General features: G+C 35.3%; 1 protein-coding gene across 4 annotated transcripts; it reads right to left on the reverse strand.

Moving 5' to 3' along the window:
• Positions 1–10,338: 10,338 nt before the first annotated feature.
• LOC132543195 (tetraspanin-18-like) lies at positions 10,339–105,781 on the reverse strand. 4 transcript variants are annotated; one of them, XM_060206679.1, is made up of 11 exons: positions 69,851–70,107; positions 68,782–69,039; positions 64,545–64,751; positions 38,607–38,774; positions 35,781–35,981; positions 26,198–26,272; positions 25,331–25,450; positions 24,801–24,900; positions 20,268–20,410; positions 16,978–17,061; positions 10,339–16,385 (listed from the first exon to the last, which is right to left on the reverse strand). In XM_060206679.1, exons 2-11 carry the CDS (start codon positions 68,821–68,823, stop codon positions 16,311–16,313), a joined length of 1,215 nt encoding a protein of 404 aa, XP_060062662.1. In that variant the 5' UTR covers positions 68,824–69,039; positions 69,851–70,107; the 3' UTR covers positions 10,339–16,310. The 4 variants fall into 4 exon arrangements, with proteins under 4 accessions (XP_060062662.1, XP_060062656.1, XP_060062670.1 ...); XM_060206673.1 differs by lacking the exons at positions 68,782–69,039; positions 69,851–70,107 and adding an exon at positions 105,363–105,781; XM_060206687.1 differs by lacking the exons at positions 68,782–69,039; positions 69,851–70,107 and adding an exon at positions 67,376–68,218.
• Between the last annotated feature and the right edge of the window lie 16,115 nt (positions 105,782–121,896).

Genomic DNA, 121,896 nt, shown 5'->3' on the forward strand with positions numbered 1-121,896 from the left:
TATGTCACATTATACAACCCCCTCCACCTCCCACTCCCTCCCTCCTGCATCCCCCAACCCAACGCCAATTATACAACCCCCTCCACCTCCCACTCCCTCCCTCCTCCATCCCCCAACCCAACGCCAATTATACAACCCCCTCCACCTCCCACTCCCTCCCTCCTCCATCCCCCAACACAACGCCAATTATAGAACCCCCTCCACCTCCCACTCCCTCCCTCCTCCACCCCCCAACCCAACGTCTATCATACAACCCCCTCCACCTCCCACTCCCTCCCTCCTCCATCCCCCAACCCAACGCCAATTATACAACCCCCCTCCACCTCCCACTCCCTCCCTCCTCCATTCCCCAACCCAACGCCAATTATACAACCCCCTCCACCTCCCACTCCCTCCCTCCTCCATCTTCCAACCCAACGCCAATTATACAACCCCCTCCACCTCCCACTCACTCCCTCCTCCATCCCCCAACCCAACGCCAATTATACAACCCCCTCCACCTCCCACTACAACCCCCTCCACCTCCCCTCCATCCCCCAACCCAACGCCAATTATACAACCCCCCTCCACCTCCCACTCCCTCCTCCCCCCAACCCAACGCCAATTATACAACCCCCTCCACCTCCCACCCCCTCCACCTCCCTCCCTCCTCCACCCCCAACCCAACGCCAATCATACAACCCCCTCCACCTCCCACTCACTCCCTCCTCCATCCCCCAACCCAACGCCAATTAAGACAGATATTATCTGTTATTTCATATACCGCGGCAGCCGGTTATTTTCGCGGGTCAAACTTTTTAAGATTTTCAAGTTAAATTATAAGATTGCAATTGCAACGAATTAAAATTTCGCGATCTGATTATAACGAGTTATCACATTTTAGCGAATAGGCCTCTGTTCGCTGCCAAATTATAACTCGTAAAATCAAGCAGTGTAAATATAGGCTACTGCTTTCGAAGGGTTTCATTTTCGCTGTTTTTCGAAAATACCGCGGAAAGAAAATTAATATTGAGAACTATAGTCCGAATAATTGATCCTTGAAAAGCGTGTTCTTTTTGTTAAATCCGTGAATCATCGAACAGTACAACCTTTGCGGTATAACTACTCTAATATACATATTCTACTGTTCGCAATACAGATTAAAATAAAGAATTCGATATATAACAGAGAACTATATCTTGATGTCGTAAAGAAACGACTTGATCTATATACGTTAACGGCCCATCATGATGACAAACCCAATTTGTAGATATGTGACTGTTTTTTTGACCCTACATGGCAGGTGCCAGTTTTGTTCAAGTACACAATGCCTAACTAACACTATAAAGTAGACACGAATGAAGCCGCCTTTCTGCAAGATCCAGCTCTTTACGTTTGGCATGAAAAATCAATAATTCCATCTCCTTATGATTTTAGCAAATAGATCAGCTCCAATCATATACACTTTAAAAAGGTGATACAGGGGTGATATTAATACAATCTTTACCGACAGGGGCTGAAATGGGGAAGAGTTGGTGACGGACTCGCTTTTCAGATCAATAGTATGATGTTGGTTAACGTTTTTTGTTGTTTTCATGATTAAATTTCTCTAGAGAAACGTTTGGCTTCCCGGTGATTTGTCTCCTGTTTATAGGCCTCTCAGGGTCTTCTTTGTATCCCGACTTCAGACAAGCTGTTCTCTGGTTAACGTCACAGTTTGGCATATAAGACAATTAGGTGCTACGATCACAATGTCTGTTTATCGGATTTATAATACAAAAACGTAAATACCTACAAATATATACATGTATATAAATACACTGTGGATAATGCTATGTTCAATCTAGGTTCAAAACATCCATATTCTGTGATATTTCTGTCAGGATTTAAAAATAAAAGAAATATTGTCCACTTAAACGTGTGTGCAGCCCTGGCAGTGTGTGGTGTGCCGCCTTAACTAGGTCCTTCTGAACAGGTTTTCCTTTTTTGACATATGGTCCACTCTCCAATCTTCGTCTTCAAGTTCCTTATGTCTTTAGTTTCTCGATATGTGTTTCAATAAGTTAATTTTTTCTTCTGGAATTTCTTTCTATACTTTTACTGGTGTGGGATTAATAGGTTCTCTTACCCTGAACAGTTATATCAATACTCTCCTGGTGTGGGATTAATAGGTTCTCTTACCCTGAACAGTTATATCTAAACTTTTACTGGTGTGGGATTAATAGGTTCTTTATTAGGACGGGGGTATTGATACGATGCATTGAAGTCTTGTCAACAAGCCAATAACGTCAAGTCAACAACGCCAAGCATTTAGTAAACAACAACATTATATACTAATGATAAATCGCCCAATGGTATGAAGGATTGTTTTAGCCATACTCTCAACAGAAATCTGGATATTACTTCATTTTCTCTCTAACCTCAAAACTGCATCGTTCTCTTTTATGAAACAGAATTATACAGAAACGTCAACCTTGAGGATAAGCACCCGATATGTCAAGCCTGAAGTAAAATCCCGGGTGTGATATTTTCAGAGTCGCAATTCTTTGTAAAGATTTTTCTGCCCATTCCGAGGCGCGTCTTGTTTGAATTTTTTTCTTTCTTTTGAAAATGAAATTACACATGGAGGGCGCAATGCCAAATCAGGCACTCAGAAGTCATCGTTATATGTCAGCTACATAGTATATCTTAACAAACAATGCACCATTGACTTTGATAATAGTTTTTAACTTCCAGATTCAAATTCAAGCTCCCGGGTTGGCACGTGAGAGCTTTCTTCGCTCTTAGGATTGGACAACGAAATTCCAAACCGACAAAATTATGGATGAGTATTGTTAGAATATAAGTTTACATATATGTTGTCTTTGTGATGCAATTTGGATTTTTATGCACGGATGTTCACAATAGTTCTGAAATTATATACATTTATATACTAAACCATCCGCCGAACACACACTGAACGTGACAAATATGGGATTATTTATACTGTCTTCAAGAAAATAATATCTTTTTGCGTTAGATCAGGGACGTATATGGTTAGATCATGTAGACAGAGCAGTTACTTAGGGTACAGAAGAGGAATGTAGTCGATAACAGTTCATGCTGACAAACACGTGACTTGTTATCAGCGGACGCTTCCAACGGACCTTCATCAAAAGGAACATATGTGGTATAATTGCTTTTTCTGTGACGTCCTGGTTCTGTTATAACACTGAATCTAATCTACAGGCACTTGGAAGTCTTCGGAGTAAAGGGTGAAGTGTTCGGAATAATCAACCGAAGGAGCTCTCCTGATTACTGATCAACTTTCCATTGTCCGAGGACCACGGGCTCCCTACTGTGGTGCCCGGGGCGTTTTACTTAGGTTGAACATTCGTGTAGCAATAGAAAGGCTTTGAAATCGGGAGCGACTTTTTATAGCCCTATAAAGACAGTGTTAAGGAGTAGTGTATGTAATGTCGATTTCCCATCTTTGCCTTTAATTGCATACTCGATTTTTATGGGAAAACCACTTACAAAATTGTAAAAAGCAGGTCAGGAACACCAACCTGTGAAGTCAATGCAGTTTTTTTTCCGGATGGACGCACTCATGACAATGCCATATCATGGTACATCGTAGACAGGTTCATAGAATTATAGTCCAAACAGGTTGACATTTCATGTTCAACTGTTATTGTCATATTTCTTCTCGAGCATGTACTGTTCTCTACATACCCAAGTGGTATTAGTCGGGTATAACATCTTAGAATACGTGAAATTCTCTGTACAGGTCACCCTGGGTGAATTACTCCTGACTAACGGGTCATCTATCCAACACTGACCTATGTCAAAAACACACGTGATTAAATATACCACGTGACTTGATCAGATCATGAAACACAAAAATTAACAAAACCCCACTTACCTGTGAAACATCGTGAAGCTGGTTCAGGTGTCTCCCACGTATCGTCACAATTACTGTATCAAACTATAAAATGTACGGTAGATTCACATCCCAGATCTCGGTAAAAGGATGGCCACACGTACATAGGGCACTTGTTCTTCACTCAAACTCATGGTCCAGTAGGTGTTTTAAAACACGTGCAAATGATAATGCACGTGTCTCCGTCAGTTTGAGGTTCGGAAAGTTGACCTTTCTGACGAGGGGTCAGTCAGCGTGGTTATGTGGAGATCCGAGGTGCATGGTTCGACGCTCACTACCCGTGGTGGTTTGTTACTCTAAAGTGAGAAACGAATCAGACTATGCAGTCGTGGTTGTATCTGCTCTGGATAACATGCGATGGACCTCCCGTATGTTGTTTAGTGAGGTAGCTACCAGCTTACTACAAAAAAGACACTCGCCACAAAACAACCCTGATTGTTCACGGGATGATAAACCCAGAAAATAAGAACCTTTCTAACGGATTTTAAATTCAATTTTAATAGAGGGTTCCTGTGAATCACAAAAATTACGTGTACAAATTAAAAGACATTTTATTTCGGGTCGTATATTTGTAAACATAAAATATTAGCTCTGTAGAGCTATTTCTACGACGTTTCATCAATGTTTAGTTTCACTCTAAGAAAAAAACAGTAAGGTTACTTCTATGCATGTCATTTATCATTATTAGTATTATCTTAATTAATACATATGTAATTGACGTTGTTCTCAAATTATCTATACTTTGGAGTTTCCTCAGTCGCTTCCCAGGCTTCAAAATTAAGGCCCTTAGCATTATTGACGAGTCCTAGAAGGATGAAACAGCTGAGTGGGATGTAGCATCACTGACGAGTCCTAGTGGGACGAAACAGCTGTATGATGCAGCATCACTGACGAGTCCTAGACGGACGAAACAGCTGTATGATGCAGCATCACTGACGAGTCATAGAAGGATGAAACAACTGTATGATGCAGCATCACTGACGAGTCCTAGAAGGACGAAACATTTGTATGATGCAGCATCACTGACGAGTCCTAGACGGACGAAACAGCTGTATGATGCAGCATCACTGACGAGTCCTAGAAGGACGAAACAGCTGTATGACGCAGCATCATTGACGAGTCCTAGACGGACGAAACAACTGTATGATGCAGCATCATTGACGAGTCCTAGAAGGACGAAACAGCTGTATGATGCAGCATCATTGACGAGTCATAGAAGGATGAAACAACTGTATGATGCAGCATCACTGACGAGTCCTAGAAGGACGAAACATCTGTATGATGCAGCATCACTGACGAGTCCTAGAAGGACGAAACAGCTGTATGATGCAGCATCATTGACGAGTCCTAGACGGACGAAACAACTGTATGATGCAGCATCATTGACGAGTCCTAGAAGGACGAAACAGTTGTATGATGCAGCATCATTAACGAGTCGTAGAAGGATGAAACAACTGCATGATGCAGCATCACTGACGAGTCCTAGAAGGACGAAACAGATTTATGATGAAGCATCACTGAAGAGTACTATAAGAACGAAACAGCTGTATGATGCAGCATCACTGACGAGTCCTCTAGTAGGATGACACATCTGTATGATGCAGCATCACTGACAAGTCCTAGAAGGACGAAACAGCTGTATGATGCAGCATCACTGACGAGTCCTCTAGTAGGATGACACATCTGTATGATGCAGCATCACTGACAAGTCCTAGAAGGACGAAACAGCTGTATGATGCAGCATCACTGACGAGTCCTAGAAGGACGAAACAGCTGTATGATGCAGCATCACTGACGAGTCCTAGAAGGACGAAACAGATGCATGATGCAGTTATTCGGTTTTACATCCCAATCTAAATTTGTATTAAAAAGTGTTATTCACTTGTGTGTCTTTTGTACTGTTTTTATTCCCATATCACGGAAGTCGTGTCCACACTGTTGTGATTCCGTTTTAGTTGTTATAATGGATTTCCATATCAGAAATATATCATTAACCACATAAAACATATTTCCTGATTCATCAATACATTTCCTTATTTAGTCATTATAAATTATAAATACCTCAGGAAAAATGGCATTTGTTGTGATAGAAAATATCAACTTCATTTCCAGTTTAAACAAATCTATCTTAAAGTGTATTTAGCCATGTCACTTTTTAAACTCGTCACATAAAAGTCAACCATTTGTCAGTGTAACAAAAACGGTAAGTATGAAATGAAGATTGATATTTCAATTACACTTTGTGTCAGTGTTAAAAATGATAAACATGATTTCAATTACATTTTGTGTCAGTGTAAAGAATGATAAATATTACACCGTGTGTCAGTGTAAAGAACGATAAATATTACATCGTGTGTCAGTGTAAAGAACGGAAAATATTACACCGTGTGTCAGTGTAAAGAATGATAAATATTACACCGTGTGTCAGTGTAAAGAATGAAAATATTACACCGTGTGTCAGTGTAAAGAATGATAAATATTACACCGTGTGTCAGTGTAAAGAATGATAAATATTACACCGTGTGTCAGTGTAAAGAATGATAAATATTACACCGTGTGTCAGTGTAAAGAATGATAAATATTACACCGTGTGTCAGTGTAAAGAATGATAAATATTACACCGTGTGTCAGTGTAAAGAATGATAAATATTACACCGTGTGTCAGTGTAAAGAATGATAAATATTACACCGTGTGTCAGTGTAAAGAATGATAAATATTACACCGTGTGTCAGTGTAAAGAACGATAAATATTACACCGTGTGTCAGTGTAAAGAATGATAAATATTACACCGTGTGTCAGTGTAAAGAATGAAAATATTACACCGTGTGTCAGTGTAAAGAATGATAAATATTACACCGTGTGTCAGTGTAAAGAACGATAAATATTACACCGTGTGTCAGTGTAAAGAATGATAAATATTACACCGTGTGTCAGTGTAAAGAACGATAAATATGAAATGAAGATCGGTATTTCAATTAAACCGTGTATCAGTGTAAAAAAAATGATGGATTGATATTTTAATTATACCTTGTCATCAATCGATAATTTCAATCACATCGTGTGTCGGTGCAAAGAATGTTAAATATGAAATGAAGATCGATATTTCAACTCCACCGTGTCAGTAATCAACAGTTCAATTATACAGAATGTCAGTATAGAGAATTGTACATCGATATTTTAATTAAACAGTTTGTCTGATGGTTAATATTAAATTGCCATATGGTAAATAGTAAATAAAGATCGATATTTTGATTAGGTCGTTTAACAGTATGATGGTAAAAGAATATCGTTAATTAAGTCGTGCGGCGTATGTCAGCAACTTGTTCTATACTGACAAAGATTGTCATTTTACTGATTCACTGTCATTTTATCGTATTGTCGATATTCGGAATTGTCAGTTCTGTGCTTTTATTCCAGTCGTATTGTTAATGTATTATAAGTAATTATATATGGTAATAAAGAACCAACGTGGTGTTTTATCGATACAGTCCTGACGTCATCTGTCATTATAAAGAGGTGTAAGTATATAGTAAAGAATCGGAGTGTCCTTTCTGTCGTCTGCTATTACAACCAATGGTAAGTGCAAAATAAATCACCCACGTTCCTATTGACGTCCGTGACATCAAACTAGCCATAACCAGACCAAGTGTTAAAGATCAATGAAATGGACTATACTGTAGCCGCAATGATTGGCCCTTGATACATGTTCTAGGGGCTCAAACCACGCCACCTGAAAAGGTTAAAGTCTGAGACATCCATTAGGGCAATGCCGGATAATTGATTTCCGTTCCTACTCCATGGTTGTACAAAGGAAATTTGATGCATCTTGCGCGTTACAAAGGCAACGGCGAAGCCATCTAGTCGCCTTTAATGGTCATCTCCATGTTGACCCGTGGTGAAAATTGGCGTGTTGCGTCCAGACATAGCGCAGAACTTCATTTCTTGGAACAAAAAATAAATGAAATACTAGACAATATGCTGGGTTCTAAAAATACCTGCGATGACAAATAATATCAATATATAGCGGGACTGTGCTCGTGACACAACGAAGCAGACGACAGTTAAATCTGATTGAAATTATCGACAGATTACACTGTATGCCACGACAACCGATTGACGTGTCTAATCCGGGTATCGCAATTGCGTGTGTTGATGTCCCACGGGTGATAATATGTATGTTGCGAAATACGTCATCCGCATTTGTCTACCAGAAAATAAGTCTAGCAATGGCAATAACATACACGAATATATACATATATTATGTATATTATTTGTTGTCATTTCCGTTTTGGGGTCTTACGATGTCTTCCCGGTGGTCCTGGCATTTCCGGTTCCTGTTGAAGTCTTTTTAGATGGACAATGAAAATCTTCCAACTGATTTTTGGTTGTTGTATGTGAGAGAGTGTGTTGTATTATAGAACATACAGAATGGAATTATTACCTACAATCTAAATACATCTATTGTCGAAAATTATTAGAAAAGAGTATTTAAATTTGTCTGGTCACCAGTTCTTACACTCAGTTACCCACTTACTCCGAAACCAAGAAATCAAGATTTTTGTCTTTATTTTCTGTAAATTTCTAGAAACAGTAGCCAATCACCCAGTTTATGTTTTATAATTACGTATCCACAAGTTTTTATCAACGCTATCATACAGTTGTTACTGGTCAACTGGGTAACGTACTTGGGTTCTGCCATTTGGGAAAATCGAAAGCTAATTGGTCACATGAAAGTATGTTTCAATTATTAGCATGTGCCCGGAGTGATCCATTCGTCAGTATACCAATCTGATAGAATTATTATCTCTCCCAATCTTCAGTGAATTAATAAAATGATGTTTACCGTTCCTATTGAATATTCCCATTTAACAGTTAAAATGTGCATTTAAGCTCGATTTAAAAAAAAGAAAGATATATTGCATTGAACTGAAAACGCGAACTACATCTGAATAAACACAGCAATTAAGATCGATATCGAAGTAAATTTCGTGATTAATATATTAACATGAACGCCTGGAGGGTTTTAGTTAAGACAATCATGACAGTTGATAAAACTAAACCGGATAGAGAAACAAGTTGTTTAGCTAGGAGTCCTAAAACGCATCAGAATTATCATTCTCTCCGGCTCTGCAATCAAACGATGAAGAATATTTGTTGTAGCAGAAAATTGAATCTTCATCAATGTGTCGCTATTCTGTCTTCGGGAAAGTTTTAACATTGAGATCATGTAGCGTCAATTTGTCGTGTTGCTGATGGAGAATGTGTTCCTTAGGTTGACCTGTATTGCAATACCAATAGTACATTGTGAACCTACTTTCGTTCGGTAAAGGTTGTTTCTAGTGTTCAGAAAACCAATTAAGTGGTGGCTATACTGCTGCCATTTTTGTTGTTTTCTATCATTATTATTATTTTTTCATTTTATTCTATTCTTTTAATGCTTTTGACAATAATTTGTTCAAAAGGCACACAATTTTGAGTTAATAGCACCTTTCAATACAAATTTAAAATTGGATACAGTAGGGCCAAATAATGAATTCAACTGTTCCTATGTCCTTCTAGAGCTCTCAGGATGCTAAGGGCATAAATTTTTGAAATCTAGGAGAGTTTGAAGCTAGATGGAATGTTGCACTAACCCCAAAATTTAATCAATTTTATGATTATCACTACTGAATTATTGCAGAAGAACAAGTACATGTGTATACTCTGAACTGTGCCAAATTTAATAAAATTGTGACATCCAGATTTAAAGTATAGAACAAGGAATTTTATACCTAAATACATATAGATAGGTCAGTGTTATACTGTACAAGTTATGTATGTACCTCATAAAATGTGATTTTAAAAGTAAAATAATTTGGTATAATTCTACTTCTAATTTACAAATTTATTATTGTTTTCATACGATTAGCTGTTTTTCTTTAGAGTTTTGAGTTGTTTCACTAGCTAAGGTAATTTGTACAACTTGCTCATAAGCAACTGCCAGCTTTGGGTTGAGTTCACTCAGAGTTAAAAACAAAATCTCTCTGAAATGTCACTTGATTACCAAATTACTCTTAGTTCACTCACTGGTTTATCAACTCATCAACAACTAAGGTCATTCTGAGGGGGTTTCTGCTTGTAGTTACCAATGGCTACCGCACTGAACAACATAAAAGAGGTGCACCATTTGTTATTCAGAGCAATTTAGATAAAGTGTCTTACCCATGGATACAGCCAGGAGAACACAGAGCTCAGTTCATGAGAAACACAATACACATTGATCTTAACCTGAAGTTGTATAGTCTTTTGACTCTCTGAGTTGTCTCCCCCTAGTTTACATGACAACAGATTAATCAGATATACATTCATCAAGGCAGAGTAAGTAAAAGAGAGTAAATGACACCAAAATATTAGTATCAACAAACATCAATAAAAAAAACAAAAACAAAAATAAAATATTTTTATGAAAATATTTATTTTTTTAAATCGAAAATCTGATCAAATATAAATGAAACGATAGTATAAAGAGTATGTAACTTCTGTCACTTACAGAAATGAATGATGAATGAAAGCGATTTAAGTGAGATAATATACCACTACTTCCTTGACCAGGTTGACAATTACTCCCACATGATGTGTTTGTATCATTGTGGGAAGCTTTACATTAATCACACAACCAAGCTGACCTCTACACGACACGTACAAGTAGTCACAATTTCAGGTGCTTCTATATACTCTGCTATAAAATCAGAAAATTCAATTAACTTGAATATTTTTTTCATTGAGCACTGTCATACAAAGATGTTTTTCCCCATCACTACAATATATAATAAATGAAACTCAAATATCTCATTTCTGGAACGATAATAAAGGTTGCGATGAGTTTGTGTTTCAATTTCGTTTTAAAATTGAAAAAATATTGATTTTTTTCTTTGGAAATAATGAAAAAAGTTCCAGTGCTAAAAATTTCTCATGTCAAAAGTGTATTAATAACATACCTCATTACAATATTAAAGAGAAAAAAAAACAATTAAAATATATTATGTTTTAACAATCAAAATAATTTTGTTTGTAACATTGCAACAATATAAATCATTACTATCTATTGTTTAATAAACATAACAACAAAGAGAGAAACAGGATCACATACACTTGTTTCAGAATAAGAAACAGTCGTTAATTTCAATAAAATGTTTTTCTGGTCTTGGGTTAAATAATTTCAAATTTTGTATCATGTCCCTGTTTCCTTCTATACAAATGAGATGTCAATCTGTTCATTGTAGAAAACAAAGTATAAACTCTAAACGACTTTCACAACCATTATAACACAATCAAAAGGATACATGCTCACACTTAGGACCTGGTTGGTAGATAAATTATGATTCCGGATGAATAGAATGTACAAAATGAATAATAACTCACACCACTGACTAGTTTTGTAATGAAACATGAATAGTAACCACACAGAAACAATCATTCATTCATCTATACATAGTAACATGTCAACCAATTTATAACCATGTGCAGGTAACCACCTATATAGACTTCATGTAATGTTCACATTTGACCTCAAATGACAAACCAAATTTGTGATTTTAAGCAACCCCAAAACGAATATATACAATATCAGAATTCAGCACCAAGCCAAATCACCCATTGTTTCCTCTTTAGTTTCATGAACCCTTGTCTGCTGTAATAAAGTTTAATAACATTGCCCCATGTTTTAATTGATACAATCACTCCGCTGTGATGAAAACTGTAAGACTGTACGTCTCTGAACTTCAAAAATATCACATCTTTCTCCATGTGGGTAAAAACACATTTACATTTGCTCTTGCAAAAATATGTCGTTTAAACAAATCATTTAATGTTTCTTGGCTGACCATGACGACATATCAAGGTTCATCCATCAAAAATACCAATACATGTCATTGTACATGTATAACCATATATCCAACACAAAATATCACTCATCCTCCTATCAAGATACCAACAGAACTTAGTTACCATACAAAGGATAGCGAGACCTAGTCATTATAAAGGTGTTGTTTTTTTCAGGTAGTTTTTTTATATCACTGACACCAGTTTTTAATTCTTCATAACACATTAGTAGATTGTTTACTTTAATTGGATATTTTACCAGTGTTTGATTTTCTAAATTAATTTATTTTGTAACATATTTTCCAAATTTCTTTCCAAATTGCTGCTCTAGCTGTTATCCTGGTGTAGGAAGTAATCTCGCTAATACAACTTTCACGCCCAACTGATCTCACATCAAGTCAAAACAATGGAAAGTTGAAATTTTCAATTATTTTACATCTTATGTACAAAAAATGTCTTTTAACATTAAAAAAAATCAAAAGTGATAAAAAAGACTTCCTCAGTCATTTAAATGCTTTTTATATGATGTTTATGTTAATGTATGAAAAAAGCTACAGTGTGTATATATATATACACAAGTACACAACCCCAATGCTTATATCCACTGAGGTCGCCAGTTCAAGAAGAGGCACATGGATTAAAACATCTCAAGGGTTTTTTCTTATAAAATTGCAAAACATTTTTTGTTCAAAATTCATGAGACATGTAGAAATATGAAATGTGAAATGAGAAATGTTATCGAGATAGAAGATTATAAGAGAAAGTGGTTTTGTGCACAACAGTAGTAAGGGGAAAAGTTGTTTGTAGAGTAAATATTTTGAAATGTTTATAATTCAAGTTTTGACCACATAAGCTATGATTGAAGTTGCATATAATTTTTTCTATGTTAGTACCTTAATATTTTAATGCCTCTTAGAATCAGCCTTTTAAAATGAACAGGAAAATAAAATAAAATTTAGCAGTTCATTTAAAAAAAAAGTTTTTCACAGGTTTTTGGTTTTTTTAACAAAAATTTTTTAACACAGCTTTCAAAGCAAATCAATTTAATCCTTAACATTATAGCTTAAAAAATTGAACATGAACAAAAAAATATTTGGTGGTAAATTCAAAATTCTTTCAGATTTCCCCATCTTTTTTCAATTGTATATGTAAAAGGACCAACCAGAACTTTCAGTACTTTTAGCTAATGGATAAACTGTATTGGGGTTACGATATGTTGTCTGGAGTGACCTTGGGGATGAAATGCAGTATATGGCAAGGTCACATTTTGTACTGTGCTGCCTTCAATCATAATAAAAAAAAATTAAAAGAAACTAATAGCATACTTTTAGGCATGTACAAATTATTCTCAATAATTGATGACAATGATGATGTAGCAAACCATGTGTCTTGTATTATATTGCATATGATACATGTTGTATTTGTAAATTAGGATTTAAATATTTTACACCTGGAACTTTATTTAATTTCTATTTCAAGAACTCTACACTAATGCATCAAAAACAATGTTTCTTCATTCAATTAATTTTAAAAGATGTTGAGGTGAAGTCATCATTGCTATGTTCATATCCAAAATCTTTGAAGCATAGCATATGTTCATCAATAACTGTTTCAATGTGTGGCTCATAAACTTGCAACTGCCAACAAATGCATAAGCTGTTGATTTCAGTATGTTTGCATGATAATTATATAGTCCATATAGTGATAAGGTTCCTATATATTTTTTTATTCTGATATTATTTGCATTTTGAACATACTTTGATTTGGTTTGAAGAAATACATTTTTTCAAGTTCAAGTTTTGTAACATATAACAGTTTCATGAAATCAAATAAATTTGAAGGAAGGCAAAACTTCAGATGTTGTTTAGTTGAAATGAGTGTTAATTGAAACCTGTCACAAACAGTTCTGTTACAACAACAGGTTTTTATCACATGACTGTTCTGTTTTTCAAATAAATAATTGTACTCATTTCATAAATATCATCATCTTTGAACTTCAGGATTTACAATCTTTTAATAAGGATTGACATGAACATCCTTTGGTTGAAATGGTGAAATATGGTAGAATTCACCGTTGTTTTGTTTATAGTCAAAAAAACAAATCAACAGAGTCGAAATTTGTCAGTGTTCGATGGAAATTAAATCAAGATTTTTACTACCTATATTTTTTTAAATACAAATTATGTGATAAATAGAATCTTATATTCCTGTCATATTGAAGTTACTTAACTTGTCCGATATTAAAACATAACTATCACCTACCAGCTTATAAAATCATATTAGCATACCCTGGTTTAGTTACCTCAATACAAATAGCTTCTCATTTCAGTACATTTATATAAGATGGCAGACTTTAAGTACAGCTTGGGTATTCTTCATCTCACATATCCAATGTAAAGAAGAATGCTTTTTGCCGTAGTCTTCTTTCTCAATCTTTCACATTAATATATTTTCATAATTTGCACAATTTGCTAAATAATGAAAAGTAGACAGATATATATATATGATGTCACTGTTAATTTCCTGATTAATATACACTGTATATCTATGCAACTATACATATATATTACATATATATATTTCCTGGAATGTATTAGAACAGCTTACCATTAAAGGAACAGCCATCTTAATGACTAAATGGAATGATATAATTAGTGGTGGTCACTGAATTTGACCCAAGGAATTTGTTTTGCAATATTCACACAAAAGTCCATACCCAAATACAGGATATATGTTGACTGCACTTTAAAAACACTCCAGCGAAATCCTTGATTTGGATCACTTTCTCCATAAAACAATGATTTTGATAACAGAAGTCATATCACTATTTGGTCAATCTTATCCAAATACAAAGTTGCACTATGGCAGTCACTTATATGCACTTTTAAACTGACTCCTGTTATCTGCGTTTCTGTTTCATATATTGCTCTGGTGTAATTGAAAATAACTTTCAATACAACAAGATCCAAAATGCACTACTGGTTGTCTAGACAACAAGGGACAAAACTGTGTTCAAAGGGTTTGTTTCTCTAGCACATGCACTCCCTGAAACCTTCATTAAAAGAACTAATGATATTATCTCCATCTGGTATGTCCTTGTTCGAGTACTCATGATCCAAATGTTAAGGAATTTTCTTTTGGTTCATTCCAATAAAACCCAGTCTAAATGGTTTGAATTTCCAATTAACAAATCAAATTATGCTGTTGATCCTTTAGGGTAAAGTCCTACGTAAAACTACTATTAAAACGGCCATTATTTTCACTAATATGCAGGATGTTTAATGCTGCTCTGTATAAAGGCACTGTTCTTAATTCTAAAGTAGAGACACATGTGTTGTTGCTATGGACTTTACTCTGTGATCTGTGTTCTATCTTCTAAATTATGAAAGAGCAAGTTCGGTTTCCTTCATTCCTTGATGTTCTGATCAGCTCAGTGTCTTCTTCAAACCTTTGACCAATGGCTGGTCTTTTTACTTTTGATATCAGAATTTTCAATTATCTTTGACATTTGTTTCTGAATTTTTGTAAGAAGTAGCGTTGTGGACAAAGGCATTGTGCCCAGTCTCCATGATAATGAATAGCTGAACAGGTAAATATCCTTGCCACTTAATCATGTCCTTCGCAGTCCATGAAAGTGATGCGTCTGATCCAGTACAGTCCTTGTATATCCATATCGCAATATCATTTCCACGAAACCTTTCCCATGTGCATGTCCACAACCCAAAGCAGCACTATAATGATTTGTATGAAATTCACAATCATTATTTGTTTTCAATCCAGTTTATCCTTGGAATCTCTTTGTATGAGAATGGATCGAGTCTGTAATGAATTCAGTCTCATATTTTCAACACAAACAACCGAATGCTGGTCCAAAATCACAGTCTAGAAGTACTAATGTCAAAAGCTACACCGCCAATTCTGTGATGAGGAATGCATTAACTACACAGCGTGATGCTTATTCCGTCTGAATAAACAAAAAATTAATTGTCCATCAAGTGATATGATTCAGCGCTTGTATATCCAGTGCAACTTCCCAAATTTAATGACAGCACTATTACAATACACCAGCTTCAGCAGTAACAATGGAAAATTCGCGTGCAAAAAAAAAAAAAATTAAAAATGGTCTCGTGTTGCTGCACTTCTGTCACAGGTAGATGTGTTGACAGTAGGCGAGTGGGTCAACACAATGCATGTGTTACCATAGTCTACATGTTGTGGCAATGATGCCACTGATGGCACAAAATCACATGGACTGAGCAATGTGGCAATTTGTAAGCACATTGCCGTGATACCTTGTCAGCACACATGGCCACATTCAATGGATCAGTATACCACATAGCTGTTACAGCTTTAAATCATATTTTCTGACCAATGTGCCAATTTTTGTCTAGTTTTGCAGTGACAAAATGTTGGCACATGATCACATTGCTTGAGCAATGGACCAGTCTGTGGCCACGTTTCTGTGATGCCGATATGCCATTGTGCCTATGGACGGAAGGCAAGTGAGCCAAAAATTAAAAAAAAAACAGGTGTCAACTACAGCAGTGTTAAATATCTTCTTCATCGTCGTCTCCCTTTTTCACTCTTGCACACAAACAGAATGCTATTATTGTACCAACAATCTGCAACAAAAGATAATATTCTGTTTAGAAATGCCAAAAAAATTTAATCCCTTTTTTTTAAATACTTGTAATAATTTCTGTATTTCTATTCTTTTGCATTTTCCTTTTTTCATAGCTATTTTTCTTTTTTTTTTTAAATTATATATTTTGAATTTTTTTAGAAAAGGAGTTAAAAGTACATTCTACTTCCATACTGACTTTCTATTACAATATATATACCAAGACCCATATACTCACAATATAATGTTTCCTAAAAATAACTCTTATTTACAACAGCTACCGAAATATTTGCTTGCCCTATAATCTGTATTGCTCTGTTAACATCATTGCTGGGTAATTGTGCTAGACCATGACTGCACTGGTACCCGTTTCTGTATATAGAGGGAAATTTTTCACCCAGAAATCATTTCACCCTTTGCTAGTTTGTTTTATTCATGAATAAGTTCAACCCAAAATACCTCAAAAGATATGCAGCTTAAGTGTCAAACTTTACCCTACTTTTTATTTTTGGTTTCTTGGAACAGGGTGATAGTTCAGCCATGACAAAAGTTTCACATTATACAAGTATACAATACACTGTTAAGATACCTACCAAAAATATTGGTACAGCAAAGGCTACAGCTCCAAGTATTAATGAATGTTGTAGCATGTAGTCAATGACTTTATCATAACAACCCTGTAAAATACAGAAAATAAGTCAGAAATATCATTTCAGAAATAAAGAGAGGCTTCATTTCATCATAACAACCCTGTAAAATACAGAAAATAGTCAGAAATATCATTTCAGAAATAATAATAGGCTTCATTTCATCATGTTGATTTACTATAAGATGTTTTGTATGTAGTCAAATGTTTATCGTAAATTTTAATTTTTTTCCTGAAGAAAGCAACACTAAGGTCATGGATGCTGCTTTGAAATGAGTATACAATGGATTTTTTTCTCTGACTTTACTGACTTTAAAACACAATTAAGTACCTGCCCTCTTTTGTTCAAGAACTTAAACATTCTTAAAGTTACCTAAATAAATCACAGGTTTCTTTCAATATTAGATAACTCATAAAATGTGAAAACAATTCTTTTATATCAGCAATTACTTGATGAATGTTCCTTTAATAAACAAACAGAATGTTTAAAATTACAGAGTGATTTTATTTGGGATCACAAATTGTTTACGGTTGGTAAATCAAGTAATAATTTATGAACATCAAAGGTTTTCTTAATTTAGCTAACATTAACAACACAAACAAGCATGTTTATAAAATAATGGAATCTTAAACTATAAGTTAGATCTACAAAACTGCAATACACTATGCTAAATTTTCAACTTGCATGTGCCACTTTTATTCAATATCTGAGATTGTTTTGCTAACACCGATTATTTCACATATAGAAAACTCAATTTTACATGTATGTTTTCTATTATGAAAGGTGTTTTTAACATTTTTATGTATTTTATTTTATTTCATGTTCTTCAATATAAATTATAAAAAGCCTGAAACTAGTGACGCCCCACCTTAAAAACCTTCAAGAAAATCAATTATTAATTCCTGAAAATTTCTATACAGGCGATGAAAACCTCTTCATGATGTACAGACTTGAAAGCATCTTGTCTAGACAAATTTGTTTGAAGAACTAATTTCTAAAACTTCAACTGCCAGGGAGGTCTATAACATTTCAATATTTAAGCATTCCAATGTTTTCTTCAAAAATGGTTTGAATTGAGCCATGAAAAATCAGCCTATCAACTGACTGAAGTGTAAAAATCATTTGTCAATGTGGAAATTATTGGGGTGCCACTTCAAGAAATAATGACTTGTTTTACACAAAAGGACTATAAATTATTGGATTGATACTTTTCTTCATGACATCAAATCAATAAAATTATACATCAAATATATCATGATTGCTTATTCTTAAAAAATGATTTGTGGAAGTGTGCAAAAACAATCCATGTCTGTGAGTTTTTAAGTTTATAGAAGTGGTATGAGAAAGACAGGAACAGAGCTATTTGCAAGATATATCGTCATGTGAAAGGCAATTCAGGAAACAGTTTACAGGTCAAAAGCAAAATGACTCTGATGCTGAGACTTATGGTAATGAGGTTCAAGACCTAATAACCAGATGGTATTTACAGATATTTAAGGATATTTGGTACCTTCTATGTTACAACCCTAATTTCTGTTAGAGTTATCTCCCTTTATGATATGTACATAAACATTTCCCAATTATTCTGAATCCTCTGAATGTTTTATGTTTGAAACATTGCTTCAATAAACCAACATGTTTCAAGTCCCATTAACATCAGACCATTCTCTAATACCAAAGCCTTTTGTAACAGATGTACAAATATCACAGTGAGGTTGTATACATCCTAATGTGGAAACTGACAATATAGCAGGCAATTTAGCATGCATCTGCATGTGTATGTGTTGAAAACCATGTCAGAATGTCCTTTAAGTCCATTCAAAAACTCTTAATTAAATTTTTTGTTTTACCTTTGAAGGTATTTATTTCTGGTTTAAAATTCCTCTTATAGAATTTCCTCTTCAAATTTTCTACATCATGCAGTCTAATACCCAATTTCATTTACACCACAGATAATATTCCCTATATGAACTTATACATTATTAATTTTCAATGTAGGAAACCTTAGCATACAAGGTAAAATATGTCCATAATCGTCAGAGCTTGAGGATTGAAAAATTGATGGTTATATAACAATGTCTCGAAATGAGGAGGTTGATCACGCATGCTTGCCTGCCAATCATATTACCTGAGAAATTCGGCAAAAATCTAATCAAGCTACCTAAAACATTCCCTGAAGTATGTTTTATTTCACACTCTATGACTTTGATGATAGAATGATGCGAGACAACCAGCGAGTCTCTCATTTTCATCACATCAAATAATATTGAATTTCAATTTTTCTACTGAGTAGATTTATAACTCATAGAACTGTAGTTTTCAGGAACTGGATCAGCAAGCTATTGATTGGCTTGGAATGTTCATTACATGAGGGCACTTTGGGAATGGTAGGCTGTAGAAACTATGGCTCTCCGATGGCTGATAGAGCCTGTGAAGATATCATGAGCCACTTTATTTCTGTCGGCAGATCCGTTGGGCGTATTGTGTTCAGTTTTAGTACACATTAGTCAACAAAGGAAATGTCGATAATAAAAACAACTTGCTTTGATTGTAGATGTTTGTGTCTTTTGTAATGGTGTACCTAAAATTGATCATTCTTGTGTTAAAGAACTAGAAACCCACTTTATTTCCGTAAAACTATAGTGTTTGTTGTGTAGTTATACTGTAGTAAAAGAATGCTCATGTCTAATTTTTATCATCTTTTTTTTTTTTAAATTTAAAGATTCTAAATCAATTAACATTTTTTTGTTTGGAAAAAGAAGATAAAATGTATTATTTTTCTCGACATAACATTGGTCAGTGTTGTGATTCTATGAAGTTATGCACTTGATGTTACTTCCTGCCTTTAATGAGTCACAACTGTCTCCCCAGACACACAAATGGTGGTTATGAAACAACCTCTGGGTACAAATCTCTTTTGTTACTCTGATAACACAAATAAACATGTTTCATGGCAGATGCAATACATCCTTCATAACCTTAGACCTTTAACCAAATTTGTTGAATGTGAAAAATGATAACAGGTAATTTCATCGTAAACATCAACAATTTTCTCCACAACATCAGCACCTTTTTCTCAAATGTAGATTCCTCAAAGGATTTTAATTTGTCAGTATTACTTACATAAAAGAAAAAACTGAACCTTTTTTTTTTAATCTCCATACAGAAAAGACATTCTTTGGCAAGCCATCATTCATATTCATCACCACATGGGATTTTCTCCATACTCAACTTACCACTGTATATAAATGCGGATTTTCTTTATGAGTGTCCTTGAAGGGCGGCCCTTTGTTTGGTGGGCCCTCTATAAAGACACGCCCTTGACACTTCTCCTTGTCCATATCAGGTACACAACAGCTGTCAGGTACCATAGGGTATTCTGTAAGCAGAAAAAAAATGATATTCAAACACCAACATCAAACTTGGTATATCTAAAGTCATTAAAAGTGACAAATTTTCAAACTCACATACAATTTACATTACACTTTTATGAGTATTTTCAGCTATTTCTTTCTTGATTTTACTTTCAAACTTTTTTCAAAATGTTTGATGTATGTATTTTAATGTAAATGTCTTTGCATAGATTGCCTCTATTAACTTCTAAATATATATCACACGACAAGATACTCATATATCTGACCCATGAAAATTCCTGTCAGGAAAATCTCAAAGAAAATTTCAATATACAGAAGACCTGTATATTTTGATACTTGGCATATTTTTCAGTCAATTTGAAGAGGATTTCCACCAAACCATTAAGTCTTGAAGATGTCAGAATAAAAATTACAACCTCCTTGTAACCAATGCTAAAGAACCTGACCATTTCACTAGAGAAAGATATAAAAATTCTCAGAAAAAAAATGACTGAATGATCAGGGAAATAATTCCACCAGAAACTCTAATTTAAAGAAATCACCAACAGTTCACCATCAAGCCAAATCTATGTAGACAGACAAAAGTCAGATCCAACTATACAGAATATCACAGTGAACTACAATATTCAGATTAAGGACAAAGTCAAGAATTATTAAATGTGAAAAAAGTTTGATCTATTCTCTACAAAATAGCTTTTTTTTTCTTTTTTTTTTTTTTTTTTTAAACATTTCATTCTTTATGCTCTGAAGAACTTGCTTTCATATCATTAAAAGAAGACTGAAACAACCAGCACAATACATATGTAATAATGTGTCAGTATAATTTAGATTGAAATGCAATTATGTAAGAGCAACATGGATTTAGGGTCAACTATAAATGTCAACTGTAGCAGGGAGTCATTCAAATTCAGTTTTAGTTTAGTCTGAATTCACTGCATACATCAAGTACATATATATGTATATATCAAAACTGTCATTCCCATCATGCAGTAGTCATAGATTCGCATTCATTTTTTCATTTGCATTGAGGCCATAGTTATATGTCAGAAACAGCCATGTGATATTGTTTACAAGTTATATTTTAAAAATCAAAATGCATTGTTGATTACAAGACATGACATGAGAGATGTAATAAAAAGCATAGCATCAATTTCAATCCCATTCACCTATATCATTTTTTTCTTTTCTTCCAAAAGCTATACTAACTTCATTTCAATTTGTGATTTAGTTATGTGAATGAAAAAAAGGTAAGGTTTAAAGAAAGTTAATTTGTGCTGATTTCTAGTCAGAAGGATTTTACAGACATGCTTTCAACATTGATTAAGTGCAGTAAATGGTATTAAGTCTTAAAAAATTCACAGTTAGATCAGTACAATATCTTACTTCAAATGAAAGAACGTCAGTATTTACATCAGTATCATATCTTCCTTAACATGACAGAAAGTATTTACGGGGAAAAATGATAACATCTGATGAGTAAATATTTAGAGAAATTATGTGCCATGAGAAGTATTATTTATAAAAAGTGCTTTTAATTCTACAGAACAGAGATTTATGGTGAATATTTTATAAAATGCTACTTATACATCAGAGACAAATTATCATGTGTGTTCTAGGATTGTGTTTATTGACAATATTTAACATGACTTCTTTCACAATCTAACATACATGCCCACATACATGTACAACTGTATCAATACAACGTGCATCATGTATTTCTACTCCTAGTTAGAATCAGTAACAAAAAATGTACACATGTAGGTAACCATCATTAATTGAGTCCAAATTTACTAAATACTTGAACAATGTAACAATATTCCCCTACCCCTAAAATTCTTTTAAAGCAAGAGTTTTTCATATACACCTAATGAGTTACTGACTTAATCCAATAACAATCTCGTAATATGCCTGTATATTTCCAGCACAGAATAGTAACTATCACAGAAATAGAAATAATCACTTATTTTAGATTTGATTTACAAAAGTACTCAATCATTTCATTTCATAATTTTATATTCTGTTTCCAGGTGCAATATTCTTTTTTCTTTCTTATTTTGTAACTACTAAGAACATTTGGATAGTTAAGACACCTTGAAGACAAGTAATTGCATAAACTATGAGTGTTTCAGTTATTAGCAATGGTTGCATGCAATATTACGGGAGGTGATACTCTACATTACATAACAGGGTACTTACTATTCTGAAAATAGGGAATCCCGTCTTAAAGAAGCACAGGAAACAAGACGAGAAATGTACAATACAGTTTTGGGATGACGTTGAATAAAAAAATTCTTTCTACTCATGGGAAACTTGTCTATACTGAACCTTTCCAGATTAGACAGGTTTCGGCATTACACAGGTCTAATTCATGAAGAAATGAATATAGAATAACCAAAGCTAAAAATCTGGTTTATTCAGGTTTATAGTCTGACCTAATTTGAATATCCTGTCCATTCAATGTCCTTAATTTCTATTACAAATAAATTACATAACGTCAAAACAGTTTTTTGTTTAGACTTGTCAAAACACCATTTGCTCTTGTCTACCACATCACCACTGATGCCACTTCACAGAAATATGACTTGTCAAACAAGACATCATCAACTTTAGGTGTGTTTTTTATAAACGCTGAAATTGTCTTTCTATAAATGAACTGTCTGAGTTAACATGTATATCAATTAAGAGTTTTGCTACAATACGAGCTATGTTTGAATTGCCTGCATTGTCACAAACACACTTTGTATGGTATCTAAGGTAAGTACATTAACAAAATGCTTATATTGCTAATCTAATTTAATCTTTTTAACTCTGTTCTCACAAACTGGCATGTAATACCATAATTACAACATTGACTCCATCATGTAGAATATTTGTTTCCCGATAATAAACATGGTTACCTCCCTTGTTTTTATGTAAACCGAAACCAGAATTGTTATAAGCTTATAAATATAATTTTGAGATAGAAATAAATATTAATCAGTATATATATATGAACAGACAATATTTGTAATTAATATTTATACAGGTACATGTTAATAGAACCAAAACCTGGTGAACATGTACACAGTTCGTAAACAACAATGGTAAGTAAAACATTGAACACAAACCGGTGTTTTTGTTATTAAATTTCTAATATTAAGATCAAAATACATCTATAACTAAGCTTAATATTGTTGAAACAAATTTTCATCACAATGCAGCAAAAATATCTTGATTTAAAACAATAAATCTGAACATGAGAGAAATGATTCCTTCACCTTCCTTCTATCCCTAACACCACTCAACTACTCCAATTCCAGTGTTCCTGACTGTATTTAATCAATCATAAGACAAGAAACAACAGTTTCTTAATCAATGACATTTCAAAATCATACAAAATATCTAGTTACTTTTTTCTGTTTTTTTTTTTAATTTTTCTTTTGATTCTGTCTATATACTTTTATACTTTCACACAATTTCCTTGACTCTCTGCTGTATAACTCTGGAAAAAGGTAAAAATCAAGCCAAGACATTTATAAAGAATGTCTTTTTCTCAAATTTCTTTTCTTGACAATGGCCTAAACATTCCATCAAGCTGATGATCCTAATAACTTCCAATAAACATTCTTATATATATATATATATATAAAGTGACAGATAGCAATTAACTCAGAACAGCAAAAATAAACTTCAACATGTGTAAGGGGTTATTATACTCTTGTCTTGTCCTGTTCCATCAAAGCCTCTCACTGTCAAAAAAACCCACAAGCATTACAGCTGAACTGCCAGTGTGTTCTGTGCACCATTTAAAATTCACTGCCTCACAAACAGAACTCGTTAATAGTCCATGTAGAATGCTCTTGGCCAAATATCTCTCTAGGGTTAGGGTTCGTTCAAAACATAATAGTTACAACTATTCTAAAACATGCTGTATTTCTTTCTCTCAGCATTTTTTTTTCTCTGCTGCAGTATTTGAAGCCTGCAGCAGCTACAACAACAGATTTCCAAGTCTTGATCATCTGGATGTTTGAATCGCTATTTAACGGCGCTGTTCGGATACTTTGGACCACAACTTGGCCGACTCTGACTAGTTAAAACCTGCCTTACTCGATCTACAGCACACGTAGGGGTTGGTAATGACATATTAAAAGAATGAAACATCGGCACACTCAACTTCAAAATCAGCTTATTGCCTTTCCTCAATTTAAAAGCTGAAGCCATCATGTTTCAAAGTAGTCTAATTTTTGGCCACAAACTTCAATTCCAAACAAAAACTTGCAATTCTAAATGTCATTGGCGTAAGTCCCATTTTAAATACCACCTGAACTTCTCCTAATAGTAATTAATTGTAGATTTATCTATGTACTATAAGCAAGAGTTGGAGACTGAGGCACAGATTTGGTGTAAGATACATACTATCACGTGAAGGTCTCCGAGCCCACCAGTCGCTGTGCTGTTTGTATATAGCCCAGGAAAAGTCACTACTGTGATTGCCATAGGCACCACAACACTTCAACTGAAACGAAAGACATAAATTATTATTCATTAATCTAACAGTGTGTGATGTATCTGAATAGTAAATGTTATCAGGTGTGCAATGGTATGAAATATTTTCAACAAGTATGGTAGATGTCTTAAAGTATGTGATGGTGTTAAATGTTTTCAATATATGGTAGATGTCATCATATGTCTTAGGATCTAAAAGAGAGTTTCAAAATAAAACTACAGAACAGGTATATTGGTAAGAAATACAAAATAAACAGACTTATATTGAGTATCCTTAAACCTCCTACAAAAATATATACATAATTTAGCTGTTCAAATGATGCAGAACAAATAGTAAAAATAAACAAGGCCAGTAACTCTTACAACAATCATGGATAAATATTACAGTAAATTTACTGCAATGCATGACCTTGGCCTTCTAAATATTGGCAATGACCTACTTTTCTCTGTATTGAATCCCATGCATCAGTGACCAATCTATTGTGTGTGTTGGATCGTACTTCATATCCATATTGCTTTTCAATGGTAATCACCAGCTTTTCCTTAAAATCACTTGTCATCTAAGAAAAAAAATCAAGGAACATGTATTATTAAGTTATATCCAAAACAAAACATCTTTTGTAAATTACAATTTTTGATTTAAATGAACCTATTTTTTCTTTTTCTATTTATGATTGACCGATATTCAATACATTATAATACCTTAGCCTGACAGCAATTTAAGAGAATGTAGGCCTAAGTGTTTCAAGGATTTATCAGCCCAAATAAATACATTGATAGAAAATTCATATCAGAAAAAAAGGTTCTTCATTTAAGGATATACACTAATATACTAACAGCCTCTCCCTTTCCCTTCAAACATGTGTTATACTTTCTGTTCAACTGAGTATTCTTTCAGAATTTCAGATACCATAACCATAAAACCATATCACAATTTCCTCCAACAGTTTCTTGAATGTCTTCCTAATCTATCATTTCCCAAAGTTCCATTCATAAAGACAACAAAAACAAAAACAAAAACTTAAAAGAAAAAGTTTAATGTTAGAAGATTTTTGATCAGGAGATACATATACGTCACTTACAGAAAAGTAACACATATCCTTAACTATTTTATTTTTTCATATGAAATGATTCATTAACACTTCATCATCAAGCCTCCTGATGAAAACTCTATCACTAAATGCTGTAACACAATTATATTCACAGCGCTAATTAGGGATTGACTAATTGATGGTTGTTTCTTGTGAAAGGATGTTAGTGTAAATATTTGTTAAGTACACCTTGAAGTTGTCTGTACATGTACTTACATTTTCCCTGAACATAAAGGCCAATACACCTCCTACTATGAGAGCCATGAAGACAAGAACCAACACCACACCATACTGCAAAAAAACAAAAACACACAATTACATATTTATCAGTCTATCTAATTACACACATTCACATATTTATAATTGTTAGTCAGTACATCCCACACAAAAACTTTTCTGACACATTTCACAAAGATAATGATTATAACCACTTCTGTAGATACAAAGAAAACAAGACTTGTTGGTTAATCAGTCTCTGCTACTCCTTAACACTTTTCCTCATTACGTTTTTATTTTCGTCTACATAAAACAGTGCTGCAATAGCTCTGTTTGTTAGAGTGTTGGTCTATGTAAACTCAAGTGAAGATATGAAGTGCCATGTTAAAGAAATTAATTTCCTAAGTATTATCATACAGACTTCCGTCAATTCATGATTTGAAAAGCCAGACAAATCTAAAATCTAACATGTAGTAATTTCATGTAAAAACAAGAAGAAAAAAATAAAATAAAATCATTTGATTTAGTTACGTAACAGAGATAATTGAAAACCAAATTTTTATTTTAACAGCATTTGAAAACCTTTTAAAATAATTAAAATTTTTCAATGAAATGATTTCAATTAATTAAACATTATTTCATAATTGTTTAATGTTTTTTGTTGGATCAATATTAAAACAACAGGTAGTACCCTTCTCTGGAACTTTTCCATAAGGTATATCTATGGTTTTGCAAGCAGAGAGAGTGAATACATTTACGTCATATCCTAATCCAATATCATTGTTTACATTCATAAACAAATATTTGTTGTGTGGAAACACCAGACTGGTTGTTTCAGAATTTTTGTTGACTTAAACTGCTTTCTATATGAGTCAGGCTATTGATAAATTTTAATATTACAAAATTATCTTAAAAACTAGAAAAAAGTTCAATATAATCGAAAATGTATTAATCGTAATAATTAAGGGAAAAAGGATTATATTTAGAAATCGCACCAAACATCTGTCGATGTAAACCAGTTAAAAGATTGAAGAAATTTCAACAAAAGTTAGCTTTGGTGCATTACATTGATGATTTACCCTCTGACATTTTACACTGAGAATTTCTCCTGCAACACTTTTCACTGAGAATTTCCCATCCAACACTTTTCACTGACAATTTTCCATCCAACTCTTTACACTGACAATTTCCCATCCAACTCTTTACACTGACAATTTCCCATCCAACTCTTTACACTGACAATTTCCCATCCAACTCTTTACAATGACAATTTCCCATCCAACTCTTTACAATGACAATTTCCCATCTTACTCTATCCACTGGTAATTACTCCTCCAACTCTTTTCACTGACAATTTCCTATCTTACTCTATCCACTGGTAATTACTCCTCCAACTATTCATACTGACAATTTCCCCTTAAACTCTTTACACTGACAATTTCCTCTGCAACTCTTTACACTGACAATTTCCCCTCCAGCTTTTTACACTGACAATTTCTCCTCAAACTCTTTACACTGACAATTTCCTATCTTACTCTATCCACTGGTAATTACTCCTCCAACTATTCATACTGACAATTTCCCCTTAAACTCTTTACACTGACAATTTCCCCTGCAACTCTTTACACTGACAATTTCCCCTCCAGCTTTTTACACTGACAATTTCTCCTCAAACTCTTTACACTGACAATTTCCCATCTTACTCTATCCACTGGTAATTACCTCTCCAACTCTTCACACTGACAATTTCCCATCTAACTCACAAAACTGTTAAATACTTTTGAACAATTGAAAATTTTGGGAAAAAGTCCTATATCAATTTTCCCTTTATTTACTGGTTTATTTGATGAAATCAGTGAATCAACACTTCAAATTTAATGCCAGACATTTTTTGATGATTTCCATTATATTTCCACACTAGTAATGCTGTCTTGTTAAATATTTGCCATGAAGTTACAATATTCATTAATTCTTCTGAGAACTGTTTCATAAGCTACAAAATAAGTAAAATCTATTTTAGGGAATATATCTCAGATACACATCCACATACTGATTGTTTTTCTGTTTCTATGTCGTCCTGATTAGTATTATTCATGAAATATTCTATCCATGCATCGAGATGTCCCATATCAGAATCACCCTCAGTCTGATTACAAGATATTAGGTCAACCCCGAGGTGAATGGTCCCTGCCTTAGGCAATTAGAGTATGCATACTTGTCCAGTGTTAGACTAAAGAGGAATTTCCATCACATATTCAAAGTAATTTGTTTTTGTGCCATATTTGGCTGATTTCTGTGATGATACTTTGATACAGGACGGAGACAATCTTACATATTAGGCAATTTGTGATAGCTTTAAATCATCTTTTGAACAAAACACTAAGACAGTTTTCCACAGAATTTGGAAAGAAAGAACCTTATTTCCTTATTAAATCAATATCAATCCCTGTTACAGAGCAGCCCGATGACAAAGGCACGATGTTTTCAGTAATGATATACAATGCTATATCCACAAATGAAATGAAATGCTTGTAACGACAATCACGCGAGAGCCGTTTCTATCCCGACGACATTGACCGCAAGCCAGATACACAGAATCTGTAACTAACAATACAAAATACACCACGATAGCCATTCTCGATTGCAAAATATTGATCACAATGTTTTACCTTAATACAATATCTAAAATGAATGGATGATAAAGTAATTATGCCAAGCAGAATCTGACATGTCCATGTGAATGGTACTTGACATGTCGTCGCAAATTGACAAATACCAGACTGAGATTTTCTGATGGATGCACAGCTTATGTACTGTTATTTGATACTGGATGTTATGTTATTAAAAGTCTCGGAAAAGAAAAATTGTGATACTTAAGTTTGATGTTAAGCAAAAAAGAAAAAGGACAACTTTAAGAGCATCGCATTGCTTGGCTATCATGTGACAAATGTGGTATGTAGCCATTGGCAACGATAGTCGGCGATCACTCAAGTCTATGATGATATCTTCTATTAATACACCTGAGTGAACCAGATCAGATGTTAACGTATCAATTTTGCATCGCATATATCCTTCAAACAGGAAAAATCAAATGAAATATTAATTCAGAATTCTTAATGATAACAGAATCACCTGCTGCTTAAAGTTCATATAGAATTTATATGAAAACACATAAACCCAGATTTGATACAAAAACATACATTTTCAAATCAAGTGAAGAAAAGCAAATATGATGTCATTGTCACCATAGTAACCTCTAAATGAGGAAACACAAGATGCCACTGCTAGGTAGAATAATTAGAAATGACAAACACCACTGGGAACCGATGAGAGATTTAAATGTCTGAGTAAGATATCGTAAACATAAAGACAATGAAAGGGATCAGAAATATATAAGAAATACTCTTCATGAAAAATAAAAAATTGTAAAGTGAATTTAGATAATATCTATACTGTAAAGGACACAGCACATTCACATGAATTGAAAGTGGATAACTGTGTATTGCATTTATAAATTTCTTTCAGAACATATTTTATAAATTTTTCGGACAATGGTCAATCCTTCAAATGTGAAATATCTAAACACTTTGGTCAAGATTTTCCAAATTGTACAATAACAGTCAACAGTTGAATCAAATAAAAGTACAAATTTTATACTAACAGCTGACCATTAAAGGTACTTGTGTATACAACAGACACTTAATCTCTACAAAATTCAATTTGCTGCTTTATTGGATCTGCCCATTCAAATGTGCCATATGGTAGCCCACGAAATGTATATATCTTAAAGGAAAATATTGGTAGAAATGCTTAGATAAACACCTATCAGACAATCATGAATGTAAATAAAAGTTTAGTTGAAATTGATTTAATCCTCAATATTTATTTAAGAGGTGTAAAATTTAAATGTTATTCCTTAAGACCTTAATCATTAATTCTGATTTTCCACATAATCCACTTGTACTACTAATAACATCAATGCCTTTGAAGTGTTACCCACCATTCCATACACAAAATGTTTCAATTGTTATATAAATCTGTAACAAACTACCATTTTTATCAGGCAATAAGCCAAAGCATGCATAGCAAGAAGTCCAAACCAGATACATTTTATATATTGAGGTTCAGTAAAATTATAAACAAGTGTTACTTCACGATGTTATATATTAAACCCACCCTCTGACTTTAAGTGACAGTGGATGTGTATTAGTCCCATGTTTTATTGCAGTATAATGATCCTAACTTAACAATTTATAACATTGACTCAGCTCACTCTGGTAATGTGTAAAAATACTGTCATGTTTTAAAACATATAACTTTAATAAATACATTGATATATATATGTGTGTCTTGAAGTTAATTATATATCTGTACATTGTCATTCAAAGGAAAATGGGACTTGAATTGAGACTTTTCAAAAAAATTATATACATTGTATATTGCATTTTAAGTTTTCCCCTTATAAGGCCTCTTTAATGCAGCTTTATTATCCTAATATTAACAAACTTTGAATAATACCTCTAGGGTAATGCTCATTGAAAACAATGAAGCACATGACTTCCTGTATCAGGCTTTTTGTCTAGGTTATAGATAATTTCTACATCAATCATATTTCTATAGTAATTTCAATTGAAAAAAAAACATTATTGCTGGATTCAAATTGATCAACCTCAGATGATATACATCAAAATAATTGAATTTGATAAAACATCTGTTAGAAAAATTGAATTTAAAAATTACATAATGCACATTATTGACTGATGAAATTTGATAAAAACTTTTCACTAAGACTTGAAGTCAAGAGTAATGTTAATTTATGAGACATTTACGAGATTTTATTTTTTTCAAAATGCAATTTTTGAGAAATTTATAAGCACGTATTCAAAAATCTGCTGACAAATCCTTATTCTTGTCAAAGTTTATTATTTGGTCAACCATAATTGAGGAGATCTGCAAAAATGTGAAGAAAAAAGTTTACACAAGGATGAATTTGTTTCAAAGAAAAAGATAGATTTTTATAAATTTCCAAAATTTGGATTCTATATGACTTAAATTGTCTGAGAGGCTCTAATCGAACTCGATTCTGCCTGTCACTTACTCCCAAAATCAGCTTGTCACATATAGTCTCTAACCCATTCAGCGGACAGAGTGAGATTAACCAGAGCCGATCAATTTAATACCACATTACGAAATTACTTTTTCATCCGCAAGTATTCTACACAGCCTAATAAGTATCCGTCAGTGGACATAGACTTAATTAGCATCAGACGGTCAGCATACAAGGACAGAAATTTGTCTCTCTAAATTATGGTAAAGGCCCACAATATATGACATCGTTAAAACCTTTGTTTGTTTGGGGTTTTTTTTGTGACTGATCAAATAAAGAATTCTACTATCTTTTTGTAAAACTGTGACCTTATACCAGCATAATGAAAAAATATTTCAAATCATTTAATGTCTATGAACATTGATTGAAGATAAATGTTGAAAAAAATATTCATAAAAAAGAAGATGATCGAACCAAACTTGTTATTTTCACCATCAGAACATAAGAACATTTATGGTATCAGAAGAATTTCCTTTTTGTCTCCTGAGGTTTGTTGATTACTTCACATATTCATGCATTAGAATTCGATGACCAGGAGTCAGTTCCTCAGCTGAATTGCCTATTAATACTGATTATCAAAGAATACCAGCAATTCATGACCATTACTAGATATTTCTGGAGTCAATATTACTGTACTTAATCCTGTGGGGCCCCATAAAGAAATCCCTTTTCCTGTTTCAATAGGCATTTCTACAGATTTACAACTGTAATGACATTTGTGAGCTGACTACATTACAATGTTTATTTACCTACACCACTCATTCTGGTGAAAAGGAGGAAGAGGAGGAAAAGAAGGAGGAGGAGGAAAAGAAGGAGGAGGAGGAGAAGAAGGAGGAGGAAGAGGAAAAGAAGGAGAGGAGGAGGAGAGGAGGAGGAGGAGGAAAAGAAGGAGAGGAGGAGGAGGAAAAGAAGGAGGAGGAGGAGAAGAAGGAGGAGGAAGAGGAAAAGAAGGAGAGGAGGAGGAGAGGAGGAGGAGGAGGAAAAGAAGGAGAGGAGGAGGAGGAAAAGAAGGAGGAGGAGGAGGAGGAGGAAAAGAAGGAGGAGGAGGAGAAGAAGGAGGAGGAAGAGGAAAAGAAGGAGAGGAGGAGGAGGAGGAAAAGATGGAGAGGAGGAGGAGGAAAAGAAGGAGGAGGAGGAGGAGGAGGAGGAGGAGGAGGAGGAGGAGGAGGAGGAGGAAAAGAAGGAGGAGGAGGAGGAGGAGAGACATTTTTTTCCTGTTCAGCAAAGATTGTTTATTCACAAGCATGACCAGAGAGATTTACAGAAACAAACTAGTATTTATTTTGTGCTGGTATTTTCCAGCTTCAGCCGAAAAACCTTTCTTGCAACATTTTAGATAAAAACATTTCATACTAGATTTCATATAAAATTACTTTGTATTTGGTTTTGATTTCTGACAATACATGTACTGAAATTGTACACAGGAGTTCTGTTAATGTTAATGAAAACTCTTACCATTTATTTTAATAATGTTTGGTAGTGTAAAAATTTTAACCTCATCAATACTGGTATGTTGGCGTTCAGAAGAAATAACAATGAATATTATTACAAACACATTACATATAACATCAAACAGACATGACTCTAACTTTTTAATGTATAAGCCTTCTGGGCTTATTGCAAGGTGAATCGTGTTATGAGATAAATAATCAACCTGGTTTAATTTCATTCTGTATTTCAGGACCTGAAGACAAAACAGAATGCAGTTTAATGCATCAAACTTGAAACGGTTTCAAGGCAATTGTATATAAACTCACAGGTTTTACCTGCGATGGGCCTCTGGGTCTGTAGGTTAAGACAACAGAAGAAGTACATGGTTTCATTCTTTAAGTTAAAAGTGCAAGTATATGGATATGTTGAAGGCGAACTGTCTTAGAACACAACGCTCAATCATATGATCAATTGCTTCTATACTGATTAAACTTATCTTTGATCATTGAAACTTGTGTCTTCTAGCATTCACTTCATATTCTCAATTATCTCATTTATACAATTAATTTTATTTTTAAACTTTAAAGCAAATCACCATTTAAACCTACACAATAAAATTTACCTATCCTTGCATGCTAATTAGTTTTCAACAGATTTTTTAGTGAAGATCACTCCTAGAAAAGACCATTGTCTAATTAAAAATTGAAACTCTTTTGTAAAGGAGGTGCAATAATGAGGTAACACATATCCTTAACAGTCATAGGTACTTTGAGTTTACAAAAGTTCTAACAATCCTGAAAGTACAGATCCTATAAGGTCAGGTGGTTGTTAGATGTGACTGTTCTAGTGCCAGAAACCGGCTCGTCAGTCTCGATTACAAGACCTGACAGGATGCATCGTCTTAATCAGGGTTTATGAATCATTTCCTAGTGAACAGCTACTAATTTCTACTCCAAACAAAACAGCAGGTGGATGGAGGCAATGCTCCCAAACGTTGTTGTCACTCTGAGAGTATCACTTACTACAATACATCACAGGGTCTGCATACCTATATCATTCTCACAGTAAACTAGTATAATGTGAGAGTCCCTACTGGTGCAGGCTCCAGCTGGTCTTTTGGATACTACATACCAACAATAATCACTCATACCAGTGTTGTCTACCCCACATACCTACAAGTTTCTGAGTTGATCAATCTGGTAGATGTTTTTTTTCCTGCTACACAACAAATGGCCAAGGTCTCAACATACTGATGTACACATCATTCTGTTGCCATTCAATACACTAAGAATTACACTGTATGTCCGACAAATGGTCTACCACACTTTGTAGACTAAAGAGGAAGTACAAGTTTTCTATCCTGGTCATGAAGGCAGACGTTTTTATTATGATTTTTGTCATTATTTAAATATATCACCTTTATTTAACTAATCATAAAGGATAACAGAATGATAACATTGGAATTCCGAATCTTAAGTCACAGATTGGAATTCTTGCAAGACAATCAAATAACAATTTATCTTTTTAGTCTACTAATTGCTGTTCAGTAGAATCATAAAACATGGTTATATCATTGTCCTGTAATATGCTAGCTCGCTAACTTTAGGTCAAAAAAATATAATGGTCCTCTGGGCTCGTGGTTCTGTAATAAGCCCAGCCTCGGTCTGTGAGTCACAAGTAATGTGTTAGCCTCCTTGGCTACTTGCAAGATATACACTGCTGCATCCTAAACTAGAAACTTTTGAATATCGAAGTCAATTTTCTTTAAGTAAAAAAAAACTGACTTTATCTTCACCAAATAAAACTTTTTGTAAACTAACCTCTCTTCTGTATTTACCCAATATCTAGTCCATACAGAAGGCAATCTATACATTCTATCATGATTTGAAAAACATTGATAGTGTTTAACCTTTTTTCTTTTAAATTTAACTGTTCCAATCTCAAAGCTATAGAAATGGTTCTCTTTTTCAGATCAAAAACCTTAATATGTCTTTCTAGTCAAACAAAAAAATTGATTAAAAAATTCTCTATAAAAGATTATCTTTACCAACATTGACTTCCCTGATATATTTACTCTCTACAGCTTTCAGCTGTGTCCGAATAAACACAACTATTGATTATTCAAAGATCGACAAAAAAGGAATTACGTGGGATAACAAACGACTGATATCATCCTAGCCATCTGACAAACAGTGATTATAATGTTATGCCCAGTTTTACGATTATTTCATGTGCAGCGGTCCAGATTAGAGTAAAAACCACGATTCAGAATATTCCTTGATGACACTGGTGATAAAGCAGCCAATCAGATAAGGGCTTTCTGTGTATAGTATGCAAGTTTTAGCTTTTCCAATTTACCGAAAAAGCAAGGACCGCAAATTGTATCAGAATTAAGTTCCATTAAACTTTAAGGGATGATCGATATGCAATATTCTTGAAATAATGATTTATAGTTCTACTGACAATATTCTACAAGGAAACAGAATATATCTTTGATTTTATCAGTGATTCTATAGTTTGTTTCAAAATGCTATAACAATTTTTACAGCTAGATTGATTACATTTATGGTTTTTTCTGTATTCGATCTTTAAAAGCATTTTAGATCTCTCATAGTGATACAGCTAAGTTGATAATATTTATATATATATTTCAAATACAGAAACATTTACATTTCCAAAATGAAAAATAAATAACACAAAAATGAAGACAAAACTGCGACACACATATCTTTTGATACATATCTGACGTATATTCTGCCAAAAATCAATTTTGTTTTCTGCCCGAGGATTTTAACATGTCTTTTCTACGAATGATTTTGGTTGATATCACCAGCATCACAGAAACAGGATATTCCTCAAGGTCATAAAATGTGCACGGAACCCAAGTACTTTCTCCACAGGAAGTAAAATAGACATCTGCCTTGTACTGTTTTTAAGTTGATTTTAAAGTAATAATTTCACTGGGGAGTGAGGTTGTGTTGGATTTACATTATAAAATAACTCTATAAAATTTTTGAGAACAGCATTTTTAAAATTTTCACTTACAAATCCGAGTATACAGCGATCCTCCCTCATTGTTCCACAGCAACCACAGAAAGCCAATAGTGCGATTAATCCTCCTCCTGCCAGAATTAAGTATGTCCCAATCTCAAATAGGTTTGAATCTATCACCACAGAAACTTCACGGGCACTAAAGTCTGTCACCAGGAGCCAGATCCCCACTGCTAGGGCACCGACGCCCATAATCTACAGGTAAAATAGAGTGTTTAATCAAAAAAATGTAATATTAATATGACAGCAATGTCTGATTATTTGAGCCTATATTTGTGTCAGTTAAACGACTTAGGTAAAATATGAAGAAAAAGTTCACTTCCTCAAAACAAGTAGTTTATAATAATATAATTATAAAGTGAATTTCACTTGAAGTGAATGCCACTTTTATCAATATTTTGTGTAGACATTACACATCTTGTGTTATCTCCCTTTAAATCAAGAGCTTAAACAGTGATAAAGAATAAAACAATGGTTTCATATTTCAATAGTTAATAATTCTCAATAACCTTTTGATAACCTTTGTATTCACTTTCTAAAAATGATATTTCACAGATTTATCAGCATGGAACTCTCTTGTGAAGAAGATAAATATCTTATTAAGCTATCATAACCCTTTAACAGATCTTTTCAATTCTGATATATACTCTACAGAGATATAGGATTCAATATGATTTAACTGGCATCAACTTTTGGTAAATTTCCCAATGAAGGTAGTGCCTAGATATGAACAGCTGAACACCACTAAAATAAAAATATTTTGCAGTATACTGTAAATTAGGATATTTTAGTTGTGGTTATATTTTGGTTTATTTGGGGCCTGGCACCAAACTTTAACACCAATTTAAAATGCTAAATATTTTAGACATGTCGTTTTCGAGCTCGATTATTGGATAATGCAGTTCCATCTTTCAGACTGCTGATCTAAGTTCACTATTATCATATAGCTTGGCAAATACACTAAAATTTGACAAAGTATTGATAGAAAGGCCAAATTTAGACATACCGAAACAAAACCATCCTGTTTTTGTTAAAAACTTTCTACGCCAAAATATCCCAATTTACAGTATCCAATATAAATATATAATATCATATTTGTAATATATAAATATTTATTGTAATGATGAACAGATGTCTGACGATTATGAAATACTTTATAGCCTCTGGAGATTTTTCAGAGTGAAATGATAAATTTCATCTGTAGTGTGTTTACAGCATGGAAATAATTAAAAACTAAATGCACACAAAACTGGCACAGCACAAATGGCTGTCAGTTCTGGTGCAAATCTTCCCATGCTCAAAGTATAAAATGAGCATGTAATGTCTAAATATTTAGCTGTTAAAGACATGAATAGATTCACCAATGTATGACTTGATCTGTATCTAAGTACAGTTATTTTGATTTCAGTGAAAACTAATATTCATCAGTCTTATAATAAAATCTTTTTAACTCTTGATAAACATTTACTCTTAAAATACTCTGATTTTTTCCTCAAAGCTGTTTTCTGCAATGTCGAGAATTTATACACTAAGTCAAGTTAAACACAAGGAAAACCTGTACCAAGTTATATTGCATCAACTCCCAACAGAGTTAATCAACAGAAAAAATTACGCCTATACGTAATGTTCTATTTTCAGCATTAGTTACATTCTCACTGAAAATCAAATAAAACATCGGCACTGACAACAACAACAAAACTACCGTTATTTTTACACCGATTTTGAACTCTAAACAGTGCAAAAACTTTCATGTTTTTCCTGTGGTTTTGCACAAACCTTGTTAAGTAACCATAGAACAGCAATGAAAGAATTTACTTTAAGAAACTTGATACCACAAATATTTGTTTACCAGACAGTGAACTGCTATATATGTATTGTATATTACAATGTCTTTCCTGAAAAGATCAACTACAAATAATGCACAAAGTAATAGACACTGGTAGGTAGATTTTTCTGATGCCGTGTCTGTTTTGATTATTCAGATTGACATGTAAAATTCAAAATTTCCAGAACCTTTAGCAAATTCAGGCCAAGAATAGATACAAAAACCACTTTACAACCTTTGTTATCTGAAATCTGAATATTGAGATCTGCAATATTTCTGATCCAAATATACTTCTTACACCAAAGAAGCGAGCATAAAATAAAGTTTCTGAATAATGACAAAAGTAGAACATCTAAGAAGTGCAATAAGCAACTTTTTTTTTTGGTGCCAGTCTTTTTCAAATATTTCACAAAGTTCTCATTTTGTTTCAGGTAATACAGTGTAAGTACAATAATTACATCAGAAAGTCTTCACACCAAATCACCCATTGTTCTTATCAATAAATCATATCTATATATCAATGTCACTGGAGAAATTTAATGTACTCCATAAAGTCATTAACTTTTTACATTTCCGTTCATAATTATTGTATCTATCCTTAATAAACACATGCCTGCTCATAAATCTGCCAACGTCTATTGCAGTTTAGTAAAATTTATGAAAAAATCCTACATTTTATATATTGAACCTCTGAGCTTATTGTTCTGCAATAAGCCTATCTGTCTGACTTTGAGTCAAAGGTTCAAAAGAAGGTTTATTGAGGGAAAGGTCAGTCTTATCGAGCGGTCAGCACAGAAGAGATTCGGTGGAACTAAGGAGTGATCAGTGTTCAGGACAAGTTAACTTGGTATTCACATTAAAATCTTTTTCTCCAATGCTAATTTTGTATTGAATTATACATTTTTCAACATATCTAAAATTGAAATTATCATTCATCTCATCCTGTTTTCAGTAATTCTGGGCTCTGATCACTGAATGACTAATTCCAGACTTACAAGAATGACAATATTGTAGCAGTGGAGAGCATTTCTAAGGCAGTGGAAGCAAACGTCTGCATCAGCATCCTGTCTCCGTTGTGTGCGGATCCGATGGTCGCTATGGTGTCTCAGGTAACCATCGTCAACGTGATTTTCCATGGAATGCTGCCGCCGGCCTCGTAGTGGCTAAAATTAGATAAATAAATCATACCATCAGTATTTCATCATTAAATGGCACCTTCACTATTGTGTTAGAAACAGAAACCTTCTGATAAAATGAAAAATGAACTGTTTATTACATAGAGAAGATTTCTCTCTGTCAATTTTAACTTGGATAATCAATCTTCAGATGAACTGACTATTAACACTGTAGATTGTTGTATGGTCAATCCTTTCCACCTTGTTGATAGCAGAGAGAGAATAATGGTTAATTAGAAAGATTTACAATATTGTAATACAAGTAATATCATGATAGTACAGTAATACAGCAAGATGCAAGCGAGACAAAATATCCACATATATTCTAGTTAAAATAGAACTCTAATATATTTGTAACAATACTTCAGTCAGCTGATTGTGAAGTTCAATACAACATAAAAATCAATATTGGAAAACATGCATATCTGATGTTAAAAAACCTGTTTGCGATGAAAATGATGATATAATTACGAACTAGCTGTGATGTTGTTTTTTTTTTTTGTGAAAATGTTAATGTAATAAAATCTGTTTAAGAGATACATTTCAAACTCATATTCATTTTAATCTGTTGTAATCAAAATAAGTGTTGTTTTCAAATCATTGATAATAAAAACACAGGGGCTTGGTGAGAGTTCCCAATCCTTGGTGTATATGAATTATAGTCACTATATTGACCATGGGTTTGGAATTCATGCCAAGTCCCTGTGGTTAATCTCAGTAAATGTAATACTCCATTCCAGTGTATTTTACCCCAAATCAGAGTGTTTCTCTCATTCCCAAGGAAATATTCTCACTTCCTGGCATTGTTAATCATTTCAATAGTGAAATGGGAAGAAATCTTAAATATTCTTTGATTAAAATCACACTTTTTTCAGGTCATTTCTGAACTCTGAAAGTTACACTATTGTGACGAAATCTAATGTCTCCATCATAACATGTAATCCTAATAAAATTGAATGACAGAATTTCATCATTTTTTTTAAGATGTCATAAGAGGTAAAAAGTGTAATACTGTAAAGAGAATTATTTCGGTCCAATCATTAATTTTAGCACTATATCAATTTTGAAAAAATTGATGCAATAATAAATTTTCGAATTCACAATGATAACAATATATATTTACTAAAATTGCAATCAACGCAGCCATACTTTAGTGCAGTATTCTAAGTGGAAAAGCACTAAATACATTACTACTAGAATATGTACATTTACAGTATATAACATGTCTGATATTGGAGATTATCATTATAGTGATGTGATAACATCCTATTTACAGATTATCAAAGATAAAAATGTACAACCTGACAACTGGGGACAGGTTAATATCTACAATCATGTTGGTACAACACAGAAGTTAAGCCTGTCAAAATATACTGAGTAATTATATAATACAGTGTATGTTGTATGGTGAAATTAAGTCGCAGAATCACCCATACAGACACACACGTTTAGTTGTTTAGTCAGTACAACATCAACCCAGTACAAACACACAAAATACTCATACCCAGCTGTGATGCTTGAGTCGAATTTCATCCTGGAAAGTATGATTTTTCATTGATCACCGAAGCAAGGTATTATATCCGTAATGATTTCATACAGATCCTGATATTCGGAATAAAACTGTTTTTTGATAGATCCTTAGAAGAGACAGACCCGATGATGCAGACATTTTGCCTGTAGTATAACTGAGAGACAGAGGCCCCTAGTCACGAGCCATAATTACCCCTCCTCATCCTTGTCTACCTAAGAAGACACAATTAGTTTCATCTGGGGTTACCAGTACTCCAGATCACAAGGGGCATCATAGCCAGCACCCCACTCACAATATATATAAATGCCAAGGAATTCAGAGGTCTGGATTTTCTTCTCTGTGTAAAACGTTATATGAACAGTTAGCGATAGTTTATAAAGGTACTACCTATATCTGATTACTCTGGTATACATAGAGATGTAAATATAAACAGAGCATGGAGAAGAAAAGATCAGAATGTCATCCCCAGCAACTGTTAAGTATGAGAATGGGCGAGGTGAAATGTTACATATGGTTACCATAGCGATGCATTGATGCTGAAGCTGGAAACAGCTACATGTATATTATACACCTGTAATTTCATTGGTACAGGAATAAAGGAATTCTATAAACCATTTAAATTAGCCATCGTCAATTCATCTTCAATATAAAACCTTGCATGCATTTTTTTTTTATGTTTGTAATGCTCTTCCTTCTGGGGGAGCTGTTCTCATTAAAATCTGCCAACATTACCTCAAACAGAGCACACACAAAAGCTGGGAACAAAAAATTCATTGTAAGAAGCGAGACGTTGATTAAATCATTAAACAGAAAAACAATGAGGAAGAAAAACATTTAATTAAAAACACTGGAATATTTCCAGAAGGTATGGTATATTTCATGGTTACGTTTCATAGCATCTTATTAGAAGCAAGGTTTATATATAGAGAATATATATTTCGTATGATTCTACAAGCATGTGGTTTGTGTTAGAGGAATCCTAATATAAAACAGATTACACAGACCTATACATGCGATTGTACTTGTTATAACCATCCATGTTTCTGTCTGTTGATGCCTATATTATACTGGCAGCCTATTAGTCATAAACACATACCGTTACCCAGAGGTGAGTCTAACTAGACAGGAACATTTATTATAGATGTATGATTGCGAGAAGCAACATTAAATCATCATCCTTTTCTCTTCACTCTTACACAAATGTATCAATAGGTGAATTAAATATTCACAGGCACATAATGGCTGCGTAGATCAACATGTTTGATAAAAAAATACTAAAGATAATTTGTTTAGTGAAACCTGAAACTCAATTCTAAAAAAAAAAATTAATAATTAATAAATTTATTGTTAAGGATCATTATTCAGGTTTACAGTAGAGGGTTCATCATTATGATATTTACAGTGGAGTGTTTGTTATCATAACCTTTACAGTAAAGGGTTTCATATTGTAATATTTACAGTACAGGGTTTGTAATTGTAATATTTGTAGTAGAGGGTTTGTTATAGTAACCTTTACCGTAGAGGGTTTGTTATTGTAACATTTACAGCAGAGGGTTTGTTATTGTAATATTTACAGTAGAGGGTTTGTTATTATAACCTTTACAGCAGAGTTCATTATTATAATATTTACAGCACAGGGTTTGTTATTATAATATTTACAGTAGAGGTTTGTTCTTGTAACATTTACAGTAGAGGGTTTGTTATTATAATATTTACAGTAGAGGTTTGTTCTTGTAACATTTACAGCAGAGGGTTTGTTATTGTAATATTTACAGTAGAGGGTTTGTTCTTGTAACATTTACAGCAGAGGGTTTGTTATAGTAACATTTACAGTAGAGGGTTTGTTATTATAATATTTACAGTAGAGGTTTGTTCTTGTAACATTTACAGCAGAGGGTTTGTTATAGTAACATTTACAGTAGAGGGTTTGTTATTGTAACATTTACAGTAGTGGGTTTGTTATTGTAATATTTACAGTAGTGGGTTTGTTATTGTAACATTTACAGTAGAGGGTTTGTTCTTGTAACATTTACAGCAGAGGGTTTGTTATAGTAACATTTACAGTAGAGGGTTTGTTATTGTAATATTTACAGTAGAGGGTTTGTTATTGTAACATTTACAGTAGTGGGTTTGTTATTGTAACATTTACAGTAGAGGGTTTGTTATAGTAACATTTACAGTAGAGGGTTTGTTATTGTAATATTTACAGTAGAGGGTTTGTTATTGTAACATTTACAGTAGTGGGTTTGTTATTGTAACATTTACAGTAGTGGGTTTGTTATTGTAACATTTACAGTAGTGGGTTTGTTATTGTAACATTTACAGTAGAGGGTTTGTTATTGTAACATTTACAGTAGTGGGTTTGTTATTGTAACATTTACAGTAGAGGGTTTGTTATTGTAACATTTACAGTAGTGGGTTTGTTATAGTAACATTTACAGTAGAGGGTTTGTTATTGTAACATTTACAGTAGTGGGTTTGTTATTGTAACATTTACAGTAGAGGGTTTGTTATTGTAACATTTACAGTAGAGGGTTTGTTATTGTAATATTTACAGTAGAGGGTTTGTTATTGTAATATTTACAGTAGAGGGTTTGTTATTGTAACATTTACAGTACAGGGTTCCTTACAATAGTTTTCATCATCATGGTTTTACATTAATTCATTATCATCAAAGTTATTGATTTAGGAAACTTCTCTGGAAATTGAAATCATATAGTTCTTGTTTTTTGTTTCTAATTCCAGAGAAGATGCTAAGTGATTTAAGATTTCAAGACTGTTATAGAAATAGGACCGCCCATACTGCAACACATCTCTAGGAGGAAAGTCAGGAAGCAATAGATTTTCATAGGGTTCATAGAGACACACTACCTCACCTCTAACTAAAAATAGACCCAATTTCCTGCGAGATAAAACAAAAAATAATTATATCTAATTCTGAATAAACTTACATATAAATGTTTTATTATATCAATTTACATCCATTTTTTGTTTGTTTGGTAGAATTCATAGAAAATTCCTATTTTTCAGTCTGTGTATGAAATAGCTGACTCCAGAATCAATACTGACTTGATTGGGTTTTGTGTATAAATGTTGGATGATATTGATTTCTATTATTCTACACTAATTTGTACTCTATAGTTGTAATGAGCTTGGTACAATTTGCTACTTCAGAAATCATTCACAGTGATTTGGTGGGTATGACTTTGGTCAGCATAAATGTTTGTTATATTTAACAGGGGTGATGAATTTCATAGTTTGTAAAGGATTGAACCAGGAACCCCTGGTTTCCCAGTAATTTTAGGCTCTATTAATGGAATTTACAGTCCAGTCAGGAGAAGATTGATGTCATCGTTTTGTAATAAGCCCATCTTCTATTTTAGTAAAAAGCAATGTTTTGCCCACTTTACAGGATTAATATACTTAATCACATCCTATGAAATTTTACATTTTATAAAAAAATAAAAATTATTGTAAATATGTTTGTACTTTTTTCTTAAAAGTGTTTCTTCTACCAATTCATAAGGTTATTCTTGTCCAAAATTAAAATGGAAGTTGAAATGAAATGTGAATTGGTTTTGTTAGTATCTATAAACTTTCTGATTAATAAAAAATTACAAACACTACTGCTTACATCAGTCACATAATTAATGACATAACTGCCCCTAATGAGTGTATCATGTGTGTATTTCTGACTAAACATAACCAATCCTTCAGTTCCCACCAAGTATAGTAATCAAATGATATAGGATATATATTACATACAACATCTTACACATGCAAACAAGATTCTATTACCTAATTTTTTTCAGTATTAATCACAAAATATAGGTATGTTTTCTCCTTTCAATCAAGGTTTTGAAATGCCAGTTATGTACATTGTGCCCATCCCTTCAGATTGTGGAGAATAGCCAGTTCCATATGATGATGGAGAGAGACAAACACATTATTGATCATCTGTTTATCCTTAACAAACTGTGTTTTTCCTGCTCTCTCCCCTGACTTAGTTTTCACATTTGTGTATAGTGTTTGTCTCTTTTTAAATGTAATATCCGGTCCCCAGGCCATGACAACTCAAAGACATTAAAACAGACAGCTGGTCGTTCCTGCATGGCATGCAGTATTGAATGGAATACATAAGCAAAATAAAATGGAAAACACAAGCAAAGTATAATAAAATCAGCCCCTTCTAATGTCATGGAATGGGAGGGATGTCATGTATTGGTACTGCCAACATGACCTTTCACTGAACTATAAAACTGACCATCATTTTCCCCCTCCCCTCCCTGCAGATTCTCATAAAGATCTTTATTTTTAAATCATCATCAAACAGTCTTAATAACCAAACCAAACAACATTGTAAATACTTCATTAAGAATTGAATCAAGTATTGAATATGTATATATAAGTCACCTGTATACATATTACAGGTGTGAACACTCAATTGGCTCCTTCTTAAGTTTTCTGTGGAAAAAAGTGTCTTCTTCTTAGAGAAAAAGCATTGAGTCATACATGCAATCATGACTTGTTGTTAAGGTAAATTGCATCTGAAGTAAAAGTATCTAATTAATATTCAGTAATATAACCAATCTGAAAACTTTATGAGTTAACAATCAGTTGAACATTTTAAAGCAAAAAGTGTACCCATAAACTGAAAAAAAAATCACTGGGAGAATTTGTAGTCTTACAATTTTCTTTTTTGTTGCACATATGTTGTTTGTTATCAATTAGAGGTATACACCCAACATCAATTACAAAGATTTAATTAACAGAAATAGCTTTCCAGTTATTCAAAGAATAAAGCATGTTTTAATTTAATATCTATAAAGTCTGTTAAAGTAACAATGTTAATCAATTTTATTAATATACAAATTTGAAGCACATCAATGTAGAAAGAGCGTCTCATTCTTAATTAACTGCAGACAATATCAACACTAGAATACATATTTTTCAAAAATTACTAGCTTGTTGTAGGCCATAAATAATAAATAAATATGTCTGACTGTTATTTAAACTTCAAACAATATACTCCGCCAAATAGATTTCCTATGGGATAAGTTTATTATACAAAGTTATTCTTTGCCCAATTAAGGTTAAATAATACATTCCAGACCTTTGTGTTCTAATGTTATTCATGGCCATTAGAGTGCTTAATTACTCTGTATCTATATAGACAACTATAGAATGTTTCAGTACAAGTTCCATCACACAAAATTTTTCATAATTTATTGATTTTCATGAAGTGAGTCCCTTTTGGGATTGTTTTCTTTCAAACACCTTAATTATCTTATCTCCCCTCTGAAAGCAAGACTCACTATTATTTTACTCCAGTTATAAAAAGTCATCTATCAGTTAATATTCTATGTCATTCATCATTTCAAAAATTCAAAAAGCAACTTTCGTGGTCAACTTTGTCAAGTAAGGGTCTTTAAATGCACCTTGCTGAGGCTTTCAGTTTTGAAGACATGAAATAATCTTAAAGATTTGACAACTGTGTAAATGTGATGAAGACATTTTGGTTTAACTAAATGTATTGTGCTACTATGACTCCAGTTGTCATAGTAATTTTACTGAAAATGGTTAGGTCTGCAAACACAACTGGACCAAATCTAGATAAATCTTTGGGTAGTTTACGTTTACAATATCTTGTCCTTGAATTACCAATAGTCCAACAGAACAACCCATAACAATAGTCCAACAGAACAACCCATACCAATAGTCCAACAGAACAACCCATACCAACAGTCCAACAGAACAACCCATACCAATAGTCCAACAGAACAACCCATACCAATAGTCCAACAGAACAACCCATACCAACAGTCCAACAGAACAACCCATACCAACAGTCCAACAGAACAACCCATACCAACAGTCCAACAGAACAACCCATACCAATAGTCCAACAGAACAACCCATACCAATAGTCCAACAGAACAACCCATACCAATAGTCCAACAGAACAACCCATACCAATAGTCCAACAGAACAACCCATACCCAAGGGAAAACCTGACAGCAAAACTATTCACCAGCTCAAATTCATATTGAAAATTTGTAAAACCTACTCATATCTAAATTTCGTTGGAAACTTAATTTAGAATATTATAACTTTATTTTAAAAATTGACTGCTGTTACGTCATCGATTTCGCCTGCATAAGATAGGATTGTTGGCGGGATATTTAGATCTTTAGATTTCATATCGTCATTCATCAAAGTTTACTTTAATATTTACAGCTTATAATCAAGTCTATCATTTTCCCTCACACAGTAAAGACTATCTTGAAAGACAGAATATGACATCGATTTACGTGGAAAATACCATTTTGAAAAAGAGCGAGCGAGCGCGGACATCAATGAAATCAGCCTTGTTATAATCAGTCGTCAATGAAATGGCCAGCAGTGTTTGATCTTTTCCTAGAACTGTGATATCTGCATTACTGTCTATTCTGACAGAGTGACGATCATAAATCTTGTTTGTATACACAAAATAAACCCAGTACAACTAGCGTGCTTTTTAACGATGGCGGCTTCCAGGAAACAGCATCGGAAAACGTGCTGCAAATACAATCATGAATCCGCACAACTTGGTAGAAGTGACATCTCGGCATCAGAAATTTGATATCGGCATACGATTTTGTATTCTTATTGTATTCATTGTACCTATCTGTCTGGTTACAAATATGGCAATATATCTGTCTGGATCTCTCTTGTAATTTACTATCTCTGTCGGTATTTTTCTCTCGAGTTTTCTTTGGTGTCACTGGTACATGTATCTTTTTTTTTATTTTTGTTTTTTAACTTCCACAACTCAACCGACTTAGCTGTGGAATTCAAAATATGTGTTTTTACTTCCTAGACTGTATATGTAATACACTGTACGTAAACATCAAGTTTATGTAGAAAAAACCATACTTTTGAACGACTGTTCCAGACCACTGCAACAATTCTAAACACAAGTATATCTAAACATCCATGTTGAGAGTTTCAGCATCGGACAAGTAATCTTCGCGTGACTTTCATTTCACCTTCAGAATTTATGAATCACCTGATATAAGTGTCATATTCCCGTCTTAGGAGTTTTACCTGTGTCGTAGTCATTACATACAAGACCATGATATATATGTACATGTCTCCAATGTAAATCCTAAACGTAAGGAAAACGATGATTACACACACCTAACGAGTTTTCTTACCTTAGTAGCATGCTTATCCATTTCCGAATTGTAAAATGAAATATTTTTCTTTATCATTTCGCTTTTGTTGATGTTTATCCTTATTTCGAAATCACAACCAGATGTGTCGTCACAAGACCTAAGTGTTATGGAATGGGTGACTGCGTGTCCTATTAATTTTATCTTGCATCCCCTGTTTTTACGCCAGGTAAGAGCGACACATATACGTTACACAAAATACAATCTCTCCGAGTTTAACAAAGCAAATAAACATATATACCCGGATTTCGACAGATTTAAAGCTTGGTTAACAATCTTACACAATACATAGTTTTCAGATGAGATTACTAAATACGGCATTATCCCTTATCCTAATCCCCAACCCGTAAATTTATTGGCTTTTTACTTTAGACACAATAACAAACCCACGTATGATTCAACTTACATATTTTTTACCGGTACGATATCGAATATATATAGCGTACCCGGCTTTTTTATGTCTATTGACTATTTGCCCACTCACGCCCACTTATTAAATTACTAGACGCATATTTCATTGCATGAAACAATACACTTATACAATAACACCATATACGGTACATATCTAACGCCCGTGGGTGAGTAGTGTATATACAAATAGATACTCTAGAAAAAATCCACGATCACAACATTTAATTAAATATTCTTGAAACATTAATCATACTGATCAAGGTATGTATAATAATGAGTATTTCTAATTTGACTTGTGACTATGAATATTTTTTTTGGTGTCGAGACACAGTATATAAACCAGGTCAGTCAGTAATTTGCCTATAGTCTATAGAAAAGCCGGTACCCTAAATTCATGATTTTGTAATACCCTATATATACACTTGAATGTATCCACATCTTTGAACAGGTTACATTTATTACAACGAAGTGAACTGAACTTCAACATAAGCCTTTCCAATGCTATTGTGATACTTATATCCGTTGTTACACATTGTCCGTGTCTTCCTAGTCCGTGATAAAAGTTTCAAAAGTTGAAAAAAAATCTTACCGAATCATGTGAAATACAGGCAAGGCTAGTAATGTGTGCAAACCGTCACGCTTATGACCAGAAACATGCCGGAGGTGTACCTGTGACGCATGGCTTAATATCACCTCAATTTATCAACAGGAAATCAGGTTTTTTGAGAGAGAACTATATTTAAGTCAATAACTGCACGTGGTCCCAACTTTTCAATGAAATACATGTAAACGCTTTGAAAGTATCCGTGCTTTTTGCGTCCAAAAATGCACCTGTGTAGGGATGTCAAGAGAGACAAGACCAAAAAAAGAAAGACAAGACAAGCGAGTAGAAGGAAAACTAGTGGCAAGATATTCAATTTGGTCATTTCAAAGTCCCTTAATCAGACAAAACGGAAGAAGTTCTGTTTTTACAGGTTAAAAGTTGTTCGCCTCACACTATTGCAAGAAGTGGAGAACAGCAATCTATCTGCCCCTCCCGACCAACGAATAGTCATGTTTGTTTTGTTTTTAAGGACTGGTGCCAGATATCAAAGTAATGCAATTTTCTTTTAACTTTCAAGGCGGACGTAGAAAAACATGAAAATGTACAGCTATAAATACCAAAAATCTAGTTTAAAATACGTATAACATAGTTATAAATATTCATAACAAAGCTAAAAATATTTATAACATAGTTATGACATAGTTATAAATAGCTACAACAAAGCTAAATATACCTATAAATAGCCATAACAAAGCTAAATATACCTATAAATAGCCATAGCAAAGCTAAATATACCTATAAATAGCCATAACAAAGCTAAATATACCTATAAATAGCCATAACAAAGCTAAATATACCTATAAATAGCCATAGCAAAGCTAAATATACCTATAAATAGCCATAACAAAGCTAAATATACCTATAAATAGCCACAACAAAGCTAAATATACCTATAAATAGCCATAACAAAGCTAAATATACCTATAAATAGCCATAACAAAGCTCAATATACCTATAAATAGCCATAGCAAAGCTAAATATACCTATAAATAGTCATAACAAAGCTAAATATACCTATAAATAGTCATAACAAAGCTAAATATACCTATAAATAGCCATAACAAAGCTAAATATACCTATAAATAGCTACAACAAAGCTAAATATACCTATAAATAGCCATAACAAAGCTAAATATACCTATAAATAGCCATAGCAAAGCTAAATATACCTATAAATAGCCATAACAAAGCTAAATATACCTATAAATAGCCATAACAAAGCTAAATATACCTATAAATAGCCATAACAAAGCTAAATATACCTATAAATAGCCATAACAAAGCTAAAAATCCCTATAACATAGCTTAAATAGCTAAAATGTGGATGATAATAGCAATACTAAAAAGCCGCATCATCACACGCATTAGGAGAATCTTCACTCTCAGAAGACAACCTCGAAACTAACACTTTGTTGTATCAAGAATTTAATTGGTTTTGCAGAAAAAAATCAAGTCTCCTTAACCGACCGTTATGCAGTTTAATAACCGTAACAAATACACTCAATTGTGGATTCAGTGATTCATTTGGAATTTACGACAAATTGAAATTATAAAATTCCGGAAGTCACGTAAACCCTCATCTGCCCAACAACGTTGTTAACGATAATTTCGTTATCGCTGAGGTTTTTCTTCCTTTTTTTCGTAATTCCAGGTCCTATCTGTTTTCCGTTGCAGTCTTGAAAGGTTGACGCCACATAGATATAAAACAGAATGGTGTTCACAGTGGTTATCTGAGAGAAACAAACTATGGAACACGGCCCCAAGAGTCAAGGAGCAATCCTGATGACGAATCTTTAAAAAAAAGTTCAATCAAGTGACCATTTACTTCAGGTCTAAAACGCATGAACACTGAATGTGTTATCTGAATTGATTTACCACATATGATTTTCACAATACTGATGTAGATAATGTATACATTTTATATGTCCCAGGATTTGTGGCAAAATTTTCAGTTCTCAGTTCAGAATTGCTAATTGAGCACATGTAAGATTTAATTGTTATATACACTAAACGATACATTATGTCTGACGTTATGAACTTGATTTCACACCACAATACTGACAAACACAAGCAAAGAAAATGAGAATACGTTATAAGTTTTCCAGATATTACAATATAAAGTGTACGATGAAACACATTACATATGTAAAGAGTTTAACACGGTAAATAAAACATACAGAATAGAATATGGCGTCAAGGCAACCAATACTTTTAATTAGTAAAAATATATACAAAAAACAAAATACTATGATAATATCTCGTACAACTACGTTTCCGAGAATCAGGTGTGGACTCCTTAAAATTTGGACACGTGTTACATGATCAAATCCGCCGTCATATCATATATGGTTTTATCAGCCATGTCATACATGGACAGGTGAACTACCTGGTGTGTGTTGAGTCTTGTCTCGTGATATAAGCGTATCTAAAATTGTATCTTAAAGTTAGTACGTTTAAAGGAGACGTGTTACCGTATATTAATCTACCACTGTAATACAGTTTTAAATTCGATTGTTTGCACAAAAAATGTTTAAAACAATCAAAACCAAAATAAAAGAGCAGTATGGTTAATGATCTCGATAGTCTCAAATGACACAGAACATCTGAAAGACATATAACGATTATCAATTTCAAAAGTTATTAAAGAAAATGTAATGCGAAGACCTCCACATCGAAAGAAGTGTTATAGAAAAGAATTAAAACTTGTTTTAGTAAAAGGCATCATTACAATATCATCTACTTCAAATCCATTCAAATGAGCTTGTTAATTACACAGTGGTTATGTAAGGCAGAAAACATAGACATTACGTGACCTTGTTGACTAGCCTCAAATACAACGTCAAATCACTTGAACGACTCTTGCAAATTGATCTCCTCAACAAATTTCCACAAGACTGACGGGAGTTAGAAAAAGAAGATTTGAAAATAGCGCTTTAATGTATGGTGTCAGTAATTTCTCCATCACATCTGTGGATAGGAACACACACGCTAGTAAGCTGCTGTAGAAAGTGTCTCTGCAAGCAGAATTAAGTAGAAATCTGTCGATAAATCGAGTACAAAAAACTACAATTATCAAGCAAGATGAAGTCGGTATCCCGTTCAAGAATCTTAAATAGGGAAACTACAATGACGTGTTTTTTTTACCAACACAAAACGCTTCCTCTGCAAATAGATAATGACAACCTTGTAGAAATAGGGACACCGACATTAAACAGCTCGTACAAGAATATAAACTATTCGATAATGAGGATAACAAAAGAACTTAAAATAGCATCACTCAAAGATGGATGACAAATTTAAGAGAAGAGACGATACACGGTAACAAACTCACGCTGTATCCACTGCGAAAGAATGTTGTAAGCAGAAAAGAGTTGCTCTTCATAATCGGAAGCACCACTGACGCATGGAGACGACACGCACCAACAACGGTGTAAAGTCCTGTTTCCGGCTCTGTCTGTTAACGCTCCAATAAATCAAAGTCAATTTATACCTGCACAGTTGTCGATCTTTTTTCAGTGTTTGTCATTCCTGACTTCTCTAAGTAGAAACTTTATAAAGCGTATAGACAACAGTGATGGTCCCTCTACTTCACGTCAGGAAGACTGTTCTACGCATGGACGACCCATTGAATGCCAGACTCACAAGTTACGACAACTATCGACTAAATTCCTTCCAATACCTTATACCTACTCCCATATGAATTAATGATGGAAAGCTGGTTATAGGTGTAACGATAGTTAGGTAAATACCATCATCTACTGCGATGTCGAAGACTTCATGGTCTTTCCCGCTAATCAGCTATATAGTAATCGCGTGGGCAGACTGCACGCTGAAACGTCCACATGGAGTTGTTCTCGGTGATGCCATATACCCACATTGATTATAGTCTTTCTGTAACAATGACTGAGAACGAGATGGCGTCATCAGCAACCTCATATGGCAAGAGTAAATGATTTTTAAACCGTGCCTTCATATCGTTGAATCATTAATAACAGTTGTTCGGGCAATTATGCTTGGTCGTATGTATAGTAGATCGATCATTCAATATACAGGGTATGTACAGATAGTTTCTCACCCACCCGTTATTTCTGATGCCTACAAAGTGTGAAGAACATTCATTTCCACCAAGGGACAATGACCACTTACAGAGAAAGAATAATAAGTCTCTGTTAATTAATTTCCCAGCTGTTTATCCGTTGTCTAGAACAGGATACAGATGGTAAAAGTAAGTCCAGTTTTAGATCTGAAGCCAGGCTAGGGTCTGTGGTCAATGAGCCTGTAATTGACCTTAACTAGATAACACCGCTGGTATTATCGAAGTATCGCCTTCCCTGCTGGATTCGTTGCATCAGAGTTTTGCAATGTTGGTTTCTGATATCCCAATGGCCTTGTATCTCCCCTACTTCCTTAGTCCACCATCAATAATGGAAAATCGGGATATTTTGGTCCAAGATGAATGTAGGCTTTCCCAACCAGGATTTAAATATACTGGAAAACAATGGATGTTCACGGAAATCATACATACTGTATGTTATTTCATGCCATGCTATAGCATTTGAATGGCAGTAGTTCAACATAGGACACTCCATGATAGATTCGATCACCTTCTAAACTGAACAAGGTGTAGAGAATATTTGTGTCCATTTTTGACATTCCAGGTACTCGTGACACTGAAAATACTGAATGCATATAAGTTATTTACAAACTCTACTTCATTTCCTTCGAAAGCGTTGAACATATGTAAATGGCAGTCCAGAATAGCGGACGAAAATTCCGGAAAAGATCTGTTCAATTCAGTGCGTGCTGTAAGCAGATTATGTTTTGTCTGGGAAAAAATGAGAGTAAACACACGGCGTTTCAAACAGTCGTATAGTGCACTTAAATGATCTGAAATTATAAAGTCCTGGGCTCCAAGAATCAATGGATTCCTTGCACAACAGATTAGCGGCACGCAATCCAGCCCATAACATAATTTGCAATAATGGCCGGTCAATTTTGGACGTTTTTTTCGGATAACTGCAGTCTATGTTTCTGTCGGATGTACACGACAGATCAATGTCAATTCTACGTAAAACGTTAAAAATAAAACCTGAGCGATACAGTTGAAAAGACAGAACAATTATCTGTTAATTAATTTTTCCCTCGTTGAACACTATTACGACATATACATTTGGCGTGTCTCTGTTTTAGATAAAAATACTTCATTTGTAGTTCAAACTAATCATGTATTATGCATTTCCGTTTTTCACAAGCTATTTACCTTTGACATTACAAAATAATTTTCAACTTTGTGAAAAAAAAACATGAATAACTGAGTGTACGTATCAGCATTATCTTAACAACGTATATAACTCAAAAGCAGGTCTAAAAACAACACAATTTTTTTTGTACGAAACAGGAAATTGTTTCTATAATAGAAAGAATTTTGAAATACGACAATAATAGGTTAAAGGCAGAAAAAATACATCATAGGTCATATTACATCTGAGATAATAAAAATACAGCAATAACATATGCTAAAGCATAGTATAAATAAACATAATTTATTTTACAACAAATATAAAACTTACATTAATCACTCTTGTTAGCCCGCATGGAAGCAAGCGAGGGATCTTAAGTGTGGGAGGAAACTGGAAGACCCATGAAAACCCACATGGTCGGACAGGTGAGCCCATACCTTTTCACGTCTGTTCCGGGAATCGAACCTCAGGCGTCTAGTCGAAAGGTGAGTGCTTTACCATTATACCACCCGACCACCCGTAAAATGTAGTAGCCATTCATATAAACGATAAATCAAAACCGGTGTAAGGAACCAAACCTAGAACTGCACCAATAACTCACGTTCTAACTAAAAAAAAACAGTACTTAACATATCGACCTATCACATCTTTTATGAAAGGCAATATTCATGTAGTTATTACAAAGATACGCTCTCAACAGATCATAGTTGACGCACAGACTAACATAAGAAAATCAACGACAGAAATAACATACAACATAAGTTATATATTGCCATATAATATTAAATAAACTGTCTATTTAATATCCGAAAAATATACATTTTTAATAACAAACAAATTGGAATGTTCAGCACATCTGAAAAGCATCAATCAGTCGAAATAACACATATAACGTTAATTTTTAATTTTAATTTTTAATTCAGCGTATTCTTTCGACAAAACAATATTCAATAAAATGCATGCAGCGTTTTTCGTCACAAGTCACGAATTTTCCGCTTGTATTTAGAATTTACATGGACAACTACACAATAACATACAGACATTCCGACATGTGATGAAACAGAAACCTTCACGATATAAAATATTTGACTATTGGTCACAATATACATGTATGCATAGCATGACAAAAGTCCTTCTTATAAGTATATTGTATATGTTGTATTCTAATAATGTTACATAAACAACCAGTTCTATTTAATACTACAGTAGTGGTAACCTACAATAACGACTTATCTGGGAAAATTGATCTCCGAAGCATGACCTTTAGTTCATGTATATATCGTGTAAAGGTAAGTAGGGGTAGACTTCTCCCCAAGCGTCCGACGTGTGTATGAGGCGTTACACGTGCCGAAGTGGTGAGAGACTTACCCTTAAGCTCAGGGAGCAGTGAGATTTCAGACTCTCCGTAAGATCGCATAGAAGCGAGCCCTGAATGTCCATGACGGTACCACGTGTGACCTCGGTCTCAGGTGTGATCCATTTTAACACAGCACCAAATCATCTATAAGGAACTGCTTGATTGGGTATTGTGTGGCAGGTGAAGCGAACAGTCAATATTATATTCCCCAAGCAGTATTCACACCTATAGTTATCGTTGTCAGTTTTCATCTAATTTGCTTCATGAACGTCAGATATTATTTATGAACTCTTTACACAATTTTCATTGGTCGTATACACTCTGATGATAAAGTTTAACAGTAAAGCCTAGTATACAGGTGGATACCTAAAACTGCCGAACATAATTTATGTAAAACCGCTACAGAAGCTGCTCAGTGACTATGTCACCTGTTAATATCTATTTTTACCATCTTCCTGCAGGCATTAGAACAAGACAGCGATCATCCGTAACGAACTTTCCATCTACACGATTCCTAGCTCGATCATTTTACCATATGACGCAATTTTCACAAAGTTAGCCCTGCAAGTAGCTGCGTATGATTTTAGTGAACCAATCTGTTTACTAGCGTCTCCGAGAGTAGAAGTCCACGGCATTCCTTGGCATCCCTGTACGTATGTTGGAGCACAACACATCGATCTGACACTTCCAAATCAATGGCAATCTTGGTACACTAACTTGGGAAGGCTACCCGGCTAATCTGACTTATATATTACCCATTATCTCTCTTACTTGATTTATTCCTTATCAGATTTTGCACTCCAGGGAATGGTTGTCAAAGTTTAGTTACCACTTCTATTATTATAAGCCTTAATTTAATCCGTTCATCCGCTCTTAATAACAGCTGCGCGGAATAAGTTATACCAGGACGGTATCAAAATAGATTTTCTTGTCGTCTAAAATACTATACACAAGATTGAGAAAGGATGACAGCTTTTCTAAGGCATTGCAATTTCCTTGTGACTCCGTGAAGTGTTTTCCAATAACCGGCTGTTCAAATTCACGAAAAAAAATCAACATAAGTGTTGATTGTGCTGATAGTTAGGATGGAAACGTGTGCAAATATCATGCCTGGCAAAAATATCTTTTTTAGTTTACAAGTAAAACAAAAGAAGAGAATGAAGAGAAAAAACTTTCAGTGTATTGATTTTTCGAATTTTTTCTTATTCATTGCTAAACAACTGAGAAGAAAGACTACCTTTTACAATGAGGAAAACATACAGAAAATATAAAATACTACTTTTTAATTCTAAATGTTTTGTTTACATTGAACGATATTGTTTTGTTTCTGATATTTTTTACTGTATGACCCTTTTTGGGCAAACGGTGCGTGCCTTCATTGCTAAAGGTCAGAAACAGGAAGTAAAAAAATGGGAGGAAAATGTTGATCAGAAACTAATTGCAAAACCAATTCCAGTCTGAGAAGACAACCGTTATGTAATTCTTCACGTTCCCTGGTGTAGACATATACACAACTTTGATCAAAAACGTTGCTCAGAAACAATATAACATGTTAACAAAACAGTTCGTACGAAAAGGTCAATCTTACAAAGTATACCTATTTAGGAATTCAGATGATGTTTTAAATAAGACTGATGCGGATTATACAATAGATGCTTATAGTATAATCAATATCAAGATTATGATTCTCTCGATGGAACATGGATGTAATTCTTTTTTCTTCTTATAAAACGGATTATCGAATCAGAACGAGAGGAAGACAGGTTGCAATCCGTTTTGAGCAATTTCTAGCCCATATTTCTTTCGATCCAGAAGAATTTAGTATCCGTGGTTTGTACAATATAAATCAATAAACAAGTACATGTACTAAAATAAATACATAAAGGAGAAATATAAATCAATAGGGTAATTACATGTATATATTTTTTTCTATTAACCTGTGTTTCCTTTGTCTATGTATATTCACAGTTTTACTGAGAAATTAACACCCCTGTGCAGGTATTTAGATAATTTCATGCTTAATTTAACTTTAATAACTTCTGTAAGGCGCTTGTTGAATTGGTGGCACAGAATACAAAACAACATAGAAACCAAACAAAAACAGTTTACCATAAAATATTGTGATGAAATTCACTTGTGTCAGCTTTGCAATCTGCTGTTATACATCTAGCGCCATCTTCAATTTATTTCTATTAAAACTAGAAATGTATATCATAATCATGCAAACCGACTTGTTTGAATCGTTCGAATTGTTTAAACAAACCACATCAGCCTGACTATTTACTGTGTGGTATAAACATATTCATTTATATTGAACATGTTTTAAACATGCAGGAATATAAATAATACACTTTAAAGCCGAGAAAGGATGAAATAGTGAACATTTCTGTATGCAAATCTGTCCGGAAAAGATATTTCTCTGCTTCGAGCATTAGGCCCCTTACACACCGACAACAAGCTACGGCTTCATATCAGTAATAAAGTATGGAATAATACCTCAGACGATCACGTAAAAGCGTTAGAGACATATTTATGTTAGAGAAGTGGTGTATATAATAGAGCAGGAGTGAAATATCGAATTCAACTGACGAAGAAGTACAAATGGACTCTATATTTTTGTCAATAATTGTGTTGTGCTGTTTGGTTGAAGGACTGGATTTGCTCAAGTTTCAGATACAGATCAGAACGGGATTTCCAGTGTAACCTGTCAAATTCAGAGCTACTGGTGTCAATATAATCACCTCAATCTGAGAGAGTGTCGGAGCGAGGTTCAAATACCGGTTTTGACCGTTTATAACCATGGCGGCACGGCAAGGAGTGTCAATATTTCTGGTTTGCTTCTAGAATTACCGATGATGAACATAAGAAAGAAACCTTGCCAGCATTGAATACTGTACACAAATATCAAATCATCTGCTCCCACGAGATAGTGAAGCAAATAATCTCTGTTTGAATAAATCTTCCCTATTGTGTAAATCAAAGATAAGTATCTAAAATAAAATCAAAATCGGTATATTAATTTCAATCTATCGATGTTGTGTCCAAAGCACCATTACATTATATTTAAACGTCCAGTTCATTGCATGCAAACACGCAGACAGCGCATGCGTTGCAGCGCGTGTCCGTTACAGTGCTCCCTTATCGTCGTGCCAAAGGTTCGCCTCCAAGATAGCTCACTGACGACCATAGCACGCGCGCGCGTGTCGGGAGACTTGATGATGATACTCTTGGCTGAATACTCCGCGAATACTCCGCGGTTATATGGTCACTCCGCTTTCGTGTATGGTAGCAATTTGTGCTTACTTATATATGGTTTACACTTGGGACCATGACTTTGGTTTGCAGTATTTCGAAATCGCTATCACAGATGAAGTATGGGAAGGTTCCAGGTTGTTTACTGACACAACAACATGAAATGGCAGGATACGGCTTCATCGCCTCTACAATGACATTTATATCATTTTGAATGTCAACTTAACGCTGGTCATACAAAGATTTAGAAGAACTTATTGACACTTGACATTTTTCAATCAAAATTTGCACCGATTCTCGTGGCCAGACATCAACCACAGCACACCACATCTATTTAGACGTCGCGATATCGGGAAGAACCTGTTTTGCATCAGAAACTTTATAACAATTCAAATATTAAGTCAGCAAAGAACCTTTGGCATATACCTCATACTGAATGATTCAGACTCGAGAACACATCGAAACAAACACTTGTTTATCTATTGTACACAAAAACCAAACACAAAAATAGACTTCGAATGCTTCCCTTCTCACAGATGTACTTAACGACTTGGCATTTAACTCGTGTAGCTATAGAAATAGCAGTTTTATTTCATACTTTAGATGAAATTCTTTCTTCCTAAAGCACTTCATGCTCTAGTTATGTGTCGCATACTCCATATACCTAGTTACACGAATTTTGTACTACCCTGATTTGAAAACCCGACGTAACCCATGTACGTATACGCTAAGACATGTTTAATTTATAGTGTTTAACAACGGACAGTACACAGTTGTTAACATATAAACAAGCAAACGTCCCTGAAAGCTTTAGTAACGGAATACAATTAAAGATCTGTTCAATCATAGGTATGTCCTCAACATGCCATCTACTGAATCTGGCGTTTCTTTCAATGTCTTCTATAGATAAGCCTGTACAAAAGTCACAGAAATTAACAGCACTTTTTAACACAAAGAGCTAGATACAGAAGGGCCAAACAATTAATTTAACTGCATCACACAGCTGTTTCGTCCTTCAAGGACTTGTCAAAGATGCTAAGTGATTAAATAAGGCATTTCAGATGGTAAGAATGAAGCGTTGTTCTCGTTGACAAACAATGAACTAAATTCTTATTCGTTTTACTCCACTTAAATATCTTTTTTTCATCATGGTCTGCATAGGCATGCGATTTCATCTGACTGTAATGTTGTGTGAGCAAAACAGGAAAGAAGAAAATTAATTATGAGAAATGATTTCATATTGGAAACGGAAAAGTGAATAAAAAACAGCTGATATTAACGTTATTACAATGTTTGACACGGGATCTCAAAGTGCATTATTTATTCAAATGCTTTAATTGGTTTATTCATACCAAAGGATGACTAATAAATTTTATTTAATCTTAATAACATGCACTTAGTGTTACACTGAATAAAGCGAATCAATTTCAGTACAATGCAATGTGATCAACCTATACCTGAACTAGGATCAACTACTGATTTAGTGTATTGACATCATCAACATATAACATTAATAACTACAATCAAATATTCACAAAGAACACTGTTAAGTACAATGTAGAAAATTCCAAACCCATTTCGTATTTCTATTACTTTATTGAATGCATTGGGGCCACCATTCGACCGCCCTGAGTGCTATTTTTAGTAAATAGTAATCATTGACTGAATGTACATGCATTGGTTCGTTAAAACCGTCTTGGTCAGATTTGTTGTGATAAAGAAACATTGTAGTACGAGGTATAAAGTCTAGTGACTTTGACAAAAAACTTACAATGGTGTAGTATTCTACGGGCAAATAATAGAGAACATGTTCTGCCCAATTACACCTGCATTGTCAGAAACCCTCCGCCATAGCTAGATTTGTATGGAGATGTAACAATAGTCTGTCGAGTAAATGACACACTCCATACACCAACCTGTATACTGACAAAGACAAACGATACAATCCGTTCTCTTTATAGGTATAAATTTCAGTTAATCAAGGGTATCTACCAAAGTCAATTGTATACAATATTCGTACATGTTTTCATTTCAATCAAAACGTGTGCATTATCTAAAATGCAATTTGTGCACCTGCTTGTATATATATGAGCCGTGTTCACAGTTATTCGACGAACATGTTGTGTTTGGGATTACTATTTCTGTTCTATTGGGCACCACACTCAGTGCATCCGTGTCAGGTTTTTGTTATGTGATTGAATTTGTTTTGTAACGGGTGAAGCAGTGCTTCACAGTCCTTCATTTAATATGCATGTATTTCATATAAATTCTACCAGTGAAAAAATATACTGGAGACATCGAAATTACTATTTGACCCGGTTTAATAATCACGAATTCATCTTTCAAACTACTATCAATTTCAGTTTTAAAAGGTTTTATTTTGAACTCACTTGGAAGGATGTCGCGTATCGAAGTCCTAGAGAAAATATCATTTAACACCACTAAAGCAGGAAATGAAAGAATTCTCTCCAAGGGAGATCATTAAAAAATGAATCGCTTTGCGTACATGATTCTTGAGAACGTCACTAAGAATATCGAAGATGAAATGTTTCATGATATAACATCTAAATGTGGAGAATGGATCGTAAAAAGTTGGTAGCAGATAAGGGGAAGTCACTTTGATACCATGTGATTGCTCAAACCTGCTTCCGTACATTATTTGCTCGGTGTTCTGATTTTGCTGAGAAAGTCATTATTTTTCACACTTTTCAGCAAAACAATACCTCAGTTGTCAGTACGTGACAGGACCCAGTGTGGTTTTGTTTAATATTTTAGCAGCTAAACTTCACTTTATCTATGAATTTATTGACGCAATATCGGAGCAAATCTGGCAGCAAACGACTCTGTCACTCCTGATAACGAGAGAAGCCGTAACTAGTCCCATCAATAATTTACCACACAAACCGCCAAATCTCGACACACACAAAAAACTCGTCAATCACAGTTCCACATAAACTAATCACTATAGCACTGAAACGGCTTCTATTCTTGTTTGCTGCAATAATGTGCCACACATTGCTATTTCAGTGCAGAGTTTCCGAGAAAAAATGGAGTAATAAAGAAAACTAATCCTTCTAAAAGTATTATTTTTTAAAAAAAAGTGTTCGGAGAAATGGGAACAAGCGCCATTTAAGGAACTACATTATCCGTTTGATCCCTGGACAATGTTGATCTCAATATCATGTGGCGGGAGGGCAAAATAAGTCCTCCATGTTTTCAACATGCAGAGAAATCGTTTATGGAACCTATTCGGGAGCGGAACTATTCTTCTTGTTTATAAGTCATCGCCGTTAATCTTGCAGCATGTAACCAAGATACGTGATACAGCTAATCGCTTTGGGAGTTAAAATTGCGTCTTGGGACCGGAAGCAGTATGCTATCAGCGTTTGCCGCCTTAAGACTGTGTACATGAACCTAAATGATTAAGAAGCACTACTTTATTGTCAGGAAAGATAAATTTAACGACGATGACAATAGAGAGAACATGCTAGCTTTGCACACGTTTAAAGTAATGACTTATCAATAACTGATTGCGTTGGTTATGCACGCACTGTTGTCGCAACGGCTTCTGTACTTGAGATCTCACATAAGGTTCGCTGCGAGCTGTACCAGCAGCAATGTTGACATCTTTCCGGTGTTTAGCTACGTAGCGTGTTAATGGTGACTGAACCTAACTAATTAGTCGTGTTCGGTTATTATGATGACGAGGTTAAATAACTGTATACAAGCCACGTGTGTTTGCGAGTCTTTGTACGAGATCACATTACAAATCCTGTATGGCGGTTATATATATGTACGGGTAATCCCTGGAGGTGTAACTAGCCTGCAACAATGGCTATTGTCAACATTGATCTCGGATGCTGGTTATAATGATCTAGGTTGATTCCGGTTTTCCTGAACATACGAATACTAGATTTTCGTATTGTTTTATAACAGTGTCGATTATTACCAAGTTTTTTGTTTATCTTGTTGACACTTTAAACAGTATACTAACTATATTTTAAGCATGGTGACATTTTTGTTGGTCCAACATTAATCCACGGCATTGAATCACTGATAAGGATTCTATTTTGTTGGTAAACAGGTGTGTACAGACGTAGGCTAGTGATCGCGTCGGGATCTTCAAATATTTCACCAGTCCTTTTTAAATTCTTTGAAATCACCACATGCAATTTACACGGATGCATGACGAGGGAAAAACTTCTCGAATGTAAAAAAAGCAAGCGTACGTGTCAAACAGCAGGAAGACATGACATGAGCTGACCATTGCTTACCTTCTACCAGCCAATTTAAAACAATGCTAAGCATCTAAAATGACAAAACTAATTCATATTTAAAAAAACACACAAACACACAACAAAAAAATCTTTTTACAATCTCTGTCGTAATTGAGCAATACTTAGAAAACATCAGTTTATACAAAATAATTATTGATTTCATTGTCTCTTTTTTATTGTGAGAAAACATCTGCCTCTCTACCTACGTTTGTCTTTCTTATTGATTTTGAAATGTAAAAGACAAAACATTTGATGTTAGGCTGGTTATTCTATCGCTTATCAATGTACCTTATATAACCTAGGTCTATCAAATGATACGAGAATACCACTAAATATATCAACGCCGGTGTAAATCGAGATAAATTGCTCTGTTTACTATTACACACCATGTCGGTATTTTGCCGGAAGTAGAACGGACAGAACAAATACATGACGTCACGAACTTGATGTGTACATATGCAAACTTTAGGTCGGGTAGCTTTATGTTGTGGGTACACATAAAATATCGATCTGAACTGATAACAAACGCATGTACTACCCCTATCAACCGAGCCCCTACCTGGGCACCAGCTTTATATTTATCTGATCCCAGTAAACTGACAAAAGAATTTTTGACCCCTTCATAGGGCACTAGCTCGTTACCTTGACGATATATCACCTCAACTACATATGAAACTCGTATCACCGCGATGGTCAAGTATTTTAACACTGACTTCATGTATAAAGAAATATACATACGCAGCTCTGAATCAATATGTGACGGCAATCGGGGGGAGAGGAGGGGGTGTCGAATCACACAATCATGCTAAAGAAATACACCAAGCCATTGACGGGAGATTTTTACGTTCAAATTAAAAGCTTTCGGTACTCCCTTTGAATATCAATCCCGGGTGAAAAGAATTCATTGAATACTCTCAATGGCTTTGCTAGATCTATACAGAACATTTAAAATTATCTACATGTATTCAGAAGATCTACTCTTCATTGACATCCAGCCGTATTTGACAGGAGAGGGGAGTCCTCGGCTTAAAGTAGAGATCGCCAAATTAAAATCGGAAATACATAGTGAAGTGTAAACGAGAACCTTAATAAAATGTTTCGCAATAAAATGTTCAAACTGTAACATAACACGGTTGTATATATATCATGTAAAAAAACGTAGGTGACTACTTAATTCATTTCTATAGACAACTGTGATTTTTGTTGGCTGTTGGAATCTCGTCAGGATAATTAATCTTATGTGGAGGTGGGTGACTGATATCACACATCCAACAGGCTAATTGTGATCCAATTCTGTTTTTGTTACCAGAGCGTATTCTGATCTGTCTAAAAACATTTATCACAACTACTTAAGTCAGACTTTTTGCTGAATTGACAGTCGTCTAAGATCACAATGCAAGAGTGATTACGCCATTATTGGTGACGAAGCAACAGTTATTGCTACGTCACTGTTCGTGTTATCTAAAGTTCCATTTACAAATAATTTAAAATCTATTGTAATTGGGAAGAGATAGATTTCAAAGATGCATCAAAATTCCATTTCCAGCCACTTAGTGACTATTGCTTCTTATTGCTATCTGGATAATAAATATACGAGTACATACAAAAATGTGAGTATTCTGGTAATTGAATGCGTACTCGCGTACGAGTGTGTTCAGTGTATACCCATTGGATGCGAAAATCGACTTTATGAGAGTATCCAAAGCAAATTTTCGAATTATCTGAGTACATACATCGGGTGTGAAATGTGAGTATACGCTGCGTACCAACATAAACAATATATGAGTATCCCCGTCATACGAGTACTATACACTGGATGTGAGTATTACATTTCAGTTGAGATTTTCTTAATAACACTCAACGTCAACATACCTTGTCACCCTTGTTGCTGGCGCCTCCAAGAAAAGGTTCTTGCAATTTTTTATCCTTTTTCTTGTCTTTACTCTTTTTCTCTTTCTTTTTCTTCTTGTCCTTCTTGTCATCTTTGCTGAGAGTTGTCAAAGCCATGCTGTCGGCGTCTGAACTGATGTGACTGATATGACCCTCCGAATTCCCGTGTCTATGTCCGAATTTCCTAACCTGTTCACAAAGTTCATTCAATAATGTTGTGGTTCAACTCGTGTTTACGGTCAAAAAATGAGAATATCAACAGTTAGTTTGTTATATTTTCCTGATTTTTATCTGGAGTGAAAAAAAAAACATTATTTCTTAAATTAAATCACTATCAAAGATACATGAATATAAATGGACCGATTTTTCAAATTTCAATTTTAGACGATTACAAATAAAGTTATTTATAGACTCTATGTAGCACTAAGCATATCCCATAATTTCACGAGATGTCTGAATAAATAAACATTACACGGGGTGATGGAATGAGGTCAAATGTCATTGCCCCAATATGTCAATATAGTAAATATGATAAATCACAGAATACCGAGGAGTTCCTATATACATGGAATCAGAATGTAAATCTCCAGTATTTGTTTGGGATAATACAGAATGTAGGTTGACTGGGCAGTCGTTTACACATACAAACACACACGATCGAGATCATACAAACACGGACTACAAGTCAGAAATACAGCCTTTCCAACGCCACGGAGATGTATACATCGAACTACATGTTGACCCAAACCTTTAATTACCCATCAATGCCGACACCCAATACCTACACTGGGCGTTTTTGTATCATGTCAAAACTCGTCAAATCATAAATTAGACACCAACTCTCGGGAACATCGTGTCAACATTCTCACAGGCTTGTCACACTAAATAGGCCATGCTCCTCCAAATTCGAATCGATTTTTAGATTCCACCAGAAAATCCATAGAAGAGCCGATTTTCATAATTGTTACATCCGCCTGAATTTCACCAAAATAAGTGATCCTCTCCAGTATTTTGCGAAAAAATGTCATTACTCTTCTTTTCGTTTTCACATTATCAAACACATATGATACCAACATGAAGACTACATGTTAATCAGTTATTTATTTAGAAAGTACGTGTTCTCTTTTTATTTATGATATCATTTCAATTGTGACGTCACAGTTCTCCTTACTAAAAATGCTTCTTTTCTTGACCGATTTTTTACGTTTAATCTTGTTAGTGATAAATACAGAACAATTAGATTCAGATAAAAGAATTAGAATATAAGAATTACAGACCAGTTACGGTTATAATGACTTGAAAAGTTTGCATATAAGCCTAGACTTCATTTCGGTGAATATATTTCGCAAAGGTTCTTATCACTATACGATCATCTCAATAGATGTCTATAATTGATACGTTTGAAACATTCTAAACTTCGATTCTTTTGATATAAGTGTCAGTTGAACCAACCGAAGGGTAACATATTGCTTGCTTACATGAATGAGAGAAAATGTTTTAATCGGAAACTAATGTTGTTGACGGCTTCACGTCTACACCTGTACTATCCGGAATGTACACAACGTATTTCCGGGTACCAATAGTGGTGTACCCTCTACATGTTTATAATTCACCAACCATTAAATGTTTTCATGAATAAGATGGGTCACTATCCATTCTTGAAAGAGCTTAAGAGTAAAGAATAAGCTTATAACAGGCGGTTTATGGAATACCCCTTATCTTAATCTCTTTCCTCACGGGTCATTTGAGTTGGGACCCGATCTTTGTGAGCTTTATCGCGCCTAACAAACCACTGAGATTAGAACTATATCAAGTACAACATAATTCGTCATTTGATTATTTTACAAAAATAGCTTTTGTGTCCTAAACTTGATGGAAAATGATGTTTGTTTATCTAAAAAGTTGAAGACGGAAAATTTTATCGCGAAATATTTTTCCGTTGAAGTATATTGCATATTTTTGGTTGCGTTGTCAAGTTAACAATGTTGGTACAGTATTCAAAAAAAACTTAACTAAACATTTTTCGAAATGTTGACAAGTGCAAATGTCAAACAAACAATATTTTATCTCTGATTAATTTTAAATTCCGACATGTGCGCTTGACATTTATTCCTGAACACACACGAACCTAATTTTCTATCAATTAGATATTGCTCTGTTTTCAATTAAAATTTCAATTAATCATAAGATATGTTAATGTGATCTAAATTTAAACCGTAACATAAACAATTCTCGCTGGGTCATAAATCACTGGCGTTGACAACGTTCACAGAGATGAGTTAAAACCAACATGAACCCAAATTCACCTTCAAACCAAATGAAAACCGTCGCCTGGCTTGCAACAACATCCACCTGCCTGTATCAAGGTTTAGGCCCCACGGGGTCTGATAAATCATACGTGATACCTGACCTATAAAGCTACATGTCGATTTCGTTCCCATACCTACAGAGTCCATTATAAATACATAAAGCAGGTATACATATCGAATCCTCCGGTCCGTCGACACAATATGTTCGTTTCCATTGCCCGGTTGTTTACGATCAGAATACACCTGGGTTTCACTCCCGATACAGTAATACATATATATAATACATATAATTCATTTAAATACTCACAATGATTTATCGTAAAATCGATGAAATCCTACAAAACCCAAGTCCTCCCTGACAAAATACGGGTATCTACATTCAAAAAGTCGCGTACTACAGTTAAACGTGTATAGTGGTTTACTACATCGTTATCGGGCACACTTACACGCACACATAAGTTTTAAATTTTGCATTACCTATATCGCCATTTAATGTTTACTTACCTGTCGTATGAAAAGTACAGTATCCCACCAATAACATGCAAGTTGAAATGTTCAGCGAAATATGTATGGATTCACAAATTTAATAGTCAGATATGTCCATTGTAATTGTCCACTCGAGTGGTCAAGCTCGCGATCGGTCTCCTCTGTGACCTGCTTTACATCAAGGTAAGTTCATCAGTGCAAGTCGGCTGATAATACAAGGTGTTGACGTCACTCTGGTATACTACCTTATACATACAGCAAGTGTTTAAATGACAGTGACGCTAAGACGAAGGGAGCCTATATATGTGGTTTAGACTAGAACGTATCTACCTATAGCTTCCACAGCAGTGCTCTTCAACATAAAACTACCTAACAGCTACCAACATATGGCTGTCACCGTGAAACGAGAGGACTCTGCTCGTGGAGCTGCTGGGAGATCGTTGTTCCAGCTAAGCACCGGTACCACAAAAATTCCTGCATAAGTACATTGTTACGTGTCCATCGGTATTAGTATTTAGTCCAATTTGATACACAACACTGTTGCGATGATAAATCTCGATGCTTTTTCACTCCGGAGCTTTATTTATCAATCAATATATTGAACGTAGCTATAGTGTAATGGATTTAAAACTAGTGCTGCTTGCTACTTGTGTCTTTGCCCCGTATTAAATCGATGCGACGTCCATTTCATTATCCCCCCTATTACAACCTAGCAACAAAACGAACGAATAAATAGACTATCCTTATTCTAATTACACCGCAATCAAGAAAGAAAACGGGGTTCGTCATCTGTAGGAATTCTTGTTGCTGCCATCCAGTTTGGCGCCATAGTTTCATGGAGACACGACTGAGAATTGTAAAGCTAGAATGCAACTAACTCAGTGTGCGAGGCGACACTGTTCAATCGTTCTACTTGCCAGTATGCTTTTGTTTATCAAATAAGAATACAAATTTTATAAAAAGCAACAAAAAACAAAAATTTGTTCTAATCGGCATCGACCGAAAAACAATAAAGTCAAAACGATGTTTTAGAAGGAGAGACATTATGTCGAATGAATACTTCTCAAATACTGACAGTTAATTTAGTGAAATGTTATTCAAATTGGATTATGTCTTTAAACTTCAATTACAAATGGTGTAAACCATTTTGTAATTCAGCTCACAAAAAAATCCCACTTAGCTGAGAATAAATGCCAAACTTAGAAAACTGGTCGTGAACACGTTGGAGAAGAGAAAACATCCCACTGGAGGGATATAAAACGTGTAAATTTACGTAATGTCTTTATATGGCACATCACAAGTGTGATTGACATTTCACGGTACCGGACTGGGAGCTTTGTAACAGTCGAGTTAACAGTTGATTACTGATCAAAGACAATACATGTTATTCAATGACGTACACACTCCTACGTTTGGGAGGTTACCTGTAGTGTGGCTTTCTCATCAAATGCGTCGTAATATTCCATATTTTATCAGATTCTGTCGAAATTTCTCTCAGGAGGCAACAGAACGTTTGACAGCATTTAAAGTTCAACCACCAAGATAGATCTGAAGAAAGCACCTTGTGTATTCTTCCTTAAGCGTGGGTTTTTCGGTTCGTTTTTTTCTGTCGTTGACTTTGTCTCCTTGCCTCAGGCTAAATCATTTAACTGGTTTCTCAATCCTGGGATGTGTGACCACCTCTGCAGGTAGCAATCGCATAATCCATACTTCAAAAGTAGTACTTAAACTAGTCAAAATAAATCTAGATAAAAATGTATACACACTGACCTGTTTACAAGTTTGTAACTTTAAATAACCTAACATACAAATGAAAATGTGGGCTAAGTAGAAGAATCGTTGATGTTTTTTTATGGAAATGAAATTTGAATAAATGTTTTTAATACAGTGTGGTTGTCATTTTGATATATGACGTAATGTAGAAGTAAAATGTAAGCAGTGAGTTGGACAGTAATGACATTTGTCTACCTTTACTATTGTAACAAAAAAAATGTGAGTGTATATGGCAATGCTAATATCACTGGATATCAACATCTGTCAATCATTCCACTGTTACTGTGCACATTCAAATATCAGTCATTCAGCACTCTTTTTTTCAAATTGATGATGTTATACTCCCATTGTTTAAATGCTGAAATTATTTGACTTATTAAAATTTTTAATAACCGAACTTCTTTGTTTAATTCAACACACATTTCTGTCCAGCACCGAGTTATTACTGTACTCCACACATTTGACTTGTTCAACACTATCAATGACAACCTCCTCGTAACTTCTTAAAACTCATCATATAAATATGAAAACTATAGAACAATACTCTGCACAATATATGTAAAAATATTCATCCAATATATAAAGACAAAGTATTTCACAAGTTTACTTCGTATCTATATCGTGATATATACAGACTGTCTGCTGTTGTGATCATTCTACCTACTAGCTGAGCGAAGGCTTAAAGAATCATTACTTAATGTAGATTAACAATGTACTTACTCAGGACAGTCAAAGAGGACATGATAACCAAGTACAGACCAAGCAAACCTCTCAGTTCCCTCTCTGACCATAGAAACAGGGGGAAAAACAATCTTCATCATCTCGCGGTGATCGAACTCAACTCCATCTAATGACCGGAAGTACACAAGAGATTATAAACTCTCGAAGCGGAATCGACACACAATATCAGGAATGCGACACTGACGAACCGAAGAGGAACATGTAAAAAGTCTGCTGAATTTAGAAACTATTGTTCTATCATTAACGACCACCTGTATGACGTTAGACTGGTGTTTATATATACATCAGTATCTCTAGAATTACAAAGACACCTAGTAACGGGAAGGTAATCGCGGAGCAACTTGGAATATTAGCCCTGAATTCGCGACACGCTGAAATAATAAACAATTTGGCAGGTGATACTGATGTATCGTATATACAAATGCAAGCACTGCACATGTGGCCCTAATACAAATGCCAAATAGATATAACTATATACAATATCATACATTATCATTGCATATATATGTGGCATGAGTGTTCAATGATAAAATCGGCCTAACATTTGGGCTGTATAGCTTTAAAGTATATTTATTTGATTCCTTATCAGGTAGAAAAGCGCTGATTTTCGAAACATTTACAACCTGTCCCCGAGATCTAGAAACTGTGCAAATAATGGATGCATTTTCTTTTTAACAATTTCGTTTGGGGTTAGAATAGGGAAATGACGTTATTGCCGGAAAATATTTCACGGAAGAATTATTAACTGATAAACATTTATTCCTAAAATAAATATGTAAGGGTTATGGATATCGAATGCTGATAAGCGTTGATTCATATTTTGCTTTTAGACATTGACCAAGTTGAACATAAAAGGAGCTGAACTTTGTGCCTATCCTATATTGATGCATGTGCCTTATTTTACGAATATGGTTTGAATTCATTCCAAGAAAAGAAAAATCCCCTTCATCTCTATTTCATTATATTTATCATATGTGTAGAAAGTCACGAAAGTCAAGTATCAACATACCTGTGATCAACAGTATTGACAGAAAATATACCAGTATAGAATAACACATATTCAACACACATTACAAATACATCATAGGCTAGAATTCCATCGATACTACTGCTGGAAATACCTGACTGCACAAGGGCAGGTCAGCACGCGCGCTTTCCGTGACTACTTACATGTATGACAAACAAACGGACACGCTATTAAGACCCCTGAAATCCAATTAATGAAAAGAATTCACTTTTAATTTGTTTAACAAATGAACATTGTTTAAGTTTATTTCTATCGATTTATTTATATCTAATATTACCCCTGCCTCCCCCCCCCCCAAAATAAAAAAAAAAAATAAATAAAAAGCTATCAACCTTGGCCCCTGACCTGTTTCCTTCTTCCCACATATATCACGTGACTTATCGACCCCTTCTGAGATTCGATGCCTGGATTGACTTAGTTGAAACTGTATTCCGTCTGGCGTCATGTATTATTCAAGTCAGAAACGCAGATAAATCTCAAAAAAAAAGGCTTGATTGATCTGAAATTTAGTGTTCCTGTCAGAAAAAAACTTATAAGGGTAATAAGTGAAAATATTTAATTTTCAAAGTTATACTCACTGGTACGTCAACAAACAAAGTTCAACGGCGAATCATGTAAATGATCGGGAGAATAAGACCAAGTGATCCGGAAAGTTAAGGGTATTCTGCTTCCTTAACGACACCCACCACTTGAAGTCGCATTGTTAGGGTGAGAAATGGAAACAGGCAAATAACGATTAATCTAGAAGACACACTATTGTGAAAAGGAAAAAAAAAGAGAAAAAAATGACCTCGTGCGAGAAAATAAACATTGTAATATTTGCAAATGAGAACATGAGATTGACCACAGATCTTGCTCATCGTCGTCATCAATTTCTACCGTAAGCTGTTAATGCTTGTTATGACAACCATGATATTCAGCACAAGCCTTTAAACACCATATCTGGAGGAACGGATGTGATGATACCAAGAAAAGGAAAATTGCGACAAATTTTTTTCCTAATTGTAAAAATGACTATATATGTATGATTAAGTCGCCAGTAAAGTTGTATGTAAAGATCCAAGAATAAAATTAGCTGAACAGACCATCGTTACATGTTCGATATCTGAATATCTGAAAGAGTCAAATTTGATAAAATGTTTTACATTAAAATGTATAGAATTCATTAGCTTGTAGGCGATATTTAACAGCAGCGCACTATTCCAAGTAATGAATACCATTACTCGTACATTAAAATAGAGAGATTTAAAAACGTCGGAATGTTTAAAGGAAGTCTTTGTCTGAGACCATTGTGGTGTTGGATATAATGGAACAAAATAACGACAAAACAGCTCGTAAATGACTGGATGCTATGTGCGTCATCACTTACAATGAGCAAGAGACCTTCAAATTCCTATTGGCGATATAATGTGGTTTTCATAGCGTTGTATTTGTGTTACAAAAGTTATTTAAGTCGTACTAATGAGCGCATTATATGTTACAGGGAGAATTAGTGAACATCAGTCTCGTTTGCAAATGCCGTATTTTGTTGCAACAGTCGTTATGGAGGAAGCAAAGCTCAAAGGATGAACGGATGTGAGTGACGGTAACATAATTTACTGTTTCTATCAATATTCTCAGAAATTGTTACCAGCGATTAAGCTGCAAACGTGACTTGGTCGTCACTAGCATGGTTACTCCCAACGAACTCGGAAAACGCTGAATTTGCATGTACTGTTTTAAAGGTAGAAAGACGTTTGACACGCAGCGGCGATTATAGCAAACGTGTCCAATAAGTATTGTTCCAAATCAAAATGGACATACACCTCGGATCGCTCACGTGACGCAGGACATTAGGCGGGAAAACGGGACGATGGGGATGTTCCATGACCGTTCAGGGAGATAAACACTTGCATTACCATATAAGGATATATTATTGATTAAGTATCTACAGACTGGAGAAATAATTGAGTATTCATAGAGTTATTATACTAAGTAGAAAACATCTTGTCTGTAGAGCGAGGTTGTGGTTCTTGATGTCATATGGCGTTCCTTTTGGTTACAAAAACTTGGTGCTTCATTTATGACGCTCATCATGATGGGAACATGGGTAATATATCTTTTCATATGGACAGACGGGTGTAATAAAAATACCATCGAAATGAAAATTGATAGCGGATCACGATGACGTGTTTGGCAAAGTAAGCAATAAATTGTCACGTGCAAACGAGGTGATTAATTTCTATTAGTCTATTTCTGTGAAATCATTAATCATATGAAAAATTAGGAATTGTTTGTTGTGACACTAGTAACATGTACTTAAAATGTTTAGAATCGACCTTTTTGTTTTTCATCGTGATTAATATTTTATTCGTTTCATATCCGGTAAATGATCTTGGTCTTGCGGGCATGACTGTGTAACAATCACCCATGTAAAAAAAAACCAACCCTAATCCGATTCGTTGTCACCAATACATTTATACATTTGGCACCAATATACAGTCTATGACGTAAACAGATGTAATTCATTTTATTTCCATAACTTTAAAGAAACGAGTTCATCAATTTAATTAACATCATATTTAGAAATAACTTGACCAAAATCAAGTGTCGTCAATGAAGCAAAGGACGCTTACCCTTCCAGAACACCTGGTATTACTTTATTTGCGCTTTCTCAGATATCTTTATGCAGATTGATTCTTTCTTCATTTTTGCACTAGTTTATATGATTTTTTTTCGGTATTTTCTTTGTTGATTTAGATCGTACAAGTTAAAAAAAATTCGATAGTTTTTATCACGATTTTGGCTCTAATTTTTATAAATAATAGCTAGTTAACAATATATTCTTTCGTTATCCTATGACAGTGTATCAGCCTAGCTCCAATAATGCACGTTTGACCGAATTTCCCGTTCATTGGGATGACGTTTAAAGATACAATTAGCACTTCAGCCACTGAAGCCGTGAAAAGAAGACCAGAAACCGATACATTGTGTCACCGGTCACATGGCTTTGTAACGTATATTCTACAACGTGGTAATAATCAATGACGTTTTCCTTCAGTAACAATGATACAAGTAATTAACAAAGCATCCCCAAGGTGGGAACACAACATCAATAATTTCATAAATACACGGTAAGTTTCAGTAAGTTTATTCAAAGTTGTTTGCGCATGAGCAACTTTGAATAATGATCAATTGACTGTATAATAAAGAATATGTTCATTTGCATTTTGTATATCGCATGATTGATTTTTAGGCGAATGTGTCTGGATTCTTCGAGGGATAAATTGGTTAAACAGTCCTTTATGCAAACAATTTACAATATTCTATTTTCTTATATACGTTAATGTGTATCGATTCTGTCAACACGAAAAAATGCAAGTGTAGTATTCTCAAAAGTGATTTAATTTCGTGCAATCGGTTAATGAAGGATGTGTTTATTACAGTATTTAGCGGACATTGGTTTCCAGCCAGTCCCTTAAGTCAATATACTTTTCCAAACAAATATTTATATATATAGTATACTAGCTGTCCCTCTTTCATAAACGTAGGTTTAAAACCAATCGATCGACAACTTAGGCAACCAAAACTTTCACCTTTTTCCTCTCCCCTTTCCTTCTTTACTGTCTCTTCAATACTTCTGGTACTTCTACTTATAATGAGTACAAGTACATATTTAAAATCGCGTGTTATCTTAAGTAACTTTGTGTTGTAATGTTGGGAGAGGGCCTAGTAAGTTGTGTTATCTGTAGTTATTGTGTGTTGTAACGTTGGGAGAGGACCCTGTAAGTTGTGTTATCTGTAGTTATTGTGTATTGTAATGTTGAGAGAGGGCCTGGTAAGTTGTATTATCTGTAGTTATTGTGTGTTGTAATGTTGGGAGAGGGCCTGGTAAGTTGTGTTATCGGTAGTTATTGTGTGTTGTAATGTTGGGAGAGGGCCTGGTAAGTTGTGTTATCTGTTGTAATTGTGTGTTGTAATGTTGGGAGAGGTCCTGGTAAGTCATGTCATCTGTAGTTATTTTGTATTGTAATGTTGGGAGAGGGCCCTATAAGTTGTGTTATCTGAAGTAACTGTGTGTTGTAATGTTGAGAGAGGACCCTGTAAGTTGTGTTATCTGTAGTTATTGTAAGTTATAATGTTGGGAGATGGCCTAGTAAGTTGTGTTATCTGTAGTTATTGTGTGTTGTAATGTTGGGAGAGGGCCTGGTAAGTTGTGTTATCTTTAGTTATTGTGTATTGTAATGTTGGGAGAGGGCCTGGTAAGTTGTGTTATCTGTAGGTATTTGTTGTATTGTAATGTTTGGAGAGGGAGGGTCTATGTAAGTTGTGTTACCTGTAGTTATTGTGTATTGTAATGTTGGGAGAGGGCCCTATAAGTTGTGTTATCTGTAGTTATTGTGTATTGTAATGTTGGGAGAGGGCCCTATAAGTTGTGTTATCTTTAGTTATTGTGTATTGTAATGTTGGGAGAGGGCCTGGTAAGTTGTGTTATCTGTAGGTATTTGTTGTATTGTAATGTTTGGAGAGGGAGGGTCTATGTAAGTTGTGTTATCTGTAGTAATTGTGTATTGTAATGTTGGGAGAGGGCCCTATAAGTTGTGTTATCTGTAGTTATTGTGTGTTGTAATGTTGGGAAAGGTCCTGGTAAGTTGTGTTATCTGTAGTTATTGGGTTTTGTAATGTTGGGAGAGGTCCTGGTAAGTTGTGTTATCTGTAGTTATTGTGTATTGTAATGTTGGGAGAGGGAGGGTCTATATAAGTTGTGTTATCTGTAGATATTGTGTGTTGAAATGTTCGGAGAGGGCCATGTAAGTTGGAAGAACTTGCTTGTCCCAATCCCCTTGATGTAATATCAATGAAATATGTTTGAATGAACAATTGTTAGTGGGTATGTTTTAGCATTTCTTACATATGAGTGGACAGATGTCTTGTTGACTTTTTTAAAGCTTGCTAACACTGTAAGTTATATGTCATTTAAGATATCATTGTAATTCTATCGATTAATTTGCGAGTATTATTATAAAAGACATCAATAGAATGCTGATTCAATAGATTAGTAAAGTCGGGTTTATGCTAATTGTTACACTTGTAACGATGCTTTTAAAGATTTAAAAAGACGAACAAATAGGTTAACGGAATAATCACACAAATACAGCAGTATATGCTTAATTTGACGTCAATAGAATTACCTCTGGTTTATAAAGATTCCTTTTAACAAAAAAATATTTAAGTAATTATGGTCTTTTTTGTTTGTAATCGTCCTCTCTGACAATTCGTTGACCTCCAATCTATCACTTTTGTGATCAACTTTAATTTGTAATTTTTGCCAGAAGGAGTATTCAACCTTCTTCTATATGTGTCATACAGAGATATACAGGCTATTTATGTATATGCACATGTAAAATAATGTAATTGATACTCTAAAGGCTGATGTATCGCAGGAACGTAAAAAACACAAATGTTAAAAACCTTTACTACATTTAAAATAATTAAGTATTGGCGATATGAGTTTGTCAAGATTTCAGATTTTATTTCATTCATCAGTCAAACAATATTGTACAGCATGATTTACATCTTGTCAGTTATCTACGAACATATATACTGGTATAACAATGACGTTTCTTACACTAGTAAAATATCAATAAACATTTCAAACCATATCTGATAGAAGTAAACATTGACTTGTTTTATTGTCAAAAAGAGTCAAATCACAGTGTCTGATAGTGGTTAACATTGACTTGTTTTATTGTCAAACATAGATGTGTCTTACAGAGGTAAAACGCATGTCTTACTGAGTCAAAACACAGTGTCTGATAGAAACATGTACTTGTCTTATAGTCAAACATAGATGTGTCTTACAGAGGTAAAACGCATGTCTTACTGAGTCAAAACACAGTGTCTGATAGAAACATGTACTTGTCTTATAGTCAAACATAGATGTGTCTTACAGAGGTAAAACGCATATCTTACTGAGTCAAAACACGGTGTCTGATAGAAACATGTACTTGTCTTATAGTCAAACATAGATGTGTCTTACAGAGGTAAAATGCATGTCTTATTGAGTCAAATCACAGTGTCTGATAGAAGTAAACATTGACTTGTTTTATTGTCAAAAAGAGTCAAATCACAGTGTCTGATATAGGTAAACATTGACTTGTTTTATAGTCAAACATAGATGTGTCTTACAGAGGTAAAATGCATGTCTTATTGAGTCAAATCACAGTGTCTGATAGAAGTAAACATTGACTTGTTTTATTGTCAAAAAGAGTCAAATCACAGTGTCTGATAGAGGTAAACATTGACTTGTTTTATAGTCAAACATAGATGTGTCTTACAGAGGTAAAACGCATGTCTTACTGAGTCAAAACACAGTGTCTGATAAAGGTGAACATTGACTTGTCTTTAGTTAAACATGGACGTGTCTGAAAGACGTAAACCATGACTTGCAGAGTCTAAACACAGTGTCTGATAGAAACATGTACTTGTCTTATAGTCAAACATAGATGTGTCTTACAGAGGTAAAATGCATGTCTTATTGAGTCAAATCACAGTGTCTGATAGAGGTTAACATTGACTTGTTTTATTGTCAAAAAGAGTCAAATCACAGTGTCTGATAGAGGTAAACATTGACTTGTTTTATAGTCAAACATAGATGTGTCTTACAGAGGTAAAACGCATGTCTTACTGAGTCAAATCACAGTGTCTGATAAAGGTGAACATTGACTTGTCTTTAGTTAAACATGTACGTGTCTGAAAGACGTAAACCATGACTTGCAGAGTCTAAACACAGTGTCTGATAGAAACATGTACTTGTCTTATAGTCAAACATAGATGTGTCTTACAGAGGTAAAATGCATGTCTTATTGAGTCAAATCACAGTGTCTGATAGAGGTTAACATTGACTTGTTTTATTGTCAAAAAGAGTCAAATCACAGTGTCTGATAGAGGTAAACATTGACTTGTTTTATAGTCAAACATAGATGTGTCTTACAGAGGTAAAATGCATGTCTTATTGAGTCAAATCACAGTGTCTGATAGAAGTAAACATTGACTTGTTTTATTGTCAAAAAGAGTCAAATCACAGTGTCTGATAGAGGTAAACATTGACTTGTTTTATAGTCAAACATAGATGTGTCTTACAGAGGTAAAACGCATGTCTTACTGAGTCAAAACACAGTGTCTGATAAAGGTGAACATTGACTTGTCTTTAGTTAAACATGGACGTGTCTGAAAGACGTAAACCATGACTTGCAGAGTCTAAACACAGTGTCTGATAGAAACATGTACTTGTCTTATAGTCAAACATAGATGTGTCTTACAGAGGTAAAAAGCATTGTCTTATTGAGTCAAATCACAATGTCTGATAGAAACATGTACTTGTCTTATAGTCAAACATAGATGTGTCTTACAGAGGTAAAAAGCATTGTCTTATTGAGTCAAATCACAGTGTCTGATAGAGGTGAACATTGCCTTGTCTTATAGTCAAACATAGATGTGTCTTACAGAGGAAAACGCATATCTTACTGAGTCAAAACACAGTGTCTGATAGAAACATGTACTTGTCTTATAGTCAAACATAGATGTGTCTTACAGAGGTAAAACGCATATCTTACTGAGTCAAAACACAGTGTCTGATAGAAACATGTACTTGTCTTATAGTCAAACATAGATGTGTCTTACAGAGGTAAAACGCATGTCTTATTGAGTCAAATCACAGTGTCTGATAGAGGTTAACATGTACTTGTCTTATAGTCAAACATAGATGTGTCTTACAGGGGTAAAACGCATATCTTACCGAGTCAAAACACAGTGTCTGATAGAAACATGTACTTGTCTTATAGTCAAACATAGATGTGTCTTACAGAGGTAAAACGCATGTCTTATTGAGTTAAATCACAGTGTCTGATAGAGGTGAAAATTGCCTTGTCTTATAGTCAAACATAGATGTGTCTTACAGAGGAAAACGCATGTCTTACTGAGTCAAATCACAGTGTCTGATAAAGGTGAACATTGACTTGTCTTTAGTTAAACATGGACGTGTCTGAAAGACGTAAACCATGACTTGCAGAGTCTAAACACAGTGTCCATTAGATGGATAGACTGACGTGTGTTACAGATGTTTCAGGATGACATCTCATACAAAGGTAAAATAGCATGAGTCTTACATTGGTACAGGTATTACACATGTCTTAATGAGTCAACACATCGTGTCTTATAGAGGTAAACACTGATGTGTATTACGGACATTTCAGGATGACGTCTCATACAAAAGTAAAATAACATGTGTTTTATATTGGTACAGGTATAACACATGTCTTAATGAGTCAACACATCGTGTCTTATAGAGGTAAACACTAATGTATGTTACAAAGGAAACTCCTGTCAATCTAACCTTTCAGATGTATGTACGTTATTCAGCATTTAACGTCGATTACACAGGTTCTGTGCTGATCAACCCTCAGTCAGCTATGGACAGAACGTCAATAAACAAACAATAACTAGTGTTCTCTATAACTATTTTACTACAGTACTAACTAAACGAGAATTCAGTACAGGAATCGCCCGTCACACATCTTCTAATTAAGCTATATTGATACTAACAGAGAAGAGAAAGTTTATTGCACGCCAGGGGCAGAAACACAGATTTTTATTGAGAATCGGAAAGCAACATTTGGAATGTGAAATCTGTGAGTACTGAAGAAAAGCAGTTTGAAACCTTATCTTACGAAAATGTCACTCAATTAGATAAAATGCAGTTCGACATTTATATTAAAATTATGCTTATTGCCTTTGTTGAGGTTCCCAGTCCCCGTCATTGATGTCGATGCTGTTGTTGCCATCATCGACCTTTCAGTGAGAGAATATTCAACTTCCTAGTTGAAATATTACCTGATACAATACATTTAAAGTCATTCCAGCAATAGGAATAGAAATTTGCTTTAAAACGCGCCAAGCATTAAAACCGGAAACGGAACCAAAATTCAAACACTTGAGATTTTGAAATGATATTAATACCTTTAAAAGTCTCTTTTGTGTATTTATATGCTTTTAGAAACAAATTTATACCTGCAGCGACATTCGCGTAGGGCATTCAAAACACATCTTCAAATCCCAGTCGAATTCCGTTTGAATTGAAGAATAGAGAAATGGAATTGATTTTGGTCCGGAACCCGACCGTAAATTAGATTGTTGTTTTATCTAAAGCTGTAGGCTTAGATATTTATCCGAATGCTGACTTCAATCTAGAGGGTCGCAACCTCGGAGCAGTTTTCTGTCTCATAGTAAACGGGACCTACGCTGATACATTTTTTTCTTTTCAACGTCCCAAAAGACTCCTTTTCAAAGGTGAATATTTTCTAAATGGCGCCATTGGAGCCCCAGGATCAGTGTTGAGAAGTTGATAGCGATGATATCGATTATTTAAGCCAAACTAAATGTAACCTTAGATTGGATCGTTCTCAGTATTGTTGGTGAATCACATCTCCAAAATTGTAGAATTATAGATAGAGTGTATTTGATAGATATTTTTCCATTCGACGTAAATGTGTAAACTATGAAATGGAGACACGGAATTTTCTATTTTGACAAATCTATAATGCAGTTGGGGGGAAATGGAGGGAGGGGTTGGTAATTCAAGACATTTTTGAAGTCCGTTTCGTGAATCGAACCCCGGACGCCTACAGTAGAACGGCGAGTGCGTTACCACTGCGCCACTCAACTATTAATTGAATTTGTTATATCAGAACAGATCCTCCAACAAAAGCCAAAAATTTTGATCGCATGTAAAAATTTAACCAATTTTATGAATTATCAACCATACTGTCAGAATTTCAACAAATTTACGATAGTTTAGGGCAGTCTTACTAACCATGACCGCATGTATTAATTCAATCAATCACGACAATAATTAAGCATCAATTTGGATGTTAGTAATCATGGCTGCATATGTCAACATAGAATGACGTCGTTGTGTGTAGCAATATGATCGTGTATACATGTAAATCCATCTTATCTATTCAAATCTATATTCATCAAAATTACCCCCGTCAATATAGTCAAAAATATCAAATAATACATATATATCCACGCCAACTACCAATCAAAACTGTGTCCATCAATATGACGAATCATATGCTTTGCCGACCCATGAGAAATTATTGTTGACCTGGATTCGTTTCAAACGTTTGATTGAACGACTCAGCGTTAGATACTTTTTTGGTACCATCATGAACAGGCATTAAAATAATTGCTCTGGACCTTTAAAAGATAATTTAAAAACCGACAAAACTTGTAAAATTAAGAGTTTTCTATACTCGTCGCTCTCTGAGAGTAATGAACATTCGGCCAGTTACCCCCTTGTTCGCCGCACACGATCGATGATTCCCTGCCACTTTTGGTTATCGGCTGTCAACAATTGTTTCCAAAGTCCATTAATGTCTTCTTCAAAATACGAAAACCTGCTGCTGGCTCCCGGTCGTCCGGAGTAGAACCGAGGCAATCGATCAGCGTGTAATTTGATTGGTCCTGATCTAGGTAATTATCTTCCCATTTGTTTGATGTTCCATAGATTCCATCAAATACAATATGATACGAGATTCTTGTGGAATCAATTTCTCCCCTCCGAGTTCTAAACACATTGTAGGAATATATAGCTAGCGTCATATGTGCTCTCTCCGCATATCCATCACTTGGTTCAAGAATACGTGGGGAGAAGGCGAGCCGATTGGGTGCTTATTTTTTCCGTTACACACGGTCAAGCTTTTTGATGCGTTATCAGTCTCCATCAATTATCTTTCCCGATACAAAAATGGCAAAAATATCGAAGGAATTGTATACTTATCCCTTCATCTGGTCGATCAATGGCCAGGATAACTAGGGGATAGGTAGGCACTCGGCTTCCTTGACCGACCATCATATTGAACAGAAACCAGACAAGCCTGGGGACCACGATTGTCGTATGTGATGTCAAATGGCACTTGGTAATTTCTAACTACTTACCCTCGGGTTGTCTCATGTTGGTCGTGGCTTGAGTTAAAGTCGCATGTATAAGATTGGGCGCAGCTTTCAACTTTCCAGAACGAACTTTAAAATAAGGGTTTTTATTTCTTTTGAAGAATTGTTGTGTTAAGGATGTCATGACATTTTAGACTAAAAAATGTTTGGCCCAACGAACGTCCTATGAATTTCGAATAAAGAACAAACACTAAATTTAAAGAAATGTAGGAAGCATGAAGTTAGTTATCAGTTCAAGGATCAGTTAAAGAAAAATCTGTGAACTAACTTCAGGCTCCCAGAAATGCATGTACTCCATGGCAAAAGTGAAACCATTATACATATGCCTCGAGGAATCATCCTGCTAATATGTCGGACAATCCAATCTACGGATATATCAGTGAAACCATTCTACAGATATATCAGGGAAACCATTCTACAGATATATCAGGTAAACCATTATCTAGGAGAAGCTATCATAAGATACTTTACCTCGAGGAAACCATCACACAAACACCTCGAAGAAACCATCACACAAACACCTCGAGGAAACTATCACACAAATACATCGAAGAAACCATCACACAAACACCTCGAAGAAACCATCACACAAACACCTCGAAGAAACCATCACACAAACACCTCGAAGAAACCATCACACAAACACCCCGGGGAAACCATCACACAAACACCTCGAAGAAACCATCACACAAACACCCCGGGGAAACCATCACACAAATACCTCGGGGAAACCATCACACAAATACCTCGGGGAAACCATCACACAAACACCTCGAAGAAACCATCACACAAACACCCAGGGGAAACCATCACACAAACACCTCGAAGAAACCATCACACAAACACCTCGGGGAAACCATCACACAAACACCTCGAGGAAACCATACCACAAACACCCCGGAGAAACCATCACACAAACACCTCGAGGAAACCATACCACAAACACCCCGGGGAAACCATCACACAAACACCTCGGGGAAACCATCACAGAAATTCCCCGAGGAAACCATCACTCTAATACCTCGAGGAAACCATCACACAAATACCTCGGGGAAACCATCACACAAATATCTTGCGGAAACCATCACACAAATACCTCGAGGAAACCATACCACAAACACCTCGAGGAAACCATCACATAAATACCTCGAGGTAACCATACCAATATATTGAAGATACCATTATTCCTTTCTTTCCATCATACAAATACCTCGGACAAATCATTACGCGACCACATGAAAACGAGACTACACAGTACGCAGCTCATACCTAGATTTCATAAAGTCATGATTCAATTATGCTGGCGACTCGCATCCTAGTGCCTCAATTTGAAGTATAGAAGGGAATAGAAGATTGATCCAGGATCAAACCTCGTGTGATAGTGATCCCTTGTGGCATCCGTAATCAGGTGGCGTCGAGGACACGACCCTCATATATATCATGTAGACCTTACACCGTAGTGTTCTCTCAGATAGTACCAAATGGTCAAGAATGGCCAGATTGCACGTGGTATACGGCCAAGCAGCACTTCGGCACTGGTCAGACACCGTTCAAATAACATTAGAACATTTCTATTTTTAGCCAGCAAAATGTTACGCGTGTCTTAAAAGCTAATTGTATTTTGTCGGTAAAAATAATACAATGTCTACTAATTTGGATGAAAATACTGTCTGCTAGAGACAAACTGTTGTACTTAATCTAAAGAACAGTCTAGTCAGACTACCAGCTCTCAGACTAGGAAGGAGACTCGAATATACACATCGCCTCGACCAATCAGCTAAACAGAATCAACGTAACTCAGCACTAACATATAACATGTACAATTAGAATAGATGGTTTATTTTTTCATTTATAAGGCATTATATCAATTAAAATGACACCATCTTTCACCACCGAATAAACTAAATGGAAAAAAACTGTAAAATAAAAATAACAAGTAAATTCAGTGGTTATCTTAATGATTCCAGTCAAATTGTTTTAACCATTAAGTATGAAATCTTTGGAATAAAAACTGTAAGTTTAAAAATGGTCGCATGTGTGCGAAATTATAGATAAGGATACTGTAAATTCAATGATTCATTATAACTATTATGATAGTTATATGATTTATATATATATATATATCATACAAATAAATTATATTTATATTTAATCTACAATTTCGGATCAATGAAAACGATAGCAAAGGTACGCAATTTTGGTACAGATTCAAACTCTGACGAATACCGAAAGCACACACTTGATATTTACAGATAAGTGAAATTTAATTAAAATCACGGAAACCTTTACAAAAGTAAAAAACCATCTTCCTGAAGGTATTAACTTTGCGTCACCTTCCGGTGTTTAGCCTGTTGCGGATAAGAGACATATAGACTAGCACAGGCGCAGTTTACTAGATCATACTTCCGTTTCTTACGGCGTGCGAGGAAACAAAAGGGCCTGGTGTGTATAATGCTAATGACTATGAGTGATAGTGTCAGTTGTGATCACAGTGCTAACTAGACTTCAATTCAGATTACGTACGGTCGAGAGCTTCTGAAGAACACCAAGTCCAATTAGAGATGCCACATTTCCATGACAACGGATTTGTACACGTACAGTCATCGTTAACAGGTTGAAGTGCTCATATAATTGCACATAAACTAAGTGAGATGTTAAGGTTCACATCAATCCAACGATCAGGTTCATTTCCTTTCATAAAATTGTCATGAGAAAATGCATAATTGACGTTTGTTGGTTTGATTTAAAACACGATGTCTTAATATCTGTTTACGTTAAAAACAGGTAAAGCACGCGCTAAGCAAAATATCTAACTTGAACAAATGTCAATCAGGATTAAATTGAGCCGCATTGTAACGAGCTGAAGAAGCTGTGAAAAACAGAAACGCGTTTACATAAATCTACAGCAACGTGTGCTGTGCTGTTGACCAGACTGTGTCTATATGTGTTACCTGTTTTGTAAGAAAAACCAATAAAGTTTGCTTTTCTAGTTACTATTCTAACGGTATCATTAGACTATGACGATGTTGTCAATCTATTAGCATCACATCATGTTTCCAAACCAATGTCTCTATCAGATAAGGTGTCGATACCGCACGCGCTAATACCAGTATAGACCATTGTTTTAAGACTTGTCTGTAGAAAATCCCACAGATAATAGCTGAAACCCATTAAATATTCATATCCTGTACACGACTTGTAATTGCCAGGCGAAAGATTGAAAACCTATCCATCAGTGGTTGGATAAAAATAACTAACCAATAAATAACATGCAACTATAGGCTCCTCGTGTTCTGTGTATAGTTAATAGACGAAACTCGGCAAGGCATTGTGTATAGTAGGAACTCGGCAAAAGCCAAGTCAATGATAGATACTCGGCAAAAGCCCTGTCAATGATAGATACCCGACAAAAGCCCTGTCAATGATAGATACCCGACAAAAGCCAAGTCAATGATAGATACTCGGCAAAAGCCAAGTCAATGATAGATACTCGGCAAAAGCCAAGTCAATGATAGATACTCGGCAAAAGCCAAGTCAATGATAGATACTCGGCAAAAGCCCTGTCAATGATAGATACTCGGCAAAAGCCAAGTCAATGATAGATACTCGGCAAAAGCCAAGTCAATGATAGATACTCGGCAAAAGCCCTGTCAATGATAGATACTCGGCAAAAGCCCTGTCAATGATAGATACCCGACAAAAGCCCTGTCAATGATAGATACTCGGCAAGGCATTGTGTATAGTAGATACTCGGCAAAAGCCCGGTCAATGATAGATACTCGGCAAAAGCCCTGTCAATGATAGATACCCGACAATGACAGATACTCGGCAAAAGCCCTGTCAATGATAGATACCCGACAAAAGTCCTGTCAATGATAGATACCCGACAAAAGCCCTGTCAATGATAGATACTCGGCAAAAGCCCTGTCAATGAAAGATACCCGACAAAAGCCCTGTCAACGATAGATACTCGGCAAAAGCCCTGTCAATGATAGATACTCGGCAAGGCATTGTGTATAGTAGATACTCGGCAAAAGCCCTGTCAATGATAGATACTCGGCAAAAGCCCTGTCAATGATAGATACCCGACAAAAGCCCTGTCAATGATAGATACCCGACAAAAGCCCTGGCAATGATAGATACCCGACAAAAGCCCTGTCAATGATAGATACCCGGCAAAAGCCCTGTCAGTGATAGATACTCGGCAAGGCAAGTAAAATATGTAGAATAGTTACATTTTCTCGGAAGTAATGTATTGATGAACATTTATATCGTTGAATAATGGTGTCTCTTTATAGATCAAGAGACCCTAGAAAATAATGTTACACGAAAACTTAAGCGTGTAATAATTTTCTGTGATAAATCCATCAAATCAATGAAGACAAGAGATCTGTAACACAGATGAAAGGCTGTGTTGTTTGTTGGTTTGGTTAATTGCCCCTTGGACTGCCATTTTACTGCGGGGTCTGCTTGTTGTAGCTGGTAGCTACCTCACTGAACAACATACGAGAGGCCTGTCACATGTCAGTAAGAACAATTAGGGTAAAGTGTCTCTCCAAAAGATACAACCGAACGTCAGCACAGGCCGATCCATTCCAGAGAAACACAAACCGGCATGGAGTGTCAAACCACCTCATAGTTCTAAACGACTGAGCCACAGAAATAAAAGTAATGACTGTGTGAGCTCAGGGTTAACTACAGAATGTAATCTTCTCGCGAAAAATAGATGATTTGCGGTATACTGGCCAAAATTGGAGGCGTTTCCGACTGCTACAGTATGGGACGTCGTGGGTGAGCTAAATTGACCACATCCAACAGTTGCTCGGCACCAGTCGGCCACATGTATTGTACCGTGGATAAATACTACCAAGTGTATTGGAGATGTTTTAACTCTAACTGGAGCGAACGATGATTTTATCATAACATTATTCTGCACGATATCTACAGCTACACACGCCAATCCACGCCGTTATCATTACAACTTAATCTGATTAGTTCTTTGTAATGCCTCTGATAAAGACTTTCATAAAAGAAAACACTTCCAGAACATCATTGTTTTCATTATAAATTATATTTCGAGGTATATATATGTCACAAGTTGCGAAAGAGAATTGCGCGATCCAGTGTCGCGTGATCAAGCACAGAATAGTCAAATCACTAAATGATACTATCGCGCGGGTATTTATCGAAAATTAAGTGGTACACACAATACAGGTATCTCCTGACCCGATATTCTATCAGTTTTAGCACTCACGAATCTCTTTCAGTTTCTTAGAAGTTTGCGTAATTAATGAAAAATCAGTGCAATAACGAGAATTTAAGATTGAATGAAATACAGTTATGTTCAATAGCATTAGAATTTAAGAATAGAATTGAAAATATTTCATATTGAAATACAGGTACTTATATTAAGTACTCTGATCTGGACATTTTCATTTAACATGGCTATACTTTTATACTGAAACATGTTTAGATGATGAAATGACGGCCCCGATAAGTAAATTATGGTATATCATCAATTTACCGTAACAGGAATAGAGTCTGTAACCACCAGGCGTATGATGTATAAATAATATCCTGTAAACTTAGTATTCAAAAGAAACACTCCCAACGTCTAGAAAAAAGACGAAATGCTGTTAAATCTACGAGACTTGTTTTAAAACAAGACCTTCACAAAGCTTGCTCGTAATTTCGATGTCTGCTTCCTGATAATTTGGCTTTGTATGCATTAAACAAAATATTTTCTCAGTCTGTTCAGTGTCGTGCATGATTTAGAAAACCATTTACGTTTCATCGAGTACGGTAGATATGTAGCTTGGTCGTCTCTGGGATGGACTATTGCGTTACACGTGTCGTAAAGTTTGATATTTGTCAAAATGGAGGCCAACTTTAATATAACGAACAGACACGACTGTTTTGTTTATGTATATCTCCGAATTCGATAATCTTAGGGAATCATATTGCTTACTGAACACCAAGGTCAACTCATTGTTACAAATCTTGTTTCTTTTTATAATTTCATCTGTAATTTGACGGGGAAAGTTCCGTAAATACAAGTAAAATCAATAAAAACATGTAGCTGGACTACCTGCGGAATACTAATGTGTGTATATTGAAAAGGATGGCTTTATGAGAAACAAATACCGAACTGCTAAAATAGAATATCGGCTCAAGTGAAAGAATAAAGAATTTCTTTAAACAGATATTTCCATCTATATTGGGCAAATGACGTTATATCCGTGTTTCCATTGATAAAGAAATCAATAAGTGAAAAGTTGTCTTTCACTTCCACTAGAGGTGAACGAGGAAACAAACAAACTTCAGCTGAAGTGTTACCGATACCTCTCTATGTCTAACTCAGTGACAACTCAGTTTATTTCTAATTCAGTAAAGTGACAACTCAACTAGTGCCTTAACTAGCCAAGTGACAACTTGATTTATTTTAACCTATCAAAGCGAAAACACGATTTATGTCTAACCTTGCCAAATGACAACTCGACATTTATGTCTAACCTTGCCAAATGACAACTCCGGGCCAACGACATAACTTGTTTCGCAATTGTTGTAAAATAAATAAAGTTTATATTTTAACCTAGCAAAACGACAACTTGTCTTGTGTCTAACCTAGCAAAATGACAATTTGTCTTATGCCTAAACTATCAAAATGAATGTTTTAAGTTGTAAAAGTCACAACCTTATCTATTTTTAACCTACGGTTAAGTGACAACTCGTTTTATTTCTGACCTAGTAAAGCAACAACTCAACTTATTTGAAATTATTACTATCTTAGCGACAAGACAATCATTCAACCTATTTTAAACTCAGCGAAGTGACAACTGATCTGGACTGTTATTGGTAGTAAAGTATATATCATATCACCATTTCTGATTGATACTACTGGACCTTAAGCACTTCATGATTTCCATGAAAGTAGAATGCTGTAATAATACTTTGAAAATATCGTTTGTTTCAATGAAGGAATAATTTACTAATTAAGTATTTATTTTCAATCATCTGTTCATATATGTTTGATAATTTGTACCCAATCCCGTTGTATATAATTAAAACAAATAAAACACGTTTTAATCAAGATGTTCAATGTCTAGTTTTCTCCTAGGGTTATCCTAAGACGTAATGGCGGTTGGTTGTACTTGTATACTCTGACTGGGACAGTGTGTTGTTCTACACATGTGGTCAGACCGAATGCTTACACAAGAGACCTCAGGAAATGTAAGGATGGGGCAAATGTTTATTGAAGAAGCAGTTTGTTTGTTGGAAGAATAAACATTTGGCGAATGGAGAAGCCATTTTTTGGGGGATATTAACATCACTGTGCATCAACATTCAACATCTTCAAATCTGGACGAATCAGTCGTCCAAAGAACTGTTAGCTTCATCTAACTTTCTAGTAAATCTGAACAGATAATATTTTAAAATTACCGACATTTTAAAATGAAGTCATTCCCTTTCTCGTAATTGATGTGGCTACAGATATGTAAAGTAATATTTTAAGAAAACGAAGAAACATCCGACTAAAAAGTATGTTTAAACACAGAAATAAACACATGAAGTTTGAATAAAACTGTTCGTAAGATAAAAGTAAACAATAAACCAGAACACGGCCATCTTTTTTAACTGTTTGACATAAATGCTTTAGAACATCATGATTTAAACTATATATAAATGCATGGTTTAGATCAAGTTTTGACCCCGTGTAGTTTTACACATGGAACTTATAGGTGTTGGTATGCAGAGGGCAGCTTGATGTCTTATTAACTACTGTGTTCGTTAACACCGAAAGTCCCAATGCGGAACACGTAATTGGTTTGGCATGGTCCTATCCGGATTCTGTACCGGTAGTCGTGTTAGTAATTATATACATTTCAATACATCCGCCAAACTAACAGTCGTGATGACACTGCCAAATTCTATATTCTCGCTAACTTTATATAAACAAATAACAGTTTTACTTTTTGTGAAGTCAAAGTATACGTTTACTTCATGAAACTATTCATCCTGGAAAACTATCAAATTTGGATCGTAAAATTTTGGAATCACGAGGAACGAACTTCGTCGGATATCTAATTTAAACAATTTATCAATGCCCCGACTCATTACATCTATATTTATATCAAATCATTAAGTGTAGGAACAATTATTACCGGCATAATATAAAGATACCCCTTATAATACACATCACGAGTAGACCATTTACAACACAAGTGAAACATACAACGCAAAAATAAGAACAATACCAGCTGGAGTGGTAAAATGACGCAGTTTTCGTTATAAAATTCTCGCTAAATCAGTCAACTGTGGCACCAAGTATTAAAAAACCCTACTTTGAAATTTGATTCACATGTAGGCAGGTATAGTGAAATGGTAGTTTAATCAATAAACAATAATTAAGATCTGACTAAGTATCATATTCCGAAAATCAATATTTTCCATCTATTATTTCACAAACTTAGAAATAAGTCGAAAGCCGCGAGCGTTTCTGATTAAATTATCTTTATAATTGATAGAATCGATATCAATTTTTATACCTTCATCTATAATTCTTTGATAAAATGATCGGAAAATATCCGATATTTTCACTAAATTGAAGTGAAAATGCAGTTTATTTACACATCGATATTGAACGCTAAACAGTTAAATTTGCAGTTTACCTGAGCTTCACACATTCTATACAATTATTCATTCGTCAAAATTAAATCATTCTTGCGTTTCTAGAGACTTGAACATGAAAACTTTGAAATACCGTCCAACGACTGACCTTGAACTTCAAAACCTACCCAACGACTGACCTTGTCCTTCAAAACAGTTTATCTTCTATATGGAGAAGTAATTTTTTTTATTTGGTATAAATATTTTAAGAGAAGTATAAACTAAATCACACGTGACCTTGTTGTAAATTCTGTAGTAGTATTCAGTATAAGTAAAGGCTATGTTTAAGAAGTCTAGTGTTACTAAAGAAAGCCGTCAATTAGTCACCGAAGGGACAGCAGAAAACATTTCAACCTATTTATAACCCGATTTCTCTCGTCCGTATTAAAGGCCGTGCACCGAGCCCACTGACAGAAACTCTCCGATAAATTACTGTTTACCAAGAATAAATACTTCTTAATTAGCAGGCATCGATCGGTGATTAATTCCAAGCTACTGGTGAGTAAGTAATGGTTGGTTTTGGATCAAAATGGAGCTACCCTCGGAGGACATCGTTCTATTCGACGTTCGGAACGCCTCCTGTCACAATGATGGAATCGTCGGAATCATCACGAAGCTTTGAGTACATTTGCCATACAAGCGTAATTTCAAACGTAACTACAACTTCGATTTTTTTAACTCGATGTTACAATCAAATATTTGAATTGCGTAAACGAAAAAATATACTGGCCAAAAAACGGAACTAAATTCTGAATGACGATTATGCCGTCTACAAAATGGAACAACATAGATAAAATATTTGGTTTAAAACAAGCATGAGAATTGACAATTATTTTCAGGGCGTCTGAATATGAAATCGTCTTTCCGTGATATTCACAAAAGTAAGTGATGTATATAACTTTAAATCATTTCTATCACTTGGTAAGACAAATGACAAATTGTATAGCAACATTTTAAAAAAAGACAGCGATTTCCGAAGCAAACAAAATACTAAAAACCCGTGAACCATGGAAATTTGAAGAAATACAACGATATCTATGATGTAAAACATATGTTGAAGAATGAATTCTAATTCTTTTTTACCGTGTTTGAATACATGAAATCGTGTTTTAAAACGCCTGGCTCCATGTTTCACGGACAAAAACACAGGGCATGTCGTCTGCTTGATTAATGCTTGTAGGGACCTGGTAGCAGTGTAATGTCTGTCGGTGACACGGATTTCTTTGTTGGACTCATGCTCTGGTAACAATGGCAGAGTAAGAAATATCTATATCTAAACAGTCGATAATATGTCGACAGATAACCTATCAGATGTCGGCCATTATTGTACAGAGAAAACAACACAGGGAATGTTCACAGGTTGTAACAATTCTCTCTTACATAAACATGACCGACTATCCACCGATGTGTTCTGTGAATTGGAGGGGGTGATTTCACATCCGTGGCCAACTAGACACTCGTGTCAAACACAAACACGACCGACAAGATACTGTTGTTACACAAACATGACCAATTAGAAAGTCATGTCATACACGAGCCTGGCTGAATAGATACTGATGTCACACACATACATGGCTGACTAGATACTGATGTCACACACATACATGGCTGACTAGATACTGATGTCACACACAAACATGACCAATTAGAAAGTCATGTCATACACGAGCCTGGCTGAATAGATAGTGATGTCACACACACACATGGCTAATTAGATACTGATGTCACACACATACATGGCTGACTAGATACTGATGACACACACATACATTGCTGACTAGATACTGATGTCACACACATACATGGCTGACTAGATACTGATGTCACACATACATGGCTGACTAGATACTGATGACACACACTAGATACTGATGTTACACACATACATGGCTGACTAGATACTGATGTCACACATACATGGCTGACTAGATACTGATGACACACACATACATTGCTGACTAGATACTGATGTTACACACATACATGGCTGACTAGATACTGATGTCACACACATACATTGCTGACTAGATTCTGATGTTACACACATACATGGCTGACTAGATACTGATGTCACACACATACATGTCTGACTAGATACTGATGACACACACATACATTGCTGACTAGATACTGATGTCACACACATACATGACTGACTAGATACTGATGTCATACACACTAGATACATGGCTGACTAGATACTGATGTCACACACATACATGACTGACTAGATACTGATGTCACACACATACATGGCTGACTAGATACTGATGTCACACATACACGACCGACAAGATACTGTTGTTACACAAACATGACCAATTAGAAAGTCATGTCATACACGAGCCTGGCTGAATAGATAGTGATGTCACACACACACATGGCTAATTAGATACTGATGTCACACACATACATGACTGACTAGATACTGATGTCACACACATACATGGCTGACTAGATACTGATGACACACACATACATTGCTGACTAGATACTGATGTCACACACATACATGACTGACTAGATACTGATGTCACACACATACATGGCTGACTAGATACTGATGTCACACACATACATGACTGACTAGATACTGATGTCACACACATACATGACTGACTAGATACTGATGTCACACATACATGGCTGACTAGATACTGATGTCACACACATACATGGCTGACTAGATACTGATGACACACACATACATTGCTGACTAGATACTGATGTCACACACATACATGACTGACTAGATAGTGATGTCATACACATACATGGCTGACTAGATACTGATGTCACACACATACATGACTGACTAGATACTGATGTCACACACATACATGGCTGACTAGATACTGATGTCACACACATACATGGCTGACTAGATACTGATGTCACACACATACATGGCTGACTAGATACTGATGTCACACACATACATGACTGACTAGATACTGATGTCACACACATACATGGCTGACTAGATACTGATGTCACACATACATGGCTGACTAGATACTGATGTCACACACTATATGGTCGACGTCTATATACACTTGATACTAGAGGTTAACTTTACAGGGCTATGATCAAACATGAGCTGATACGATTTCCACCAGTGTGTATTATGATCAAATATGAGCTGATACGATTTCGACCAGTGTGTATTGAAAAGTTGTCCAAATATTTTCGAAGGATTTATTTTTAAAATCCACGTTCGGTATTTAAATACGCTACTATTATTGTTAGCGGTGAGAATATCTCTGTTTTATTGTACCATTCAGGTTTATGGCAGGATTTCTACAATGGCGAGTTTGTTCTCTTTGTGTGTCTGGTTCTTTCTTGTCTGTCATTGGTAAATATGGATTCGACTAGGATTTGTAAACACTTCTCTGATTTATATCATTAGCAACTTAACCTTATACATATTTGTATTACAATTCACAGCTCTTCAGACCCGCGACTTGGTTCGATCGTGAATGTGGAAATCGGTACTGACCCATTCCCTGTAGACCATACGATCTGCGTGTTTGATTTTTTACATCGGTTTTAAATAGCGTGTAACAGCTAGAAGAATTCCTATCTTTACAAGCATTTAATTCAATAATGTAAACCGATAGCCACCCCATTGTTTCTTTTTTTATTAGAGATATACAAAGCACACATTTAAAGGGCAATTTAGTCCATGGACGTATAAGCATTCCACCAATAAGTTGGTATGCTGATTTTGACTAACCTTCCTGAGTCCTGTAGGTTGGCTTTCAGAGAAACCCTAATTGGCACACTCGAGCAGAGGAAAGATTATGTAGTCATTCGGTTGCAGATGCACTAAAAGATTGTATAATGATCCATAAAAAATAAATTTGGTTGTGTGTGTTGCGATGTGTGTGTTGCGGTGAGTGGGTTCCGGTGTGTGGTTTCCGGTCGCTCCGTACAATGATAAACTTCTTTTTATTCTTTGGCTTCATGTTGAAAATATTGCTTCATTCTCTCTATCAAACAAACTGCATACATGCCATGGTGTTTTTGGAAGACAGAACATGTGTCTACAAGACTAAACAGTTGTTTTGGTTGTGAAAATCGATCAGGAGATTTTGTGAAGTAAATCTGTAGGTTTCGAGATGTTCCCATGGTTTAAAAAAGACAGGTTTTTATTTATATTATTTTTAGTATGCTACCTGAGTATGCACACTCGGTGATCAGGTCATGATAATCTTGTTTTAATTTCAATATCGACATCGCTAAAGCACCAGTTTCATAGTTTATCGCTAAAATGACGGATACCAGGAAACCGCGATATCAACCCACTTTAATGATATGCTACTTCATTTAAAGCCAAAAATAATTTAATATTCAAATCCCTTTTTTCAGTCGTTAAATAAAATGTTTCCTTGATAAGTTGCCAAATCCCCTTAATTAGCAGAAAGGTAATGCAGGGATTACGATATTCTACTGTACCGTACATCTCGTTCTTTACTTTCTGTAATGCTATTTTTTCTACTACATGGACTTGACGAACTTTGATCAGTCGCAGACTCTCATTTTTCTTCTTTATCTTGAGTTTTTTTTTATAAAACTTTGACACAACTTCACATAACAATATCTATAGAAATGACCGCTTGATCTAACCATGGTGCTGTATCCCACGACGGCCGTGTAATGGAAAAGACGAGTTAGATATGTCAGGGAAAATTATAGGTGAAGATGGGGGTTTTCACTCTTCGTGTATAACCCTGGAGTCCACATCAGACATATATAGGGGTATCACGTGTGTTGTAGGTCCAGTGTCGTCGCCACTCTATAAACACAAATTTATGGGGGCCAGGTGAATTACGAGGGTAGATTATATGACGAAACCCCTAGTCTATAGCAATGGCAATTAAAAATGGAATAGAAATGTAGCTCGATAGCAGTGAGAGATTAACTTTTTACTAGAATAATGGAAACCACAAACGTTTTAAAAAGTGATTACTTATCACAATATTTGAAGAAATTCTTGAAAACTGTGAAAATATTACAAATAATTGATCCGGCATGAAACAATTAAGTTACATTGAAAGCATTTCTGAGTCTGTACAATCTGAAATATTTCATATTAAAAGAACAAACAATATTTAAGAGAGAGAGGGGGGGTGTAGGAAGAGAGGGAGAGAGAGAGGGATGTTTCTGAGATCAGAATGTGACAATATTAAATGTGGAAAGGCACGAAAAGTTGCTTAACTTTTATCTTCAAATAATTTATTCATCCTATAATTGATAAAAGCGATCATCACGATTATTACAGGTTTTATTGTGGGAGGAATCTGGAGTGCACCAAGCGTGCGACATCCGACCCTCAATTCACATAGAGTTTACTGAAATAAATCGTTAGAGATTTGATATTAAGCTATTACAGTTAGACCTTGGCTCATACTAAGAAACTTTAAAATAATAGCCTTAATTGGTGCTTATGTAATAACACAGAGAGACAACAATGAGACCATGCCTGGGTATCAATTCCAAAGTGTAAGTATTTAATTAGATATAGATACTTAGCTCATACCAAATACTTTTTTTTCTCAATTAGCTCTTTTTGAAAATTAAATTTTCACCGGGCGGTTACGGGAAATTCTGCAGTTTGTAATCTTTAATATAATTACCCGAGAGCTCCATCCGATGCGAAACCTTCGAGCTTAAATTGAAAGTTGTCAACAAGAAATTATCTGACACAAACACGCGAGTTAGCGTCATAACTGTTCATCCACGTGACACCACCATTCGATGTCAACAACTTTTTAACCAATAATTAGAAAATCATGTAACACCTTATCATTATTGAACGTTTTAGCTTTGTGAAATTGTCGACTTCAACAAAAAGAAAACAAAGGGAAAAACAATTTTAAAGAAAAAAAGACAAAACATCTACTTCTGACTTTAATCTAAACGAAATGATTGTATTCAACCAACTTCATTATTGTAAATGCTGAAGGCTCGGTGACGTATTAATAATATGGAAATAATTCCAACGTCCCTCGTGATCGACTATGGCGACTACATGGAATGTGGGGAAACTCTGGTAATGTTTTAATTTCCTTGTAAGACAACGTTCATGAAGTGTTCTTATTGTAATTACAAACTTCGTTACTTTTTATAGTATACATTACTCCATTGATGTGACACGTCTTGACTTCCAAAATATCTTCAACCTGAGAATGAGTCACAAATTCCAAGGGAGATAATTAATATAAAATTGTTTTAGATTCAGATGTTTGCACTACTGTGTATTGTATATCTAATGTAAAATTAAGTATGAAATAAAATTTATATTACATTAAATATGAGTAAATATTTTTTGCATACCACGTGATATACGTACTCTTCGGAACACCAGTAAACATTCAGCCCCAATAAGTCTCCAACTTGCCATTTACCAAAGCCTTGAAGAAGTAATTCATTATCTCGCGTTCAGAAATAAATATACCCGCAAAGGGTTTTGGATCCCAAGTAAGGCAATAAATACAAGCATTAGAATTATACCTGTCAGAACAGGTGTAAGATTCACCTGTACCTCATTTAATACTAGTGAAGATCCTCGTCAAACGTGACCAATTTTCTAGTTTCACAATTACTCGTTAAACAGTTCAAGCCGTCCAAGGTTACCCAAATACACCGTTACTTATTAAGGAGGTATTATTATATTGTGTGTAGGTTATAGTTTGAACTTAGATGAAGGAAGATCTTATCTTTATGTATGTTGGGCGTTTTCCTTTAACAAGTTTATAAAAAGGCAGATTTTACCCCTATTTTCCATATGTGTACACACATATACACACATGTACACATTATATGTTACACACAGATAATTGAATGAGTTTCACATGGGTTCGTTTATCACATACATTGGACTTTTTACAGATATATTCTCCATTCCTAGTATTGAGCCCACGTTCTCTAGCTCTAACATATTGTCCTTTTCTTGTCATTTTTCAAAAATTCATAAAAATGCTATAAAATTTTATACCTTTCCAAGGGAAATAAAGCTAATGAAAACCTGAAAGTGTTTCATATAAGGTATGATATAGCCTTAAGTACAAGTTGTAAAGTGAAGTGTACTGAAAAATCGGGAAACGCTATATGTGTTACAGTAATATTATTGATTGAGCTGGCGGTCCTTACTTCTATTATCTGTGTTTGATATAGAATTTGTAAACCTCTTGTTTAGAGTCGTAGACACAAATGTTGCGAGAAATACAAGTAGATAGATATTTTTTTAGTTGAATAATGTAATTGATTTTTAAAAACGACACAGCTAGGGTGTGTATATTCTGGATCCTGTTGACAAGCCCACGTGACAAACGTGTTCCAGCAAGCACTCTATTCCCACGAGCACACTATTAGAATCAATTAACTGTTGTAAATAAGTAATATTCTACACTCACTCTTCCTTGTCTATCAATATAAACTTATATACATGTCAATATATATCGCTTATCACATGTCCGTTCTATTATCAGTGGTGGTGTGTTCTACATAAAATATTTACTATGTGATATATGGTATATTCACGTTTTTGTTACTAAATATGACATTAACACTACTATATATTGTATACTTTACAATTATTTGATCATCGTCTTGCATACGCTCGTATTCGGTCTCTTTTAAAGTGAAACTGTCGTATGGAGAAAACGTTTAGCTGACTCTGTGTCATAAGTACAAGAAACAATTTATAGTGCAGGGCTGTCTACTATCAGTTACGTAAACAATTGTAGGCAATTTAATACTTATTCGATCTTTGATAACCAATAAAAAACACGTGTGACATTTTTACGATGGTCAGGATGTCCAGATGTCGCGGGTCCCATTCGCTGATAAAGGGAACAGATGGCGCCACAGTCAGATGTCCGACCGGTATTGAGCATGTTTATGAAATTATATCAACACAATATCAAGCGTGGGATTGATGAAGACGTAGTCTTACTTGATTATTAAAGCCATCGATCGGATGAAATGACAAGAGGACAACCGAATGTACACATTATCCACGCTTGGGTCAATATGGCGGAGGAACTTATCGATTGATATCGGTGGGAGGGAGGTAAATACGGGTACCAGCTATGTTAGGACGAGGCTGTCTGGGGAGCGTGATCGATTAAAGTATTGACCAGAATGGCGACGCGAATGTCAGTGATGTGCTCATACCCGTTCCAACCTGACAACCGACTGTGATCATCGCCCTTAATGTAATACAATAACTGCCACATACAACCTGTCTGGTATTTCCTCTTTAGTAATCTACTTTGTAGTCAGCCACTACACTGAAATAGTGGTATATTGTAACTTACTATCAGTCATTTATATCGCTCTGAGGTGCTAAATACTGCCATGGTCGCCATTTCGAATCAATCCCACCCCATCCCTCCATCGCTTACTTTCCTCTTCTTCGCGGCATGAACCTGAGTGAGAAGCGAACATGTCCTTCTCCTTTTTACCTGCCCCTTCTCTACGTTCCTCTACCCCTCCCTCCTTCCCCCCCCCCCTCTTTCATCCGCCTCCTCCTCCTCCGCCCGCAAACACTCCCCCTACCCCCTTCCTGCACTCAAGTCCTCTTAAGAGTGCGTTACATGTACGCCTTGTAAGTGTCCTAATTATCGCGGGCTAGACAATTCAGGTCATATGTCGTGTAATCGCAGTCAGTTACGTCATGCATTATGATGTATTTTCAGGAATGATTGATCACGTTATTTTATCTGCATATATAGGTGTCCAACCTGAAATTAGATGACACATTATTATATACATGTACGTATATGTACAGGTAAGTAATGCATCTGTCAAAACGTATTATCAGGCCAAATACTTGAAGTATCAGAGAAAGAAGGAATAGGTTCAAATTTATAAGATCAGTTTTTGTCCTGTAATGATCGGAAGATCGGGAGAGTTAGCAATGTCTTTGGTGTCCCGTTATCAGCTGTTTTTTGGCATTATAATTGCGATTTGTACTTGATCAGACGGTGAGAAACATTCCCATTGGAACTAATTTATATTATATTGTGGTAAGGGATAATTGGGGGGGGGAGTACACAAATTCGTACACATTTCTTGCAGCGCTTTAGCAGATTTACCAAAAATCTCGGGTTCGATCTACCAAACGACACGATAAAAATACACGGGGATGCCCTAGAATAGGTCGCCTTTCACTGATTGGTCAAGTCTATCCATATGTACTAATGGGTACCAACATATCTAGTAGTGAACATGAGAAAGACTGGCGTCCTTCCAAGAGCAAACGTTGATTCTTAGTTGCAGATTCTTTATTGCATCACGCCACCTAAACCGTCCAACACTAGTTTTCAGTTTGTCTGGAGTGAAACATTCACCCACAAAAAGACGTGTTTTATACGTAGGCTTCATATTGAGATATCATATGCTTATTTTTGTTGACAAAATACAAACACTTGGATGTGCAAGCAGTACACGGTGGTTATTTATCATAAACTCAAGTAAGATTTACTGAACCATTTGTTCCTGTGTCATACGTGAAAACTTATAGGAAAGATTAAAAAAGCACGCATACATACAGGGAGATACATGATACTTGGTACCCAGAATTAGACATTCTTGCGTGACATGTGGACATTATGTTTCTATATCTATCCGGATAAACTATCCGGTTACCTGTACGATCATTACCATCTACCCATTGTTCTGTTGAGCTCAACCCTTACAGATAAAATATTTTGTATATCTGGCATTTTCAATATCGGGTATCCTTCTGTCTGACGTCATTAAAACGTTTAACCTTACACATTCTGATTTGCAAAATTTCCATGTAAACCAGAGGATATTACAAAATTAATCATCTTCTACATAAAGAAACTTATATATATCTATGAATATTTTTAATGTTATTTTTTTTTAAATTTTACACAGTCACTGTGAAATTTTCCTAACAAAAGGTTGATAACTTAAGTAATTCATGGTTTTGAATTTAAAATCAACATTGCTCGTCTTTCAGAAAATGGACATAACTATTGTGAAAGAAAATGATGCACTCTACATGCATGTGTACATTTCCTCCTAGATTCGATTTAATTTCTCAAGCAAAAGATATCACGTGCCGAATATCATCACGCGCAGTCCTGGCGCAATCTTCTCTCGAGAGACACAAGCAATTAAAATCTAACACATTAATGGGTCGAGTAAATCGCGTGCAATTTTACCGACCCTGCGGCTTTACGTGATTTCCTTTTAAAAGAAGTCTTTTATTCCCAACATTTTTTACTTAAAATTATAAAGGGATGCCATTATTGTCTCTCAGATTTTTTCAACATTACACACCATTCTTCTGTGTAGTATATATTCTAAAGGCAAATAGTATTTGATTAAAATTTGCTTAAATATCCAATATCCCCCCAAAGTCTGGATGTGTATATCTATTCAGAAATCTGTATTAGTGTCCCACATTGTAGATTCCTCTTTTCACAAATAATTGAAAAAGTATCCTTGATATGCGGTAAATTTATACTCTGTTTCATATGAGATTTTTTTATGAAACTCGAGACGATGTTTTCATTTTACCCAGCTTCTGAAATTCGAAAACTCGTTTCATTAATCATAAATATAGATGGCCAATGTTGATATCCTTTATAGTATTTGTTGTTTAATCTCATAGTGTTTTAAACTGCTGTTTAATTTTATAGTATTTTACACTGCTGTTTAATTCTATAGTTTCTATAGTATTTTACACTGCTGTTTAATTCTATAGTATTTTACACTGCTGTTTAATTCTATAGTATTTTACACTGCTGTTTAATTCTATAGTATTTTACACTGCTGTTTAATTCTATAGTATTTTACACTGCTGTTTAATTCTATAGTATTTTACACTGCTGTTTAATTCTATAGTATTTCACACTGCTGTTTAATTCTATAGTATTTTACACTGCTGTTTAATTCTATAGTATTTTACACTGCTGTTTAATTCTATAGTATTTTACACTGCTGTTTAATTCTATAGTATTTTACACTGCTGTTTAATTAAGATGGTAACCTATTGGTGATATAATAGATACGAAACAACGAAACGGAACCAAAAACGTAAAATAGAAATATTCATGATCTTTTTCATATTTGCTTTCAAAATGAAATAAGTCATTTACAAACACATTCGGATATTTTATAAACACGATAGACACGGATGAAATCGTGTATTTTTCGAACCTTTGTTCGCAGCATATAATCGATTGCAGATAAAATCGCTTCGTATATCTGACATTGCATTAAATTGAATTTATCTCGGATTTCATTATAACGTACCTATATACCTGTGTATTGCTTACCTTGATATACACATATGTATATACAGGTATTTATTTATGAAAGCATCATTAATGCTAGATATTTCTCGTCATATTTAATTAATGTACCGTCAACACGCTAACGGACCTAATAACACCGTGGGACTTATTTTTAACATATGCCATCTTGCTGTAAGGAGCTTATAAAGGTACAAGTATAAATTACACTGCTTCTCCAGAGTTATAGATCTACATATGTATATGTAACACAAAGAAGCCGAGGACATCTGTCAGGGACTCGTGGACTTAAATAAGTAGGACACATACATCGCATAGGAGACTCAGGTCAATCTATTGAGGAAGCAATTTCACATTCAAAAACTGCATCAATGTGGGATTCTGAAACCATCCTGTATTGTTAAAAAATGATGTAATTTTACAGCTGATGAAGCAACTTTACAGTCGATGTAACTACATTTTTATGACATCAAACTTTTGAAATCAAGAATTGATCGAAGTGAAACCTTTCCTAAGAGAGACCAACAAACGGCGTGGTACCGCTACCACCCAATGGTACTAATTATCGATACCCAAATGTGGGGTGAACCTCCCATTGATAGTAATATTGGTAAAATGAAGAAGTGTCTTATATATCACCAGATATGTATAATACCTCGATCAAAATATATATCATATACTCGATATGTCACTCCAACACATGATACTAACATCACACACCAGATATGTATATCACACCCCAGATATGTATATCACACACCAGATATGATTATCACATACCAGATATGAATACCACACACCAGATATGTATATCTCACATACTAGATATGTATTTCACACACCAGATATGTATATCACACATCAGATATGTACAACACACCCCAGATATGTATATCACACACCAGATATGTATATCACACACAAGATATGTATATCACACACCAGATATGTACATCACACCCCAGATATGTATATCACACACCAGATATGTACATCACACCCCAGATATGTATATCACACACCAGATATGTATATCTCACACACTAGATATGTATATCACACACCAGATATGATTATCACATACCAGATATGAATACCACACACCAGATATGTATATTTCACACACTAGATATGTATTTTACACACCAGATATGTATATCACACACCAGATATGTACATCACACCCCAGATATGTATATCACACACCAGATATGTATATCTCACACAATAGATATGTATTTCACAGACCAGATATGTATATCACATACCAGATACTATATCACACACCAGATATGTATATCTCATACAAGATATGTATATCACATACCAGATATGTATATCACATACCAGATACTATATCACACACCAGATATGTATATCACACACAAGATATGAACATCACACACCAGATATGTATATCTCACACACTAGATATGTATATCACACACCAGATATGATTATCACATACCAGATATGAATACCACACACCAGATATGTATATTTCACACACTAGATATGTATTTTACACACCAGATATGTATATCACACACCAGATATGTACATCACACCCCAGATATGTATATCACACACCAGATATGTATATCTCACACAATAGATATGTATTTCACAGACCAGATATGTATATCACATACCAGATACTATATCACACACCAGATATGTATATCACACACAAGATATGAACATCACACACCAGATATGTATATCTCACACACTAGATATGTATTTCACACACCAGATATGTATATCACACACCAGATATGTACATCACACCCCAGATATGTATATCACACACCAGATATGTACATCACACCCCAGATATGTATATCAAACACCAGATATGTATATCTCACATACTAGATATGTATATCACACACCAGATATGATTATCACACACTAGATCTGTATTTCACACACCAGATATGTATATCACATACCAGATATGATTATCACATACCAGATATGAATACCACACACCAGATATGTATATCTCACACACTAGATATGTATTTCACACACCAGATATATATATATCACACACCAGATATGTACATCACACCCCAGATATGTACATCACACACCAGATATGTATATCACATACCAGATACTATATCACACACCAGATGTGTATATCTCACACCAGATGTGTACATCACACACAAGATATGAACATCGCACACCAGATATGTATATCACACACCAGATATGTATATCACAAACCAGATTTGCATATCACTCACCAAATATGTATTTATAAGCTGTTCACACATATATATAATCTGCACACGTGGTACCAAACACACGCGGCTGGCTGCTTTATGCTCGTTTATGATTTTCAAAGCCATCATTGATTGCATCAAGTCATGCAGCCTAGATATCTAACTAATCAATTGAGAACTAAACCTGCCCTACACAGAGTGAACGTTATAACACCAGTCAGTGTAACATTGCTATCAGAGACCTGTTCAAAATTTATCATAAAAAATGAATCAATGAATACAGAGATAGTAAGAACAGGTACTGATCTCGGTACCTGATACAAATCACATGTTTATTAGGGCAGGTAAACACAGGTGTATGTGTGAACCCGCAGAGGAAGTGAAGTTGACAACAAAATCGTGACTAAGTGAGACTCGATCTGTCAACGAAGGATGTATTGATATATCGTATATACATCATATACATTGTACAGCTCAAAGTTTCAGACTTGCAACTATATCCGCTCAGCCAAATAATGTTTTCATGTTCTTACATATATATGACAGGCTTCATCCCCGTTTACTTTTGATTACTAAATCTCCAGCTAAATGTGTAACACTTTCATGTTTCTCTTTTCTCATGTCGTGTGCACTTGATATCGGGAACTGGATAAATGAGATACTGAAGTTGATAGAATGAGTAAACATTATCCTGACTAGACGGTATTGCTTCTAATGTAAAACACAATCATATAATTCTAGGTTATTACACACGAGGAATCGTGTACCGTAGTTATAGACCAACTCATCATTTCTGTACGTTGCTGGCATACGTGTGAGATTTTTATCTCCTTTTTGTTTCTGATATATAGATATATCATTCTCTGAGTAAGTATATTAAGAGATTTCCAGTTGCCAGTTTTTTATGTAATAAATCTTTACAAAACTGAAAAGAATCCAGAATAAAGCTGCTTGTAGCCATCATGCAAAATATACAAACGACATTCATACATACGTAGACTTTCAAGCATACACGGACACATAAACACGTACGATGACAACAACAACAACAACAACATCAGCAATACAACAACGACGTGTGTATAAAGAACTGCCCAATTCTAAGACATAAGCATAAATGTAAGTAATAAAAATGGTAGTAAAACGTCTAAGAGGAGTATTTTATTGTATCACATTTCTGTGTCAAGTAGTAGGGTCGAGGGGTCAACCATAAAAAAATCTGCCAAGCGAAAAAGAAATATATATAGATAAAGTACATGTAAGCTTACCTGTGTTTCCATCTCTGTGGGTTGAATTTCCTCCTCAAATCCATCGGGTGTATTCTCTTTAGCCCCCATAACGTATCACAACATAATCCAAACTACGAATAAAAACACATTTGAAAAAAAACACTGCAAATCACACAATTTTAATCCATATTTGGCGTTGCCCGTCCTTGTCAGGCCACAGGTACCTGTGAACGGGTAAGAGGTCCGATTATAGGTTACGTCTCGTACACCTGAGAAACTCGTCGATATTTAACCGACCTAGTATTTAATTAAAGCTGTTATAATAGTGAAGTATTTAGAACAGACGAATCATTCACTGCAATGCACGTTAAGTAGAAGCCATTTTTATACATATCCAAAGAGAGGCACCCAGATATTAATTGGGATCCAAAGACAATATATATCCTAAAAATCTCTCACAGAACACTAAGCACATATGTCCACATAATTGACACACGTGTAGTTAAGACTCGCGTGGCTAGTTTTCTATGGAAAATATTCGTGTGCACTCACAGTAGTAACCACGTATTGTATTGTAGTCAATGCCTTACCAGTTGTAAGGTATAACATATATATACATGTATACATATATATATACGTACATACACAATCTACCTTTGTTTATCAAGGGACACAACTCCAAATCACATCGTCACTCTCTCGTGACAAAGATATAAATGCATCTGGAAATCAATTAACTTTACATATAATCGTGTTTACCGTTTTCTGTGGATCAGTACTCCACGTGATATAGCGAGTTGTTTAAGAGTGAGAGTCCGATAGACTAAGCCGTCCGCACAAACCTCATCCGATGGAATTAGCAGTAGTAGTACACTAGGATTGTAATTTATTGTAACGGTGACCCGTACAGACTTGCCGTTACGGTATACCTGCACGTCTCTGACAAATGAGACAATCATTTAACATGCATCAATAACTATTGTGCATATTAAAAGCACACGCGGCGGCTGCTGAGGCTGCCCGCGCTCAATATCTACAGGCGAGCGTACCACAGACATCTGTAAATCCCAAGGGGTCCATGGCTATAATAGGAGTAGGGTTAAAGGTCAGGGAAAGGTATATAGGCTCTCACGCACCTGTAAGTCTATACAGCGCGTGCTAGAATGAATAATAATAAATCTGATTCTCGTCACTTTATCTGAGTAACGAAATGCACGTGCGAGTTTATCTATATATGTTTTTATAACACGCGCGGACTAGAGATTGTGAAAGGATCCTCAAAGTATTGAACAGGCATTGTCTATACAAAGATACACATGTGCGAATTCTCAAAACACATATATAGAAATCTATTGTGAACATCGCCAACAAAAAAAACGATATCTTAGCCTGCGCGCAGCAAGTTGTTTTTTTATAAGAGGGTCTGTTAGTAAATCATCGTTCAACACGAAGTTACAGACAAAGGAATTAAGTATATGCCATTCAACTGTGTGTATTGAAGGCAATTGGCTCGTAAGAAGAAATTGGTTTCTGCGGTGTAACTTTCAGATCAAAAGTTTACGTTTCACATAAAAATGATTCGGTACAGTATACCACTTGTTTAATGAAAGCGCTGTTTTAAAGCTAAATACTTACCGAAATCCTCCTGGAAATCTGTTGCCAAGGTTTCAAACCTAAACATTCCACGGAAAAACACCTTAATTACTTTACGTTTTATATATGTAAAACTTGAAAAACAAAGGACCGTAAAATACATTTAAAATCAAGTCTGGGGAAAGCTGAAGGTTGTGTTAAGGGTAGATATATATGATTATAAGTCCTGAAATAGCAAGAATATCTTCAATGTGTGTTCAAAGGGATATATTCTGTCAGAGACTCTCAAACTGGATAAACATAATATTGGAGCTTACAGCCATACCAGTCTACCTGTCCGATGTAACACAAAGAAAGAAAGACAGAAAAGACATTTTCCTACAAAAACATAGGTTTTAAGAATAACCATTCTGCTTTAACTATGACATATATTCGAATGCCGTGAATTGAAGGACTAATTACCGTGGTATGATGATGATCATATTTACAATTACATACTTTGTTACCATAGAACGGTTTTATACTTATTTTGAAATGTAAATACGGGACAAGTAGGTTGATTGTGTTCTTCGCACTTTGTTATACGATCGTCCTATTAATTTGTGTAAGAACATGGAAAATCACAATTTTATTGAGCGCATTGAAAAGATCTGAATTCGAATTTCTGGTGTGATTATCAGCACGCTTCGTCAACTGTGTGACTAAGTCACCAAGTATAACAGAATGATGTACTTTCCAATCGGGAAACAGATATTCAATTTATTGTCCCGTAAACAGCAAGTATCATTTGAAGCGGGATGTATTGTCACGACAGCACAGACCGGTCCGTTTTTCAGCTTTCTGAGAAACCCAGACCCTGTAGGTCGAACCGCGCACCTGGGATATTCACATGAGTTGAGGTAATCGGACGCTCCAAACGATAGAGCAACACAAGATATTTATCATACTCGCCCCGAAGAGCTCTGAAGTTTAACACCGAATAATTAAAATGCAAACATGATATCTTGTTTCTTAAACTTGACGTATTTAAAATCAGAAGTCGTTGTTTTGTGGATCAAGTCTTTTCCGAGACCATCGGTGAATTCCATAACGCGTTAACGGAAACTGCCGATCTTTCCCGATTACAGAAGAGATGCGAAATGGTTCTGGATGAGGCGTCATACAGATAATGTATGTGACGTGTCAGAAACACAGTATCAGGAAGTTCTCCATAAATAAATTAGACATATATATATCATTATAGTATTTCATTCATAATTGATAGAAAAAAACCGTGGACTGAGAAGTCTGTATTAACAGACTTCGAATGGATTACTGATGGGTACGAAATGATGATGTGAACCGACGACGCCATGTTAAATTACTGACGCAGGTGTAGACAAGAGGGTAATCATTATTAGATGATCACCTGAGCTCTTGTACATTATCTAAAGGGTAAAGCATTGGTCACTTTGCGAGGAAAAAAGGTGCAACGTGGATTTTATAACTGTTGCAAATCTCGCCGCAGTTTCGTAACTGACCGTAGTTTCCTCACCTTTCTATATTTTGCGTATTGATAAGGAAAAGTCTAAAGTAAGAATGCTTTCTGTACGCTGTCCCTGTAATACATACCTCGATATAGAGTTTGGGCTGTCTATTTCAAAATTTATAACAAGTGAAATGTTTATAGACAATGTTTATTGAAACAGAACATCATGGTTATATCAGAGAAATAAAACGTATTGTGATGTGAATGAGTTTTACAGATGATGTTTTGGTATTGATTGTCACTGAATTAGTTAACTTATGCCATCGGAATCCTTATTCCTTTTTTCATTTTTACATAAAAAGTAACCAAGTGTTGGTACTGTCTGCTTGTACACGGCCGATTCGATACGAACCACAACTGAAGTCGCCCAGGACCGTCACCTGACAATAAAAAACTTGGCATACATTTTGTATATGTACCCAGTAAGAGACGAGATGCGATTAACGGCCAATATCGGTTTTGAGGTGTGAGAGAGGTCTTTAGACGGATTGATGGGGAGACGATGGACTCTGGCCCCCGTGTCCATCAATCGGTCGGGTAATTAGGTCTGTAACGCAGTATTTACACTCTCATCAGCACGTGGGAAGGGGGAAGACAGATTCCTGACATAGCCGCGCGTGGTTTCACGCGCGTTGCTATACCAGACCATAAGGGGTCCCCTGAGGACGACAGAGGTTTATATAAGGTTCATATTAAGACTAATATAGTTTTTGATGTTATGTTGAAAGTTTCTCTCCGCAGAGATATAAATGTTTGCCTTTACGTTGACTAACGACCTGTCATACGTATTTTTGTTTGATATTCTGTATTTATCAATCATATTTAAAGGTAAACAGTTTTGTTATTAGAAAATAGGTCATGCAAAGTATGTTATTTAGTAGTATCAATGGTTTTAAAGGAGAAGGCACGTGTTGTTTTTGGAGCAACGACGTCATATCTGATAGGTTCCATGAAGAAGAGACAGGACCGAAGGAGATCATGTTCAGCCCACACGTGAAAATGAATTGCGACCGCTTACTACTCATAAATATGGCCAGGGAGTGAAAGACAGCAACAATCAAAGACAGAACAACACCCCATGGTACTGTTACTGGATCCTTCAAACTCTCGGCGATGGAGAAATATTTGTAATGTCCTTCAAACCCTTGACGATAGAGATACATTGGTAGGAATCCTTAAAACCCTTGACGATAGAGACACATTGGTAGGATCCTTCAAACCCATGGCGATAGAGAAACATTGGTAGGATCCTTCAAACCCTTGATTATAGAGATACTTTGGTAGGAACCTTCACACCCTTGATGATAGAGATACATTGGTAGGATCCTTCACACCCTTGACGATAGAGATACATTGGTAGGAACCTTCACACCCTTGATGATAGAGATACATTGGTAGGATCTTTAAACCCTCGACGATAGAGATACATTGATAGGATCCTTCAAACCATTGACGATAGAGATACATTGGTAGGATCCTTTAAACCCTCGACGGTAGAGATACATTGATAGGATCCTTCAAACCCTAAACGATAGAGACACATTGGTAGGATCCTTCACACCCCATGACGATAGAGATACATTGGTAGGATCCTTCAAACCCTTGACGATAGAGATACATTGGTAGGATCCTTCACACCCTTGACGATAGAGATACATTGGTAGGATCTTCATACCCTTAACGATAGAGATACATTGGTAGGATCCTTCAAACCCTTGACGATAGAGAAACATTGGTAGGATCTTTCACGCCCCTTGACGATAGAGATACATTGGTAGGATCCTTCATACCCTTGACGATAGAGATACATTGGTAGGATCCTTCAAACCCTTGACGATAGAGATACGTTGGTAGGATCTTCATACCCTTAACGATAGAGATACATTGGTAGGATCCTTTATACCCTTAACGATAGAGATACATTGGTAGGATCTTCATACCCTTAACGATAGAGATACGTTGGTAGGATCTTCATACCCTTAACGATAGAGATACGTTGGTAGGATCTTCATACCCTTAACGATAGAGATACGTTGGTAGGATCTTCATACCCTTAACGATAGAGAGATACGTTGGTAGGATCTTCATACCCTTAACGATAGAGATACATTGGTAGGATCCTTTATACCCTTAACGATAGAGATACGTTGGTAGGATCTTCATACCCTTAACGATAGAGATACGTTGGTAGGATCTTCATACCCTTAACGATAGAGAGATACATTTATAGAAAATCAAAAGATTATTAAAGAAATAATTACCTAAGAGAAATATCATAGGTATCAACTCCCGTTCTGGTTAACTTCAGTTTTAAATCGTTTTTTACGAAAAGTCCAGGATATCTGGGCTTCCTGCGGGGCCCTCAACCCCTTGATGAGGACTTGATGCTCCTTTGTAACAGCGTTTACCATGACTTCACAATGTCTTTTTACAAGATGACTGCCTTTAAGCACGACCATAGCACCATAACTGGCCGTCACAGGTACATTTTATTGTCGTGTTGTTCGTCTGTGGAGACCCAAGTAACGACTTTTCTATTGCCCATCTCTGTGTGTAGGTTCCCGCTTCCCAATACAATCGACAGGGTCGCGAAACGATTTCTTTGAGACAGTAATTATATATTTACAATCATCGACGATAACGTTATCGATTGAGCACGAGTTATTTCCCTTTACAGAGTACTAATATGTACTAATTAAAGATTTTAGTACAGAAAACATTTTGCAAATGTATTGGGTGTAATTTTTATGAAGTTATTATCACTTTCCTCTGGTCAGATAAGGAAACCGTATCGAGCTCAGGAATTTCACACACAATTAATAATAAAAAAAACTGAAAAAATAAAGGCAAACCCATGCTACAATGGTTATTTCTATTTTTACGAAAACATCCTATGGTTGAATAAGTGGTTGTCCTATCATAAGAACATTATCGATACTCCTCGATACATTACATTATAATCTTGTAATTAACTTTAACAAATGATGTCAGTCTTACTTTATCGCTACCACCTTTTTCAAGCTTCATTGTAATGATTTAAAACCATTTATCAAACAATTTTAACAGCTCAGTGGCAGGAGGAATATAATCAATATACCAATAATAAATCGCATTCCGTAAAATCTATCATCGATGAATGGTCTCCATGCTATAGAGACAACCAACGAGACGAAGTTGTCCTTGCCCGTCTTCCGATGGGCCATACTTACATTACACATCCATATATGTTGAAAGGCGAAGATAATCCTCGGTGCATAGGATGTAATGATTTTAAAAATTCTATGTTATTTGAAAGATGTTATTTTATATTAAAGGATATGACTTACTATTTTTATCTTTTGTGATAATATAACCATTTACAATTTTTAGCAGTTGTCTTTTACCTTTTAGTTCGTTTGGTGTTATTTCCTTTTGGTTCGCTGTCTTTCATAGGTTAATGCCCTAATTACCTTTTACGTGGTGACGGGCCGTTAAGAATGTAATAATAATAATTGTTAAATATATACATGTATTTCAGTATACTGTTCATCAAATTTGCACGAGTTATTTCCCTTACATGAAAATTAAATTGATTCTTAGTACGTAATACTGTTTTATTATTAAGCATTTTTGTAAATAGAATTCATTTTTTTTATTGAGAGAGAGAGAGAACTATTAAGTTATTTATTAAAGTAGATACACGCCAAACTCACAAAGCACCATACACCCTTAAGTGAATTATCAATCCTGTCTGTGTGATGAATTGACAGAATGGTATTACAGACACTTAGAAAGAATCAGAAAAGATCGAATTGTGAACAGCTCAACAACTTAACCCTCTCAAATCCTCTTTATATTCTTAAACGCTAGACTGTGGAATGCCATATCGACTGACTCTCGATGATGGCTTAGTTTGCTTGCAACTGGTGTCGGCTTAAATGTTCGATTCTCCTCGGATTTTATCATAAAACGTCAATATCTGTAGCTGATTTATCTGCGTGTTGATTTCCTATTCGTCGTTTTAATAGGTCTGTTTGATTCTTAATTATTCATTATTTCTATCCACACACGTCAACAAAATAGTGATTTGAAAATAAACAAATCTGTCGTAAACTGATAAACTGTACAAAATTTGTGTAGTATCGTTATGATGGCCGTATTGGTTTCGTTGTTCAGAAAAAGGAAAATGATTTTGAAAACGAACCAAATTCGTACTTTTCGTACCTTTAGTTCAATCTTTAAAAAATCTAACTTGATATTTGTTTTAACTTTGATATATAAACATGGGCGAGCGCAATCGGCCACAGCGTAGATATACAATGGTGTTGCACTGTGTTATTACACGTAATTGTGTAATGGAATGTGTGTAACCTTGCTTGATGAAAACCATTTTCACGCAGATTGTCTTCTCGTGCCTGCTGATCCGCCAACCAGATCGCTATCGATGCACGAGCGCTGTACACGTGCATTACGCACCAGACAGTTACCAATTAGTGCGCACATGGTATATCTCGACTCTTAGCGACATACGTTTCTCTACTTCGTCTCCTCTGCTTCCACTTCCCCGCTCCTTCCTTCATCACACTCCTCTGTCCGTTGTCTGTCTCGTTTTCTTTCCCCTTTCTCCTCCGTTTTTACTTCCCCATTCCCTCCTTCAATACGTCCTTGTTGTCTATTTCGTTTTCTTTCCCCTTTCTCCTCCGTTTTCACTTCCCCACTCCCTCCTTCAATACGTCCTTGTTGTCTATTTCGTTTTCTTTCCCCTTTCTCCTCCGTTTTCACTTCCCCACTCCCTCCTTCCATACATCCTTGTTGTCTATTTCGTTTTCTTTCCCCTTTCTCCTCCGTTTTCACTTCCCCACTCCCTCCTTCCATACATCCTTGTTGTCTATTTCGTTTTCTTTCCCCTTTCTCCTCCGTTTTCACTTCCCCCACTCCCTCCTTCAATACGTCCTTGTTGTCTATTTCGTTTTCTTTCCCCTTTCTCCTCCGTTTTCACTTCCCCACTCCCTCCTTCCATACATCCTTGTTGTCTATTTCGTTTTCTTTCCCCTTTCTCCTCCGTTTTCACTTCCCCACTCCCTCCTTCCATACATCCTTGTTGTCTATTTCGTTTTCTTTCCTCCGTCTCCTCCGCTTCCGCTCCTTCCTTTATCACACCATGCTGTACGTCTCGTTTTCTTCCCCCCACTCCCTCCTTCAATACATTCATGTTGTCTATGTCATTTTCCTAACTATTCCCCCTTTAACCTTTTTGCCCCTCCTTCGTTGCATCAAACAGGCATGTTTCATATGACAAGCCAAGTTGATATTTATAAGCCAGTAATGATATCAACTAAATGATAAATTTCTATTAACTGAAGAAATATTTTAAAATAATAGAGATTGTTCACTTACTTTTCATTTCTTCTTCTCATAGGGTTATGAATTATATATATAATTTTACGTGACTTCAAAAGAAAATTTTAATTTTAACTTAAAATGTCATATGATCTCATCCGTTCTACTTCTCCAACCCTAGTCATGCTACCCTCTCTCACTCGTTCTGAATTCCTCTCGTATTTACTCCTACAACATGCCATTCACATCCGAGCCACCGTTCACATACCCCAGTACAATGAGATAACATTCTTCCCCAGCTATCCACATCCCACTTCCATATGTATTATTCTGTTTACCTATATGCCAGTCCATAGCGACCCGCTAGTCCCTACACTATCCATCCACTACCCACTCCCCTTCTCTGATTCAAATGTCCCTCATCTTCCTCAAATTTTCCTTTCTCATAAATTTTCTTAGCATATTTCCATTCCCTAACGTAAAGTCAAGCCAATTTAGGATTTTTAGGTTAAAAAGCAAGACAAAATATTGTGTATACGTGGTTTATTTTTCTTTTAAATATGTGACTAATTTGAACGTATCGAAAACCTGGAAAGAACTGTATATATTGATTGTGTTCATATGACTATAAAACTTCTACATTTGCAATACTTATCTTTACACTGCTATTAAAAGTTGGTACATGTAGAACATAAAAAATATATTTTCTATACAACATTCGTATTCGACATACAATCTATATATTTTCTCGAACGCTCGACATCACTAACATAAAAAATAATACTCTGCATGTCTGAAATGTTCCACATTTATACATTTATATGTTTTAGTTAATTACAGTTTCCAATATAGATTGCATTTCAAGTTGATTATTGCGAAGTATCATTAAATAATGTATTTTTTGTATCATAGTTTCCTCGTGATAGCACGGTATAATTACACGAATTTTTGACTGATGTTGTGTCAACATATCACCTGGTCTTTCGGTTTTCTTAATCAAAAACGAATCTAATCCTATTTGACACTGCAGTACATTTGCACTTCTATGTTTGAGATTAAATTCCGATAGACTGTCGAAGTTTTTATAATTTAGAATCAAATGAATCATTATTACAGACTATTAAACATTAATTCCAATCAGAGTCATTGTAATGGGTTCCAAAATACGACCAAGGGTTATAACGTCGGGTTAAAGGGGACTAAAATTACACGAAATTTAAATTGATTTCCTGGGATTAATGGCAAAGAACATTTAACTTGCTAATTGCAGATTCGACTAGTCAATCTTCTACCCTTTTTCATCCCTTACGTTTAGTGATAAAGAGGAAGAAAATCAATTTAAACTCCCCTCATTGAGCGCGCCATGTTTCAAACAACCGAGTGCAGTTTTACTGTGAGCTATCTCTCTTAAAGTAATTCTAGGTTCCGGATGTAGTTGGTTCTATTTTTATATATTCGGGTTGACGTTTAGCTACACACGTCTGTTTTATACTAGGCACTTCTGTGGTGGAAATCAATCTCACAAAATGTTTTGCTGAAATCATATGTCGGGAGGTGGAATGAATTAAGATAATTTCGCGATTTTAAATGAAAATTGCATTCTTGAATTCTATATACTTTTTAATACCATTGAATCACAATGCAGCACTTCCTCGCAGAATCCGGGAATAATTTACATTTTGTAAGCCATCACATAACCATGTGTGACAACTATGGTTCTCGCCACGCCGGAACACAGGCTTTCTTCTCCGTAGAGAAAAAAAACTAAACCATACAAATACAAAAATAATATACATCATAATTTTAGGGGACAAATTGTACCATTTTAAGGACGTATGCCCCCTCTGACTGCTTCTTCACATTTATCTCTATTCCAAAATTCCAAAGGATGGAAGCAATTTGACACGTATCAAACATTTTATTGATAAATCATTATCGGTTGGAATTCTGATTTCACCGATATCGATGTTCTAAACCGATATCGATGTTCTAAACATGTTTATTATCGGTTGGAATTCTGATTTCACCGATATCGATGTTCTAAACATGTTTATTGTCAGTTGGAATTCTGATAACACCGATATCGATGTTCTAAACATGTTTATTGTCAGTTGGAATTCTGATAACGCCGATATCAATGTTCTAAACATGTTTATTATCGGTTGGAATTCTGATTTCACCGATATCGATGTTCTAAACATGTTTATTGTCAGTTGGAATTCTGATAACACCGATATCAATGTTCTAAACATGTTTATTGTCAGTTGGAATTCTGATAACACCGATATCAATGTTCTAAACATGTTTATTGTCAGTTGGAATTCTGATAACGCCGATATCAATGTTCTAAACATGTTTATTGTCAGTTGGAATTCTGATTTCACCGATATCGATGTTCTAAACATGTTTATTGTCAGTTGGAATTCTGATAACACCGATATCAATGTTCTAAACATGTTTATTGTCAGTTGGAATTCTGATAACGCCGATATCAATGTTCTAAACATGTTTATTATCGGTTGGAATTCTGATTTCACCGATATCAATGTTTTCATGTTTTCCAATCCCATACGTAAGCTATGTATATTGTATGTGTGATATTGTTGATAATTGAATAAAAAAATATAAAAATATACAGGAAAGATGTTTTTTAACTTTAGCGGTAGAGGTTCTTATAACACAATTAGTAGGAAAATATTCGTTTTCAAACTCTCGCGGCAAATAGCAACCAAAATACTGCAACAGTGCAGTGAAGTCATCTAATCATATCTCGAGGTTTAATCACGTGATGCTGGAATAACCAATGAGACCGATCCAAACAAAATCATTTCAAAGTTCTTAACAAGGCGTAGTTCGCCGTGCCAAAGTGCTATAGTAAGATGCCAAGATGGCTACCAGGGGGAGCGCTAAATGACTGATAATAGGGTCACTTGTCTTATCCGTCAAATGCTCCTCCCCAGTGAGAAGGTATTATTATAGTTTATTGATCGGGAGAGACCCTACGTCATTTCTGGAAAATGATCTTTACACTACCAAACTGTTCGATGCTTGGTTCGCTTGATAAAGTTCAAGTATAACAAGTCAAAGATAACGACCTTTCATCAAGGACGTGAACTTGAAGATATCGTACTTGTAATCAATATTATCCTAATAGGTGATGTATGTGTTGTGATAATAATCATACAACTTTGTGTAAGTCGAAAGGGGCCGGAATGAAGATAACTTGAGTCCAGGGAGTTCAGAAAATGTTATGGATTCGTACGGCTTTTTCGGATGGGAAAGTATCGTTTGTATAAGCTAACCTTTTGGCAGCCATCATGATACTCGAGTGGTAGTTTCTGACTGAGAGAACATGTAAATGATTCTGACATGGTCTTAATAGCAGATAAAGAATAAGAGGTTTTGTTCCATTCGGAAGTCCATTTGCTATCTATCGAAAACTGCTTCCGGTCAGTCGGGGTCTGACTTCTCGTGTGTGGGTGTGATTTTTAATGGGATAAGAATGATAACTATAGTCTCTATGTCTCTTTGCGCATGCGCTGTGAATTTCCAGCTAAGTTGTTTTAAGAAATATACGAGCATGTGACTTTCTCCTACTTTTTCTCTTTCTTTCCCTTCCTTTCCACCAGGGTCACGTTTCGACGCAGTAATTCTACTCGGATATAAATGTACATAGTATTTAAGTTGTCATGAACATTTTACATTGCTTGAAACTGTAATTATTTCTTCAAGATAAAAATTTATTGTATTCTTAAATAGAAAGTAATTAACCTGCTTTGTTTCGAAAATAAACGACAGAACGAAATTTGAAAAAAAAGAACACGCCTAGCCATTGATCAACTTCATTATCGTCTATACTGAACTAGGGGGATTAAAGGCTATGTACGCACTCTCGTTCGCTCGTAGTTCACGTTCGAAGTTCGATAAATACTTTAGCAGCGCCCCCTGGGAGTGAAGTGTCGCATAATATAGGGGTATTATAATGAAGTGAAGGTGTCGTCACGAAATCTTCACCGATGCTGGCGATCTAGTCGGTCTAATAGTGTCTTAAATGATGCTAGCTTGACCGTAGAGACTTCCACGTGTCACTGGTGTTTAAATTAAGCGCCCGTCCATCTCGTTTCTCGGAGTAATTGTCATAATGTTGTCTATTCAGCTTTTTTCAAGACGTGTCTTTTTCGGCGATCAAATACTGTATAATGGAAAATGAACTGTAGACACCTTCAAGGAAATTATATTCTCGGGCACAGCAAGCTAATAAACACAGTCACGTGAGTGATTAATATCGATCTTGCCAAATCGTCACACCACGAAAATATTTTTTTTTTAAATAGCGGTGTAACATGACCGTGTGATGCTTCATTTTAGCATCGAGCCGTTTTCAGTTAATGATTTTCAAAGTTCTTTATCAAGTTCAAACTTATTCATATATCACGTTTGTTTATTTCACTGGTTGATCTTCCTGTAAGGTTCTTCGGTACCAAGCGTTACAATAATAGCATTATTGTAAATGCCATGGTCTTCTTTTCAGAAATAATGGGCGACATTGTAATTATTCATCACCTAAACTGTACCAACCATGCTTATCATTGCATTCATATATAATTTTCGTCATCTAAATATAAAAATTTCGTTTGAATTTCTCGTTTTACCAAACATTGGAAGTAAGTGACCACTATACAGACCGCAACCTACTCATGCGAGGCAGAAAGCACCATTCAGAATGTCCCGGTGAGACAGAGAGCACCATTCAGAATGTCCCGATGAGACAGGGAGCACCATCTGGAATGTCCCAGTGACAGAGAGCACCATTCGGAATGTCCCAGTGAGACAGAGAGCACCATTCAGAATGTCCCGATGAGACAGGGAGCACCATCTGGAATGTCCCAGTAAGACAGAGAGCTCCATTCAGAATGTCCCGATGAGACAGAGAGCACCATTCAGAATGTCCCGGTGAGACAGGGAGCACCATTCGGAATGTCCCAGTGAGACAGAGAGCACCATTCAGAATGTCCTAGTGAGACAGAGAGCACCATTCAGATTATCCCGGTGAGACACAAAGCTTCATTCAGAATGTCCCAGTGAGACAGAGAGCACCATTCAGAATGTCCCAGTAAGACAGAGAGAACCATTCAGAATGTCCCAGTGAGACAGAGAGCACCGTTCAGAATGTCCTAGTGACAGACAGCACCATTCAGAATGTCCCAGTGACAGACAGCACCATTCAGAATGCCCCAGTGACAGACAGCACCATTCAGAATGTCCCAGTGAGACAGAGAGCACCGTTCAGAATGTCCCAGTGAGACAGAGAGATTAATTCAGAATATCCCGATGAGACAGGGAGCACCATTTGGAATGTCCCAGTGAGACAGAGAGTACCATTTAGATTGTTCCGGTGAGACACAAAGCACCACTTAGAAAGTCCCAGTGAGACAGAGAGCACCATTCAGAATGTCCCAGTAAGACAGAGAACACCATTCAGAATGTCCCAGTGACAGAGAGCACCATTCAGAAAGTCCCAGTGAGACAGAGAGTGCCATTCAGAATGTCCCAGTGAGACAGAGAGCACCATTCGGAATGTCCCAGCGAGACAGACAGCACCATTCAGAATGTCCCAGTGACAGACAGCACCATTCAGAATGTCCCAGTGACAGAGAGCACCATTCAGAATGTCCCAGTGAGACAGAGAGCACCGTTCAGAATGTCCCAGTGAGACAGAGAGATTAATTCAGAATATCCCGATGAGACAGGGAGCACCATTCGGAATGTCCCAGTGAGACAGAGAGCACCATTCAGAATGTCCCAGTGAGACAGAGAGTACCATTTAGATTGTTCCGGTGAGACACAAAGCACCATTTAGAAAGTCCCAGTGAGACAGAGAGCACCATTCAGAATGTCCCAGTAAGACAGAGAACACCATTCAGAATGTCCCAGTGACAGAGAGCTCCATTCAGAATGTCCCAGTGAGACAGAGAGTGCCATTCAGAATGTCCCAGTGAGACAGAGAGCACCATTCGGAATGTCCCAGCGAGACAGACAGCACCATTCAGAATGTCCCAGTGACAGACAGCACAATTTAGAATGTCCCAGTGAGACAGAGAGCACCATTCAGAATGTCCTAGTGAGACAGAGAGCACCGTTCAGAATGTCCTAGTGACAGACAGCACCATTCAGAATGTCCCAGTGACAGACAGCACCATTCAGAATGTCCCAGTGACAGACAGCACCATTCAGAATGTCCCAGTGAGACAGAGAGATCAATTCAGAATATCCCGATGAGACAGGGAGCACCATTCGGAATGTCCCAGTGAGACATAGAGCACCATTTAGAATGTCCCAGTGAGACAGAGAGTACCATTCAGATTGTTCCGGTGAGACACAAAGCACCATTTAGAAAGTCCCAGTGACAGACAGCACCATTCAGAATGTCCCAGTGACAGAGAGCACCATTCAGAATGTCCCATTGAGACAGAGAGTACCATTCAGAATGTCCCAGTGAGACAGAGAGCACCATTCGGAATGTCCCAGCGAGACAGATAGCACCATTCAGAATGTCCCAGTGACAGACAGCACCATTCAGAATGTCCTAGTGAGACAGAGAGCACCATTCAGAATGTCCCAGTGACAGACAGCACCATTCAGAATGTCCCAGTGACAGACAGCACCATTCAGAATGTCCCAGTGAGACAGAGAGCACCATTCAGAATGTCCCAGTGACAGAGAGCACCATTCAGAATGTCCCAGTGACAGACAGCACCATTCAGAATGTCCCAGTGAAACAGACAGCACCATTCAGAATGTCCCAGTGAAACAGACAGCACCATTCAGAATGTCCCAGTGAGACAGACAGCACCATTCAGAATGTCCCAGTGAGACAGACAGCACCATTCAGAATGTCCCAGTGAGACAGAGAGCACCATTCATAATGTCCCAGTGAGACAGAGAACACCATTCAGAATGTCCCAGTGCAAGCCAGAAGATTTTCTGCATTACAGGTTATGTATTATTGGATTTTGATCCGGTGGTCATTTATGGTTGTTATCACTGGACACAATATGGATATTAACGGAATTATGTTCTATTTCTAATGAGTTTCCAAAGCCGTCAATTAATACCTGAGTTTTAGTAATGAATGACAGGGAGATGGAAGGTGTTATCATAAATGTAAATTATATACAGATCAAAAGCAGTGACGCAGAATAATTACAAAATAATCATAGGGTACATTGTCTAGTTCAATGTGGATTTTATCATTCTGTATGTTGACACCAAATTTAGGTTTATATAAACTTATAAAGTGCGAAAAATATGCTTTGTAAAATGAAACCAAAATATCTCCTTTTGAAATAAGGTCCTAGGTAAAACTATGTATATTGTCATTGTCTTCCTGTTGTGATTTCATGGTTATTTTCTACAGTTTTAGACAAAGTTGCAGACTACGCAAGTATAAACAAAATTACATTAAAATAGAAATGTTAAAAAACCGTCGTGGTATTTAAGAACGTAAATATTCGTGAATGTGATGATACAATGTAACACTTATCAAATCAGTCTTTTTTTCATGAAGATGCACAAAACTTTGTATAAATAGTTTACTTTTTGGACAATTCAGTCAAAAGCATGCCTACCTCAGTCGATGTACAAAAACAGACCAGTAGTTTTGTAAACGATCGAGAACGGCGAGCGAATTCAACTCAATTATGTCTTAACAGAACTTAACGTCTTAACTTTAAATTCGATTGTGACAAAATAATTATCGATTTGTTTTAGACATTGTCCTGTGTAATCATTAGGACTAAGACTGAACTATGAACTATTCGAGGAATATTAATTTCTTTTATTACTGAGCTGTTTGCATGAAGTGCCACACTACACATTTTGACAAAATGAATTTATCGTGTGAAAAAAGGGAAGGATTTTTAAAAATCAGGTTCTTTGGCCAATCAGGTAAATGACGTCACATCCGATTTAATTTAGAAGATTATGCAAGATTCTACGGTAACTGAGTTTATAAAGATGGAGATAGTCTCGCTCAAACGTGACTGCCCACGACACCGACTCGTTCCTGAGGAGAGAATAAGTGGTTTCTTTACAATAAACGGACCCCTCGTTTACAGAACTATCATTGTTTAC

The sequence above is a fragment of the Ylistrum balloti genome, unplaced genomic scaffold (genome assembly GCF_031769215.1).
Source record: "Ylistrum balloti isolate Yb309-2 unplaced genomic scaffold, AGI_CSIRO_Ybal_v1 Utg369578, whole genome shotgun sequence".
Taxonomy (NCBI): Eukaryota; Metazoa; Mollusca; class Bivalvia; order Pectinida; family Pectinidae; genus Ylistrum; species Ylistrum balloti.

Coding starts and splice junctions, on each gene's coding strand:
- LOC132543195 (XM_060206673.1), bottom strand. CDS start 105,431: ATGGGGGCTAAAGAGAATACACCCGATGGATTTGAGGAGGAAATTCAA. Junction 38,775..64,544: donor CCAGCAACAAGGGTGACAAG/GTATGTTGACGT, acceptor ATCTAATTTTAG/CCACTACGAGGCCGGCGGCA. Junction 17,062..20,267: donor ATCCGCATTTATATACAGTG/GTAAGTTGAGTA, acceptor TGTATTTTACAG/GGTTGTTATGATAAAGTCAT.